The following is a 141,301-nucleotide window of genomic DNA, read 5'->3' on the forward strand; positions in this document are numbered from 1 at the left end:
TTGTAATAATCTCTAAGCTGGGCTGCCTAAATCCTCTGTTGCCTCTGTTACATTCTCTGTCCAGCCGTAAGAAATCTTTTAAAAATGCAACTTGGATCATTTGAGAGCTTAAATCCTTCTCCTCATTCTTAGGATAAAGACCTAAATTCTTAATATAGCCTCTCAAGCCTGGCATGATCTGCTTGCCTCACCACCAATTTTAAAGCCACTTCCCCCCTGCTCCCAGTACCACAGCAACACTGGCGTCTCGGTTCCTCAGAGGAACCATGCTCCTTCCTCCCTCAGTATCTTTGCACACAGTCCCTCTGCCTGGGATTCCTTTTCCTTCATCCTCAATTTCTACTCATCCTTTAGATATCAGCTCAATGTTCCTCAGAGAAGGCCTTTCTGCCTTCCATTCTATCTTATACATATTTTTTATTTTTAGAGAGAGCGAGCGCACATGAGTGTGGGAACAGGCAGAGGGGAAGAGAATCTTAAGCAGACTCCATGCTCAGCTGGGAGCTGACACGAGAGGGTCATGACCCTGGGATCATGATCTGTGCCAAAATCAGGAGTTGGCCACTCAACTGACTAAGCCACCCAGGCGCCCCTGCCTTCTCTTCTAAATTGAAGCACATGTAGTTTTCCTTCACATCACTTACCACCGTTTAGATAAACAATTGTTTAATTAGGTGTTTACCATTTGTCCTGTTGGGTATGGACTAAGCTCTATGAGGGCAGGGACACCTTGTCTTGTTCACTACTGTATCCCTAGCACAGACAATAGTATCTGATATATTGCAAACAGGGGCTCGATTTTTTTTATCTGATTTAATTACAAGGCAACATTCTCTATTCCTTCTACAAACTTCACATCCTTTTATTATCTAGACATTTAATGTTCATAATGTCGTTTCTCTGTGACAATGTTACCTGCCTTAGGTAATGATGTCCAAGAAGTAGAGACCACAGGTTTTATGTTATGTGGTATAGAACTCAGCAGATTTCTACTAGGGTAGCGATACAGCATTGGGAAAGGAAAAGTGAAGAATAGGTTTACTGATAAATGGCCTTTAGTAGCTATTTTATTGCTGTTAAAATCCCCGTGGCCTTTTGGGGGGCAGTGTGAAGGTAAAAGAACATGGGCCTTGCAGTTAGACCCAGGTTTGGATCCCAGCAGTATGATTTAGTAGCTGTGTGACTATGGGCAAATTACTTATACTTTCTGTTCTTCAAATTTCTCAGCTACGAAATGAGGATATTATAATGGCACTTTTTTTATAAGGCTGTTAGAGGAATTCAATGACTTGTAAAGCACTAAGAAGAGGCCCTGGCCTTAGCAAATGCTCAATACATACCAGCACTTTTTTTTTTCTTGTGGTAAAACAAGGTTGCCCATTTCTCATTTGGTACTGGAAGAAGTTTGGGAATATTTGTGGTGCTGTTACGTTCTCTGTGGGAGGTTAGGATTGGAACACTTAAAAATATAATGCCTCCTCCTCAATTCTTTTCTCTACCTTCAAATCTTAATATTGAAGCTACTAAGAGAAAGAAGAGAGAAATGGCTGCCAGCTATGTTCTGTCTCGTTCTTCAAATGACAGCAGTGCCAGTTTGTCCTAGAAATTTGGATTTCTATTGCTGACACATGCATCTTCATACACCCTTTGCCAGAGAGATGAGTTCCTAAGGGAGGGCAACTAGTTCAGATTCTTGACACCTGGCAGTTTGTGAATGCTGGTTGTTTGGAATCTGGAGCACTATCCAACTCCCTTTCTTTCTCTTCCTATTGGGACTCTTCTGGTCAATCAGAGCCTATTAAGTATTGGCTATTCAAGAGGCATAACAACATAATGAAGTTGGAACTGCACAAGAAATTCACTCAAGCAAAGGCCCACTGCTGCTGGGACTCAGAGAAAATATTTCTCATAAGAAAAATATAAGAAAGATTTAAAAAAAGTCAAATGGTTCACATTCCCTCTAGACACAGTGTTCTCTCAAGGCCTCTTCCTTCTTTCTGAAGGCACACTCAGTTCTGGAGCAGAGGCTAGGAAACCAGCTGAGATAAATTGTTTTCCCCTCCCCTTTTAATCTTGTGAAAGAGCTGCCAATTCTAGAAATTCCTCCTTTGATGAGAAGATAAAGCAGAACAATGCTGTGGAACTAACTAGATTCCTAAGGGACATTCTTCTAGGGTGTGTAAAAGTCTGCCTGGAAGTTGGGGTGGGGAGGGGAGGAAGGGATGGAAAGCTAAGTTAGTAGCCACAGCCACAAGGAATACAGTTGTTTCTAGACATCTCCATAAAATAGCAACTCTATCCAGTCTCAGAATTTCTTGGGACATGTAGGCATGTTTATTATAGTGATTGGGGGGCTTCATCCACTCCACTTTTCTTTCCCATTTGTTAGAGGTAAATTTCTACTTACAGCCTTCTCACATTAAAAAAACCTTTTTTTTAAAGCTGAAATTTGCAGCCCAAATCAGCCTACCACATTAGATCGTAAGCCTTTGGAAGGAGCACACCCGCTTCCTTACCGTTTAAGGGACAATCTGTTGTAAAATCTTGCAGATTGGAGTCAGAACTGAGTTTGAATCCCGCTCCCAGCGTCACCATATGTATATGGAGACAATTTTCTTATCTGTTTGACGTGGTTATGTAATTTTTAAATCGGACATTTGAGGACTCAACTTTACAAGCTAATCTCATTCCATTCTCACGAGGCAGATATTATGGAGATTGCATGTAAAGATATTTTGTAATGTAGTGAAGAGCCGTCTGGCTGTGAGTTATCATTGGGCTATCTTCCTTACCTGGCTGCTGAGACACTGATGTGAAAGAACTTTACACAATCCACGTGATGGACTACTAATTACACGGCCCACAGCACCTGATCTACCTTGAGGAGTCGGTAAATATACTGCTTGGAGTGCATGATTTTGTATTTTGCCTGTTTCTTTCAGTCTTCCAGTCACAAACTAATCTCGCGGCGGCCTGGGGCCAAAACCACGAATCTGGGAGCCACAACCGGGTTGGAGGAGACTGCTGTGTCCCTGGAGAGGGCACAGGAACAACAGAGGACTTTGGTGGTTGGCAGACGCCCGGCCGTAGAGGCGGTCGGCTGGGGTTCCCGGAGGCACCCGGGTCCCCGATCTGGTGTTGCAAGGAGAGATATCCGGAGCCCGCTTGGCATTTCCCCGGGAAAGCCGCAGCCTGGCCCCGACTCCCCGAGCTCTAGCCTCGCGGGACGCGCCCAAGCCCCGCCCACAACCTCAGGTAGGCCGTCTGCACCAGCCAATCCACCAGAAGCCTGGGCGCGGAAGGCGGTGCTTCCCTGGTCGGAAGTGACGTGCTGTGCTTGGCTGGCCGCGAAGTCCGCCGAGGCTCTTGGTGGCGGCTGAGGCAGCTGAGAGGGAAATGGCTCAGACCGTGGCTGCTCCGGCGGCTCGGGTTGTGGTGGAGGCAGAGGCTTGGGCAGCGTGAGGTGAGGACCGGTAGGTGTGGCGGGGGCCGGTACCTGGGACCCTGCTACCAAGGGCAGCAAAGGGCCCCGGGGAGGCCAGTAAGGGAGGGTCTCTTGCCGCGGCCCCCCAGTCCCCGAGTGCCCGCCTTTGACCCTCCATCTGGTACTCTTGGCGTTGTCCTAGACAGACTTACCTCCCCTGGGCCTTGCTTCCACCCACGCGGTTGCTGACTCCCTCCGAAGGTGCGAGGGGCCCGCGCCCCCATTAGGCCCCTCTTGGCGGGGCTGGGAGGTAGTGCGCCTGGAAGTTAGTTTTCTCCCAAGGGGGAGGGGAGACCACCCTCTTGTCCTTCGGGGCCAGGCGGGAGCCTAAGTGGCCGGTCCTATTCTCTTGTTGAATTGTTAGGTTCCGGCGAAGTGTGTTGCACTTCTCAGTTCTGTGTCGCTCTCCTCCACCATCCTCCTCCCACCCCCGCGCCTTCACCTCCTAGTCCCATCTCCAGCTTATGGGATAATGATTTTATTTTCTCTCTCCGGTTCCCTTTTACCCGCGAATTCACTTGCTTTGGGAAAACAGTATTATTTCATTATGTATTAACACATCATCTTTCCGGGAGTGCGGTCAGATTCAAAATATTTGCTTTAACTCTTCCTGAGTGACGGAAGAACAATACAAAGTTAAAAAAAAAAAAGCACATACTTATTTTCCTCACTAAATGGTTTGGCTTTAAAAAAGAGATTCTCCAGCTGTGGAAATATTTTCGGGGGGAGCAGGGATCGAGAACGGAAATGAGGAAGAAAATTAAGTGAGGAGGAAAGGCTGGGAATAAGGTGAAAGAGCGAGGTTGTGGTAGTTTCTTCTGTTTATCAGCCTGATAGAAGTTGAGGTTATAATTATATTTTTATTTTGAACTGTGGATGTTGAATTGACAGGAAGGAGGTCTTCGTCTTTGAACTATTAAAGGGGTACTCTAAAATCCTTTCAGGTGGGTGTTAGAAGCTCTGTTGGGAAAAATGTTTACTGTATTGGAGTATCAAAACCACGGATGAGAAGAGGTGTAGAAAAAAGAAAGCTATTACAAGAGTGGTGAATACCTAGTATAAGGGGAAAGCCAGTTTGGAGGTCTAGGAACACTGATTCCAGGAGAGACTTTGTACCTTTGCCTCCTTGGCTTGTGATTAAGCCTCCACTGTAGCCTCCTTTTAGCATATTCTGCCATACTTGGTGTTAGTGTTCTTATTAGACTGAAGTGCTCTAGTTGAGGTCTATACAGTTGAAGATAATTGCTTGTTTAATATTAAGACCGGTTTTGAGTACTGAAAAGCATTATGACTGAGAATAGAGAGATTTTGTTATTTAACTCAAACTTAATTCAAAAGCGACTTTATATAGATACCAAGCATATTATGAAAATTTGTTTTGTATGCATGTTACTTGCAGTTTTCCTTGGCAAGAGCTGTATTTTACTGTTTTCAACCATAGGTTTCACAACTTTTTCTGTTAAATGGAACATAAAAGTTGGCATGCTTGCATTTAGGAATTAGAAACTATAACTTTAGGCAATTAGCTGTATATTAAGCATCTGATTCTTTATTTTTTCCAATGTTTATTTTTGAGAGAGCTGGATGTGCAAGCGTTTGAGGGGCAGAGAGGGAGACAGGATCTGAAGCTGGCTCTGAGTTGACAGCAGAGAGCCTAATAAACATCTGATTCTTTGCTTTTCCCTTCTGCCATGAATGGTTCTAAAATTTTTTTAAATGTTTGTTTATTTTTGAGAGAGAGACACACACACACACAGTGAGAGTGGGGGAGGGGCAGAGAGAGAGGGAAACACAGAATCCGAGGCTCTGAGCTGTGAGCGCAGAGCCTGACGTGGAGCTCGAACCCACCAAATGTGAGCTGAAGTTGGACTTAACCACTTGAGCCACAGGGGCACCCCTAAAATTTTTGATTGAAGGTTGTACATGAGTTCTATGTCCAGGAATCTTTCTTTTATCTGGCACATTTTGCACTTGTAAGCACATTGAGTGACTGAACTTCTACCTACCAAGAGTGTTGAATTTCCCAAGAGCTCAGAGATCTTATCAGAGCATCAGACCAAACTTTTCAGAGTAGCAGGGCAAAATGCTTTTTTAAGTGCTTTGTAGCTTGTTACTCACATTGATAACATAAATTATTTTATTATATTTTCCATATTCCAAGAAGAAATTAAGACAGGTAAATGACAAAGGTGAATGTTTTAATACTGTGCATTTACATAGTATGTGATTTGATTTGTTGTACCTGAGTAGGACTAAAAATGAATTCTCTGAAAGACTTTGTTTCCATAGGGCCTACAAGGATGCCTGGCACTATTGCGGTTCGAGGGATAGAAAAAAATAAGACACAAGAGATAATAACAGTGTGGTTATAAGGGCAGTAGTAGATCCAAAGTACTAAAAAGGATATGGTCACATGGACTGGAGAGGGGGAAGGAGTGCATCTGAGGAAGATGATACTCAAATTGTGTCTTAAAGGATGAATTTCTCCTAATTAATGAGGGTAGGATAAAGGTGATCAGGTTCTAGACCTTACTATGATACTACCAAGCAGTGAGATATTAAGATATTAAAAAATTTTAAAAAATTATTTTGGTTTCCATTTTTTAATTTGAGAGTTTATATCTAAATTAATGCTTTCCAGTAGAAATACTAAAATTAGAGCCACTTATGTAAGATATTTAACTAATTTTTTTTTTTTTTGGTAAGTCTTTGAAATCTTGTATGCATCTTACACTTAAAACACATCTCATTTTGGGACACCTGGTTGGCTTGTTGGTTTAGTATCCAACTCTTGATTTCGGTTCGGGTCATGGTCCCAGGATTATGGGATTGAGTCCCATGTCAGGCATAAGATTCTTTCTCCCTCTACCCCTCTCTCCAGCTTTTGCTCTTTCTCTCTAAAAAATAAAACAAAACAAAAAACAACTTAAAAATGGATTTAAGAAAAATCCTCCTTAAAAATAAAACACATCTTACTTTGAATTAGCCACATTTTAAGCACTCAGTAGCTGCTTGTGGTTAGTAGCTACCAGACTGAACAATGCAGATACACAGTTTGGAAAATTCTGTTCTTTCTTAGAATCCTGCTTGAAAAGGAAATCCAACTCCTATGAGAAATGAATTATCAGTAATTTATAATTTCTCATCATTTTGATGGTATTCATACATGAATCTTTTGATGGGAATTATGATCACACTTTGGAATAATATTGCTGTAGGATATCTTTCAGGTTGTTCATAGGGTTAAGGTTGGGACAAGAATAAACTTTATTTTCCCTGTTCTCTGGGGGACTCATTTTTTGATATCTTTATTTTGTGCACTTGTGTATATTTTGTATCCGTCCTTTTCTCTACAGTTTATTGTTTATAACTGATGGATTCAGAACACAAAGGGAGAGTGCACATTGACATTTTAGGCAGTTAAAAAGGAAATTTATATAATTTTAAACTACTTTGTGGGTGTCTCAAAAATTTAGTTGTTTAGGTACAAAAGCAAGTGGAATTTCTTTTTTTAATGTTTGTTTATTTTTGAGAGAGAGAGCGAGCAAGTGAGCTGGCAGGGGCAGAGAGAGGGGGATAAAGGAATCTTAAGTGGGTTCTGTGCTGACAGCAGCAAGCCCCATGTGGGGCTCCAACTCACAAACCATGAGATTATGAGCCAAAGTCGGACACTTAACCAAGTGTGCCACCCAGGCACTTCTGAGGTGGATTTTTTTTTTTTAAAGATAAGTTTATTGTCCTCACTTTATAGATGAAGAATTTTGGACCCAGGAAGACTAAACAGCTGGATTATAATTACAGTTTGTGAATGGTAGAGCTGGGTTTTGAACCCTGATATGTTGGGATCAAGCCTCTTGTTTTGCTTCCCTATCCCACACTGGCTGGCTGTGTATGGGATTTGTAATATTGGATTTGTAACATATTGGAAGGCAACTATTATTGGCTTAGCAGCAAGTATTTATTTTTTTCCCTAAATTATCTCTACACCCAGTGTGGGGAGATCAAGAGTTACATGCCGTACGGACTGAGCCAAGCTCGTGCCTCTTGAGTAAAGAATTTAGATGTTACTTAAACTGTTACTGTAGGAGGAAGGTGATGAAATGTCAGGGACAGAGTTATTCCATGCACAGCGAAGAACTTGAGGAAAAACCTAGGAGAAGATAAAATGTAATTTTAAGGAAGTATTTGCAGGTTCTATTTGAAAAGATAAGGACAGGACGGGGTGAAACAGATGAAAATAAGTAAACATCTGCAATAAAGAACTTGGAGGCCAATGGTCAGAACTTTTATATTATTTGGGTGATTCAGAGAATCTTAGCACAAGCAGTGAACTTGTGGTTTGAGTAGTGTGGAAGACATGGTTAAGAGGACTGAAAGAGAAGTTGGTGACTCTAAGTGAGTGGCAGAGTAATGCTAGTTCCTGTTGTGAAATGAGTAGGGATTTGATAAGGAATTTGTGAGAAAGGAATAGAATAGGCAGTGTTAAGAAAATTGGTTAAAAAGTTTGCAATAATTTAGGATGCCTGAGTGGCTCAGTAGGTTTAGTGCCAACTTTGGCTTAGGTAACAAGTTTGTACTTCATGAGTTCAAGCCTACATCAGGCTCTGTGCTGATGTCAGAGCCTGGAGCTTGCCACCCTCTCTCTCTGCCCCTCTCCTGCTCGCGATTTGTCTCTCTCTCTGTCTCAAAAATAAAGTACACAAAAAAAATTAAAAAGAAATTTGCAATAATGGGAAATCCTGATTGAAATCAGCTATTTTTAAAAAAGTAGTTTCCTACCTATAAAAACAAATTGGCAGTTTATCTTCAGAAAATTTCAGTGGAGGCAGGAAGACACTAAGTATTAAAGTTCTGCTGTGGGGGTGATAGAGCACAGGACTCCTAATCTTGGGGTTGTAAGTTTGAGACCCACATTGGGTGTGGAGCCTACTTAAAAATAAAGTTCTGTGGTGGAATGAGAGGGAAAAGCAAAGACAAAAGCCTCTTTCAAGATAAAGGGTAGGGAAAATGAGAGGAGGCAATGAACGGAAATCCATGCAGGTACTTTGCCATTTGGTGAAAAGATGTGGATGTTAATGGGAGAGATACACACACTTGGAAAAAAATACCTAATTAGGGAACAGGAAAACATTTTCTCAGATGTTTTAGTTGCAGTTTAGGGAATTTTGTGAAGCTTGTATCTTGCAAGCTCTGAAGGAGGCCTAATTATTTATACCTATAAAAAAAACCCATAGTGCTGTATCAATAATCAAGCTGATTTTATTAAGTCACTTTATATGTGCTCATGACATAATTTATAACTGTTCTGACCTTTTCTTTTAGTTTAGTGTGTATGTATTTCTTAGACTACAGTGCCGAGTTGAGAAAAGGTGGTCTTTGGCTCCAGGGAATGTAGCCTGGTTTTATTTGACTAGATCTCATAATGACATTTATTGGACTGGAATTCTGCCTATATTGAAACATATGACATGGGGGGCAGCCGGGTGGCCCAAACGGTTAAGCATCTGACTTCCTCTGGGTCATGATCTCCAGTTTGTGAGTTTGAGCTCCTCTTCAGAGCCTGGAGCCTGCTCAGATTCTGTGTCTCTCTGCCCCTCCCCTGCTCACGCTCAGTCTTTTTCTCTCTCAAAAATAAACAAACAAAGAAAAATGAAATGTATGACATGACACTGTAACTATTTAGGGGTTTTTAAAAGTCAGATTTATTGAGATATAATTTACTCCATCTGTTTTAGGTATCAGCTAACTTATGAGATAGTGTGTAACTGCCACCACCACACTCCACTCCAAAAAGTATTTATATTACTCTTGGTAATTAATCAGAACCTTTCACTTACCCTCCAGACAAATGATTTTATTTTTAGTATTCCTATAGTTTTGCTTTCCCAGAATGTTCTGTAAATACAGTATATTCAGCCTTATTTATTTATTTCTTTTCTTCACACATGCAAAAGCAAAGGGCTTTATTATGGGCTTAAGCTCGGCCTCACAGACTCCACCAACTCACTGGCCACGTGGAGAGAGACCCTATTTATTTTTAACAAACGGTCCTCTGCAACTCAGAGGAAGTCATTCCTCCCTCAACCCCAAAGTTGTTGGTTTTTTTTTTTTAAGTTTATTTATTTTTAGTAATACCTATACCCAACATGGGGCTCAAACTCATGACCCCTAGATCAAGAGTTGTATGTTCTTCTGAGTCGGTCAGGCATCCCAGGGGGTGTGTGTGTGTGTATATATATATATATATATATATATATATATATATATATATATATATATACATACATATATCCTTTTGAGTCTGGCTTCTTTCACTTGGCATAATACTTTAGAGATTCAGTAAACACATTTTGTATATCCATATTTTGATGGACAGTTAGGTTGTTGCTCCCTTTTAGCTAGTGGGAATATTGTTGTGAGGGTCAGTGTACAGTTATCCTGTTTTTAATTCTTTTGGGTGTATTTATCTAGGAGTGGAATTGCTGGGTCATATGGAATTTTTATGTTTAATTTATTGAGAAAACACCAAAGTGTTTTCCAAAGTTGGCTGCACCATTTTACCTTTCCATCAACAAAGGATGAGGGTTCCAATTTCTCCACATCCTTATCAACACATGTTATTTTCCACTTTAAAAATTTTAGCCATTCTAGTAGGTATGCAGTGGTGTCTGATTATGGTTTTGATTTGCATTTCTTTAATGAGTAATGCTATTGAGCATCTTTTCGTGTGATAAGCTGCTTTGTTTTAGTGGTACAAATATAGTGATGGTTTTTCCAATAATTGGACTTGTGTAATACATATATGTATTTTTAAGTACCTGTTATAAACTTGGCATTGTGTATATTATTTTATTTAACCCCGACAACACTGAGATATGATCTTTTACAGATGAGAAACTAAGACAAAGAGAGGTTAAGTAGTTTAAGATTACACAGTTAATAAGAGATCTGATAATTAAGTCTTGCTACTACATTTTCCTCTCTTTGTTATCACTTTTCTATGAAACTACCAATTTAATGCAGTTGGTATTATGTGAAGACAAGATTTTGTTAGCCATAGTAATTATGGAGTTTTGGGGGGAAATTCCAGGAAATATTCATGTCAGTTTTTCATTTTAATTCCCTGTTTGGGGGTTTTTGGTTATAACTCAGTTTTATGTTTTCCTATCTTAAGCTGTGTTGGAAATGGAGTCATATACCATAACATTTAGCACAAAAGCTTACTGTTATTTGTCCTGTTGGAATTGGGGTAATGTCAGAGTATATTTAATGATTCATGTTAAATGAATGGACAGTAAAGTAGTCCAAAGTTCAGTAATTATCTTCACAAAGCAGTACTACTGTTGGGATTTTGAGTTCGATTGAAAACTGCTTTGTTAGTAAAATGTCTTTCAACAGGAAACTCTTGCTTGTAACTGTATTCCCCCCTTCCATGTCCCTCTCCCAAAGAGTGATAGATATATGTACTTAAAGCAAGTTGTTCTTGATGAATGCTCTGTTGTGAATCTTTTGTGTGTAGAATGTTGCTCCTAAGAGCTCAAGGTGGTATAGTGAAAGCTAGTGCTTATTAGATTACTGTAGTGCTTTTTGTCAAAATGAGAGAATCCTACCCTTCATTAATTGCTTGTAGTACTTGGGCAAAGTGTAATTATAAAGTGTGGTTGGAGATTAAAGAGTGTGGGAGCTGGCTAGGCTCATCCATCTTTAAACTTATGAAGCTCAGAAAGGTTTCTGTCCTCACTTTCCCATGACTCACCCCTTGTGTACAGGTTACCACTCTAATTTCATCTTTTTTCTGACTATACTATTAAAAAATAATACTCCTTCCCACCAATTAAATCATTTTCTGTCATGTTACTGTGTTTTTTCCCCCATTTATTTCATTTACCATCTAAACTTAACATTTTTGTTTGCTTGTTTAAATGAAACCAGGCTTAATATTTTCATTGCCGCCAGCCTAGTTCAAGTCATTACTAGTTCTTTTCTAGATTGTTTCAGTTACATATTAATTGGTCTCCTGGTTTTCATTTTGGTTTTCCTTACTCTTTTTTTGGCAAAGCAAATAGAAATCTTTGAACATTGTAAGTCAGCTCACATGAATATCACATGAATACACACCTTTGGCATCCTATCACACCCATTAATTGAATATACTAGTGGTTTTCCTCCTTGGAAGTATGTTAAGTTTAATTATAGAAAGTTCATATTAAGAGATGTAAATTTTAGGATTTTTTTCGAGAGAATATTTTTTATTTTTGCTAATTGAGGTTGGTGATTTAGCTTATTATTAATTAGAAAAATTTTTATCAAAAATATTTCAATCAAAAAAAGGAAAGATGAGAGTGTCATTAAAAATCACAGAGTAAAATTAGGTTTAAAAAGGAAGTTTGTGCTCTAGCTGCCATCTTGCGTCCCCACGTGTGTGCGCCTAATCTCAGCTGGTCCACCCGAGACCCCCTGAGCGCCAACCCTAGTCCCCCGCGCGGTCCCATTTCCGCTCCAACAAGATGAAAGAAACTATCATGAACCAGGAGAAACTCGCCAAACTGCAAGCACAAGTGCGCATTGGTGGGAAAGGAACTGCTCGCGAAAGAAGAAGGTGGTTCATAGAACAGCTACAGCAGATGATAAAAAACTTCAGTTCTCCTTAAAGAAGTTAGGGGTAAACAATATATCTGGTATTGAAGAAGTGAATATGTTCACAAACCAAGGAACAGTGATCCACTTTAACAACCCTAAAGTTCAGGCATCCCTGGCGGCGAACACCTTCACCATCACAGGCCACGCGGAGACAAAGCAGCTGACAGAAATGCTACCCAGTATCTTAAACCAGCTGGGTGCGGACAGTCTGACTAGTTTAAGAAGGCTGGCGGAAGCTCTGCCCAAACAGTCTGTGGATGGAAAGGCACCACTTGCTACAGGAGAGGATGATGATGATGAAGGTCCAGATCTTGTGGAGAATTTCGATGAAGCTTCCAAGAATGAAGCAAACTGAATTGAGTCAACTTCTGAAGAAGATAAAACTTGAAGAAGTTACTGGGAGCTGCTATTTTATATTATGACTGCTTTTTAAAAATTTTGTTCATGGATCTGATAAAATCTAGATCTCTAATATTTTTAAGCCTGAGCCCCTTGGACACTGCAGCTCTTTTCAGTTTTTGCTTATACACAATTCATTCTTTGCAGCTAATTAAGCTGAAGAAGCCTGGGAATAAAGTTTGAAACAATATTAATAAAGTCCTTTGCCTAGTAAAAAAAAAAAAAAAAAAAAAAAGGAAGTTTGTGTCATACCCTAAACAAGAAACATAGGTATATACTCAAACATATATAAATTTGGAGAAAAGTTTTAAATTCTACAAGTCATTATAGAAATGTCCCTGGTCTCTTTAGAAATAGACTCTATATTTTAGATTGATTTGACTCTAACACTATGAATATTAGTAGGAACTGAAGCCACTTCTTTCCAGGTAGCTGTTTAACCTACATTTAGGTTATATATATATTTTTTAAAAAATTATTGGGGCACCTGGGTGGCTCAGTCGGTTAAGCCTACGACTTCGGCTCAGGTCAAATCTCACATTCATGGGTTCGAGCCCCGCGTCAGGCTCTGTGCTGCCAGCTAGCTCAGAGCCTGGAGCCTGCTTCCGGTTCTGTGTCTCCTTCTCTCTCTGCCCCTCCCCCTCTCATGCTCTGTCTCTCTCTGTATCAAAAATAAATGAAACATTAAAAAAATAAAAATAAAAAAATTGATTTATTTTGAATCAGAGAAAGATTTCACTAGTGGAATTTGAGAAACACAACAGGTGAACATAGGGGAGGGGAAGGAAAAATAAGATAAACTGTGAGGGAGGCAAACCATAAGTAAGAGACTCTTTTTTGAGGTGGGGAAGGGACACCTGAGTGGCTTAGTCTGTTAAACATTGAACTTTGGCTCAGGTCATGATCTCATGGTTTGGGAGTTTGAGCCCCGCTTTTCTCTGTCTGCCTCTCATGGGATTCTCTCTTCTCTCTCTCTCTCTCTCTCTTTCTCTGTCTGTCTCTCTTTCTCTCTGCCCCTCACCCTCTCTCCCTCAGGAAAAAAAAAAGACTCAAATACAGAGAACAAACTGAGGGTTGCTGGAGGGGAGGTGGGTGGGGGAGGGGTTAAATGGGTGATGGACATTAAAGAGGGCACTTCTTGGGATAAGCACTGGGTGTCATATGTAAGTGATAAATCACTGGGTTCTACCTCTGGAGCCAAGACTACACTGTATGTTAATTAACTTGAATTTAAATTAAAAAAGAAGTTTATTTATTTTGAGAGTGTGTACAGGCCCAGGGGAGGAGCATAGGGAGAGGGAGAGAGAGAATCCCAAGCAGGTTCTGCACTATTACTCATGAACTATGAGATCATGACCTGAGCCAAGATCAAGAGTCAGACGCTTAACCTACGAAGCCACCCAGGTGCCCCTCTGGTGTGTATATATATATATATATTTTAAATTTTTTTAATGCTTTATTTATTTTTGAGAGAGAGAGACAGCTTGAGCAGGGGAGGGTCAGAGAGAGGGGGAGACACAGAATCTGAAGACAGGCTCCAGGCTCTGAGCTAGCCGTCAGTACAAAGCCCTTCGTGGGCCTCAAACCCACGAACCACGAGATCATGACCTGAGCTGAAGCCTGAGGCTCATCTGACTGAGCCACCCACCCAGGCGGCACCCCCCCCCCCCCCCGTATATTTTTATCCCACTTGGGCTTCCATAAACTTCTTAGATTTGCTTGGTTGATGTCTTTCTTCACTTGCAGAAAGTTCTTGGCCATTTTCTCTTCAGTATTTCTTTTGTTTCATTCTCTTCTACTCTCTTTTGGGACTCCAAGTCTCATTAAGTGTTAGACCATTTGAAATTGTCCCACAGGCATGGTGTTTTACCTCTCTCCCCTATTTTTTTTCTGTTTGGATGTTTCCTACTGATTTGTTTTCAACTTTATCCATCTTTTCTAATGCTGTTCAGTCCTTCTAATTAATTCTTTATTTCTGATATATTTTTTTCTTGTATTTGTTTGATTCTTCTTTGTAATTTTGTATCATTCTGCTGACCCCCTTCCCCCCATATGCATCTCCTTTGCTTTTTTTCTGCTAGGTCATTTAGTGTTTGTAGTCCAATTATTTTAATTTTTTTAAGTTTATTTATTTTGAGAGAGAGAAAACAAGCTTGGGTAGGGGCAGAGAGAGAAGGGGGGAGAAGAAGAATCCCAAGCAGGCTCTGCACTGTCAGCACAGAGCCCATTGCAGGGCTCAAACTCACAAACTGTGAGATCATGACCTGAGGCAAGATCAAGAGTTGGACACTTAACTGACTGAGCCACTCAGGCACCCCCTCATCCTAATTTTTGTAAAGTTCCTTTTGACAATTCCAACATTTGGGCCATCTCTGTGTCTGCATATTTTGACTGTTTTCTTGAAAATGGATCACAGTTTCTTCTTTGTCTACTAATCTTTGGTTATATATTAGACAACTTAAATTCCCCTTATTCTGTTCAGGCCACTAAATTGAGAAAGTCTGATTTATAAGTAAGATGGGTCTGTGCTTTATTGCAACTTTAATTTGATTTAGCTCACTAGTGGGTTGAAGTACTTTGGGCAGGGGGCAATGATGACTTTCTCTTTAGAAGGATTTGGGTTCTGAACATTGACTTGATTCCAAAGATTTTTTTTCTGCTAGCTTTTTAGGTTGTCAGGAAGTCTCTTTGTTCGCTATTTCATTCTTGGTTTTTGGTGTCTCAGGAGATCTCTGCCTTGCTGCCCTTACTCCAGCCTCTCTGGAGGGCACCTGTCTTACATAAAGGCCTGGAATGCTTTGGAGGGCTTTTTCTCAGTTCTTCTGCCCCATCCCCAGCCACTGGTAGCTGAAAACTTGGAGTGCCTCTGGTGGATTTCTCCTTGTTCATGTGCCCTGCACTCCTTTGGAGGGTGGCTGCCTTATATTTCAGGGAGGCCCACATACTTCAAGGGGAATCTCTTTTAGCTCTTCTGCCCTGTCCCCAGCTTTCAGTGTGCTACCTGTGCATTTGGTGAAGACCTGAAGGAAAGAGTTGATGGCTGGGTATAGACTTGTTCCATGCCTGGGACTCCTTGTAATTCTTAATTCAGGGCTTTAGACCATTCAGCCTTACCTCTGCCAGGCCTCAGAATTCTAATCATGGTAGCCTGCCCTCGGCTATCAAAAGTGTTTGTCAAAAGTCTACAGTTCATTTTCCTGCTCTTCTGTACTAGGGATTCAAGTAACAGTGGACTGGCTTCTTCTATGAGTGGTCTATCACTTTCTGGAATTTAATTCATTAGAGTTTTTCTGTGTGTCTTCTGCTCTCTGGTGTCTCTTAAAAGTATTGTTGTATTTTCTTTTTTTAAGCTTATTTACCTTGCTTTTCATTGTTGAAGTGAGACAGTCTCTTGTCACTTTGTATATCCTAATAACAGGAAAATTATTTTGTTACATATTTATTACCTTTGTTTTAAAATAGTAAAGCTTACAAATGATGAAATATTTAAAACTATCAAGTTTAGATAGTAAAGATCTGCTTTCTTCCATTGGCTCCCCCCAGTCCTCCATTTTTAGTTATTGACCTAGTAGTTTTTTACCTTTATCACCTCTGTCTTCTAAGATGTCTCTTCCTTTTCAAGTCACACCCTTAATCTCTGCTTCTGATTCATACTCAGTATCTAAGCTAGTATGTATCTCCTGTCTTCTGTGCTTTTTATTCTTTGTCCCCTGAATTCTTGTCTTTAACCTACCATATGTTGAAGGCCTTAATCATTTTAAACAGCCATTCCTGAGACCTCCTTCTGTCTCTCCTCGTTCCCTTTACTGTCAAAGAATTGAAAGAATTTATACCTTTGTTACTTGCAATTCTTTACTTTTTCAGTTTTCCGCTTCTCTGAAGTGTTCTCTTTGAAAAATCTTTGGGGGTGATAAAAATGTTCTGCAATTTGGTAGTGGTGATAGTTGCATAATTCTAATTATATAAAAACAATTGAACTATATGCTTTAAATGGGTGAATTTTATAAGTTAATTACCTCAGTAAAACTATTATTAAAATAATCACAAATGAGCTTTTAGATTTAGAGTGTTTTTCTTTTTCAGCCCTTAACTTGTGTCACATCTCTGCAGTTTTTGAGGTTACTGACCACATCTTAGGACACGGAATGCCTTTATTTCTCTGCTAACCAGTCTTCACACCTGTTATTTTCCTCTGACCTTTTGTTTCCTGCTTAGGTTATTAGAAGCCCTTATGATTTCCTCCTTGTCTCTTTTTCTTTCTTCGCTTTACACATTCTCTCAGGGCATTCTCTACTTTCATGACTTCAGATCTTCAGTTTTATATAGATAATGCCTCAAGATTTATCTCCAGCAAAATTGTTCTGTTGAGCCCAAGGCCTGTATTTCTAATCGACAAGCAGACATGAACTGTATTTTCCACAAGTACTTCAAAATAGTAATGTGTTTTGGTCTCACTAAAAAGGACCATGTGGTTCTGAGGAACAATTCTGAGAGTAACACATAATTTTATTCCCTCAGAGAAAGAAATTAATAGTTTATAATTTGACACATGGAAGATGACTTCCAAATACTTTAAATGAAAATGAGTGAAACAAGAATGGATTAACAAATCTGGTATCTCTTAGGTTCAAATACTCATTTTGAGTAGAATATTTGTATGTACTTTTAAGTATCTTAACAGAGTACCAAAGTCACTCTACAGTAAAGAATTGCTTCCTAATCTGGTCCATATTAGATTTTATTTCATTTATTTGTTTAACAAACATTTGCATAAAATCTTGCTTATTCTAGGATTGTTCTGGGTGCTAGGGATATAGAAGTGAGCCTAAGAGGTAAATCCCAGCTTATAATCTAGAGGGGAAAGATAGCTCATGAAATACACAAGTAAATCTATAGTACATTGGATAATGCTTAAATGCTAAGGAGAAAGTAAGTAAAGTGCATGGGCATTGGAGTTAGAGAAAGTTGCAGTTTTCACTACATTATCAGGGAAGACTTTACTTAACTGTCGCCTTCTTCATGAAGACTTGAAGGTGAGAAAGCTTGCCATTCAGCTCTCCAGGGGAAGAGCAAAGACTGAATAAGAAGTATAATGTATTTGAGGAGCAATAAGGAGGCCACCTGGACAGTTGCAGACTAAAATGTTATAGAGGAAAAGTAATAGGGGACCAGATATATAGAGTGCCTGGTGGACTGTTGGAAAGATTTCACCACTTTTCTGAGTCAGATAAGAGTTTTTGAAAGTTCTGAGTGGAGAGGTAAAGATCTAAGTTTTTCAGTATATCTCTCGCTGCTGTGTTGAGAGTAGTCTGAATGAAGCTGGAGGGTGGGGGGTGGCGGAAACAGACTGGGGTGCTGTTTCAGTAATCCATAAGATTTTATGTACATATCCATAACTATCTTGATAGAGTTACCACCAAACACTGCTGCTTTCTTGACAAGCTACAGTTGAATTAGGATTTTCTAATTCAGTTCAAATAAATAAATTTGCTGGATATAACATACAATGGTGAGTGTGCACCAATCTCCTGCTGATAGGAATATCTTTCTCTTTTTAAAAGTTTTGTATTTTAAATGCAGGAATTTTTTTTTTTTACATAAATCATGTTCTGTGTGATTCCATTAAGTGAAAATTTGAGAAACCATAATTTGTTTTTTTCTTTTGCAGTCTTACCCTTTTCACATATCCATTAATGAGTAAGGGCAGTGCCCTTAATTTAGCCTATAGATTAGAAAATGAAAAGTATTGTACTTACTTGTTTTTTTATGACATTACTAAAAAATTGAGCTTTTGTGTTCATACAGTTTGCCACATGTGAGTTTAAAAAAAACCCACATGCTATTGCACGTGGTGTTGATTTTCATGTACCATGTATAATAAGACATGAAAATATTTAAAATATTTAAATTTAAAATATGTGGGGAATAGATTCTTTTTTATTGTGAAGTAACCCTCAGAAAAGTGCACAAAGCATTATATGATTATTTAACAAATAATCGTAAAACGAACACTTGTGTAACTTAGTTGATAAGCAGTGTTCTAGTTCATAACCTATGTTTCAGAAGTCCCCAGTGTACTTATCCTTAGTTGTCCCTTCGTCTTTGAGTAACCATATTCCTAACTTTTGAGAATCTTTTCCTTTTCTTCTCAGTTTTACCATTATGTAAGCATTCTTAAACAATATAGTTTCTCATGTTTTTGAACTTCTATAAATGGGATCACTGTATTTTTGTGTCTGTCTTTGCTTATCATGTTTCTAAGTTTTATTCATATTTTCATATAGCTCTAGTTCATTAGCATTAGTGTATAAAATTCCATTTCTTTCTGCCTGGTTCCTTTCGTGTAACTCTTGAAGACCTTGGAATCTTCCAAGTTTCTGTTGTATGCTAATGAGATGAATAGTGTCTGGGATGCCTAGTTTCAGGATGGGGCTGGTCACCAGAAAGGCTGAGGCATGTTTAGAGGATTGGAACTTTCAGCTTTACCCCTTCACCTCTGGAGATGAGAGAGGAACTGAAGGTTCCTTCCAGGTTAGTTCCTATTTGGGACTATTATGGGCAGTGTTATTTAAAGGCTCTTATGATTATCCTTCTTTTTAATTTGTAGAAGTTACTTATCTAGAATTTGAGTTCTTTGGTTATATGTTAAAAATATCTCCTTTTTTGTGGCTTGTTTTTGTCATTCTCTTTGGTGTCTTTTGGTAAATAAAAGTTCTGGATTTTACTATGGTCAAATTATTTTTTTTTCTCTTATGGTTAGTGCTTTCTGTCTTAAGAAATTTTTCCCTTCTCTGATTCTAAAGCTTTATAATTCCTCCTTTCACAGATGTTTGGTTTGTTTTGAGTTAATTTTTGCTTAAGGAATGAAGTAGGAGTCCATTTCATTTCCCCTCCATTTGTCCTATCTTCATTTATTTAAAAGACAGTTCTTTTCTTGTACTCTGATATATACGTGTCTTAAATCGGGTGTCTTTGTAATTGTGTTTCTGTTTTTGACCTCTTAGCCTGTTCTTTATTAGATTTATCTCTTCCTGCATAAATCCTATACTATCTTAAATAAGCTTTATAATAAGTCTTTATTGGGTAGGGCAAATCCTCCCACCTTGTTCTTTTCCAAGAGGTTTTTGGCGATTTTGGCCCTTTTGGTTACTGAATAAATTTTAGAATCACCTTGTCAAAAATTGTCTTTTTATTTTAGAACGCAAGCAGGAGAGAGGGTCAGAGGGACAGAGAGGGAGAGGCGAGAGAGAGAGAGAAAGAGAGAGAGACAGAGGAGAGAGGAGAGAGAGAGAATCCCAAGCAGGCTCTGTGCTGACAGCACAGATGCAGGGCTATCTCCTTTCATTACCTAAGCCTATATCAAGAGTTGGATACTTAACCAAGACTGAGCCACCCAGGCGCCCTTATTTTCTTTTTTTAACATGTTTATTTATTTATTTATTTTGAGAGAGAGTGAGCACACTTGCACATGAGAGAGGAGAGAGAGAATCCCAAGCAGGCTGTGGCTGTCAGTATAGAGCGAACCTTGGGTCTTGATCTCATGAACTGTGAGGTCATGACCTGAGCCAAAATCAAGAGCCAGAAGCTTAACCTACTGAACCACCCAGGTGCCCCAAGATGTTATTTTTTTATATGAATATGTATTTAAATATTCTCATGGTTTCAAATCCTATTAGGAAGGTCTTCTTTTTGCTGAGGTTAACTAGGAATTCCACGGGTTATTTTGGTTTTGATTCTTTTTTTAAACAGCTAAATAGCTAATCTTTTTGTAATTTTGTAGTCCTATTTGATTGTTTGTAAACATTTATCTATGAAATGTTAACAACTTGCTAACTATAGAACAATTAGAAATTATATACTTTAAAAATATAAAATTTAGGGGCGCCTGGGTGGCTCAGTCGGTTGAGAGGCCGGCTTCGGCTCAGGTCAGATCTCACGTTTGTGGGTTCGAGCCCCGCGTCAGGCTCTGTGCAGACAGCAAGCTCAGAGCCTGGAGCATGCTTCAGATTCTTTGTCTCCCTCCCTCTGCCCCTCCCCCTCTCATGCTCTATCTCTCTCTGTATCCAAAATAAATAAAACATTAAAAAAAATTAAAAAAATATATAAAATTTATCAAGAATGGTAAGATAGTCCTTAATGAAAAGTCTATATGTTATCTGTGGGGCTTAAAATATTTTCTTCCCCTGAAAATTAAGTAATAGGCATTGGAGCTATTGTATTGAGAGAAGGGATGACTTTTGGGAATATAAGATTTTTCTTATTATCCAAAAATTAATGATGCTTGTTGACCCTGCTTTTTGTTCCTTTCCTTATAAATTCTAGCCTTAAGTTGTCCAATAGCCACCTTTGGCTTTTGAGCACTTGAAATATGTCTAGTCTAAGTTGAAATGTGTAAGTGTAAAATAACATATATATCAAGTTTTGAAAACTTGGTATGAAAAAGAATGTACAATGTTCTGTTCATATATTTTAATTTTTTTAATGTTTTTAATTTATTTTTGAGAGACAGAGAGAGACAGCACAAGCAGGAGAGGGTCAGAGAGAGAGGGAGACACAGAATCCGAATACAGGCTCCAGGCTCGGAGCTAGCTGTCAGCACAGAGCCTGACATGGAGCTCGAACCCACGAGCTATGAGATCATGACCTGAGCCGAAGCCGGATGCTCAACCAACTGAACTACACAGGTGCCCCCCGTTCATATTTTTATATTGGTTACTTATTGAAATGACAGTATTTTGGATAATTGGATTAAATATATTATTAATAGCTTCATCTGTTTCTTTTAATGTAGCTGTAAAAATTTTTAAATTTGGTATGTAGCTTGCATTCCATTACTGTAGAGTAGTGGTGCTCAACCTTAATCTCACCCAACACCTGGACATTCCTCCATTTTCTTTTTGGCAAAGTTGTATAGTGCCTAATACTAAAGTGCTTGGTTGCTTTTGTCAGATTAATTTTTTCTTTCATGAATCACAGAGATAGGAGAATGTTATCTAAGTATCTACTGGAGTTTTTTCTTTTAGAAGAGATGAAGCTCCTCTCCTATTTTTATTTTTTTATTTTTTTAAGATTTTTACTGTTTTAAGTAATCTCTACACCTAATGTGGGGCTTGAACTAACAACACTGAGATCAAGAGGTAGTGGTATGCTCCACTGACTGAGCCAGCCAAGTACCCCTCCTCTCCTATTTTTAGTTTTCTATTGCTCCCTCCTACTCTTAGTTTCCAAGATAATTTTTTTTGCCACTGTGTGTTAATTCTGAATTCAACCACATGATTTTTCAGTTTTGGTTGAATTATTAATAAGCCCTTTTAGGGGCGCCTGGGTGGTTCAGTCAGTTAAGTGTCTGACTTCAGCTCAGGTCATGGTCTCATGGTTCACGAGATCGGGCCCCGCATCAGGCTCTGTGCTGATGGCTCAGAGCCTGCTTCTGATTCTGTGTCTCTGTCTCTACCCTGCTCTCACTTGCGCACGCCAGCTCTCTCTCTCTCTCTCAAAAATAAATATTAAAAAAAAAAGCCCTTTTAGTCTGGTTTTTTGTTTGTTGCAGAATTTGAGCTTCGCTTTGATAAGAGAAAGACATCTTACATTTTCCAGTGTTTGAAGCATTCGTTTGACAACTACAGTAGAAGTCTGAGTAGAGATAAATAATGGATTCATGCCCTCAATGAAAATGATAAGTTTACTAGTCATGTGGTGATAATAAATAGGCATGTGTTATTAAATAGTCAGTATTAATTGTTTCATGATAGAATTAAAACAATAAAATCTATAAATTAATGCAGAGAGAAATAACCATAGCCTTGAGGAAGAAGTTGGCATTTATAATAGATATGTCTAGGCACGCATTTCAGATCACTGTTAATGTAAAAATATATTGTAGTGAATTAGCACTGCCTGGATTTGAGTCCTGATCTCATCACCTGCCAGCTACTGTGAACTTAGGCAGATTATATAATGTTTATGAAGTTTTTTCATTTGTATACTAGGGATAATAGTAGCTACTTAATATAATTTGGGAAGCTTAAATTAGTTAAAATATTTTGGCAGCGTATACGTATATGTAGAGATATGTAGATACTACAGTTTTAACAAATATTTTCCATGGTTACTACAGTGTTGTTAATTTTATATTTAATGGTAGCACAGTATTCAGTTCCATGGAGGTACCATAATTTATTTTTCTTTGAGATTCATTTTCATTTTAGTGGAGAAATATTTGCATGGTTGAACTGAAATCATTGTTTCACTATTATGTGTCTTGAATTTTAAAATCAGAAAGCATTTAGATGGGTAGCAGGACTGGTTTTATTTTTTCCTGAGATTTAAATTTAAATTGTAAATGAATGTCTACCACAGAAGAAGCCAAGAGCTTTTAAATTAATTCTTTTGGGTCTGCAAATGGTATCCCAAAGTTTAACTGAATAGTTTAATTGCCCTCTTTTGAAGAATTTAAAGTAGCTACAGCCTTGTGATCATCACTGGGTTACTCTATGTTGGGAAATTTTTGGCAAATGGTATACAGTCATCATTCAAAAACTAGTTATATTGTCTTTTCCAGCTTGAATTAGGAGAACAGTAGCATTAAAGTTTGCATTTGGAATTAGCATGTGCAAAAATTGTTTCCTGATAAATGTTTGTCATCAAGTGAAGTTTAATTTTTAAAAATTAATGGAGCATGTCATTGTAGCAGCCACAGAAAAATAGCTGAAAGACTGGGTTACTTTTGGACAGTCTTTCAAATCCTTTATTACCATTTGAGTATACATGCATGATAATTTTTTGGAAAGCTAAAATACGGTAATTCAACTGCTAACCGTTCACTCTTAACTCTTAGAGTTTAATTTAGTTTAGCCTGTGCTTCTTTGGGTTAATACTAGGGATAGAGCAAGCAAATGAACTGATATGAAAAATACGACATTTACTGTTAAAGTATTTTACAAACTACTTATCTTATACCTTTGTTAGTAAATAAGAGGTAACATTAATTTGAAATATTTGGAGTGTGTTCTCTATTGAATAAACTGTATCTCAAACTCACTCAAAAATCCAGATTTCCTCTTTCAGAACAATGTCCTATCATTACCAAATACAGAAGACAGGAAAATACTTAAATAGGCATTATTCTAGTGGAAAATGAATTGCAAGTCAATATGTTTTTCTCTTTGCAAAATGCTCTAATCCATTCGATATTGTGAAAAGTGGACTGTATTGTGGGGTTCAATAACAGTTAAACTTGATTAATTTTTCCCACCATATATCCAGTTATGTGCCATCTGAAATCTCTTCTTCAAAACTCATAACTCTTACTCCATTCTTTAAAACACGTGGTCATTAAATTAAGCTTGTATTTAAAAAAAATTTTTTTTAATGTTTATTTTAGACAGAGCATGAGCAGGGGAGGGTCATAGAGAGATCCACAGAATTCAAAGCAGACTCCAGGCTCCTAGCTGTCAGCACAGAGCCTGACGCCGGGTTGGAATTCACAAACCTCGAGATCATGACCTGAGCTGAAGTTGGCCGCTTAATCGCCTGAGCCACCCAGGCACCCCTAACTTAAGCTTTTAAATGTTTTTATTAAGCAGGGTGCTTTTAAGTGTTGTGGGACAGAAGAAAAAAAAAGTAGGTCTCTGCACTTAAGCTTATTCTAATCTGTTGGGTAGACATACAAATTATAGATTCTGTGTTAAGGAATTTTTAGTTGTTATGGAGGAAAGTAATGTTAAACCAGCTTAAGCAAAGAGGAATTTATTGGCTTACATAAATGAAAAGACTGGCCTTGGACAAGGGTTGGATCCAGACACTTAATGTAAGATTCAGAATCTCTTTCATTTTATTTATCGTACATAGCTCTGCTCTCTTCTGGCTTGGATCCATTCTCAGGCAGCATCTCCTTCGGTGGTGGCAAAGATGGCCACAGCAGTACCAGGCTTACATCCCATCAGTTCAGCAACTTCAGTGATAGGCTCCTTTCTATATAGTTTCAGAGGTCATGGGATTAAGTGTAACTGGCAAGACTTGGACCCTTTGGTGTGGTTGGGGATGGGAGAGAGGGGAGTAAGGATGCTCCAGCCCTGTTTGAACTAGATGGAACAAAAGGGAAATGACCAGGTTCTAAAAAAGAAGATAGAGTTTACCTACAAGAAGAAAGGATACCGAGGAGGCAAAAGCAGCATAACATCTATAAAAACGAAGATAAAAATTTTAATTGAGCTAAAAAGATAGTTTTTTTTAAATGTTTATTTTTGAGAGCGTGCAAGCAGAGAAGGGGCAGAGAGAGGGGGACAGAGGAGTCAGAGTAGATTCTCCACTGACAGGCTGACAGCAGTGAACCTGAAGTGGGTAACCTTATAAACCATGAGATCATGACCTGAGCCTAAGTCGTAAGCTCGACTGACTGAGCCATCCAGGTTCCCCTAAATAGATGGTTTCTAAAAGGAGCTACTTTAGGAAAGTTTCAGACAGGTGGCTGTATTTGAAGGCCCTGAAGGGCAAGTATAATTTTTCCAAGGCAGAAGGAGTATAAGAAAGGACTTTCTAGGTCACTCATCTGAGAAGTTTGGCAGTGAAAGAAAATTAAAATGGAAGCGATTGGAGCCTAAAGAGGAATGTTAAGACTACTTTCCCACCTTAAGCATTTTTATGGCAAAGGAGCAGAAAAATTAATAATGCAAAGAAGGCAATCACTGATAAATAGAATTCAGTGAGAATAAGGAAATAAGTGAAGGGCAGCAGATTTAGGTAGGAAAAGGGAACCATTCATTCTCTGAGGACAGGTGAAATAAGGTGGGAGTGGTGGCTGTGGAAGTTAAGACAAATTTGCTGTTAAATGTGCTTTAAATTGCTTTCTAAAAGTAAGGAGAAAAGGTGATTAGTTATCTATTGCTATGTAACCATTCCAAAGTGATTTTGTGGGTTAGCAATTTAGCTTGAACTCAGGCTGGGTGGTCTCTTCTGCTTGGTCTTGCCTTCAGTCACTGTTGTAGCTGTGGTCATTTGGACTGTGGATGGATGGTCTGTAGTGCTGGCTTTAGGTTGGTGGTTGGTGATGACTGTTGGCTGGGCCTTTTTCTCCTCGTGCTCTCATCCTCTGAGCCTTCATAGGGCAGTTGCTGCACTCAAAACAGGAAGAGTTGAAACAGTCAGGCTCTTACGAACTTAGAACTCCCACAGTGTCGCTTCTTTCACATTGTCTTGATCAAAGCAAGTCACAGATCCAGCTCAGATCAAGTGGAGAAATAGGCCCCACCTCTTTATGGGAGAACAAGCCAAGTAACTTTATAAAGGGTATGTACTGGAATCAGAGGAATTTGTACCTCTTCCTCTAACAACATTTTGTGAAAAATTTTCAGTCTTGCAGCCAAGTTGAAAGGATTTCACAGTGAATACTCATATGCCTACCAATTAGATTGCACTATTAATATTTTCCTGTACTTTATCAAATATTTATCCATCTATCAGATATTCAATTTATATTATTTTTATATGTATTTCAGAGTAAATTATAGACATCAGTACTTTCCTTAAGTATTTCATGTATATTAAGAGTCAATATTTGTTTACGTTTTTTTCTTAACATGAAATGTTTACAGACAATGAAGTATACAAATTTTAAGTGTATATTGTGCCTAGTTTTGCATTCTGCCACAGAAGGGAAAAACTTGGACAAACTTTTCAGTGAAATGCTTCAGAAGTTCAATTATAGTTTTATAAGAGAATTGCAAATAATGACTTACTTGAATATCTTTATGTCCTCATCACTAATAATTTTTCGTTTAGTATTACCTCAACATTTAGGATTTTCATTTGTGTTACATTAAAAATTTTTTGAACGTTTGTTTATTTTTGAGAGAGAGGGACAGAGTGTGAGTGGAGGAGGGGCAGAAAGCGAGGGAAACACAGAATCCGAAGCAGGCTTCAGGCTCTGAGCTGTCAGCACAGAGCCCGACGCAGGGCTCGAACCCAGGAACTGTGAGATCATGACCTGAGTCGAAGTCAGACTCTTAACCGACTGAGCCACCCAGGTGCCCCTCATTTGTGTTACATTAATTTGAATTCACTTTGGGTGTTTCCCTAAGTCTGTCATTAAACTTATTTCACATATACTATGGACAAGCACTGTGCTAGAAAAAAGGATGTAAGTAGGAGCTCTCTTCACTTCTGGGTATTCAAACTAGACAAATGTCAAATCAGATTAGATTAATAATAGATGTGTTTAATGCCTACATTCAAGGCCAATGGTAAGCACTTTTTAGTTGCATTGTTTCATTTAATTTAAGAGATAGATATTTTTTCATTTTAAAAGTTAGGAAACTAAGGCATGTGAAAAAGTTTTCACTTGCCTGAGCACTTACAGCTTCATAAATCAAGCTGATGTGACTCTAGAACCCAGAATTAACTTCTGGATCACAATGATTAGAAGCCAGAAATGTGCCTTATTTTACACTGTAGCTAACTAAGCCTTTAATTGGTCATCTTGCCTCATAGGGTAATTTTGATCTTGATTGTGTTTATCTTAAGTAGAAGACTACATTTTTTAAGCTGATCGATGAGAAAGTTTAATAAAGTATTTCTATATCTTCTAGTTAATGAATAAATATTTTAACAATTTGAAAAGGAGAATTTTAGTATTATAACTACATTTTTAGTTAAACTCTGTCTATGCCCAATATAGGGCTTGTGAACTCACAACCCTGAGATCAAGAGTTGCATGCTCTACTAACTGAGCCAGCCAGGCACTCTAGTATTATAACTAATGATTTAACTGCAAATAATCAGATAAATGTGTGGTCAAAACTAAGTGACGAATTCAGCCATAAATTTAACCTTTGGGTGAAGTATTGTAGTTTCTTATAGCTTTAACACTTTGATTATTTTAATATGTAATATGTCAGTTCTAGATTATAAACCCTTAATCAGTTTTTCATAGATGCTTTTTTTTAAATGTTTGTTTATTTTGAGAGAATGAGAGTGCATGCACGGGTCAGGGCATAGAGCGAGGGAGAGAGAGAATCCTAAGCAGGCTCTGTGTTGTTAATGCGTAGCCAGTGTGGGGCTTGATCTCACTAAGGGTGAGCTACCCAGGTGCTCCTCATATGAGGTTTTGTTAGTAGTTCCTTGATTTTATTGACAAGGTATTGAGCACTTTTATTGCTAATTGGCTTATGAGCAGTTTAACAAATAGCCAAAGATTGAAACCATTTTGACTTACTTGCTATTTGCGTAACGGTAAACCATGTTCAAACTCGTGAAAGTATATGGCTAGCAAACCATTTTGTGCCAAGAATCCTGCCAAAAGTGCCATTAGTTAACAGCAGCCATTGTGATACCTAAAGTGAAAGGTTCTTGGAATTCATTCACCTCACTAGTTTTCCTGTTAGGTCGGGGAATGAGGTAAAATCATGTATATCTAAGCATATCCGTTAGCTCAGTGGTGTATAAGATATTTTTTTAAAGAGTAAAGAACATTTTTTTTTTTTAATTTATTTTGAGAGAGAGCAAGTGTGAGTGGGGAAAGAGAGAGAGAGATGGAAACCAAGAATCCCAAGCGGGCTCCGCACTCCCAGCACAGAGCCTGATGTGGAGCTCTACCTCACAACTGTGCAATCATAATCTGAGCCGAAATCAAGAGTTGGACACTTAACTGACTGAGCCACTTAGGCACCCCTGAGATATTTTAAAAATGTTCCTTTGCCCAGATTTCCCACAACTGTTCATTTTATTTTATTTTTATTTTACTGTGTAGTTTATTGTAAATGACTTTAAATTCTAAGTCATAGTGAGGTAGGTTACAAACAAAATAAATTTGTGTTTAAAAATTCTAATGGAGTGTTCTGTTTCTTTTTGTGTATAGGTCTTACTATTTTGGAAGCTACAAGAAAAAAATAGATTAGGGGAGGTTTGGTCTTTTAAGTGGACATGGCTCAGATATCCAAAAATAATGGATTTAAGCAATGTTCATCGCATCTGGAACCAACAAGAACAAAAGAAGTGAACAAAGAAGAAGCATTACAGATGGAAGCAGAGGCTTTAGCAAAACTGCAAAAGGATAGACAAGTGACTGATAATCAGAGAGCCTTTGAGTTGTCACGTAACACCAGAGAAAAGGCACATGTTTATAACAAACAGGATTATGATCTCATGGTGTTTCCTGAATCTGATACCCAAAAAAGAGCAGTAGATATTGATGTGGAAAAGCTCACGCAAGCTGAACTTGAGAAACTATTGCTTGATGACAGTTTTGAGACTAGGAAAACACCTGTCTTACCAGTTACTCCTGTTCTGAGCCCTTCGTTTTCAGCACAGGTCTATCTTAGACCTACTATTCAGAGAGGACAGTGGCCACCTAGGTTATCTGGGCCTTCCGCTTATACTTTACCATCTGTTTATCAGTCAACTTACAGCAGTAAACAGACTATATTCCAAAATGGCTTCAATCCAAGAATGCCTACTTTTCCATCCACAGAACCTATATATTTAAGTTTTCCAGGACAGTCTCCATATTTTTCATATCCTTTGACACCTGCCACACCCTTTCATCCACAAGGAAGCTTACCTATCTATCGTCCGGTCGTCAGTCCTGACATGGCAAAGCTGTTTGACAAAATAGCAAGTACATCAGAATTTTTAAAAAATGGAAAAGCAAGGACTGATTTGGAGATCACACATTCAAAACCTACGGTCAACAACCTACAGGTATCTCCAAAGTCTGAAGATATAAGTAAATTTGACTGGTTAGACTTGGATCCTCTAAGTAAGCCTAAGGTAGACAATGTGGAGGTGATAGACCACAAGGAAGAGAAAAATGTTCCAGGTTTACTAGCCGAGGATCCTTGGGATGCTGTTCTTCTCGAAGAGAGATCATCAGCAAGTTGTCACCTTGAAAGAAAGGTGAATGGAAAATCTCTTTCTGGGGCAACGGTAACAAGAAGCCAGTCTTTAAATATTCGAACAACTCAGTTTACAAAAGTCCAGGGCCAAATATCTCAGGTATAGTCTTTCCTTACTGACTTCTCAAATTTAGTAATATAACACAGAATTCATGTTTGTATACATAATTTATTAGGTAAAAGAAATCTTTCCCATTTTGAATTTTGTTTTCTTTATCCCTAAATGTGCTGTGAATTTTAGATTGTGTAGTAAAGGATGAAATGTGTTTAGGTCAGGTGAACAATCACTTGCTATTAGTATACTTTTTTCTAGGATTATAAATTAAAAAAACCTCTAATCAAGGATCTGGCTATCACTAATAGGCATTTAGGATAATTTTTATCTCTTCATGTCTTCTTATTATATATGGTCCTACTTCCTCTTCATTATCTTTTATTTTTCATGGTAATCAAGTAATTTTGGTTTTTAACCCCATTATGGAAAATTTTCCATATATTTTGTTGTTCTTAACCATAAGTGAATGGAAGGAAGGGAAGAAGATTCCATAAAAGTCATTAAAGGACTCTCTAAACAGCTATATTGATAAAAGTCCAGAATGTGGTATAGTTGCTGAGTTCATATTGTCTTACTATCTGTAAAACTTAGTTAAGGGTAGCTGGGACAGGATATCTTCCCTCAGAAGAGAGGCATCAGGATTTAGATTTTTTTTCTTTACAAATACAGTATACCATTGCAGGTTTCTATTTTGCTCTTGTAATATCTGTGGGTCTTGAGAATGTTTAAGTCTCATTCTTCCCTTAATGTGAATTACATCATTCAGCTAATTAGATAAGCACTTAGCTACTCTTTAAGCACTGGCAATCAACTAGCCTTTAGGGGAAGCAAATTTTCATGATTTTGAAGGGGTATATGTTGAATTGTGACTAAAAATCCATTTTGAAGAAGGAAGCAGGTAGTAAGAAGTCTTGGAAACACAAATTTTTGGATGGCATTCTCAGAAAAGAGAAAAATCTTAACGAATGCAATGTTTTAAACTGGATTTTGACTACAGCTCACTAACGATATGTTAAGTTCTTTTAAGCTTTTCAGTATTTACAAATTTAGTTACATAATCTCTTAATACTTTCAATTAAAAAATCACAAGTTAATTGTACATTTTATTTATTTTTTTCTTATTTATTTATTTTTTTTCATAGTATTTTATTGTCAAATTGTTTTCCATATAACACCCAGTGCTCTTCCCCTTAAGTGCCCTCCACCATCACCACCACCTCTTTTCCCCCCGAATTATACATTTTAAATTGGGATCCTGAATATAATGTCAAAGTATTTTCTTTTAATATCTCTGTCATACTGTTTTGGTTTTTCTTTTTTGTTTTTACAAAATAACAATCATTGGGCTCCTGAATGGCTCAGTCAGTTGAGCGTTTAACTTCAGCCCAGGTCGTGATCTCATGGTTCATGAGTTCGAGCCCCGCATTGGGCTCTCTGTGGTCAGAGCAGAGCCTCCTTAGGATCCTTTGTCCCCTACTCTCTGTCTGTTCCCTGCTTGTGCTCTCTGAAAAATAAACATTAAAAAAACCAACAATCATTTCCTAAAGTATTTTAAAAGAGAAGGGGAAACTAAGCCGTGAGTCATCCACACAGGCATGTGCACACACACACATGCACACACACAAATGGCAGGGTGGGGGAAATATACCTAAAAGAAGAATTGCTGATAATTCTATATTTAGCTTTCTGAGGCACTACCCAACTTTTCCATAGTGGCTGCACCATTTTACATCCCACCAGCAAAGTATGAGAGGTCTAGTTTCTCTATATCCTTGCCAACACTTGTTATTTTCCATTTTTCGGATTATAGCCATCCTAATGGAGGTGAAGCCGTATCACGGTGGTTTTGATTTACATTTCCTGATGATTAATGTGATGAGTGTCTTTTCATGTGCTTAAATGGCCATTTGTGTATCTTTTTTGGAGATAATGTCTATTAAGTCATTTGCTCATTCTAAAAATTGGATTGTTCATAGCAACTTTACTCATAATAGCCCCAAAGTGGAAACAACCCAAATGTCCCATCAGCTAACGAATGGGTAAACCACAGTGGTATCCTCATACAGTAGAATATTTCTCACAAAACGTGAAATCCTGTTGTATGTTATAAAATAGGTGAACTTTAAAAACATAAATGAAAGAAGCCAGGTACAAAAGACCATGTATTGTATGATTCATTTCATATATGTCCAGAAATGGCAAATCAATAGAGAAAGAAAGCAGATAGTAATGATTGTGTAATGGGTACAGGGATTTTTGGGAGGATAATGAAAATGCTTGAGAATTAGACCATTTCAGTCTTCCTACCATAGTGGTGATGACCACACAACACTGTCAATGTATTGAAAGCTAGTGAATTTTATGTTCTGTAAATTTTACCTCAATTAAAAAGTATATTCAAGGCACTGGTTCTTCTGATCCTCCCATCCTGCTCAGGCCAGGCCACTGCTGGATTCATATTTGGATCAGTGTTCCAATAGAGAAATCCCTCCCCTACTGTGGGTCTCCTTTTTATAGGCGAAACATGACAGCGTAAGGGCATGATGTCTGACACCATGCAGCCTGGATTAGGGATATCAGCTGTTTCAGGAGTTGTTTGGGAAGGGCAACTGCCTAGAACTTGGAAATCTCAGGAGCTGTGGAAATTTGCAGTTTCTGCTATCAGAGAAAAGGCAGTGCTTGGTCCTATAGGGAGCTAAGTGTAGACTCAGTCCTCCTATTGGTAGAAGTTAGAGTCTCTGAGTGTCCATATAACCCAGAATGAGCTTCCAGATCATTTTCTGATACTCCTCCTTGCATTACACCTTTGTATATATATATGTATTCATAGCTCTGCAATATATGCATTGTGACCACAGTATATAGACTATCTTGATTGAATTTGATAAAATATTTATAAATGACTGGTTTAGTTTATCTGTGTGTTTCAAATTCTAATTTTCTCAGCATCAAAAAACCATTTATCCACTAAGGGAAACATTATTCCAGGTGAGCTGAGATTACCATTTTAGGTGAATTGTGTTTATCATCTTAGATAAGTTGAGGTTTCTGGATCATCTGGAATTATTTACTGTCCAGTGATCCAGGATCAGAACTCAGAACCTAAGAACTGCATTCTTTTTATCTGTGTATAGATGTTCAGACTGAACTTTTTTTTTTAATAGTCACTGAGATAGTTGAGAATTCCTAAGAATCCTATGTGGACAGAGCAACCCGTACCTATTTTACAATTGAGGAAATGTAAAGAAAATAAGGAATTCTTAATTTCTTCATGTAATAATGGTATTGTAAATTAAACAGGCTCTTATATTTTAGAGATGTATACTGAAGAATTTGTGAATGAAATGTAGTAAGTTACAGTTTTAATAGAAGGAGGATCTGGGGATAGGGTGCTTCTATATGTGACAGGATTGGCTATATGTTGATAATTATTGAAGCTGGTGATGGATACATGGATGTTCATTATATTATTTTCTCTACTTTTGTATGTCTGAAAATTTCCATAGTACATTAGAGGTTAAGAAGAAGGTCACAGAACAATTCGTAAGAAGAAAAGCTGATATTCAGAACCATGATGTGACTCTAAAATCACTTCCTCTACCCCATCCAAACTAGTGATAGAACTTTTTATTTTGGAAGTAATAAGTTCCCTGTCAAACATGGGCTAAATAATCAGCCTCCTGAAATTTGTTGTATGTCACCGTGCCCTGAAGAGTTTAGGTTTCTTCAATCTGATTTGGGGAGTGAGATTTTGGAATTTGAGGGAAAAGAGGACTTAAAAAAAAATTCCCTCTTTAAGTGATTCTCGTGTACCTAACCTGTTCCCTTCGACTGGCATTTGGAACTTCTTGACTAGATGATTTTAAATTTAGTTTCTCCATATCTCAGAAGCCTATGAAATTGGGAAAGTGACAAGACAAGTAGCAAAACAAAAATTAAGTACCCTGGAAACAGTTACTTTGCAACGTAGGTCGCTGATGCTTTTGCTACAAAATCCTGCTTCCTTTTCTTTCCCTTTTCCCCTCTTTAGACTGGTCACTTATAGTTCAATTGATGTTTTCTCCACCCTTTCCTTTCGTGGGGACAGGACTGTGATACCCACATGCCTTTCTTTCATTGTCTTCTTGCATACATCTTTTCCTCCTGAGTTTTAATATTTGTCACAGTACCATCTGCTGTTAAGACATGTAAGGCCATTCTGTTTTGTAGCACTGATTTACACATATGGGTCATTTCAGTATTTAATAATATAATGCTATTTTGAGAGTCATTTAAGGCCTTGTGTATTTATCAAGGGCCTCTTTGTGCTGTGTGACAATTTGAGCTGAAGTGTTGATCAGTAATGGCCCAGTAGTTTTCATTAAACTAATAGTTGCAAAGCCAACCTTTCTTTGTCTTCTTTCTATAAAACAACTGTACAGAAACCAACTATTGGTGTTATCAATGGCTAGATCTGGATGGTGGGATAGACTAGTTCTATTACCTCTTTCCAGTCATGTTCAAACATAATAGCATGGTCTGGTCTAGGTATGAGGGATGCCAGGTTTAGGGTTTGACAGGTTTTGAGAACAATATCAGGGGATTATAAATGTATAGCTTGATATTTAGTTGTCCCCCTGTTATCCATTGATGGCCTTTAGTTTCTGAAACTCCTTGAACCTGTTGAGGGGTTGTCATAGTCAATGGCTTTCCCATTGGAAGTTTAGATGCTTCTACTAGTAGTGCAGTAGCTGCTACTGCTCCTAAAGGCAAGTTGGCCATCCTTTGGCTGCATTGTCAAATTTTGGAAAAATATCCTGCAAGTTTCAGTTCTTTTTTTATTTATGTCAGATCTAACATAGAAAATGGAACATGTACCATAATTGTGCTCATTTTGCTACATCTTGAAGTGGATACAATCCTGCCTTAGTCAGAGTGTTTGATAGGTCATCCAGTACATCCCACTGGGCTAGGAGCAGAAGGCTCCGAAGGTTTATTTGGAGGGGAAGTTACTAAGGGTCTGGGCTCACACGTGGGCTTATTGCAACTTTTTCTTCTGCTGATTGTTTGTCTGACTCAGTTGGTTTCTTTGAATCGTCTCTTTTATTTATTTATTCATTTATTTAAATTTAACTGTGTTCTATATTTTTTTATTGAGGTTGGCACATTGCATTCTGCATTTTTAAAAAAGTCTGTTTATTTTTGAGAGAGTATGAATGGGGGAGAGGTGGAGGAAGGGAGAGGGAGAGAATGAGAGAGAATCCCAAGCAGGCTTCATACTGTTATTATGGAGCCCTCTGTTAGGCCCAAACCCATGATCTGTGAGTGAGATCATGACCTGAACCCAAATCAAGAGTCAGATGCTTAACTGTGACTGAGCCTCCCAGATGCCCCTTGGATGGTACATCCTACAAATCTCCCTTAGATTAGGATCCTGACTCAGTGGCATAAAGGTCTGGATGTAGGACCCTTCAGTCCATTTCCCATGATGCCTGCAAAAAAGGTCTAATTGTTAAAGGGTCCTTAAGCTTCAGTACTATTTAATGGGTCATTTTTCATCATCCTCCAGAGAATATTGAGGCCAGGCATTATTACAGAAGAAGATGAGGTGCTTCTTCTTTAAATCATTTTGTCTAGGGGCACCTGGGTGGCTCAGTTGGTTAGCCATACAACTTTGGCTTAGGTCATGATGTCAAGGCTTGTGAGTTCAAGCCCCGTGTCTGGCTGTGTGCTGACAGCTTAGAGCCTGGAGGCTGCTTCAGATTGTGTTTTTGTCTTCCTCTGCCCCTCCTCCACTCTTGCATTTCTGTCTGCCTGTCTGTCTGTCTGTCTCTCTCTCTCTCTCATATAAAGAAACATTAAAAAAATTTTTTTAAATCCTTTTGTTTAAATGGACTCTAATGTGCGAGGAGACGGCCCAAGGGGTCTCCTTTGGGATTGACGAAGTTGATTCCATACTTAATTCCTATAAAATGGAGAGAGTACATTAACTAGTAGTCCATTACCAAAATCCCCATTGGATTCCATAAGGCATCTCATCAGGAATATTGCCAAAGGTTCATGGGCTTCAGAGTGGTGGGATGTGTCCCTCATTGTTAGCCACTCTGACACCTTGGTGCCACTTGAAAAGCTGTTGGACCTTTCTTCGCTTCCCTGCTGCATCTTAGGCTACAGTAGGTGACAGTGAATGGGCAGAACTGCAGCAGAGGTTGGGGCTTCCTCTCTCCATTTTGAGAGAGTTCATATATTTGGCAACCAATAATACCTTTGTTAGTGCTAGATCTTGTATCAAAGGATGGAGTAGAGGTCTTGGCCTTTGTTAATAAGGGGCAGCTATTTTGTATCATGTTACGTGTCCTATATCTAAGTTAGAAGTACTTCCAATCTGAGAGCAGTACTGAAAACAACACACAGTCCATGGGGAAGGACAAATAAAATACGTGATAAAACGAAAATATGGAACTCCTGCCTAATCTGGGAAACTTTCTCATGAACTTTAGCCATAATCCAGTCCCAAGGGAGTAGTGCTCCGTTGGGTCAGTGCCCGACTGATCCTTTTCTGGAAGCACTCAGTCAGACATATCTTGGATTTTATGCTCGTCAAGGGATTACATCAGGTTATTTAGTAGGAAACTTTACATGGGAGTCTTGAGATTGGTGGCTGTACTAATGACGTATATGGCTGTCCCATGTCTGAGAAGAATACAAGCATTAAAAGAACAGGTAAAACAGGGAGAGCCTGATTTCTGAGCCGAAGTCATTACGGCCAAAGTACTGGTGCCCAACTGGGTGGCAGGAGTTTGTCCCTCCCCATAATATAGCCACAAGCCAGAGGTTCTCTCCTGAGCACTCTGGCAAGACATGTTCTGAAGGGTCATACTTTTTAGGATATCTATGAAAAAGAAAAAGAACAGATAAGAAACAAAGACTGGGAGTAAAGACGACTTGGAAGTCCTACTACCAGTGCTCTTGGATTCACTCTGTTGTCCCTGTATGGGCCATCAAAAATGTTAGGACATCTTTGTACACAACAAAGAATTCTTGAGATGTTTTATGGTACAATTTAGTAGGTTTATTTAAATAACATGGGGACAGGACCCGTAGTCCGAAAAAGCTGTACCTTTTTTTTTTTTTTAATCGGGGAGAGCACAAGTTGGGGAAGGACAGAGAGAGGAGTACAGAGGATCTAAAGCAGACTCTGCGCTGACAGGCTGACAGCAGTGAGCCTGATGTGGGGCTCACACTTCCAAACTGTGAAATTATGATCTGAGCTGAAGTTGGGTGTTCAACCGACTAAGCCGTGCAGGTGCCCCAAGAGCTGTACATTTTGTTGATAATGCTGGTGGTGATATGCTGTGTGCTCAAGGGTGAGGGGACATGCAAGGAGTATTAGATCATAGATATCTTCAAATTTCTACTAGTGAAACTATTTTTGCGACATTTCTCTGGTGCTTATCATTCAATATTAACTTTTGGTGAATAGAAAGGTTATAGAAAGGTTAAAATTAAGCAAATCCTGTTTATGTTTTCAATGTGAATTGAGAAATTCAATTTAGTAACTTAATTTTAACGTCCATTGTGTAGGTGTGCCTGGGTGGCTCAGTGGGTTAAATGTCCAACTCTTGATTTGGGCTCAGGTCATGATTTCAAAGTTTGTGGATTCAAGCACCATATGGGGCTGTGCACTGTTAGTGCAGAGCCTGCTTGAATTTGCTCTCTCTTACTCCCCTGCTTGTTCTCTCTTCTCTCCCAAAATAAGTAAATAAACTAAAAAAAAAAAAAAATCCCATTCCAGAAAGTAGAACCAAGGACCAATGAGGAAGAAAATTCAAAGAGGTTGGGATTATAGTTAAATATCGACTGTGGAACTTACAAATAGCCATTTAATAAAGGTGGTTCTTCTCAGGTTCTCAATTCAGTGCACTATTATCTGAAGTATTCAATCAGAGGTTTGGTGTGCTCTTGTTACAAAGGCTATAAAAGAATTTTTCTTTTCAAAGAAAAGTTCTAAGCCTTTGTATTAACACTAAGATTTCATCATTTTGTTTGTGTCTATGAAGATAAAGTTTTGTTTGATTTAAGACAAAAGGAGCAGGTAAACAGCAGTAATAAAGACTGACTTTGGAAGTCTGTGGCACAAACAGGCATGGAGCTTTTAATCTTTCACACACCATTTTATTTAAAAACTTTTCCCTAAGATTCATATCTTTTGTTGGGAAGTAAGATTGCAGTGCCTGTTCTTTATAATTACATTCTCCAGTATTCATTTCCTGTAAGAATTTTATGCTTTGTGGTAAAAACCAGAAGGGTGTTTTTCTTCTTACTCAGCAAGCTTACTTCCTATTTCCTTCTAGTGTCTTTTGTTACTAATAATCTAAATACTTTAGTTCACATTTTTTGTGACCAGTACCAGGAAAAGGCAGCATGGTATTTAAAACTGTTTTACAACAACTTAAGTTTAAATCAGACTTATAACTATAAATTTAGCTACTTTGATCAGATTGCAAAGATTTTAATAATGAATCAGATTATTTCCATTTAACTTGTTTTGCAAAGTTCTGTGGATATTGGCTTTCTAAAAGTTAATTTTAGTAACATTATAAACATGCATATCCCCATTGGCAGAATGTCATTAATTTTAGAGAAGAGGGAAACTTGATGGGGCACCTGGGTGACTCAGTTGGTTAAGTGTCTGACTTTGGCTCAGTTTGTGACCTTGTGGGTCACGAGAGACCCACAGTGAAATTTCTTTTCTTTTAGCAGAGAGAAATTTCCCTGTAGAAAATTGCAAAAATTGGATGATCCTCATCAAATATATGTCTAGGTCTAGAATAGGTTATATCTAGGGGCGCCTTGGTGGCTCAGTTAGTTAAGGCTCCAAGTCTTGATTTTGGCGCAAGTCATGATCTCGTGGTTCATGAGTTTGAGCCTTGTCACCAGCTCTGCACTGATAGTACAGAGCCTGCTTGGGATTCTCTCTCTCTCCTCTGTTTTTGCCCCTCCCCTGCACACACATGTGCACTTGTGCTCTCTCTCTCTCTCTCTCAAGATAAATAACTTAGAGAAAAAAAAAGAATATTTCTAGATGGTGAACTGAACAACTACCTGGATTTACAAACCCAAAATATTTACTAGAGAACTCATCTTCTGAACAGACCTCTTTTGTCATTCTGTATGTTAGAGAATGGCATTAGCAGTCTTCTTATTTTTCTCTTCATTCATTGAAAACTATTTGAGGATATAATGTATGTGTTACAAATTAATCATTCACAGACCTAATCCTTAAAGAACTTGGGTTAGAAGGAAGAGACAAGATGTGTGTGCATATAACTGTAGTACAAAATAGAAAGCCATGAATGCTACATAAAAATTTGCACAAAATCAATGGAGAAAAGAGATGCTTTGATGCCTAGGTTGTTCGGAATTTGAGGGAGGGATTTGGGGGTAAGAGTTGAGAGAATTGGTGTAACATTAAAACATTTTTTTTTTCATAAAATGGAGAAAAAACATCTAATGTTAATGTATGAGATGACACATTGGCAGCTCAACTGTTTTTTACTTTGTAAAAGCAAAGTAAAAACAACATTTTGAGTTGACTTCAGGTGTTATTATCTTGATGTAGGACTGAAGACTTAGTTATAGTCTGTTTCTATACTGTCAGTTGAGACTTCCAGTAACCTTCTTGAAAGGAAAGGCCTAATTCATGGTTAAAAAAAATCTATAAAGGCTACTAAGGAGATTCAAAATTTGTTAATAAGTAAAACATAAACAAGAAAGAAAGGATTTTTGGGTCAAGCAAAAATACAGGCTTTCTATAGTATTGCTCCTGCAAAGGTCATAATGTTGTTTTTCTTGTTTCCCTCCCTTCTCCTCTCCCTCTCTCTTTTTCAAATTTTTATTTAAATTCTAGTTAGGGGCACCTGGGTGGCTCAGTCAGTTAAGCATCTGACTTTGGCTCGGATCATGATCTCACAATTCCTGAGTTCAAGCCCTGCATTGGGCTCTGTGCTGACAGCTTGGAGCCTGGAGCCTGCTTCAGATTTTGTGTCTCCCTCTCTCTCTGCCCCTCCCCTGCTCATGCTCTCTCACAGAAATAAATATTAAAAAAAAAAATTGTTTGTCAACATACAGTGCAATATTGGTTTCAGGAGTAGAATTAATTGATTCATCACTTACATACAGTACCCAGTGCTCATCATAACAAATGCACTCCTTAATACCCATCACCCCTCTAGCCTATCACCCACCCACCTCCCTCCATTCACCTTGTTTGTTCTCTGTTGTTAAAAGTCTCTCGTTGTTTGTTTTCCCCTTTTTTCTCCTCCCACCCTTGTATTCATCTGTTTTGTTAATTTCCACATGAGGAAAATTATGTGTTATTTGCTTTTCTCTGACTAATTTGGCTTTAGCATGCATAATACATTCTAGCTCCTTCACATCTTTGCAAATGGCAAGATTTCATTCTTTTTGATGGCTGAGTAATAGTCCATCGTGTGTGATTTTATGTGTGTATGTGTGAGGATCTTTATCCATTCACCAGTCATTGGACCTTTGGGCTCTCTCCATAACTTGGCTGTACCCCTCTGAATCTGTATTTTTGTGTCCTTTGGATAAATACCAAGTGGCTCAATGGCTGGATCGTAGTGTGGTTCTATTCTTAACCTTTAAACGTTTATTTATTTATTTATTTTTGAGAGAGAGAGAGAGAGAGAGAGAGAGTGTATACGTGTGAGCTCGAGTGAGGAGCACAGAGAGGCGGAGAGAGAGAGAATCCCATGAGGAGCAGAGAGAGGGAGGTAGAGTGCAGAACGCAGAGTGGGGCTTGAGCTTGTGAACTGTAAGATCATGACCTGAACTGAAGTCAGATGCTTAACCAACTGAGCCACTCAGGCACCCCTATTTTTCACTTTATGAGGAACCACCTTACTGTTCTCCAGAGTAGCTGCACCAGTTTGCATTGCTACCAGCAGTGTAAGAGGGTTTTCCTTTTTTCAACATCATTGTCAACATCTATTCTTTTGTTGTTTATTTTAGCCATTCTGACAGGTGTGAGGTGGTATTTAATTGTGGTTTTCATTTGTATTTCCCTGATGATGAGCTATGTTGAGCATCTTTTCATGTGTATTAGCCATTTGGATGTCTTTGGAAAAGTGTGTATTCATGTCTTCTGCCCATTTCTTAACTGGACTATTTGTTTTTTGGGTGTTTAGTTTGCTTAGTTCTTTATAGATTTTGGATAGTAACCTTTTATCCAATATGTCATTTGCAAGTATCTTCTCCCATTCCATAGGCTGCTTTTTAGTTTTGTTGATTGCTTCCTTTTCTGTGCAGAAGCCTTTTATCTTGATGAAGCCCCCAAAGTTTATTTTTACTTTTGTTTCTCTTGCTTCTGGCAACATGTCTAGTAAGAAGTTGCTATGGCCCAGGTCAAAGAGGTTGCTGCCCATTTTCTCCTCTAGGATTTTGATAGTTTCCTGTCTCACATTTAGGTCTTTCATTCATTTTGAATTTATTTTTGTATATGGTGTAAGCAAGAGGTCCATTTTCATTCTTATGCATGTTGCTGTCCAATTTTCCCGATACCATTTGTTGAAGAGACTGTCCTGTTTCCCATTGGATATTCTTTCCTGCTTTGTCAAAGATCAGTTGACCGTATAGTTCTGGGTCCATTTCTGTATTTTCTGTTCTGTTTCATTGATCTATGTGTCTGTTTTTGTGCCAGTACTATGCTGTTTTAATGATTACAGCTTTATAATATAGCTTGAAATCCAGAATTGTAATGTCTCCAGTTTTGTTTTTGTTCTTCAGAATTGCTTTGGCTATTTGAGTCTTTTGTGGTTCCATACAAATTTTAGGATTGCTCTAGCTTTGTGAAAAATGTTGGTGGTATTTTAATGGGGATTGCATTAAATGTGTAGATTGCTTTGGGTAGTATATACATTTAAACAATGTTTGTTCTTCTAGTTCATGAGCATGGAATGCCTTCCCATTTCTTTGTGTCCTCTTCAGTTTCTTTCACAAGTTTTTGATCGTTTTAGAGTATAGATCTTTTATTTCTTCTTTTGCTGTTTCATTATTGCTGTATAGAATTGCAACCATTTCTTTATGTTGATTTTATATTCCGCAACTTCTCTGAATTCATGAATTCTAGCAATTTTTTGGTGGACTGTTTCAAGTTTTCTATATAGAATATCAGGTCATCTGCAAATAATGAAAATTTGACTTCTTCCTTGCTGATTTGGGTGCCTTTTATTTTCTTTTGTTGTCTGATTGCTGTGGCTAAGACTTCCAGCACTATGTTAAATAGTAATGGTGAGAGTGGACATCCTTGTCATGTTCCTGACCAGAGGAGAAAGGCTCTCAGTTTTTCCCCATTGAGGAAAATAATTGCTCTGGGTCTTTCATATATGGCCTTTATGATGTTGAAGTATGTTCCATCTATCCCTATTTTGTTGAGGTGGGTTTTTTTTTTCCCCCAAGAATGGACACTGTATTTTGTCACATGCTTTTTCTGCATCTCTTGAGAGGATCATACGGTTTTTATCCTTTCTTTTATTAATGCATTGTATCACATTGATTGATTTGCTGATATTGAACTAGTCTTGCAGCTCAGGGATAAATTCTGAAATAAATTAACCACTTGATCGTGGTGAATAATTCTTCTAATTTACTGTTGAATTTGGTTGGTTTCAGGGTAATGCTGGCCTCATAGAATGAGTTTAGAAATTTTCCTTTGGTTTTATTTTTTGGAACAGTTTGAGAAGAATAGGTATTAACTCTCTTTTTTAAAAAAGTTTTTAAATTTTTTTTTTTTAATTTATTTTTGAGAGACAGAGAGACAGCACGAACAGGGGAGGGTCAGAGAAAGAGGGAGATACAGAATCCAAAGCAGGCTCCACACTCTGAGCTAGCTGTCAGCACAGAGCCCGATGACGGGGCTCGAATCCACAAACCGTGAGATCATGACCTGAGCTGAAGCCGGATGCTTAACCCACTGAGCCACCCAGGCGCCCCTTAACTCTGTTCTTTAAGTGTCTGGTAGAAGACTCCTGGGAAGCTGCCTGGCCCAGGACTTTTATTTGTTGGGAGATTTTGGTTACTGTTTCAATTTCTTTGTAGTTTTTTTTTTATTAAAAAATTTTTTTAACTTTTATTTATTTTTGAGAGAGAGAGAGTGAGTGAGTGAGAGAGGAGCAGAGAGAGGGAGACACAGAATCTGAACCAGGCTCCAGGCTCTGTGCTGACAGCTCAGAGGAACTGTATAGTCATGACCTGAAGTCAGACACTTAACTGACTGAGCCACCCAGGTACCCCCAGTTTCTTTGCTTGTTATGGGTATGTTCACATTTTCTATTTATTCCTGTTTTCACTTTTGGTAGTTTGTATGTTTCTAGGAATTTATGCATTTCTTCCTGCTTGCATAGTTTGTTTATATATAACTTTGCATATTCTCTCTCATAATTGTATTTCTGTGGTGTTTGTTGTGATCTCTCCCTTTTCATTCCTGATGTTATTTTTTGGGGAACTTTCTCTCTTTGATAAGTCTGGCTGGGAGTTTATCGATTTAATTAATTTTTTTGAAGAACCATCTCTTTGATCTGTTCTGTGGTTTTTCTTGTTTGTTTCTGTATCATTTACTTCTGCCTCTAGTCTTTATTTTTCTTCTTCTGCTGGCTTTAGGCTTCATTGTTCCTTATGTAGCTCCTTTAAATGTAAGGTTAGGTAATGTGTTTGAGACCTTTCTTGCTTCTTAAGAGACCTGTATTGTGATATAGTTCCCTGTTAGGACTGCCTTTGCTGCATCCCAAAAGTTTTGGATTGTTGTGTTGTCATTTTCTCTTTTTTTTAATTAAAAAAATTTTTTTAGTGTTTATTTATTTAGACAGAGAGTGTGAGCAGGGGAGGGGTAGAGAGAGAGAGAGAGAGAGAGAGAGAGAGAGAGAGAGAGAGAGAGAATTCTAAACAGGCTCCACACTGTCAGCACAGAGGCTGATGTGGGGCTCAAACTCAAAACCATGAGATCATGACCTAAGCTAAAATCAAGAGTCAGAAGCTCAACTGACTGAGCCACCCAGGCATCCCCCTCGTTTTTTCCTTTTCATTTGCTTCCATGTACTTTTTAATTTCCTGGCTAATCCATTCATTCTTGAGTAGGATGTTTTGTAACCTCCAAATATTTGTGGTCTTTCCAAATATTTTCTTGTGGTTCATTTCAAGTTTCATGGTGTTGTGGTCCTAAAATATGCATGGTATGATCTCAGCCATTTTTTACTTGTTGAAGGCTGATTTGTGACCCAGTATGTGATCTATTTTGGAGAATGTTATATGTCCACTTGAAAAGAATAGTTATTCTGCTGCTTTAGGATGGAAATGTTCTGAATACCTGTTAAGTCCATCTGGTCCAGTGTGTCCTTCAAAGCCACTGTTTCCTTGTTGTTTTTATGCTAAGGTGAAATGTCCATTGCTGTGAGTGGAGTATAGTCACCTATTGTATTATTTCAATGAGTTTCTTTATGTTATTAATTGATTTCTATATTTGGGTGTTTCAAGTTGGGGCCATAAATATTTACAGTTGTTAGATCTTTTTGATGGATAGACCCCTTAATTATGATTTAATTCTTCATCATCTTTTGTTAACAGTCTTTCGTTTAAAATCTGTTTGGTCTAGGACTGCCTGGGTGGCTCAGTTGGCTGAGCATCCAACTTTGGCTTGGCCTGATCTTGTGGCTCATGGGTTTTAGCCCCACATCTGGCTCTGTGCTGACAGCTCAGAGCCTGGAACCTGCTTCAGATTCTGTGTGTGTGTCTCTCTCTCTGTTCCTCCCCTGCTTGCTCGCTCGCTCTCTCTCTCTTTCTCTCTCTCTCTCTCTCAAAAATAAATAAAAACAAAAAAAATTTAAATCTGGTTTGTCTGATATAAGTATGGTTCCTCTGGCTTTCTTTTGGCATTCATTAGCATGATAGATGTTTCTCCATCCTCTCATTTTCAATCTGCCAATGGCTTTAGGTCTAAAATGAGTCTCTTGTAGGCAGGATATACATGGGTCTTATCTTTTTATTCATTCTGATACCCTGTGTCCATTTACATTTGGGGTGCTTATTGAAAGATATAAGTTTAGTGCCACTGTGTTACCTGTGAAGTTGGTTTTTCTGGTGATATTCTCTGTTCCTTTCTAGTCTTTGTTGCTTTTGGTCTTCCCCACCCCCACTCAAAGAATCCCCTTTAATACTGCTTGCAGGGCTGGGTTAGTGGTCAAAACTCCTTTAGTTTTTGTATGGGAAACTCTTTATTTCTCTTTCTATTCTTTGTTTTCTTATGTTTATTCATTTTTTGAGAGAGCAAGAGAGAGCACAAGTGGGGGAGGGGCAGCGAGAGAGGGAGACAGAATCTGAAGCAGGCTCCAGGCTCTGAGCTGTCCGCACAAAGCCCGATGTGGGGCTTGAACTCATAGACGGTGAGATCATGACCTGAGCCAAAGTTGGATGCTTAAACGACGGAGCACCCAGGCACCCCTTCCCCCCCCCCCTTTTTCTATTCTTAATAGCAGCCTTGCTGCGTAGAGTATTCTTGACTGTCTATTTTTCCCATTCAGCTCATTGAACATGGATATCCTGCCACTCCTGTCTGGCCTGCCAAGTTTCTGTGAATAGATGTTTGTGAACCTGATCTGTCTTCCCTTATAGGTTAAGGACTTCTCTTTCCTTGCTACTTTCAGGATTCTTTCCCTGTCTTTGGATTTTGTGAATTCAACTATGATATACCTTGGTGTTGGCTGGCTTTTGTTGAATTTAAGGGGCATCCTCTGTGCTTTTTTGATGTCTTTCCCCAGATTAGAGAAGTTTTTAGCTATTATCTGCTCACATTAACCTTTTGCTCCTTTTTCTCTCTCTGTAATCTTCTGGGACTCCAGTGAAAGGAATTTATTTAATTTTAATAAGTTGCCAAGTTTCCTAAAAATATAATTAACATAAAAAATAAAATATAAAATGTGCTGCTTCTATGTTTAAGAAAAACAAAAAGAATAGATGCAAAAAAAAAAAGAAATAAAAACCCTAATGAAGTTATATCCAGTTTCCCCTAGAGCTGAAACTTAGTAACACTCTGTGATCAGTAGATTTAGGTGTGAAGGAGGTTTGTGCTAGTCTTCTGGAGGAGGGCTCATTGTTCTAATTTTCAGGTCAACTTGCCCTGGTGAAGAAGCCACAGGTGGCGTGGCTTGGTGCAACAGCTCCACTCTCCACGTGGTGGCACTGTTTAGCTCACTGGCATCTATCAGTATTTGTTAATGGTGAAGATGGCCTCTCCCCGCTCTCTAGTCTGACCAGTGGGAATGTTGTGCCATCACAGACATGCAGTCAGTCACCCTTCTTGTGGCCCTGGCTTCTGTCAGCTCTGCATCTCCCCCTTGTTTGTATCCAAGCTGTCCACCTGCCAGGCAGTGCCATCGTCCAGAGTTTTATGTCAGGCATGTCTGTGTTATACCCCCACACTTCAGAGACCCCTGTGGTTCTGTCCTGTGCTGATGCTCTGGGGGAGGATTTCGCCTTGCTGTGGCCGGTACAGTCTTGTCCCAGAAAATGTTCATGCAATCACGCAGCAGCTCAGAGTTTATGGTGCATCTTGCAACACACAGCTGGAGCCAGGTTTTGCTGCTAACTGACCTTGTCCCAGTACAGGTGAATGGGGCAGCTCTGTGGTGACCGTGAGGTCTGTGCCCCACAAAGAGGCTATATTGCCTCTACCACATGTCCTCCAAGCAGGGGAACTGCTTCTCCTTGTGCCACCCAGGGGGTCCTCAAGACTGCTTCTGGCTCCTGGCTTCCTCCCTCATCTGTTCACCACCAGGTGCTGACCTCCCAACTTCAGACTCTGTGCTCTGTTGTTTTTAAAAGCTGGTGGTATTGAAACCCTCTCCCTTTCCCCTATCAATGGTTTTGGGGAATGGTTTTTCTTATGCAGTCCTTTGTACGTTTTTCATGCTTTCTGTCTTTCTCTCTAGCTCCTTTAAGGAGAGTGCATTTCTTTTTAAATTCTTTTTAATGTTTATTTTCGAAGGAGAGAGAGAGGGAGGCATAGAATCTGAAGCAGGCTCTAGGCTCTGAGCTGTCAACACAGAGCCTAACGGGGCTTGAATCCTCAAACCGAGACATCATGACTTGAGCCAAAGTTGGACACTTAACTGAGCCAACCAGGCGCCCGTGGGGGAGTGCATTTCTTGTGTGAACCTGGCACGTGGCTCAGTCTCCCCTTCGCCTCCCACCTCCTCTCTGCAAAAAGGGCTCCCTCCCTTCTGTGGCACCGGGGCTCGTCTCTCCCCCAGTTCACTTCTCCATACCACATTCCTTCAGGTGCTCTCCCTCAAATGATGCACATTGTTCTATTAATCCGTGAATCGATTTCCTAGGTGTTCAGAATGGTTTAATGTTGATCTAGCTGTGTTTACATGACAAGACATGTGCATAGTCCCCTTACGATGCCATTTTACTCCTCTCTGTTTTTTTTTTAAGTTTATTTATTTATTTTGAAGGAGAAAGAGAACACCAACAAGGGGGTGGGGGGAGAGAATCCCAAGCAGGCTCTACACCGTCAGTCTGGAGTGTGATGCAGGGTTTGAACTTACAAACTGTGAAATCATGACCTGAGCTGAAATCCAGAATTGGGTGCTTAACTGACTGAGCCCCCCTGGCACCTCTCTCATTTTGTTTTTAAGTTTTTTAGGGAGACTTTTTTGAGAGGTAGAATGGCAGAGTGACTAAGCATATGATTCTGAAGCTAGGCTGCCTGGTTTGAAATACTCTGATTATATTAGATATCAGACTTGTGTTAATTAATTTCTGTGTCTCATGTTTTAATCTGTAAAATAGGAATAATAATATTACTCACCTACTACAGATTTGTAGAAATAAATAATACATAGAGCCTTGTCAGGCTCTGTGCTGACAGTGTGGAGCCTGTTTGGGATTCTCTCTCTCCCTGCCCCTCCCTCTTTCTCTCTCTCTTTCTCAAAATAAATGATAAATAAACTTAAAAAAATACATACATACTTGTAAATTTCTTATAGTAGAACTTGACATGTAATAAATACTCAGTAATTGGTAGATTTTTTTGTTAGTAAAATACATTTAACTAAAATACCATCTTAAATATTTTTAGGTGTATAGTTCAGTAGTATTAAATACATTCAGTTTGTTGTACAACCATCACCACAGAACTCTTCTTATAAAACAGAAGCTATATTTAAAAAATAAAAATAAAAAGCAAAAAACTTCCTTTCCCAAGTTGAATCAATGGTTGAGGGCCTTCTGAACTGGATAAAGTTCTATAAAAATATAACATGCAATAAAATTAGATTTTGTCTTCAAAGGGCTTTCTTTTCACATTAGGACAAATATAAAACAGGATGCGATGCTATGGTGTTTGGTGCTTGGTTTCAGACCAAGTACTTAGAATTGATAGGAGGAGGGAATTGTTTCATGTCGAGTAATCTTAAAGGGCACTATAGATGAAGTCGCATTTTGTTGGGCCTTAAGAAAATAATAGATTTTGACTTGGGTTTTGAGGGCAGTTTAGGAGGAAGGCATAGATACTAAAACAGATTCAGAAGCAGGATAGTTCAGGTTGTGTTTATTTTTTAATGTTTGTTTATTTTTGAGAGACAATGCAAGCAGGGGAAGGGCAGAGAGACAGACAGACAGACAGACAGACACATAATGTGAAGCAGGCTCCAGGCTCTGAGCTGTCAGCACAGAGTCTGATGCAGGGCTCCACCTCACAAAGCATGGGATCATGACCTGGCTGAAGTCAGACGCTTAACCAACTGAGCCACCCAGGCACCCCCAGCTTGTGTTTTATAGGAACAAGATATGATTCAGTCTAATTGGTTTATTTGTTACAGGGCTTCTTTCTATAACACAAATTAACTTATGTAATTTGCAAATATGAGTTTGATGGTAAAATGGAGAGGTGGCTCAAACATAATATTTTCCAACAGATTAACATTTTATAACAAGAACAAACTTTCTCACCATTAAAGAAAAAGCCTTAGTAATATGAGAAAATATTAAGGAAAAAACCTGAAAATCCTGTAGAAGTGTTATCTTTTGTGAAAATGGTGGTTGAAGGAATGGTTTCAAGAACAGTTCCATATTCCACAAGTGTTAAACTCTGGTGAAGCTATAACTGCAGACAAAGAAGCTGTGAACTTCTGTCTCTTTGCATTATGAACCTACATGAAGACGTCTACATCCTAGATTATATTTTTAACTCCACTGAAATTGGTCTTGAAAGAAGCAAATAGCCTTGAATATTCTATTCAAGAATCTGTATCACATGGGCACCTGGGTAGCTCAGTTGGTTTAAGCATTCAAATCTTGATTTCTACTCAGGTCATGATCTTAGTTCCTGAGTTTGAGCCCTGCATTGGGCTGGGCTTTGTGCTGACAGCGGGGAGCCTGCTTGGTATTCTGTCTCCTCCTTTCTCTACCCCTCCCCCTTTTGCTCTCTCTCTCTCTCTCTCTCTCTCTCTCTCTCTCTCAAATAAAATAAACTTTAAAAAAAAAAAATCACAGATGAGGAAGCAGGAGTTCCGGGGTTTCAGGCTTCAAAGGATCAAAGACCATAATGCTAGGTGCAAATTCAAGTGGAGATCTAACAGTGCAGATACTTTGATAAGGATTTTGTTTTGTTAGTTAAGGCTTTGATTACAAAGTTACACTGATTTTGAATAGAGTGCCTTAACTCTGTTTTTCCTATGAGCTGTGTTATTTTTAGTTGTGATTTTCTAGAACTCAAGGTTTGTTTTGTTTTTTGTTTTGTTTTCTCTTAAATGTGCAATGCACATTCTAGCAGAAAGGGCCCTGACACATTGTAAAAGAAGGAAATTCATAAAGGAATTGTTACCCTAAATTAACTTCAGTTTAATTTTAAAGGTAATGCTGTTTGGCTGTGCTTGGGTGGTGAATTTACCTCGTTAAGATATCGCACACGAAGTTTGCAGACATAAACCTAACTTTTGAAGGGTTGTCATGATTGCATAAATTTAGTAATATGGAAAATGCCTGGGGGCCCTGGGTGGCTCTGTCAGTTAAGCCTCCGGCTTTGACTCAGTCGGGCTCTGTGTTGACAGCTAGCTCAGAGCCTTTAGCCTGCTTCAGATTCTGTATTTCCCTCTCTCTCTGACCCTTCCCTGCTCACGCTGTCTCTCTCTGTCTCTCAAAAATAAATAAAAAAACATAAAAAGAATTAAAGAAAAGAAAATGCCTGCTAAATCCTAAAACTCATTCTCTTACATAACAAAGCAGCTGCTTTCTTGGAATTTGGGGCCACAGTTGAATATATATAGAATTCCTGGTTGCTAGAGGAGTCCCAAATGGGCTTGATCTCTTCACTTTTTTAAAACAGAGGGTAGTTCTTTAAATAATTTAGCTCTTAACTTGCTGAAGAATTTATTTCAGGAAGATTTTGATTGGAAATATTGTTAGCATTCTATTCTTATTGACCAGTACAAAGTACAGCCTGTTTCTACTTTTGAGCAAGTAAAACCAACGAACTTCAAGGTTTAGCTGGTATTACTTTTACAAAGATAGAAATCCATAATTGAAAACTTTGTTATTACTGATATGATTTATTTTTCCCTCCATGTCTTTGTATACACTTTTGTAAAAATGTGTTTATGCTGTTGTGCTATTTAACATTTGGGGATCTTTTACTTTTGAAATAAAAATATTTCTTTGATTGCAGAAAGACACAAGTGGGACCACTAGTTTGTCAACCGAAAGTTCTCTTCTACAAGAAATTGAAGTACAGAATGAAGAAGTAGCTGCTTTTTGTGAATCCATTACAAAGTAAGGAATTTTTCCTTATAAATTAAAGATTTTTAAAAACTAAATACTTGCTTTTAAAAAGTTAACTTGAAAATACCTTACTACTAATCATTCTAACCTTTAAAAAATTTTAATTATTTTCTCCCTGTGGCTGAAATTTCAAGACCACTAATTGGCACATTAACACCATTACACTTGAACCTATATCCTTACCTGTTAGGTTTGTAAGTATTTAGAAGAAGAAACTGAAGTCAGAGGGAGGACTTCTGATATTCTGTTAACCATTGAAAATATGGCTTAAACATATGTAAGCCTCAGTACACTCAGAAAAATGCCTGTTTTTGTTTTAGGGAGACTTAATATGCTGAAAACTTTCTAGCATTCAAAATAGTGCCCTTCCTGTTTAACAGATGCTGTTATAACAATCAAGAATAGGGGAGCAAGTATTTTCCTGAAGGTTAGAAAAATGCATTTTTAAAATGCTTATTTAGAGAGACAGTGTGTGTGATGTATGCACACTTGTGTGTGCATGAGCAAGGGAGGGGCAGAGAGAGAGGGAAAACAGAATCCAAAGCAGGCTCTAGGCTCTGAGCTGCCAGCACAGATGGCTCGAACTCACCCAACCAGGAGATCATGATCTGAGCTGAAGTCAGACACTTAACCGACTGAGCCACCCAGGTGCCCCGAAAAATGCATTTCTAAAATATTCTTTTAATCTTAAATATGTCCAATACTTGTTATAGATGAGGAAACAGACTCAGAGAAGTTACCTACCAAAATTGACTAAGGCAGTAGCAAAGTCAGGTCTCCTTTGCCTCTGATTTAGTTTATTATTTTCCCATTATATCAGGACTTCTGTTGTGAGTACTAGAAACCCATCTTAAACTAGCTTAAATCAAGTAAAAGTTGTGTATTGGGGACCTCTGGGTGTCTTAGTTTGTTGAGCATCCAACTCGGTTTCAGTGCAGGTCATGATCTCATGGTTTATGTATGGGTTTGAGCCCTGCATCAGGCTCTACACTGGCAGTGTGGGAGTCTACTTGGGATTCTCTCTCTTCCTCTCTCTCTCTGCCCCTCCCCTGCTTGCTCGCTCTCTCTCTCTCTCTCAAAATAAATAAACTTAAAAAAAAAAAGAAAGAAACGTTATGTATTGATTCACAAACCTGTATAGCAGAAAGTGGAAGGGTGTGGCAGAATTCAGTGACAGCAGATCTAGGAATACACACACTTTAATTGATAACCCCTAACCTTTGGCCTCTCCTTTCCCATTTTCACCCTTTACTTCTTCCTACCCTTCCTCCATGTATGTTAGCTTCATTTTCTTCTATTGCAGATAGAGTTTTGAAGTCAGGGAATATAGCCACTGATAGCTTTGCCTTCATATTCTAATCGCCTTGATATCAGAGAGGAAAGGGAGTCCTGTCAGCCAGCACCAGACAGAAGACTCCCACGGAAGGACAGAGTGGAACAACAAACATTGTGGCCAAGGGGTTGAGATCTGTTATCAAAAGAAAGGAAAGTAGACCACCACTGAGAGATTTACTCTGAATTCAATATTTTCCCCAGTGTGGTCTGCTTTAAGCAAAGTAAAGTTTGGGGTTCCCAGGTCATTTTTGAGTATATACATCATTTTAATGTTTAAGGGACTTATTAACTAGATTTTCTAGACTATTAGTAATATTTCATTAGAATTCTATCTTTGTTACCTTTTAACCAGCATTTTTTTTCTTTAGAATACCTTGGGGAAAAAATTAAGAAAACAGCACAGCCACATTTTCTTCCCTGCAAAGGTTACTCTTAACTGGATTTTTAAAATCCTTTTTTTCAGCAGGTATTTAAAAAAGACTTAGTATGCAAATTACATGTATTAGAAATTACCTGTGCTTTCATGTCATTATACCATATGTGTGTGGTTAATAATTTGGGAATAATTTTTTATGTTCATCATTTGGAAGTATCTGTTATCTGTTTATCTAGTTCCTTTAGTTTTTTCTCAAATAAGCCCTGTATGCTTTATGTTGGATTGTTTCGAGTGACTGTTACATTTAAGCTTTGCAGGTTGAGAAATTAAGCTGTCTGAGACCTAACATTTTTCCCCATTTAAATCTTAGAGTTATTTACACGGATTCTGCTACTAAACTAAAATGATTTTTGTTTATACACACGCATATGCATACATGTGCATGCATCCCCCCACCAAATGGCTTATGTACTATGAAACCCCAGATGAACTAAAAAGAGAATGACTTCTTTTTGTAATTTTATTTCCATTAGTATGTTTGTGATTACAGCAAGTATTTCAGAGAAGCAGAGGTGTTTTTGTTTTCTGTTTATTATAGAGAGAGGGAGATAATCTTAAGCGGCTCCCCACCTCAGTGCAGATCCTGACACAGGGCTCAATCCTATGACTCTGGGTCAAGAGTCAGACACTCAACTGACTGAGCCACCCAGGTGCTCCAGAAGCAGAGGAAGCAGAGGTGCTTCTTTTTTTTTCTCCCCCCCTGCCAAAGTTTATTTTGAGAGAGCAAGCAGTGGAGGGACAGAGAGAGGAAGAGAGAGAACCACACAGGCTCTGTACTGCCAGTGCAGAACCCGATGTGGGGCTCAAACTCATGAACAGTGTGATCATGACCTGAGCTGAGATCGAGTCAGATGCTCAACTGACTCAGACACCCAGAAGCAGAGGAGTTTTTGAAGCTATGTTCTCGGCTCCTCTTTTCTTCCCTTGTGACTTTGGAGATTGGGGTCAGGAGATGTCCCTTGAAGAATTTAATGACTTTTTTTTTTTTTTTTAGTATGTTCATTTCTGCACTGGAATTTTTAAACGAGTATTTATGCTCTTAGATAGCTAACTCCTTACTTTTTGAAATACTAAAATGATTCATTTAATCCTTTTAACTCAGCGTGAAAGATTTGTCAGGATATTTGTTTACAATTAAGATTATTTGTATAACAGACTCTGAAACATTGCCAGTTCTGAGCCTTTTTTTCCCTGTGAAATTAGAGAATTGGACTAGTGATGTTAAGAATCTTTCTTAGGGGCTCCTGGGTGGCTGTCGGTTGAGTGTCTGACTTTGGCTCAGGTCATGATCTCAAGGTTCATGAGTTTGAACCCCAATGTGTCAGACTTTGTGCTGACAGTTTAGAGCTTGGAGCCTGCTTCAGAATCTGTCTCCCTCTCTCTCAAAAAAAAAACACCCTCTTTCTCTCTCTCTCTCTCTCCCAAAAAAAAAAAAAATGTCTTTTAGGAGTGACTGGGTGGCTCTGTCAGCAGTGAAGGGTCCAATTCTTGATTTCAGCTCAGGTAATGATTTCAGGGGTTCATGGGATCAAGCCCCACATGGGGCTCTGCGCTGGCAGTTTGGAGTTGGAGTCCATTTGGGATTGTCTCCTCCCTCTCTCTCTCTGCCCCTCCCCTGCTCATGTGCTCTCACTCTCAAAATAAATAAATAAATATTTTTAAAAATCTCTTTTAAAGTATTATAATCCTCTGATTCAGTACATTTCATTATTACTGCATTTTTCTGGTTTTCATTTCCTGTTTCCTTTTTCTATTTATCGTAATTGACAAAGCTTGCCGTATCTGCTAGTTATATAGTTCTAGAGAAAGTTCTTAGAGGAATTCTAGATACCAAAGTTTTTGCCACTTCATTTGTGGTTTCCTAGCATGATAGGATAAGAAACTACACTTTACACTTGTAATTCTAAGTAGCCTGCTGGTTCCTTTTTTTCCTATACATTTCAGAGCTAGTATTTATATCCTACAAGAGTGTCTTGATACCAAAGACTCCCTGTATATTTTCAGGGACTTCACCTCTACATTTACTTAATTTTATTCTAAACAATGTTGATTTTTTTTCCTATAAAGTAGCATCTATTCCTTTCTTTCTTTCTTTTTTAAGTTTATTTATTTTGAGAGAAAGAGAGGGCAAGCAGGGAAGGGTTATAGAGAGAGGGAGAAAGAGAATCCCAAGCAGGCTCAGTGCTGTCGGAGCAGAGCCCATTGTGGGCCTTCAGACTCCTGAACTCTGAGATCAGGAGCTGAGCTGAAATCAAGAGTCTCATGCTTAACTGACTGAGCCACCCAGGTACCCTTAAAGTAGCATCTATTCCATTAAAAACCCTATTTTTTATTTTTGCCCTTTAAAACTGTCATTTCTGTCTCTTCCTGTCCTGATTTTATACAATCTGGCTCTGTCTGTACCTAACATCAGCTTGATTGGGATACAGTAAGAAAATAAACCCTAAAGGATTTAAATTCTCTGAACCATAGAGCCACATTAAACAAGCAAAGACATTTCTTTGGTAGTGACAGGGAAATAGAAATATTAGAGAAAATGAAAATTAGAGCTTAAAAACATAATTGTTGGAGCGCCTGGGTGGCTCAGTCGGTGAAGTGTCTGGCTTCCGGCTTTGGCTCAGGTCATGATCTCACGGTTCATGGGTTCAAGCCCCCAACTTTAACTTTACCACCTTAGTTTTTCCCCAGTTTGGATAAAGCAAACAAAATCGTAAGAATATAAGAATGTCAGTTTTGTAGAAAAACAAATTACTGAGGTGCTTGGGTGACTCAGTCGGTTAAGCATCTGACTTTGGTCAGGTCATGATTGTGAGTTCAAGCCCTGCATGGGGCTTGCTGCTGTCCACAGAGAGCCCTGTTTGGACCCTCTCTCTTTCCCTTTATCTGCCCCTCTCCTGTTCCTTCTAGCTTTCTTGCTCTAAAACATAAATTAAAAAGAAAAATTACTGTATTTTTCTGGACTGTCTTCCATACTGTCAACTAGAGGTAGAACTTATTAAAAATTTCTTTTATTGTGATAAAACATATGTAACATGAAATTTAGTATTTTAACCAGTTTTACATGTACAAATCTGTGATATTCTGTACTTCCTGTGTTAAAAAAAAAAAAAGGACTCCTTTTTAAAAAAGTTTTTGTTTAAATTCCAGTTAACATACAGTGTGATATTAGTTTCAGGTTTACAATATATTGATTCAGCACTTCCATACATCAGCTGGTGCTCATCACAACAAGTGTACTGTTTATTGCCATCTTAATCAGAATCACCTATTTAACACATTGCTCCACCCACCGCCCTCTGGTGACCATTAATTTGTTCTCTATTGTTATGAGTTTTTTTCATGGTTCCCCCCGCCCCGTCCCTCTCCTTTTCCCTCCCCCCGCCCTTTTGCTCTTTTGTTTTGTTTCTTAAATTTCACATTAGTGGACTCATGGTATTTGTGTTTCTCTGACTGACTTACTTTGCTCAGCATAATACTCTCGAGCTCCATCCATGTCATTGCAAATGGCAAGATTCCATTCTTTTTTATGGCTGAGTAATGTTCCATTGTATTTGTTTACCACCTCTTCTTTATCCATTCATCAATCCATGGACAGTTGGGCTGCTTCCATAATTTTGCTACTGTAGATAACACTGCTGTAAACATTGGGTTGCATGTATCCAAAAGACTCATTTTAAGGAAAGGAATGAAGGGCTCCCTCTACCAAGTAAGTTCGTTGAATGGAACTTTTCTCACTAGAAATTTTGGCTAATAAACTCTTGTTTTCTGAGCTGTTTTATCAGGAATTTCTGATTGTCCTTTCATCATGCTTAAGGATTTCTGAAAACTGAAGTCTTGCTTGGATATAGACAAAATTTTCTAATATTTCATGTATTAGTTAATTACATGATTTGCTGAGAGCATCCATTTTATACTGTAGAAAAAAAGAATACCTAGTAAATGAGAAATAAGAATCTTAGACAAGATCCTATGGAGGTCTTCACATTGTATTGTGGATGGGTGAGCTTGGCAACAAGCACATATCTAAAGATACCGTGTTGACATCTAAAGGTACATTTCCAATATCAATTTAAGTTTATTGTTTATATTGCTTTTTAAAAATTACATTTCTTTTTAATTTTGAATTTTTTGTGGTCCTTAGGACTACAGTGCAGAACACAGATTTTTTTTTAATTCACTTATTTATTTGACAAGATGCTTACAGCACTTCTGTTACTAGTGCTTTATAAACTTAATTCACATAATTCTCACAGTAATCCTACAAAGTTAGTAGTGGTAGTATCCTCATCTTGTAGAAGTGGAAGCTGGAAGCAACAAGGAGATTCAATAACTTGCCAGTGGTCACACAGCTAGTTAGTAATTAAAATCAGGATTTAAACTCAGGTGCACAGTTATACTTGCTGCCTCTCCTGAACCCACAAACTATGAGATCACGACCTGAGCCAAAGTTGGATGCTCAACCAACTGAGCCACCCAAGCGCCCCGGAAGGCTAGAGATTTTAAAAAGGCATCAAATTCTCCTTTGTCTTCTGATAACAGAGGTGCTCTGTGGAGAAAAACCATATACACTGTAATCATGCTAATTTATTTCAATTTAAGCTATGTTGTTCCTATGAATACCTTTACAGGCAATTCTTGCCATTCCCTAAGTTCTAGAGATCATTTTGATAGAATAAGAGCCTCATAGCACTGTAACAACCAATTGTTTTTTTTTATTATCTAACAACCAGAAAATATATATATATATAGGAAAAAGGCCTTAAAATGATTTTTAAATTATCTTAAATTTATTTGTTTAATTTCAGATGGACAGCATGAGCAGGAGAGAGGCAGAGAAAGAGGGAGAGAGAGAATCTCAAGTAGATGCCATGCTGTCAGTGTGGAGCCTCACAGGGGATGGTCTCATGAACTGTGAGATCATGACCTGAGCTGAAATCAAGGGTTGGACCCTTAGGGGCGCCTGGGTGGCTCAGTTGGTTGAGTATCCAACTTTGGCGCAGGTCATGATCTCAGAGCTTGTGAGTTCAGTCCCTGCATCGGGCTCTGTGCCGACAGCTGAGTCTGGAGCCTGCTTTGGATTCTCTGTCTCTGTCTTTCTCTGCTCTTCACTGCTTGTGCTCTATCTCTGTCTCTCAAAAATAAACAAACATTTAAAAAAAAAAAAGAAGAATTGGATACTGACTGAGCCACCCAGGTGATCCAAAAAAAGATTTTTTGTTTCTTCTTTCTTGTGAACAGATTGAAGGCCAACTTTCCATATACCAATCACTGCACAAATCCAGGCTATTTATTAAGTCCAGTTACAATACAAAGAAACATATGTGGAGAAAATGCTAGCGTGAAGGTCTCCATTGAAATTGAAGGATTTCAACTACCAGTTACTTTTACATGTGATGGTAAGTTTGTGGTTCCCCAACCATGTTGTTTTGCTCTGATGAGGGAGAAAATGTTTTAAATGTTAGTTTGAATCATTCTTGACCCTGTTATCATTAGATACACTTTTTTAAAAATTTTGTGTGTGTGTGTGTGTGTGTGGTAAAATACTTAACATTCATTACTCTTTTCAAAACATTGGCATACATTTGCATAGTTTTCTGGTTAAGACTGGTGGGAAAACCAGTTTACCTTTATTACAGCTATTATGGCATATTTCTCTGAAAAATGCTGAGTAACTTTGGTTAATTGGTGGCTGGTGGCCAGGGTCCCAAAGCATGAGATTGAAAGGCTAATTATAGTCCAATTCCTCTTTTCCAATTTTATGGCAAGAATACTTGTTTAGAAAGAGCTGTCAGTAAAATTGAAATTCCAGTTATCTTGTTAAGCTCCTCTAAAAGAAAATAATTCTCCTTTGCTTTTACCTTTCTTTTCCAGATTTTATGTGGATATCCTTTCTAGAAATGTATCCTAAAGTCTGTAGGAACTTTTTCTGTCATAATTTGTTGCTTCTCATGATGTATATTGCTTTAATGGGATCCCAAAGGTAGAATAGGTCCTATTTTTCTATAGCACTTTGACTTAACAACGGTTGCCATTTTTTTCTGTAGTGGTTAAGATTAGAATATGTCCAATATTTGGATACTTTTTATGGTAGTTTTGTACTTTTCAAGCCCCTTTGAAAAAATAGAAATCTGAAACAAAAATGTTAGCCAACTATAACAATCATTCTTCTAGTTTCTATAGGAAGAGTTATTTTTTTAAAACACACTTTAAATTTTGGCTTGGGGAATTGTTTAATACCATATGCTGTAAGAATTAATATGAAAATTGAAGGAAAAAATGGTTAGTAAGTCCCTTGATTGAAAATAGTAAGCATTGATAGTAAATGTTTTAATTTGATTCACATTTTGACTTGTCTCAAGATTTGATTATGCTTTGAGAAAATGTCTCAAATCCCTCTAGTTTGGTTCTTTATAAATGTGCACATTTATAATATACATCTCTGTTAAGAAACTTAACCATATTATGGTAGAGGTATGTTCAAGTAATATTTATCATACATTTGACTGTTCAGAAATGCAGCCATTATTAGATATTTTATGATTTTATCTGCCAAGCTGTTGATTTTCATGAAGTTTGAACTTAATGACTATCTTAAATTGAACATAGGAGATCTAAGTATAGAAATAGGTTACTTAATTTTTTTTAATGTTTTTTTTAATGTTTGTTTATTTATTTAGAGAGAGAGTGGGGGGAGTGAGAGAATCCCAAGCTGAAAGCACAGAGCCCCATATGGGGCTTGATCTCATAAATTGTGAGATCATGACCTGAGCCGAAATCAAGAGTCAGACACTTAACCAACTGAGCCACTCAGATGCCCTAGAAATAGGTTACTTTAAAAGGTTACTTTAGGGGCGCCTGGGTGACTCAGTTGGTTGAGCGTCCGACTTTAGCTCAGGTCATGATCTCACGGTTTGTGGGTTCGAGCCCTGTGTCAGGCTCTGTACTGATAGCTCAGAGCCTGGAGCCTGTCTTTGGATTCTGTGTCTCCCTCTCTCTCTGCCCCTCCCCTACTCATGCTCTGTTTCTTTCTGTATCAATAATAAATAAACATTTAAAAAGAATAAAAGGTTACTTTAGGAGCACCTAGGTGGCTCAGTTGGTTGAGCGTCCGGCTTTAGCTCAGCTCATGGTTTATGGGTTCGAGTCCCACATTAGGTTCTGTGCTGACACTAGGAGCCTGAAACCTGCTTCGGATTTTGTGTCTCCCTCTCTCTCTGACCCTTCCCTGCTCATGCTCTCTCCCTCTCAAAAATAATAAAATATTAAAAATAAATAAGACGTTATTTTAATTTTTTAATTTGTTATAATCTTAGTATCCAGCTCTTGTCAAGAATGATAATTAGAGAATACTTACTACTTGCTGTATTTTTATTCTTAATTAGAAAATTTACCAGGCAAATATCATTTAAAATGGTGATTTTTTTTCCCCTTATGATTTGGTTTAAATCAATGTTTTCTAGGTACTGCTAAATGTCATCCTTTTTGGAAGAGTCTGTAATAGGGAAGTGGCTTTCTTAGTCTTAGATCTGCCCTTATACAGTAACCCCTAGCTCCATGTGGCTTTTGAGCACTTGAAATGTGGCTAATATAGAGCAAGATATGCTAGAAGTGTAAAATACACAGTGGATTTCAAAGAACCAATTTGAAAAGAAATAAGATGTCTCATTAGTAATTTTAAAATACTGGCTTTATGTTGAAATGATATTTTGAATTAATTAGATTAAATAAAACATGTTGAAATTATCTTCGCCGGTTTCTTTTTACTTTTTTTAGGTGTGGCTGGTAGAAAAATTTTAATTGTATATATGACCTATATTGTATTTCTGTTGTGTAGTGCTCTCTTAGATGATAAGAAATACATTCTGAATAAGTGTATAGAGTTAAATGAGCAAAATGAAAATGATGCCTCTTTTACAGTGAGTTCTACTGTAGAAATCATTATAATGCAAGCCCTTTGCTGGGTACATGATGACTTGAATCAAGTAGATATTGGCAGCTATCTTCTGAAAGTTTGTGGTCAAGAGGAAGTGCTGCAAAAGTAAGTTTATTCACTTAACTACTGAATAGCATCTTTGGAAATTTCATTTATAAGGGGTTAAAATTAGAAATTTTCAAGTTAAATTTGCAGTCCCAAAATATGTTGAATCCTACTGAATTGATTGGATCCATGAACTTATACTAAGATATACTTTGTCTTAAGATGTGTCTAAGACTGTGAAGGGATTTCAGAGATAATTAAGACATGGTATTGCCCTTAAACTTGCAGTCTTAAATGGGAAAAAAAAGGGAGGTAATTCATTGATAAGTGAATGTAATGGTTTTTTCCTTTCTGCTAAGAGTTGATAGTCATGTAATTATAGATTCCATTTTCCTTCTGTAGCATTTTCACACAGTGGTCAGCTGTGACTTCCTTTTAGTTGGCTTGAAATAAATAATCATTGTATGAATCTTTTTCTGAACCAGGTAATTTAGCATATACAGTTTAGTTATTTTACAGATTTAATTATTTTAGGCTATTAAAAATGCCCTGCCCCTATTTTTCTTATTTATCTTCATCTTTCTTCTTTACTGTGACTCTTCACATGTAGAATTGTTCTTTTATTTAAATGCTTACACTTGGTTAAAAAACTCTATCTACGGGGCGCCTGGGTGGCTCAGTTGGTTAAGTGTCTGGCTTCAGCTCAGGTCATGATCTCATGGTTTGTGAGTTCGAGTCCCGCGTCGGGCTCTGTGCCGACAGCTCAGAGCCTGGAGCCTGCTTCGGATTCTGTGTCTCCCTCTCTCTCTGACCCTCCCCTGCTCACACTGTCTCTTGGTATCTCTCAAAATAAAGAAAAAACATTAAAAAAAAAAAAAAACTCTATCTACATTTTACCATCCTCTTCAATTTCTGAGGCAGATAGAAGTTATATTTTACTCTCGCCTCTAATTTCTAGTTTGAGAATAACATTGATGAATAATTAATATATTTTAATAGTAATCATTGCCTTGGAAGTCATGAATATATTCAGAACTGCCGAAAATGGGACACAGAGATTAAACTACAACTTTTGACCTTCAGTGCAATGTGCCAAAATCTGGCCCGAACAGTAAGTATGTACCTTATAACTGAATTGCAATTGGTTGACTCTGAGTAATTCTGCTAATTGATTTCTGGGTTGGACTGGTGAATGGATTGGAATGATGAACTAATTTTATCCACAAGGGTTTTCAACAAATGGGGGTAGCTTTTCAGTCAAGGAGTCTTAGGTAGCCTGCAACTTCAAGCTGGAGGCATATTTGAAAATCAAAGTGGAAGAAAATAAAAGTTAATTTGTACTGGTTTTACACAAGAATGAAAACATTTGGGTCAAAGGGAAATGAGAAAAGAGGAAAGATTTTGAATACTAAATATGGTTTGAAGGAAGAAAAGATCTACATTGACTACATCAAACTGAGAAAAAGACATTTTTCACCAAGTGAAAACTACTTCTCTTTTGCAGGAAATTGGTCTGTTTTATTACTAAATGAATGTTTGATGAATTTAATCTTTAAAGAGAATTACTCTTCATTTGGTAGAACTTTGGATAGAAAAATATCAATCCTTTTTGCTTCTTATTTATTTTCTTAGGTTTTGCTCCTGTGCTTGATTTTTCAACCAAGTGAAGTGAAATCTGCTTCATAAGATTCAGTACATTTTAGCAATCATTAGTAACTTCTTTTTTCAGTTTCTTAAGGAATAATGTTCTTGAGAATATTTGCATAGTAAAGACTTATGGTAGAAGAGACCGGTTCCTTAATTAGTGGCAGTAAGGTGGGGGGAAATTTGATTATCGTTAGAAAAAATAGTGCAGAAATTCAGATGATCTATTCCCCATCTGATCCTACTCCACCTTTATTTGGCTGTCAGACATCTTTAAAAGTTTTGGTTTTTTTTTTTTTGTTTTTTGTTTTTTTTTGCTTTGTTTTAAAGCTCTCTATTCTTTCTGTATAGAACAGAAGTAGTTTTTACTTTGGGAGCTGCTTATGTACCAAAAACTAGACTTAAAAGTACTTATGATTTTTTATTCATAAAACAAAATTTTTAGAATATTGTTGTACTGGTTTCTCTCATTTGGTTATAAATAGTATTTAATTCTGATAATATTTTAACCTGTTCTGAAAAATCACTACAGTTTCAAGAATTTATCATACACTTAACCATATTTAATTTAGTAATAAAAAGACTAAAGAGGAACACCTGGGTGGCTCAGTAGGTTAAGGGTCTGCCTTAAGCGCAGGTCAGGATCTCACGGTTCAGTTTGTGAATTTATCTCGACATCAGGCTTTCTGCTGTCACAGCCCATTTCAGATCATCTGTTTCCCCTTGTCTCTGCCTCTCTTCCACTTGCACACTCTCTTTTTCTCTTTCAAAAATAAATAAATAAAAACTTAAAAAAAATAACAAAGAATGGATTTTATTTTTTTGGTCAACATGTATGTATGTGTTTTTTTTTTTTAGGCAGAAGATGATAAAACATCGGTGGATTTAAACAAACATCTGCATCAAATAGAAAAACCTTATAAAGAAATCATGACAAGGTGTGGCATCTAAAGCATTAATTCCAGGTTTTCAAACTTTGCTTTTGGATATGAATACCATTAATTTGGTGAACGAAACAATCATTTTTGTATCTAGTATCCTTCAGACACAATACTGTTCTTTATTTCAGATACCCTGTTGATGAACTTTTAAATTCTTATCACAACCAAGTGGAACTGGCTCTGCAAATTGAAGTAAGTCTTAACTCACCTTTTGGCATGATGACTTAAGTATTCTTGTCTTTTTCCTATCTTAAATGTTAGTGTGGTATTGTATGAAATATTTTAGAAGGATGATTTAAACAATATTCTTGATGTTGATGTTCGTTGACTTGTTTTCTGACTCAGCCTGTTAACAAAAATTTTTAGTATTGCTTGAGTCAGCACTTTACCTTCACTTTAGCTTTATAAGAGTAACCTTCAGTTCAATTTAAAAATAACTGAATGTGTAGTATATTCTAGATGTTGGAATTAGGAAAATGAATGACTTAGTTCCTGCCTACCAGGAACTTAAAATTAGTGATGGATTTGAACAAAATGTCCATGTAGTATAGAGATATGCATTGGTTTCTTTGGAAATCAGAGAAGGGCACTTCCTCCAACTTGAGACTTCAAGGAACCCCTCTAAGAAAAGGGAGGTTGCCTGAGGCAAGTCAACAGTATGGGTTAGCTAGAAGAAGATTGTTGGGAAGGACATGTGAACAAAAGCACATGGGTGTGATACATATGTGGAAGTATAAGCACTTGCATAATAGGGTATATGGAGTGTGAAGTGGAACTTGGGAGATGATGTTGGAGATACCCGAACATACGAACATACTACCTTATCCATCTTAAGGAGTTTTACTCTATCCTCTAGCTTAGAGGTCGGTATCCAGTCCACTTTCTATTTTTGTAAGTAAAAAATTTTTGGAATGCAGCCACACCCATTCATTTACATATTTTCTGAGTGCAATTTGTGCTCTAATACTAGAAATGAGTAGTGGAAAGATACTATATATCCTGCAGAGTCTGAACTGTTTATTATTTGCTATTTTACAGAAAAGGTTTGCTGATCCCTGCTCTAGCCCTTTTTAGCTGAGTGTTAGGGGTACGATAGGGTGAGTGACTAGTTTATTAGTCCTGAGCTCTTAAATTACTCTGGCCATACTGTGGAAATTAAATTTAGTTTTGGCAGGATTAGTTTTACAGAGACTACTTAGGAAGGTTTTTTATACGAGTCCAAGTGAAAGATAATTAGTGTGATAAAGGCAAAAAGGAGAGAACTGATTAACAATACTTAGATAACATTGGTTAAGATTTGGGTAGGTAATGATATAAGAGAAGAAATAGTATAGGATGACTCTCAGATTTCTAGCAACTGTTAATATTCTTGTCAGTATATAAACATATTTATTCAGTAAATATTTGCAGAATATCTCATCATGAGGCACTGTTGTAGGTGCTGAGGCTCTGGTAGTGAACAAAAGAAACTAATCCCAAGTCTTAGTTTACACTCTAGTTGGATGAGATGACAATTAAACTAGCAAAATATATGCTATATCAGTTGGTAAGCACTATAGAGAAAAATAAATGAGGATAATGTTGCAATTTCAACATTTGTATTCAGGGGAGACCTCATTAAGAGGGTGAATTTGAGTAAAGAACTGGCAGAGAGGAAGAAGCTATCTGGCTGTCTAGGGGAGCAGTGTGCCTGATAGGTGTGTCTTTCTAGCTGGAATAGAGTGAGGGAGGGGGGCGAGAATGGAAACAAATCAATTAAGAAGATGTTTTGCTAGCCATAGAGGGTGGAAAGGGGGAGGAAGAGGCGGGAGAGGGAGAAACTGTGAGTGGAGCAGATTTGGCTGGAAGATGTGGAACTTAATTTTGGACTTTGTTTGTGAGACTGTTAGTCACCTTAATAGCAATGTTGAGTAGGCAGTTGGATATAAATCTGGAATTTAATGGAGGATGCCCAGCCTGGAGGTAGTAAACTTGGCAATCAGAATATAATTGGTATTTTGCAACCATAAGACTAGAAGAGATCACTGACAGGCCTGGGTATATCTTCCATCTTAAAACAAAAAGTCCACATTCCCCCGTAGCAACCACTCCTCTTCTCTATTCTTCTTGCAGCAAAACTCCTAAAAGTCTGTTTTTGCTGCTTCTGCTTCCTCTCTTTTGATTCTTTTATGAACCCACTCCAGTCAGGCTTTCATTCTCAGCATTTCCCCTGAAATTGCACCTAAGATCATCAAGGACTTCATGATCATGGTTTCAGTAATAAGTTCATCTTTTTTTTTTTTTCTCTCAGTGTTTCCATGGTGTTTAATAGAGTTGACTGTTTCTTCCTCTTCCACACTCGCATGACCTCATGTTTGTGGTTCTTGACTTCAGTCTCTGCTCTATTCTCCCTTCTCACTTGTGGCTTTCTGCTTACGGTCTATTTTTCTGACCTCTAAACATCAATGCCAAAGGGCTTAGTTCTAGGATTTCTTCTTTTCCCTCGTATTCACTTTCTAGGTGGTCTCGCTTAATCTCATGTCTTTAGGTACCCTACATATACTGATGGCTGAAAATTATATTTTCAGACTAATCTCTTCCCTGAACTAATTCATTAACATCTCAAATTTAAGATATATGAAACTATTTTTTATACTACCCTTCATACCTCTTTATGAGTCTTCCTCTTTTTGGTAAATAACAACTCTATCCTTCTCTTTGCTAAGGGCTAAACCTTGAAGTCGTATTTGATTTCTCAAGAAAAAGATCTTTTATATCCCACAATTTAGCTAATTCTTGTCAGCTCTATCTTAAAAATACATTCAGAATGTGACCACTCTTTATCACTACCAAAGCTACAGGTCTAGTCAATTACAATAGTTACAACACAGTTGACCCTTGAACAGCGTCCTGTGCAGTCAAAAATCTATGTATAACATTTATCTATCTATTTTTAACTAAGCTCTAGGCCCAGCATTGGGCTTGAACTCACAATCTTGAGATCAAGATCTTCTGCCAACTGAGGCAGCCAGGCACCTGCTGTGTATAACTTTTGATTCTCCCCAAATTCAACTGCTAATAGCCTACCATGGCTGGAAACCTTGCTGATAACATACATAATCAAGTAACACATTTTGTATGTTATTTTTATTGTATGTATACTTTATTCTTACACTAAAGTGAGCTAGTGAAAAAGAAATGTTAAGAAAATCATAAGGAGAAGAAAATACATAGTACTAGTGCTGTGAAAAATCCATGTTTAAGTGGACCTGAGCAGTTCAAACCTGTGTTGTTCTCAGGTCAACTGTAGTTCCTTACATGTCTCTCAGCTTCTACCCTTATCCTCCTAAGTCTATCTTCCATAGGCAATCAAAATGATATTTTAAAAATAAGTCACTAAGTGCAAATGGTATCCTGGATTGTATTCTGGAAGAGAAAAAGAATATGAATGGAAAAACTGGTTCAGTCTGACTAACGTACAGTTCGGTTAGTAGTAACATATCAGTGTTAATGTCTTAGTTTTGTCAAATATGACATGGTTATCTTACTTAACCCAGTTTCCTTTAGTGTTCTAGAGAAACTATCTATACTATTTTTGCAACTTTTCTATAACTGTAAAATTATTCCAAGACAGAATATTTCTTTAAAAAACTTAAAATAAGCACAGAAAGCAGATGTAAAAGAGAAAAAGCCAAAAGATAGCTCTTTGAAAGGATTAATAAAATTTATAAACTCTTAAAAGATACTAAATTATGCTACCCCTGGTGCACAAGGGTGGCTCAGTCAGTGAACATTCGAATTCAACTCAGGTCATGATCTCACGGTTTGTGAGTTTGAGCCCCGCGTTGGGCTTTGTGCTGACAGAGCAGAGCCTGGAGCCTGCTTCGGATTCTGTTTCTCTCCTGCTCTCTGCCCCTTCTCTGTTTCTCACCAATAAATAAAAATGTTTAAAAAATTAAAAAAAAATAACTTTTAAATTATGCTACCCTCTTTTTCAAAATCCTCTTCACCGTCTTAGTAAAATTCAGATCCCCCAATTGAGGCTTCAGGGCCCTACATATTCTGATCCTACTAGCTCTCTGATCTGGCTTCCTAACACTTTCCTTCGTTGTTCTGGTGATCTGTAGGTATTCTCCCCTGCCAGGATCTTTGTGCTTTTTGTTCCGTTTACTTTTAATGCTCTTTCCTTAGGTATTTGTATGGCTTAACCTTCAAGTCATTAAAGTCTATATTTAAATAAATGTCTTATTGCAGATATCTTTAGGATCATCTTATCCAAAATAATGACTAAAAAAAATATAGTGACTGTCATTTATTCCCTCAAATTTTTTACAGCTTTATTGTGGTATAATTTGTATACCCTAAAATGTACCCATTGAATATATATAATTCAAGGATTCCTTTTAGTAAATGCATAGAGTCGTATAATTTTTTCTACAATCCCGTTCTTTAGACCATTTTCATCACTCCCAAAGGTTTCCATGTGCTACTTTGCAGTCATTCCTCATTCCCAGCCCAATCTCCAAATAACACCTGGCACAGTAGGTCTGCCCTTAATGAAGATTTCATGTAAATGGAATCATACCTTATGTAATCTTTTATATCTGATTTTTTTTTTATATCCCATACCATTTTTAAGGTCTGTCCATGTTTGTAATATATAAGTTGTAATACGTATCCATAGTTCCTTTTTTTATTGCTTAATACTTCCACTGTATGGGCATACCATATTTTGTTTATCTGGTCACCAAATAATGGACATTTTGAACAGTTCATGGTTTTAAGTTATTACGAATAATGCTGTTATACACACCCACATATAACTCTTTGTGTGGATATATGTTTTCATTTAGGTTTTAGGGCAGTTCAGGAAGTTGCAGAAGTTTTAAGTACTCCTGGCTTTAATTTTCTAGAGATAAGATGTTAATTTGTTTTATTAAAATGAAGTTACTGGAGCAGAAAAGGTTTTGAGCCAAGGAATAATGATTTGGCTTCATATTCTAAGAAAAATGAGAAAGAGAACTGACCAAGAACAAGTAAAAGAAATGTTAAGTGGCATACAGTTTCCTGCTGAATTGGGGATGTGGAATCTGTATAGTTGTGAGATTTTCTTTGAAAATGCTCAGCTGCCTGGTAGAAGAAGCAGAGGAGAAGGCTCTGAGCTCAAAGAATGAGTTTAGTTGAAATGAATGTTTGAGGAGGCAAAGGAGATTGATCAGACTATGATATTGTAGTTAGGATTTTCCTAGGGTACAGTTTTGGTGTTGAAGATGCTGTGAATTTTCCACATGGACATTTATGTAACCGAAGCTGCTTATAGGACATAGAGTAGAAAGTCAGGTGAATATCTAGAGCAACAATATGGCATGCAGTGGAGGAAATGACGACATGTGCAATTGCAAGGCAGATTAGGCCATCAAGGGCCAAGCCAGGAGAGAGAAAATATTGTAGTGATTTGAAAAGCGAAATTTAAAGAATCGTTAATTAGTAAAATGTGGTTAATTACTACAAAGGGTAAAAGAGGATTCTAAGGCAGGATTTGGCTTACATTCTAAATCTGGCCTATTGCCAATTTTTGTAAATAAAGTTTTATTGGAACCCAGCCAAACTCATTCATTTCTGTATTTACCTGTATTTCTTTTCATGCCATAATAGCAGAGTTGAATTGTGATCGAGACTGTGGCCCACAAAGCCTAAAACATTTACTCTCTGGCCTTTAAAAAGCTTGCCAACCATGCTATAAGGGGTCCAGAAGTAGCAGGTATAAAAAAGCAGCTATCACCTTTTGGTTGAGGAACAATGGACAGTAAATGAATTGTAAGGACTTACAGTAGACCCCGCCCCCCGCCCCAGCCAACCTCAGGCTGAGATCCAGCCTTTTCTAAAAGTGTTTGGCTGTCACAGATGCACATAGGATGCACATAGCAAAGAGACTTAACTACAGTTGTCAGATTGGGAGACCATGGCCTGAGGGTGCAGCTGGAACTGGTCTTTGAGGACCACTGGGATTCTGTTCTGAAGTTAAAAAAAAAAAAAAAAAAAAGGTCTCGAACCCTGATGAGAAGTGTCTTCATGCTACTGTTGCCCGAGTGTCCCTTCGGTGCCCTCTATTGACCAAACCTAACATTTTATCATCTGGCAAAGGAGAAATGTTTGTAGGTGTAGCTCCAGTGTCACAAAGTAGAGCAAAGAAAGGGATTGATTTGGAACTAATTGACAATAAATTAGTAACTGACACATAAAAAGTGATGGAGAATAGTACAGGAGAATTCCTGAGCCTCAACACTGGAAAGGTTTTTGCATGAAGGTATAGGACTAAAGGTAAGCAGAAATATAAGTAAGCAAAAATAGGGAGCTAGAAAATAGATTGTTGGGCCCTGAAGACTACAGGGTAATTGAATCTTTGAGCAAATGAGGTGGTTTCATTAAAGTATGAATGTACAGGGAACATTCAGTTTATGGTTGCCAAGCCTCAAGGGCAGAAAGATGTAAATTGTTAAGGGATGGTACAGTTCTGAATTTCAGCCCATTCTAACAGTACTTGACACATAAGTTTGGCATAAATGTTTGAAGTATGCATACATTTTGATGTTTGATGCATAAATGTTTATGTAAGAATATTTCTTAATAAGGTAAACATTACTTTAAAATGATGGAGGAATGGAGAAGGATTTTTAAATCATTCTCATCAGGTAAATGATTTTATAATATATTTGTACATGTATACTTTTGAATCGTGGTGAAATCAAGTATGATTAAATAACTACAGAGAGATTGTCTTCAAAGTTTTTTCATCTAGCAAAACTTAAAAAGTGATGATTGTATAGATGTAAATGATGCTTGGAAGTTGATTTGTGTCTAGTAACTGCTGCCCAATGTTATTAATATGCAGCCAACTTCTGAAGAACTGTTTTTTGATACCAGATTTTTTGGCAGGAGGGAGAGAAAGATTGGTGTTTTTAATGTGGAATTTATTCGCAAATAATAAGTCCAGTTTTTAAAAATTAATTAGTAATTTGTTAATGGTTTATTAGTTATTCTAGATATGAAATTAATGGTATTTGCATATGAATAATTGTGTCAGGCACAATGAAAATCAGACCTAAGTTTTCTTATTCAAAATAAAACAGATCATTGAAAGGGTATCTTGTTTGTTTTTCATCATAAAAGAGTAAAGTATATCTGTTTATTAAGCACATCTAAAATGTCTAGTTTCTGACTTCATCTCTGAAACTGATCCTTTAAATTCCACATACTTATGTTTATTTTACTTTTTATTTTTAAAGAACCAGCACCGAGCAGTAGATCAAGTAATTAAAGCTGTAAGAAAAATCTGTAGTGCTTTAGATGGTGTAGAGACTCCTGCCATTACAGAATCCGTAAAGAAGCTAAAGAGAGCGGTTAATCTTCCGAGGAGTAAAAGTGCTGATGTGAGTATATTTTTAGTAATTAGCATTTTGTTCCATGTAAATATATACTTAAGTGACTATCACTTAAACTGGGAGATTTTTTGCTTCTGTTAGACAGAATGTTAATCATTTTAACTTTGGCTTTTACTTTAGAGTAGATTTGGTCACTTAGTAAAGTTGGGAATTCCTGAGAGGAGATGGGCTGCCTTGGAAGAGCTTTGTGAGAGTTGATACTGAATACGTGGATGCCAAACTGTGAACCTTTTATGTGTAGACGAGGAACTGTGGCATAAATGAGTTGGTTGAAAGTTTCAAGATAGATACTGAGCTTCAGAACCTGGGTGGTAATGGTTACTACTTGTCCTTCTGGATGGAGATGTCCATGATTGTCCATGGGAGAAATTCGACATTGGGCCATACTTCTTCCCTGTTGAAAATTCCCAGAAGCCTCACTAAGAGTGACTTATTGCTTCAGAAGCAACCAGGTTAGGAGCCCTTTCTTGATATACTGTTGCTTTTTAGTGAAAGCTCTCCCTATGGTATTTCCATGGGGAAACTCTGTTCATAGGGTTGTTCATAGCTCTGATGGAAGGATTAGAGGTGAATCATAAGACACCATAAATTTTAAGGTAGGAAAAGTTATGTTGATGATCTGCCCCTCAACCGATATCTAAGAGTTATTCTATCCATTCATTCTCACAGAGAGCCTATATGTATGATATATAGAAATTTGGGTCTCTTTTATCTTTCTTTCTTATTATGTGCTTGTTTTTAGAAAAAAAAAATGAAATAACTTGGAAATGATCAACTGCTGTGGTCCTAATATCATCTGAGGTTTCTATTCATTGTAGTCATTTGCTGGATAAGGGAACAGGGAGTAGGAGGAGTGCTCAGTTTAAATAATTGTAAGAGCTTTTTTGAGACCATAAATGGTAATAAATAGAGTTGTAGTTTCTTTAAGGATATTCTTATCATACTAATAGTAGAATAACTAATAGAATATAAAGTGTCATATTATGTATTTATCGCTTCTGGGTTTCAAATCTTAATTACTAAACTGGTTTAATGAGGCAGATTTTGTTGAGTTTCTGTATTTTGCACTAATTTTCAGTTATTCTGATTTTCTCGATACTAAAAATCATCTTGTTTATTTGGTTTGGGGTTTCACTTTCTTTTTACATTTTTGTTTTGTTTTATTCTGCACAACCTTTTGGGAGGTTTCCTGATATAGCATTTGATTAAATGTATTTAAATTAAAGGTAAACATTCTATATTATATCATGGACAATTTTCTAACCAATTTGTGTATATGTTTGTGTGTAGGTGACTTCACTGTCTGGAGAAGGAGACATTAGTAAGAGTTCGTCTAGAGGTATGTCTCTAAGTTCTTTAAATTTTAGCAATAATTGTTGTTTCCTTGGGGAATTATACTAATAATTTCTTTGAATCTAGGATCACTGAAACCTGAAAATCCTGTTCAAGTAAGCATAGACCAGTTAACTGCAGCAGTTTATGATCTTCTCAGACTCCATGCAAATTCTGGTAGGAGTCCTGCAGACTATGCCCAAAGTAATAGGAACGTTAAGGAAGCGTGGACGACGACAGAACAGCTCCAGTTTACAATTTTTGCTGCTCATGGAATTTCAAGTAATTGGGTATCAAAGTAAGTAACTGTTTAAAACAAAATATATGCAGCTTAACCCAGGAGCTGCTTCAGTCTCGTAAAATGTCAGGATTCACTGCTCTCTTGATACTTAAATTGATGATACAAGAATTACCAGATACCTTTGTGGTTTTCATAAAAATAACAGAGAAGGGGCACCTGGGTTACTCAGCTTGTTAAGCATCGAACTCTTGAGTTTGGCTCAGGTCATGATCTCAAGGTTCATGGGACCATGGCATTGAGCCCTGCATAGGACTCTGCACTGACAGGGTGAAGCCTACTTGGGGTTTTCTTTCTCTCCCTCTCTCTTTGCCCCTTCCCACTCACTCTCTCGAATATTCTTTCTCTGTCTCTCAAAATAAACAAATATTAAAAAGAAAATTTACAGAGCCGTTTGAAGTTGTTTAGTAAAAAAAAAAAAAAAAATCCCTCCCACTACATGCAAAGAAGGCAGGAAAATAGATGTTTAAACTTACAAAGGCAAATGCTAATTAATAATTTAGTCAGTTTATGACTGCTGTTTTTCAGCCTTTCCTTTAGAATCAGGGTAATTTGAAATACTTTGATGATACTAGGCTTTAGTGTACTTTTTTCTCTTTAGTAGTTTACTGTTTACCAGTTGCTAGGCTTTGAAGTCTACAAGAGCATATTTCTTCTATTGAAATTTTTTAGAACGTTTGTTGCTTTATTTTGAGAGAGAGAGAGAGAGAGCGTGCAAGTGCGCGCGTGAGAGCAGGAGTGAGAGAAAATCCCAGGCAGGCTCTGTGTTGTCTTCTTTCTGCCTTCTAGGAACTTTTAGGAACGGGTACTACTGTTATGTGAAGGTATTTTATTCTTTATTATTTTTTAAAATGTTTTTTAAGTTTCTATTTTTGACAGAGTGAGAGAGAGAGCACGTGTGTGAGTGTGAGCTGGGAGGGGCAGAGAGCGGGAGACACAGAATTCGAAGGAGGTTTCAGGCTCGAAGCTGTCTGCACAGAGCCTGATGCAGGGCTCAAACTCCCAAACTGTGAGATCATGACCTGGGCCGAAGTCAGACACTCAACTGACTGAGCCACCCAGGCGCCCCTGTTTTATTTTTTTTTTAAAAGTTACAGAGAAGGGCGCCTGGGTGGCTCAGTCAGTTAAGCCTCCGGCTTCGGCTCAGGTCAGATCTCACGTTGGTGGGTTCGAGCCCCGCGTCGGGCTCTGTGCTGACAGCTAGCTCAGAGCCCGGAGCCTGCTTCGGATTCTTGTGTCTCCCTGTCTCTCTGACCCTCCCCCTCTCATGCTCTGCCTCTGTATCAAAAATAAATAAAACATTAAAAAAATAATTCTATTAGCTTTAAAAAAAAGTTACAGAGATAATAACTTTCACATCCTCAATACAGACTCATGTACACACACACACAAATAAAGTTTGGGATGCTAATGAGAAGAACAAATACTCAGAAGACAATAAAAAAACTGCAGTGATGATTATGATGGAAAGAGTGTTAAATGCTGAGGAAAGAGAGACAGCTAGGCGTCTCTCATGAACTAAAGAGATTAGGTTTGAAATATATTTTAAATGATTAATAGATTGTATATGTGAACAAAGTGGTTAATGTGTAAGCCTAGCAGTTAGAATCTAGCAGAAAATTTTATTGAACCTAAGGCTTGTATTCTGCAAGATTGCCGGACTGTATCCAGCTCTGTATTTGAGGCAATCAGAGGTTAAATCCTTGCTGTCTAATGAGAATTCAGTGGCGTGTATTCCGTGGATGGAAGGCTCTGTGTAAGTCAGGCCCAAGCACCATTAATACGCTTAACTAACTAAATGTCAGTGGCTTAGCAAAGGAAAATAGCACCTAGGGAAGATAATGTTTATATTTTTTCTTCTAAGAATACACCTAGAAGTGAATAATTATTCAGTGTCATTCAACTAAAATCTAAAGCTAGTAACTGAGCACAAAATGGGTAAGTTCTGTAACATGGCCCCCCCTTAGACTGGCACCTGGAGATATATGTTTCCTTCTGTACTTCCTTTGCTATACTATTTTTCTATTTTTGTAGAATTTGCAATAGTTAAATTTCAGATGTTTTCCAAAAATTCAAATGAATGGTGAACGAATAATTTCAGCTAATAGTCACTCTTGGAGAAGAATGGCTAATGATATGGATTTATATTATAAAAACAATCAAATTAAAATCTTTCTTTTTTCAGTTATGAAAAATACTACTTGATATGTTCCCTGTCTCACAATGGAAAGGATCTTTTTAAACCTATTCAATCAAAGAAGGTTGGCACTTATAAGAATTTCTTCTATCTTATTAAATGGGATGAACTGTAAGTGAAATTTTTGGCTTTTTATTCTTTCTGTATGCTATCTTTACTTTTTTTTAATGTATATGTCCTAGCTTTCATTTTTATTATTATTTCCGTTAAAATCTTACATCTTCAGGTCTTTTTTAGATATTATTCTATAAAAAAGATAACTTCTTATTTAAAAATCTGAAATATTATTTTAAAAATCTATATATTATAAATTATAGAAACACCATTAATTCTTCTTAGACTTTTGCCAAGTTAAAACTATAAATTTACATTGAATTTTAGAAAGTTTTCATAACATTGCTTAATTTAGTATTTACTCTGTAATACTATATATATGAAGCCTTATTGTTGGTTAACAGATTAAAAAATTAAATCCATGTACAAGATATTTTGCACTGTTAATATTTTTAAAACATTGTTTTTAAACTGAGGGAATCATTATTTAGATAATAGCAAAGCTTTTTTACTTTTCATTCTGCATTTATTAAGTAGTTTCCTATTTTTCTTTTCTTTTTTTCTTTTTTAAATTACAAAAATTATGCATCTTTGAAAACAACCAAATACAAAAATACATATGGGTAAAACACTTAACCATCTTATGGCTACTTGGTGGCCACTGAAAGTGAGACTTGCAGACTTAACAACAAAAAAAGGGTAAACATGTCAGCTTATGTGTATATAGGCACACATATATCTGAATCAGAAATATTTGTAAACATTTATCTAGTTTCTTCTAAAGGAAATAAAAATGACTACTATTATTTTTTCTAAAAATTGACACTAGCCAAGTCTTGAGTAAAGGCACTAAGAAATTTTCAAGATATGTTACATACTTGAAATTTTAATGAAATTTAATAAGATTTTTTTATAGTGCATATTGGCCAAGCTTGCTACTTAAGTAAAGGTAATTCAGTAGTAAAGATTATTTGTTAAGTCAAATAAAATATCTAAAATTGTCAGTCTCGTTAAAGGGTTAATTTCACATTTGATCTAATTTGTTTTTTCTATTAATACATTTTCCCCCCATAGAATCATTTTTCCTATCCAGATATCACAATTGCCACTAGAATCACTTCTTCACCTTACTCTTTTTGGAATTTTAAATCAGAGCAGTGGAAGTTCCCCTGATTCTAATAAGCAGAGAAAGGGGCCAGAAGCTTTGGGCAAAGTCTCTTTACCTCTTTTTGACTTTAAACGGTAAGTGTTACTAAGTTGTGATGGTGAGTTACTGTGGACACATCTGCAGCATCAGAATAGGCGAGAGAACAGGGCGGGGAACAATGACATTCATGAAATAATGAGCTGCCTCAGTTTTTCCAGGTTATAAAAGGAAGTCATTTCAAAGATCCAGATCAGAAGAAACCAGTTACTCTGCTATAGTTTGAACATTATCTGTCTGGGAATTTAGAGGATTATTTGCTACTCACTGTTTAGAGAAAAGCAGCAGCCAGTTTACTCTCAGTCATTTATGCAAAGCCCTGTGTTATTGGCAATAATAGTCATTTTCCCTTTTCTCCATCTTTCTTCTTGTCATACTTTTCCCATCCTTTTCTAGTTTCAGAGTCTACAGCTGTATTTCTTTATCTGACTGATTTACTTCACAAATTTTGTTCTTGAAGTTCTTTTCCCATGTGCCTTTATTCCTTTCTGTTTCTTTTTTTCTTTTTTTCCAATTTATTTATTTTGAGAGTCAGAGGGAGAAAATATGAGCCAGGGTAGTGGCAGAGCGAGGAGCTTGGGGAGAGAGAATCCCAAGAAGGCTTCGCACTGTCAACATGGAGCTGATGCAGGGCTCGAACTCATGAACCATGAGATCATGACCTGAGCTGAAGTCCGGAGTTGGACACTTAACTGACTGAGCCACCCAGACACCCCTATTTTTCTTTTAATCACTTCCCTCATATTTGAGGAGGCAGTATAAGATTTTTTTTATTCTCTGCCTTTAGGTAGGCTTAAATTTTATTTAATATCTGAATCACCAAAGGCTAGAGAAAAGCAGTTGAAGATACTACTAATAAGGATGTATATTTAGAACTTTTTGCTAAGTATAATCCATATTTACTCTAAAACAGAATATTGGCCATACGAAGGAGGGGAATTGTGCTCTCACTTGTGATAAGTTAGTGTTAGAGAACAGCTGTATAAGAAAATTAAATGTAATTGAATCATTATCATTCATTTTTATAAATAAATCAGTTCTGAAAACCTTGCTCTTGAAAGTACCAGGCAGGGATCTTTGTTTCCTTAGAGAAATATCATCACTTTTGGCCACTTTTGTTGTCTGGTAATAAATGGGGTTTGTTTTTCTTAGGTGAATGACATAATGTTCTTTAAAAATTCAAGAGAGTAAAGTGAAGCGCAGTTGACTTCTGTTAGACAATTAAATAATTTGCACCCAACACTCTGCTGTTAAAACAATGAGCAGATGACATTAAGCTTGAAACGTTGCCAAGTAGTACAGTTGCTCTAGTACAGAACAGTACAGTACAGTGAGATCTAGTTTTAGCATTCAAGAAAAACTCAAAGGGAGGATGATTAAACATTAATACATGTAGAAACAAAGTGTTAATTACTTTACTTCACTTAGTGATCAGAAATCCTGTTCTTGAAATTCTTTTTTTTTTTTTTTGACATTTATTTATTTTTGAGAGAGAGAGACACAGATGATGAGCAGGGGAGGAACAGAGAGAGAGGGACACACAGAATCGGAAGCAGGCTCCAGACTTTCAGCCTTCAGCACAGAGCCCTACACAGGGCCTGAACCCACAAACTGTGAGATCATGACCTGAGCCGAAGTTGAACATTCAACCGACTGAGCCATCCAGGCACTCCAAAGTTTTCTTGGAATTCTTAAGAAAAAAAATAAAACCAAAACTTTTTTTTTTTTTTTTACTGTTTATTTTTGAGAGAGAGATGCAGAGTGTGAGCAGGGGAGGGGCAGAGAAAGACAGAAGGAGACAGAATGTGAAGCAGGCTCCAGGCTCTGAGCTGTCAGCATAGAGCCCAACGCGGGGATCAGACTCATGAACTGTGAGATCATGACCTGAGCCAAAGTCAGATGCTTAACCGACTTAGCCACTCAGGTGCCTCTGAAATTCTTTTAAAAATAATTCACGTTTGGGGGGGCTCAGTTGATTAAGCATCTGATTCTTGGTTTCGACTCCGATCATGATCTCCTGGTTCGTGAATCTGAGCTGGGTCTACAGCTGGCAGTGTGGCATCTGCTTGGGATTCATTCTCTCTCTCCCTCTCCCTCTCCCTCTCTCCCCCTCTCTCTCTCCCTCTCCCCCTCCCTCTCCCTCTCTCCCCCTCTCTCTCTCCCTCTCCCCCTCCCCCCTCTCTCCCCCCTCTCTCTTTTCCCCTCCCCCCTCTCTCCCCCCTCTCTCTTTCCCCCTCCCCCCTCTCTCCCCCCCTCCTCCCCTCTCTCCCCCTCTCTCCCCCCTCTCTCCCCCCCGCCTTGTGCTGTCTCTGTCACTTTCAAAATAAATAAGCTTTTTTTTAAAAAAAATAAAAATTTATGTTTCAGGTGTACCTGTGTACAGTCTGATGAAGTCACTCTCAGTGAAGCCAAAAAACTTAGAGGCATTTCAATCAGCCTCAATAACAAATGAGTTCTTAACTGATTTTTAAATAAACAGACTCAAGCCTTTAACAACTACCTTTCCTTTACAGTTGTATTTCAGGGTTACCAAATAATTGATATGAGAAAGTTAATAGACAAATTCCAGCCAATGGACGTGTAAGAAATGATAGAATATCACAATTTTGTAACCCCTACTGAAATCACTGATTTTAAGCCTGAGTTTTTCAGTCTTGGTGCTATTGATATTTTGGACCAGATCATTCTTTGGAGACTGTCCTGTGCAGTGTGTAGAATGTTTAGCAGCATCTCTGTCTTCTGCCTACTATTTTCCAATAGTATCCCATAGTTACCAACCAAAAGTGTTTCATGTCCATTGGGAGCAAAGTCACTCTTGGTTAAAACCATTGATTTGCACAGTGATTATCAGTGCTTGCTTAAAACCATTAGGTGACTCACTATTCTGGAACTTTTTTTTTTTAAATGTTCTTTTTAAATTTATTTTTGAGACCGAGAGAGACAGAGCATGAGAGAGGGAGGGGCAGAGAGACAGGGAGACACAGAAATGGAAGCAGGCTCCAGGCTCTCAGCTGTCAGCACAGAGCCTGACGCGGGGCTTGAACCCACGAACGTGAGATCTGACCTGAGCCGAAGTCGGAGGCTTAACCGACTGAGCCACCCAGGCGCCCCTGTTCTGGAACTTTAAAATGTGTAGTTTAGACTGTGCCTGAACTGATTACCTTTACTTCACATAAAGAGATAAAGCAAACAGTGTGCCTCTTTACAGATATAATACAAAGTAGTATATAATACTACCTATAAAGTATTAAGTATTCTTGCCAGATGACTAAACCTGAATCAGATCAAGCGTCTAGATCTAACTACTACTTTATCAAAGCATAGGAGATAAAGGGACATCCTAAATGACACCAAAAGAATACAATCAGTAAAATCCAGGATATAGAAAATTCTTAGGACAAAAGACTTGGTTTCTTCAACAAATGGCAGAGGATAAAAATAAAGAATGTATAGTTTAAAAGAAGACTTAGCAAACTTTTCCTGTAAAGAGGACCAGATAGAAGTAGTTTAGGCTTTGCAGATCATAATACAGTTGACGCTTGAACAGTGTGGGGGTTAGCAGTGCCTCCCCCCCAGTCAAAAACCTGCATGTAACTTTGATTCCCCAGAAACTCAACTTATAGCCTGCTGTTGACCAGAAGTCTTACTGGTAACAAATAGTCCATTAACATGCAATTTGTACATTAGTATGTGTTACATAGATAAAAGAGGAAAAAATAAGGAAAGTACATTTATAGTACTGTATTAAAAAAATTTTTTTAAGCGCAGGGAGGGACAGAGGGTGAGAGAGAATCCCAAGCAGGCTCAGTACTGACAGTGCGAGTCCCATGCTGGACTCAGTCTCACAAACTGAACCTTGAGATCATGACCTGGGCCAAAATCAAGAGTTGGAGGCTCAACCAACTGAGCCACCCACATGTCCCAGTACTGTATTTATTGAAAACAAAAATCCATGTATAAGTGGATCTGTACAGTACAAGGGTATTATTCAGGGGTTAACTGTAATCTGTCACAAATGCAAAAGCAGCAATAGACAATATGTTAATGAATGAGTGTGGCTTCGTTCTGATGAAAGTTTATTTAGAAAACCAGGTGATAGGCCTGAGTTAGTCAGTCAGTGCTGACAGAAGGGAGTCTGCTTGGGAGTCCCTCTCCCCCTCTCTGTTCCTTCCCTGTTCACACTGTCTCTGTCTCTGTCAGAAATAAACAAACAAACAAAAAAATTTTTTAAGACATCAGTGAAATGCACATGCTGTACCTTGTTTGGATCCTTATTCAGACAACCAACTGTAAAAAAAAAAAAAAATAGCTAGTGAGACAATCAGGGGAAATTTCAATACTGACCAGATAGCTGATGATTTTAAGTAATTATTGTTAATTATTTTAGAAATGATAATGGTGTTTACTTATTTTAAAATTAAAGTGTTTATTTAGAGATATATAAAAGTTATTATAGATGAAATAATAGGATCAGAATTTGCCTTAATCTAGTTGGGGTGAGGGGTAGATCTGAAAATGTAATGTGTCAGAGATTTAAGGCTGTTAACCTGCAAGAGAAAACATTAAGACTGGAGTCTAGTTTTGGAAAGGAGATTTGCTGTTTGCATAAAATGAATAAAGTTTGATGAAGTTTAGAGTTTCCTGCTTTTCTATATCTCGTTATTTTTCAGAAATTTCTTCTGTGTAAATATATATTATTGTCTTATTGATAATTGCTTTTAACTTAAGTAGGCTATAAGTTGGTGGAGTACATGGGCAGCCCAGTCAGTTGAGTGTCTGACTCTTGATTTTGGCTCAGGTCATGATCCTAGGGTCGTGAGATTGAGCCCTGTGTGTCAGGTTCCACACAGAGCATGGAACCTGCTTGGGATTCTCTCTTTCTCTCTCTCTGCCCCTCCCATGCACACACATGAGCTTTTTCTCTATCTCTCAAAGAGTAGGCCATAAATTGCTAGTCTAGGGCAAGAGTCAGCATATTGCAGCAAGCTGCCTGTTTTTTGTAAATACAGTTTTGTTAGAACACAGCACACATTTATTTATGTATCATTCATGGCTACTTTTGTACTGTAACAGCAGACTTGAATCTCTGCAACAGATTGTATGACCCAAAAGGCCCCAAATATTTGCCATCTGGCCCCTGGTCTAGGGCACAGATACAACTTCTCATCTTCTCATCTGAAACGATTAGTGGCTTTGCTACGAAGTAGGTATTGGTTTCTTGGCTGTGGTTTTGTTTGTTTTTTTGTTTTGTTTTGTTTTAGAGAGCTCAAAGTGGGGAAGAGAGGCAGAGAGAAGCGGGGGGTGGGGGGGAGAGAGAAAGAATGAATGAGAATCCTAAGCAAACTCTGTGCTGAGCATGGAGCCTGATGCAGGGAGTGTGACCTGAGCCGAAATCAAGATTCAGATGCTCAGCAAACTGAGCCATCCAGGTGCCCTCCCTCCACCTTTTCTTAAAAGTTTATTTATTTTGAAAGAAAAGAGAGACCTCGTGAGTGTGGGAGGGAGGGGCAGAGAGAGAGAACGATACAGAGAATCCCAGGCGGGCTCTGCGCTGTTAGCATGGAGCCCCATGTGGGCTCCATGGTTGAAACCATGAGATCATGACCTGAGCTGAACATTTCACGTCGCTGCCGACCATCCCCCCCACCCCCCACCGCTTTTTATTGGCATGTGGTTTTATTCCTATGGTGAAAGTCAGGGAGTACTTCCATAATGCAGACTAATATCTTGAGATGTACTCTATTATGGATGATCTTCAAAGACTGTCCTTCACCTTTCTATTTATAAAAGCTGTTTTGGGGACAAATGACTCTTAAATCTATACTTTTGTGTTCTATCCACAACCCCATTCCTCCCAAGATATATTCCTTCATTCTTCTCTCTTTGTTCCAACCTCCACACAGTACATTTACCTACCTATAGTATTCATACACTATGGAGAGTGATCCTGATATGTTCTTGAAGATGATATTCTTTTTATCTAATGAATGCTTGGTGTTTAGATACTAATATTTCAGATTGATTACCATATGATGTGAGTTTTGAAGCATATTTTAAAAATGAAAACTACAGTATTCTTCTGTTTACATTCATGAAGGTTTTTAACATGTGGAACTAAGCTTCTGTATCTGTGGACCTCATCACATATAAATCCTATTCCTGGAACAGTACCCAAAAAAGGGTATGTGATGGAAAGAATAGTGTTACAGGTAATGGTACTTCTTGATACATGGAGAGGTTTAAATTTAAGTTTCTTAGTAAGATGTATATGTGTACCATTATTTGGGTTGTTACTAAAGAAGCCTAATTGATCTAAGGGCCTATCTCCTATTTAATGTTAATAAACCATTTCCTATTTCTGAGAAACCGTAAAAAGTGCAGGTATACCCATCCCAAGCAGTGTATGTGCTTTTGAGAATTACCAACAGTGGTAATCACTTTCAACAAAAGGACAGAAGCATTAATTTAGTATTCAATATAATAATCACCCTGATGGCTAAGAAAAATCAGCTTTTTCAGAGACAAAGAAATTAATATGGGAGATAACATGAACTATATAGCTTCAGTCTCATCAACTTCTATTAAATTTTTAAGGTTGATTTTCCTTCTCCTACATTTGATGTCATTTATACTACTCCTCAAGTTGACACGAGCATTATACAGCAACACAACTTAGAAACATTGGAGAATGATGCAAAAGGGAAACTTCTTGATATTCTTCATAGAGACTCATCTCTTGGGTATGCTTGTTTGATTTTTGTTTTGCTTGGGTATTTCTTATAATGTAAATCTCAAATTAATAGTTTATTAAATGCCCTGATTTATTTCATGACTTAGTTATGTTTTTGGTATGGGAAGTTTTCTGTTTTTTTTATTTTAATTATAAAAAGACCATATGACTACATAAAACTTTGAAAATGTGTACAAGCTTGTACATGATCAAAAGGCAACATTGGAAACTAAATTTACAATACATATCAGATTAGTTTTTTAAATATATAAAGAACCTAAAAAAATATGTATGTGAAGAACCTTTTTATATCAATAGAAAATCAACAACTTAGTAGACAAAGAATATGACTAGATCATTTTTTGGAAAAGAAATACAATGCCTTTTAAATAGCTTAAAAGGTGTTTTATCTCTTAGTAATGAAGGAAATGAAAATACAAAATAACATTTTAAACACATCACTTGGTTGGAAAAATGTCTTATTATATAAGGTGTTGGTGAGGATATAAAAGACTGGAAATTAACACTGTTGGCTAAAGAGATTTTCGAGAACAATTTGGCAAAATCTGTAAAAGGTCATGATGTACATAGTTTGTAACCTATTAGCTCTACTTCCAGTTAATTATATGTCTTAGAGAAAACCTTTTATATTTGCTTATGGACTCAAGAATATTTGTTACAGTATTTATTGGGATCATTGTAAAAGTGACAGGGAATGTCCATCAATAGAGGTTAAATTATGGTAATAATATGTAAGATATATATAAGGAGCAGAGTAGTGTATATGGTGTGTTACCATTTACATAAAGAAGAAAAGAGGAGCGCCTGGGTGGCTCAGTCAGTTAAGCCTCCGGCTTCGGCCTAGGTCAGATCTCACATTCGTGGGTTCGAGCCCTGCGTCGGGCTCTGTGCTGACAGCTAGCTCAGAGCCTGGAGCCTGCTTCAGATTCTGTGTCTCCTTCTCTCTCTGCCCCTCCCCCTCTCATGCTCTGTCTCTCTCTGTATCAAAAATAAATAAAACATAAAGAAAAGAAAAGAATATTTACCTGTGCATATGTTTCTATACAAATAGGCTATCTCTGGAAGGATATGCAAGCTGATTAGTTGCCACAGGGAGGGGAGCTGGAAGGAGAGACTTCACTGTGTACCTTTTTGCAATATTTGAATTTTTTTCAGTACTCTACATGAAATGAATTTGTTGTATACACAAAAGTAGATGGATCGGTAGTACAGTAGTGAAATGTTTCATTCACGTAAACATTTGTTATTAAGACTAAATTAGAGTCTCCAAAACAAATACTTCTTACTTTGAATGTTCCTCATTTGAGCTGAATAATCATCTTCTAAAATCATCTTCTAAAATGTAAAGCATTTTTTTTGCATGACATATGATTTTAGTTGTATAGAATGGATGAAATCCTTGCTATCTCTTAGCATGGGTTCTGCTTATTCAACTCTGATTTCTAGTTGTTGGCATCTGGTTAGAGTTCAATAATATTTTTATTGTACTGAATTATCCTTCATTTTCATAACTGAGACTCTTCTAGCTAGGCACAATGATTTCTTTCTATCCCCCAAATTAGGGTAAATTAGTGGTGTTTGCTGTACATTAAATTTTTCTATTCTAAATTAGTATTAATGATTCTATCAAGAAGTGGCTGACCTAAAATGAATAAATTTCTCCTTTGTATTTTTAATCATTGAGATTATAACTGTCATCATGATATCATTGATAAGTAATTTAATTCTATTATATATACAGACTTTCTAAAGAAGATAAAGCCTTTTTGTGGGAGAAACGTTATTATTGCCTCAAACACCCAGATTGTCTTCCTAAAGTACTAGCAAGTGCCCCAGACTGGAAATGGGTTAATCTTGCCAAAACTTACTCTCTGCTTCAGCAGTGGCCTCCATTGAACCCACTGACTGCATTGGAACTACTTGATTCAAAGTAAGTTAACTGTGACTTGCTCTATTTTATTGTTGTCAGTTTTCCAATAAGGTATCTTATGTTGTAGGCCATGAAAGGAATTCAATTTAAGTGTATAAATGTATATTTTTTTACAAACATATTTTCTGTGTTGAGGTTATTAAAAAGAGGTGTCATGGGTGCCTGACTGGCTCAGTTGGTAGAACATGGGACTCTTGATCTCAGACGATGTGAGTTTGAGCCCCATGTTTGGTGTAGAGTTTACTTTAAAAACTAAAAAGATGTCATCAGTTAAGACTAATCTAAAAAGAGAGTTGTAAAATTTTAATATTTGTTATTTATGATGTGGGTCAAAATTTTCATAAGCTTAAGGTTTCTCAATAGTTCTGAAGTTGAATTTGTATAGTACAGTAAGATTTTCCTCCTAAAATAAAAAAGAAGAAACACATTGTTTTTTGGTTTTTTGGGTGCAAAAAAGGTGGTTTGATTAAACCACCTATGAACAGAAAGAGCTGCTGAAACACATTGCTTTTGAATAAAAAGCTATTTGAATATTCTTTGTCAGGTATAAATTAAGATTGTGTTTCATGAAATACAAATTTTTGTCAAATCTTGATTTTGTGGTATTTGTCTAGATTTGCTGATCAGGAAGTGAGGTCCATAGCTGTGACCTGGATTGAGGCCCTAAGTGATGATGAACTTACTGATCTTCTCCCGCAGTTTGTGCAGGTGAGTTTTTTTTACTAGGTTGCCTGCCCACCTTACTCCACCCATTTTTTTATGAGTAGGGAACTTACTAAAGGATCCCCCTTCTGTTTTGATTAAGAGTACTTTTGTGGGAAGGTTGAAGTACATTACATTTTCATATAGTAGGAATTTTTTTTCCCACTATTGTTAGCTGTCCCACTTGAATATTATATGTACCTGGAATTTTAATTCTCAGATTTTTAGATTCTCAGAATAAACCAGGCTTGAGATTTTTTAGAATTTTTCCTTCCTCGCCATTTAAACATATCTAATGAATTATTGTTCCCAAATCTATACTCTTCTGCTTGATTTCATTAATTTAGCCTAAGTTAATTCACTTGTTTCATTTTTATCACTGTTATCTTACATCAACAAGACTGATACTTGCTTTATATAGTTTCTCCTTTGATAATTTTATCTTAACTATGGAGTATGTGTTTTACAGCTAGTAATTCTTATTTTCTTTTATGTGTAGGCTTTGAAATACGAAATTTACTTGAACAGTTCATTAGTGCACTTCCTTCTGTCCAGGGCACTGGGAAATATACAGATAGCACACAATTTATATTGGTAAGATTTAAATTATTTTAAGTAATTTATTTCCATTCCTAGTATTTATAAAGATGATATACTCTGAAAGTCTAAGTGATATGCTCAGACTACTCACTTAGTGTCCATCCCAGATGTTTTATTGAAGGCATTTTAGGGTAAATTTTATGTCCTCAGAAGTTAAACCAAAAATAACAAAACTCTATTGCAAAGATATTTGGCATGTTAGAGCTCCATATTAATGGGTAAGTTTTTACTTGTTTATATAGTTTAAAATAAATTCTGGATACCAAAAATATGAACCTACATTGATTTTTCAGAAGTACTTATCCAGTTCTCAAAAGTGACTGACATAAATATTTTGCTGTATTAGGCTCCTCAAGGATGCCCTGCATGATGCACAGTTTGGTGCTCGATATGAACATGTTTTGGGTGCTCTCCTCTCAATAGGAGGAAAAGGACTCAGAGAAGAACTTTTGAAGCAGACAAAACTTGTACAGCTTTTAGGCGGAGTAGCAGAAAAAGTAAGGCAGGCTAGTGGATCAGCCAGACAGGTATGTACCCGTAAGTGGGAACATAAATATGTTGACATTAAAGGATCTTTACACTGCAGATGAGTTGTTACTCTTTATCAGTAGACATCTAATAGAATCTAACTACACCTATGCTGTTTTGACCAGATGAATTCAAAGGTTGTTTAAAAAAGATTTTTGCAACCTAACTCAATCAATGACTTAAAAATGTTTTTTTTTTAATTAAAAATTGAGTTGATAACATACAGTGCAATATTTGTTTGAGGAGTAGAATTCAGTAATTCATCAGTTAGATATAATACCCAGTGCTCCTCACAACAAGTGCCCTCCTTAGTACCCATCACCCACCCATCTAGCCCATCTCCCACCTCCATCTACCCTCAGTCTGCTCTCTATCATTAAGAGTCTTGTGGTTTGTTTCCCTCTCTTTCCTTCATTCCTCCTTGCCCATATGATCATCTGTTTTATTTCTTAAATTCCACAAGAGTGAAATCATATGGTATTTTTCTTTCTCTGATTGACTTATCTTGCTTAGCATAATACATTCTAGATCTATCCACGTTATTGCTGGTGGGAATGCCACTGGTGCAACCACTCTGGAGATGAGTATGGAAGTACCTCAGAAAACTAAAAATGGAACCACTCTATAATTCAGCAATTGCACTATTAGGTATTTACCCAAAGGAGCCAAAAATATAGATTCAAAGGGGCACATGGACCCCAATGTTTATAACAGCATTATCAACAAAAGCCAAACTATGGAGAGAGCCTAAATGTCCATTGACTAATGAATGGATAAAGAAGATGTGCTGTATATATTTACCATGGGATATTACTCAGTCCCCCCCAAAAGAAGAAAAATCAGGAGTGTTTGGGTGGCTCAGTAAGTTAAAAGTCTGACTCTTGATTTTTGCTCAGGTCATGATCTTGCAGTTTGTGAGACTGAGACCCTCGTTAGGCTCTGTGCTGTCAGCATGTAGCCTGCTTGGGATTCTCTCTCTCTCTGCCTTTTTCCCAGCTTCTTTGTCTCTCTCTCTCTAAAAATAAACATTAAAAGTAATGCAAGTATGAGTTGATGCTAATGTTTTAAAAAATCCAAATAATGAAGCTTATAGAATAAGTTTTTTAATTAAAACTTTAATTTAAAAATTAAAAATTTTCCAGTTTGATTTTTCTCATAGGTATTTATTATTCCTAGTTTGCTTCATGTCCTTTCTGGTCTTTGTATTACTTTACAAATATATACACAGAAGTACATGCACAAATGTTGGGAGTTATTTTGTTTTTTAAAAGTTTTATAGAAACACACATGTACAAAAAAAAAAACACATGTACATACTGTTATTGAGGTAAAATTCACATAAAATTCACCATTTTAATTCATTTGTTTTTAGTACATTCACAGTGTTATACAACCACCACCACTAATTCCAGAACATTTTCATCATACCAGAAAGAAAGCCTATCCCCACTAACTTCTCAGTCCTCATTCCCTCCTCCTCCCAAGCCCTGGTAAGCGTTAATCTGCTTTCTATCTATATGGATTTACTTATTCTGTACATTTCATTTAAATGGAATTACACAATATGTGGCCCTTGTGTCTGGTTTCTTTCAATTTGCTTAATATTTTCTTTTTTTTCTTCCAAAAATATTAATGTCTTTATTTTTGAGCGAGACAGAGTATGAGTAGAGGAGTGGCAGAGAGAGAGAGAGCAGACTCCAGGTTCTGTGCTCTCAGCATGGAGCTCAACATGGGGTTTGAATGCATGAAACTGTGAGATGATTACCTGAACTGAAACCAAGAGTCAGAAGCTTACAAACTGAGCCACCCAGGCACCCCTACCTAATATTTTAAAGGTTCATCTATATTCTAGCATGTATGAGTACTCCACTCACTTTTATACGTAAATAATGTTACATTGTGTGGATAATACCATATTTTGTTTATCCATTCATCAGTTGATAGACATTTGGATTGTTTCCACTATTTGGCTTGTTATGAATAATGCTGCTGTGAACACTTGTGTATAAGTTTTTGAACTTTTTGAACACCTTTTTTTCACTGTACCTAGGAGTGGAATTACTGGGTCATAAATCAGTTCTCTGTTTAACTCTGTGAGGAACCAACAAACTTTGTCTAAAGCAGCTTCATCATTTTATATTCCTACTAACATTGTGTGAGGATTCCAAGTTCTCCATATCTTCACCAACATTTGTTATTTTCTGCCTTTTTAAAAAAAAATATCTAGTCATCTTAGTGGATGTGAAGTAGTATCACATTGTGGTTTGATTTACATTTCCCTAATTGATGATTTTGAGCACATTTTTATGTGTTTGCCATTTGTATATCTTCGTGGGAGAAAATTTCTGCCCGAAGATATGTATGTATTTAGAGAGAGACTGTGTGCATGGGAGTGGGGAAGGGGCAGAGAGAGAGAGGGAAAGAGAGAATCTCAAGCAGGCTTTCTGTGGTCAGTGCAGAGCGTGACAGGGGTCTTGATCTCATGAACCTGGAGCCGTGAAATCAGCTCAAACTTGCGCTGAAGTCAAGAACCGGTTGCTTAATTGACTGAGCCACCCAGTTGCCCCTTCCCCTTTTTAATTAATTGGTTTGTCTTTTTGTTGTTGAATTGATCTTTATATATTTGAGATAGATTCTTATTGGAGATACTGTTGGTAATTAATTCTTTAAATTAATCTTTTATTTCCTTGATGATGTCCTTTAATGCACAAAAGTTAATAATTTTATGAAGTTTATTTTTGTTGCTTGTACATTTGGTATCTAAGAATTTGTTACCAAATCCAAGGTCACAAAGATACACATCTATGTTTTCTTCTAGGAGTTTTATAGTTTCGCTCAGATGTAAATCTTTGATCCATTTTCAGTATTTTTTTAAATATGTTTTGAGATAAGGATTCAATGTCATTCTTTTACATGTGGTTATCCAGTTTTTCTAGCACCACTTGTTTGGGCTTCCCCCCCCCCCCCCCGCCCAGTCTTTCGTATAGTTTTATTTTCTCCCTTCAACCATAAGAATATTTTGTCTTAACTAGAGAGTTTGTAAACACAGGCTTATCCAGACCACTTACAGGGAAGGCAAATGGTGCTTCTTACAGTGTTCCCACCATGGAACCTCGGTCATCTGAGCCAAGTCCCCTCCTTGCCTGGCTTTATCTTCACTATACTCTCTGGCCACTTCATTGAATCTCATTCCAGACTTTTAAGTTTTCCATAATTTCCATGATTTTCCCATGTTTTTCACATAGAATGTGTTGACCTTTACTGAGTTGCCATGATCTTTGGGACCTTGAGACTTCTTGTTAGAACTGTCACTCCCAGAGGCTGCTCCCCATTTCCCCCCTTTTCTAGAACCACTTTTTCTCTTGGGTGTTTGAAACTTCCCAGCATTATTTGTTGAAGAGACCATTCTTCCCCATGAATGATCTCAGCACTCTTGTTGGAAATCAGTTGACCACAGACATCCAGGTTTATTTTTGGACTCTGAATTATATTCCATTGATCTATGAGATTATCCTTATGCCATACTGTTTTATTTTTTTTTAATGTTTTATTTATTTTTGATAGAGCATGAGAGAGGGAGGGGCAGAGAGAGAAGGAGACACAGAACCCGAAGCAGGCTCCAGGCTCTGAGCTAGCTGTCAGCACAGAGCCTGATGCGGGGCTCGAACCCACGAATGTGAGATCTGACCTGAGCCAAAGTCAGAGGCCTAACCGACTGAGCCACCCAGGCGCCCCTATGCCATACTGTTTTAAATACTGTAGCTTTGTAGTAAGTTTTGAAATCAAGAAATATGAGTCCTACAACTTTGTTCTTTTTCAAGGTTGGTTTTATTTTTTGGTCTTTTGGGTTTTTTTTTTTTTTTTGGCTATTCAGAACTTTCTTGCAATTCCATGTGAATTTTAGGACTACCTTGTACATTTCTGCAAAAAGGAAGTTGGACTTTTGATAAGGATCATGTTGAGTCTGTAGATAAATTTGGAAAACACTAAAAATGGGGTAATTTTCCTTTTTTTTCCTTCATATGGGAGAATTTGTGTCAAGACCTATAGTTACACTTCATGTTTTTTTAATGGGTACATAATAAATTAACTCTTTAGGAACAACTTCTTTTTGACCATGTGACAGTTGGACATTTAGAAAACTGAGTGGTTCCAAGGCACATCATAATCTTTTTGTCTTAAAAATAGCTCTTCAGGGGTGCCTGGGTGGCTCAGTTGGTTAAGCGTCCGACTTCAGCTCAGGTCATGATCTCACGGTTTGTGGGTTCGAGCCCTGCATCGGCTCTGTGCTGACAGCTAGCTCAGAGCCTGTAGTCTGTCTTCCAATTTTGTGTATCCCTCTCTCTCTCTGACCCTCCCCTGCTCACACTGTTTCTCTGTCTCTCAAAAATAAAAAAAAACATAAAATAAAAACATTAAAAAAAATAGTCCTTCATTTTCATTATGTATTAACAGTATCATTCTCTTTTCCTAGGTTGTCCTCCAAAGGAGTATGGAACGAGTACAATCCTTTTTTCTAAGAAATAAATGCCGTCTTCCTCTCAAACCAAGTCTTGTTGCAAAAGAATTAAATATTAAGGTGACACAAAATACTTATAAGTTCATATTACATTTTAGAATAATTTGTAGGGAGAAAGCAGGCAGATATGCTTAAAGCAAATGAGGATAAAACCTGCATAGGTTGGTTATATAGGTGTTTATGGATGTCTGTTTATGTAAGATCCATCTTTATCTCAGTATATGTTTACTTAATCACCATTCCTGAAAGCAAAAAACAATAAGAAATTATTTACTATCTCAAATTAACTTTTACTCTGGTATCTTAGAGGCATATGTTGTATTCCAATCACAGATAGGCATTTTCTTTTCCTTCCATGTGAATGGTAAGGTAGACTCTTTCCAGGTGTATAACACTTTTTAGAGCCATCAAAAAGTAGTTGAGTAATCATCAGAATTGAACAAAAGCAACGAATTCAGCAAAGGCAACCAATTAAAGTCTGTCGTTTTAAAAGGCTAAAGTATCCATAAAGGAGTCTTGGATTTATTTCTAAGTTGATATATGTGTACTCTTTTTTTTTTTTTTAATTTCTTTGTTTTTTATTTATTTTTGAGAGACAGACAGAGACAGCGTGATCAGGGGAAGGTCAGAGAGAGAGGAAGATACAGAATTGGAAGCAGGCTCCAAGCTCTGAGCTAGCTGTCAGCACAGAGCCTGACGCGGGGCTTGAACCCACAACTGTGAGATCATGACCTGAGCCGAAGCTGGACACTTAACCAATTGAGCCACCCAGGCGCCCTGATATATGGCTACTCTTTACTGAAATTTAACTGGGTGCCTGAGTTGTATGTCATCGGTGAAGGCCTTGTTAGTTAAGGATGGGTCGCATTTTCTCCTTGGGTTCCTTGGGTTTTGTTTGTTGTTTCCCTTAATTGGTTAAAAAAAAATTTTTTTTTAATGTTTGTTTATTTTTGAGAGAGACAGAGACCAAGCCAGAGCACGAGCTGGAGGGGGGGGAGAGAGAGGAAGCCAGAAAATTAGAAGCAGGCTCCAGGCTCAGCTGTCAGCACAGAGCCTCATGTGGGGCTCCAACTCACGAACCGTGTGATCATGATTTGAGCTGAAGTTGGATGCTTAACCAACTGAGCCACCCGGGCACCCCTAATTGGTCTGTCTTATTTTTCTTAAGCAGTAAATAAGACTTGCTGTTTGCTAATGAAATTTTAAAATTTAGTGTCACTATTTGATTGCATGGCTATATGAGTACCATAAATAGGAGAAGTAGAGGTCTCATCCTAGCTCATACTGATTTAGAGGAAAGGTAAGAGCATACAAAATTTTATGCTGTGTTGAAGAATTATGACACTTCTAAAGGTCAAAATTTTAATAATTTTTATCTCAAGTTTTTAAGGTTTTGCTTCTCTCTAGAAAGCAATAGATAATATTTTACTTATATGCTATGTTGAAGTAAGTTTCAAAAAGTTTTTTTTTTAATTTTTTAAATTTTTTAAATTCAGAGAACAAGTGAAAGGAGAAATGTGTAAGACAAAACACATTAAACCCATTTTTATTCCAGTATTATCTTTCTGATGCTTAAACATGTTGTATTTGTAGTCCTGTTCCTTCTTCAGTTCTAATGCTGTGCCCCTAAAAGTGACAATGGTGAATGCTGATCCGATGGGGGAAGAAATTAATGTTATGTTTAAGGTGAGCAAAATGAGGTTACTTTGTTTTTAAGTGGTAATTTAAAAATTCTTTTCTCAAATTCCTTTTCCAAATTGCTAAGTAATTTTATTTAATATTTAATTAAATTGAATAATTTAATACATTTATTAATTTACATTAAATAAATGTGAAAAATTATTGCTGACATAAATTGTTCCCAGACAGATTTGGGAACAAATGCAGCTCTGGGCTAGCGCTGCTACCCAGGCCCTGCTGATTGAACACAACGTAACTGTGGGCAGTGCCTTTTACACAGCCTGTCGTGTGAGTGCAGCCCCGAGACGTCTGTGAGCAGTGGCACTGGGATTTGGAAACCTGTAACTTACCTGTGGGAAGCAGAGGAGGGAAGCACACAGAGTGCTCTGTGACCAAACTTCTGTGTCTTGTGATCATAATTTGTATATTTTGAAGAAAGATTGGAGAGTTTTCATTAATTCATTGAGTAGTGGAGGTTCATAAAGATAGCTTCTCTTGTGAACTTGCTCTCTCTATATTACATATATCTATTTCCTAAAACAGTACCATCTGTTTGAATACAGAAATTTTATATATTAAGTTTTAATATTAAGGCAAATCTGATTTTTTTCATAATTTTCTTGACTAGTTTTAAAAATATATTCATCATTATATGTATTAAAGTTATTTTATCCAATTTAAAAAAGAAATGAAAACTTGATGTGATTCCAGTTAGAATGAATTCATTCTGGCAGGGTTAACTTTTTACTGGTTTTTTTTTTTTTTTAATTTTTTATTTATTCTTGAGAGACAGAGAGAGAGCATGAATGGGGGAGGAGCAGAGAGAAAGGGAGACACAGATTCTGAAGCAGGCTCCAGGCTCTGAGCTGGCAGCACAGAGTCTGACGTGGGACTCGAACCCACAGACTGTGAGATCATGACCTGAGCTGAAGTCAGACACTTAACCAACTGAGCCACCCAGGTGCCCCATGGTTTTTTTTTTTTTTTTTTTTTTTAAGTGAACTTTTAGTTTGAGATCATTGTAGATTCATAGTCTGTTGTAAGAAATTATACAGAGATCCTGGGTACCCTTTACCCAGTTTCCTTCAATATAACATCTTACAAAACTATCCTATAATATTGCAATCATGACATTGGCATTGATACAGTCAAAATATGGAATATTTTGGTTATGACAGAAATCCTCCATGTTGCCATTTAAAAAAAATGGAATATGATTCACATACCATAAAATCTAATCTTATGAAGTATATAGTTCAGGAAACTGAGACATGAAGAAGTTAAGTGATTTCTTCTGGAATGCTGCAGAAAAATAAGAAAGCAGTTCTGTTCATCTCATTCTTCACTCTTTCCACTGTTCTCCCTCTGCCTGCCTTAAATAGTAAGTCTTTTGGAAAGGTACAGGTTTCATTTTGTTTCTTTGGTTCCAAGGTTGGTGAAGATCTTCGGCAAGATATGTTAGCTTTACAAATGATAAAGATTATGGACAAGATCTGGCTTAAAGAAGGACTAGATCTGAGGATGGTAATTTTCAAATGCCTTTCCACTGGTAGAGATCGAGGTATGTCTGTGAGTTCTGTCTTGGTGTCTTATTATTTCTTTTCTGTGAACTTAGCTCATAGAATACCTGCCCTGAGGGAGTCTGGATGCTGGACGCTATGATCTCAGTTGCTTCTTACTTTAATTTAGTGTTACTTTATTGATCTTTTTTTGTTTACAATTAAATAATTCATTGAGTAGGCCCAGTGAATGCTTTGCAGTAACCAGAGGTGTCTGTTGATTGATTGAATTAAAACTTTATGGTCTTAAGCTTTTGATTTAAAATTAAGGCCATGTCTAAGTTAAATCAACTTTGGTTTCACTAAGTTCTTTTCTTTACCACATGTTTGGTGTCAATAGTAAAAGTACTACACCCAGAAATAATTGTAATAATTAAAGGAAAGGATAATGAATATAAAACACCCCAGTATGTGAAATATATTAGGTACTCAATAAATTGTAACTATTATCATTCTTCTTATTCAACAAATGTTTGTTGCTAATCTACTATCTACAAAATGCTAATAACATGTAGTGCCTATATTAGGAAGGAAGCAATTAAAGACATATTAAGTAATTTGAAAAAGGGGCCCCTGGGTGGCTTAGTCGGTTAGGCATCCGACTTTGGCTCAGGTCATGATCTTGCGATTCATGAGTTCGAGCCCCATGTCGGGTTCTGTGCTGACAGCTCAGAGCCTGGAGCCTGCTTCAGATTCTGTGTCTCCCTCTTTCTCTGCCCCTACTTGTGCGCGTGCGCGCGCGCTCGCTCGCTCGCTCGCTCGCTCTCTCTCTCTCTCTCTCTCTCTCTCAAATAGATAAACATTAAAAAAATTTTTTTTAATAAAATAATAAGGTTTAATAAACTAAAAGCTCCAAGAGAATTACAAATGAAATACCATGGGGTTTTAAAGTAAGGAAAGATCATTTATACTTGTTGGAAATGAGAAATGCTTCTCAGATTCTAATCATAGACACTAGAAAGTCACCTGAAATATTATTTAATCATCCTTCTAATACTTACCATTCATATTTTGCTTAAATGCCTATACTGAAGGAAATTTACTGCATTTCAATGTAGTGTGTCCTATCCTGGGTAGCTCTGATGTATAGAGGTTTTCTTGTATTCTGGTGAGTGGGAACTGACTGCTAGTGTCTTCTACCCATCAGTTCCAGTTCTGTTTATAGACTATCATATAATTAAGTCCTTTTTTATGATGAGAGTATTGTATCCTCAGATCCTGAGTTTTAAACTTTTAAGCCATTTGTCATGTTTGACTTTAGATTACCTTATTATTTGATTGTTCTCATTGTAAAGGGCTTAAGTAATCCAGTTTCTGAGAATGGCACCTACATTTTGTAGAATGCAAAGCAGATAAAGTCTTGCACATGTAGAACTTAACAAATAAAACCATCATACTAGCTTTGCTAAGATCATGGCTTGGCCATTTTGTAGTTGTACATTTTATATCTTAGACCCAAGTGTAGGACCTTACCTATTAACTTTGTTGTTATATTTGATCCATTACTTTTCAGCCTCTTGGATTCTTTTTAAAACTGAGTTTTGTTATCTGTCATTAAACATCTTAGTTTGTGTCATGAGCTGATTTGAAGAACATAACATTCTGTAGCTTCTGCCACGTCATTGAAAAAAATGTTTTTTGAAGAGGACCAAGAACCAACCCTTGCAGCACGTCACTAGAAATTTCCTTTCAAGTGATTGCTAAATCATTTTACTTAGTTACTACGTATTTTATTCAGTTACTCATCAACTTCATTGTGTTAACAGCCACTCCACATTTCTCCATTTTATCCATCAGGACAGTATGAGAGCCTTATCATTTTCATTTTTAGTTTAGGATGTACAAACTTTATCTTGTCAAAAAGGAAACCAGGTCAATTAAAGAATTCTTACTGGTTGTTTTTTATTTTTTCTTTTTTTTTTTTATTAATTTTTTAATAGTTTATTGTCAAATTGGTTTCCATATAACACCCAGTGCTCTTCCCCACAAGTGCCCTCCTCCATTACCACCACTTCTTTTCCCCCTCCCTTTCCCCTTCAACCCTCAGTTCATTTTCAGTATTCAATAGTCTCTCAAGTTTTGCATCCCTCTCTCTCCCCAACTCTCTTTCTCTCTTCCCCTCCCCCTGGTCCTCCATTAGGTTTCTCCTGTTTTCCTGTTAGACCTATGAGTGCAAACATATGATATCTGTCCTTCTCTGCCTGACTTACTTCGCTTAGCATGACACCCTCGAGGTCCATCCACTTTCCTACAAATGGCCAGATTTCATTCTTTCTCATTTCCATAGAGTATTCCATTGTATATATAAGCACATCTGCTTAATCCACTCATGAGGTGATGGACATTTAGGCTCTTTCCATGATTTGGCTATTGTTGACATTGCTGCTATGAACATTGGGGTACATGTGCCCCTAAGCATCAGCACTTCTGTATCCCTTGGGTAAATCCCTAGCAGTGCTTTACTGGTTGTTTTTTCATATAAGTCTTGTAAAAAGAAGTTGTTTTATTAAGATTCCTCAAGGAGAGACTACCATTTTATTAGATGAATTTTTTTGCCACCTCACTTATTTCATATAGTTGAACTTCCTCTTTTTTCTCATGGAATTCCATGTAACTTTGGAGGCAGATTCCTTTTGTTTTTTATGTTGTTTCTAACTAATGGTTGAGTGTTCACTTTGTGTCTTCCCCTGGCCTAAGCTTTTCACTTGTGTTCTCTCACAAGTATCCTTATTTTTCAAATGAAGCAATCACATCTACATCCTCTGTGCAGTTTTTAACTAGTATCTCAGTGTTTATGGTAATCGTCACTTCTTCAAACTTAATAGTTGTCTTAAAATACTCTCCATACATTTACTGTATGTGTTGTATCTTCCCCACTGGATTGATACTAAGCTCATTCAGGGCAGGGACCATATCTTACATAGCTAGTAGTACGTTGTATATTATGTGAACTTTGGTCCACTGTTTTTATACATAGTAATTTGTATATATGCATATTTGATTCTAAAATTAGATATTTATTCATATATTAAAATTTTGATTAAATGTTGTCATAGAATCAAGGTGCAGGTGGAGGTCACTGTGGACTATAAACTAGATGATACAACCCAAACAACATAAAAGATCCAAAAGAATTCATTGTGCTTTGTTTGACCAGACTACTAGGATTAAAACCTGGCCCTGCATACTTTCTTTTGGGGTGGTCTGAAGGCCTTGGCCCACTTGGTTTCTTCCAGCCCTTTGTCTGAACCAAGTCTCTGTGTACGTATCATTTATTTTGACACTAGTACATCTCCTTGGTTTTTAAAATACATAAAACAAATTATTTAATTATAGAAACAATACATGCACATAGTAAAATATCCATGCAGCATATAGTAGAAGAAATTGAAAAGTAGATCTTAGTTTTTCCCACACCTCCATTTTTAATCCCAGGTATCCTATTTCCAAAATAAAACTACTCACATAGTTTTCTGGGACTATTTTGTATATATTCTAACATATATAATAGTCTTTTAAACACAAAAGGACAGTTCTGCATTTGGATTTTGTATCTAATAGCGTATTTTTAAGCATAAGCAAATAGAGATCTACCTCATTGTATTCCCTTATGTAAATATAAGTGTCCTGTAATTTATTTGTTTGATACTTGTTTTCAAAGTAGAGAAAATATGGGGTGCCTAGGTGGCTCCTCAGGCTATGATCTCACGATTTGTGGGATTGCTATGTGCAGCTCCACACTGGCAGTGAAGAGCCTGCTTAGGCTTCTTTCTCTCTCCCTCTCTCTGCCCTTCCCGTGCTTACATACTCATGCTCACTCATGCTCTCTCAGAATAAATATTTTTTTTACAAAAAAAGTAGGGAAAATAAAAAATGATTTGCCTACCCAGGCATTTACATTTTCAGTTAGGGAGACAAAACACATACTGGAGATTTACACATAATCATAAGAACAATCTTAATCTGGTCTTCCCTCTTTTTTTGTTTTGTTTAATTTTTTTAATGTTTTATTTATTTTTGAGAGAGAAAGAGAGAGACAGTGTGAGAGAGTAGGGTCAGAGAGAGAGGGAGACACAGATTCCGAAGACGGGCTCCAGGCTCTGAACTAGCTGTCAGCACACACCCTGACACAGGGCTGGAACCCACGAACTGCGAGATCATGACCTGAGCCAAACTCAGATGCTTAACCGACTGAGTCAACCAGGTGTCCCTGTTCTTCCCTTTGAAAGGGCTTGATGTACTCTGAAATATTCCATCATTGCCCAAATGCATAATCAGAGTAAGCTTTTTTGTGTTGAAATGGGATAGCATGTATCTTACAAGTAACTTTTATTAATTAGGTCAGAATCCACTAGTTTCAAATTGTTATTCTTTGGGGGTGTGTAGCACATGGTTGTATAGACTGAAATTTCAAATAGTCAAATTCAACTGTTAGATTTGGGTACTTCTAAAAAAAAATTTTGATAGCTCAATTTTTCTAGCATGGGCTGCCAGACTTTATTTGTTTTTATATTTGTTTATTTTATTTAAAATTTACATTTTTACCAAATTTTTACTGTTAATTTTTAAAGTTTATTTTGAGAGAGATAATGCAAATGGAGGAGGGGAAGAGAGTGAGAATCCCAAGCAAGCTCTGCCAGACTTAATTTTTAATTTATGAGATTTAATATAATGCTTATCATAATAAAGTTACCTATGGATAGACTTTGGTATGTACCAAACATCATGCTAAGTACATCACATGGACTGTCTTTAATATTCCTTAAGTCTTTGAAGTAGATACTATTTTTAAAATTATTTTTAAATTTATATTATAGTGCAACAATGATTTTACCCATTTAGCCCATCCCTGCTCCCACAACCCCTCCAAGTAACCCTGTTTGTTCTGTATATTTAAGAGACTTGATTTTTTTTAAATGATAATTCCTAACTGATGTCTCATGTCAAAGATTGAAAGTTATAAAGCTTTTTTATTTTTTTTTCTTTTCTCCCCCCCCCCCCCAAAGCTTTTTTAAAATGTTTGTTTATTGGGGCACCTGGGTGGCTTAGTAAGTTAAGTATCTGACTCAGGTCATGATCTCATGGTTCTTGAGTTCAAGCCCCACATTGGGCCGTCTGCTGTTAGCACGGAGCCTCCTTTGGATCCTCTGCTCCCTTCCCTGCTCCTCCCCAACTCATGCTGTCAAAAAATAAACTTAAAAAATACAGTAAATGTCCCAAGACTTGGGCCTTGATCTCAACAACCACATGATCATAACCTGATGAGTCAAAATCAGGAGTTGGTTGTTCAACTGACTGAGCCACCCAGGTTCCCCAAAGCTATAAATTTTTTAAAGGCTTACTTTTGGGAGACATTTTCACATAGCTTAATGTTCTGTTATTAAAGGTATGGTGGAGCTAGTTCCTGCTTCAGATACCCTCAGGAAAATCCAAGTGGAGTATGGTGTGACCGGATCCTTTAAAGATAAACCACTTGCAGAGTGGCTGAGGAAATACAATCCTTCTGAAGAGGAATATGAAAAGGTGATTAATGTGTCTCCTTATTCCAGATAACTTTGTCAAAAATGTGTTACATAGGTCATAAATGCTTTAATTTTCCAGCGTGACTAGACATTTAAATTGTAAAAACAGCCGTCTTTCTCTAAGTAAAAAAAATATATTTATAAAAACTGTGTTTAATGGCAGGAATCTGAGTGAAATCAACGCTATGCTAAATTACCCCCCAAACATTCAAAACATCATTTAGAGGCCAGCAAAACAGGTATTTTTATAATGCAGAATGTTCTATTTCACAAAGATCTTGGAAAAGTTAGGGAAATGAGGAAGAGTGGCTATATCATGTAGTAGTTGAGAGCAAGACTCTCTGAGCTTGACTTAGGTCCCAAGTCCCTCACCAGCTCTTGAGCCTTGAGCAGATTATTAACCTCTTTTGTGCCTCAGTGACCTCTGGTATAAAATAGGATATATTATATTATTATGGTACTAAAAATAATAGTACTATAAGGTAATTATGAGAAGTGAGTTTATATAGGAAGCCCTACATTGAGTCAATTCTGTAGTTGATAGTTATTAGCATACTTTTGAATGCTATAATAGGGAAGGAAAATCTCTTAGGACTTAAGGCCTTTTAATGATCCTAAATTGGCCTAAGAAAGACTCAAGAACACTTTCCTTTTTTTTTTCTTCCTTAAAAACACTTTCAATGGCAATAGAAGGAGATCTGCTTTAATATCATTTGCTAACATACTTTATGTCATTAATGTATCATATTTACCAATATGTACAAATGCTGTCTATTGAGGAATTTTAATTTTGTAAAGGAATTTTTTCCTTTGTTGGTCTTTTCAACCATTTAAGATCAATCTCTTTTCTTTGTGGTATTGGGGAAGCAGTGCACCAGAAGCCAATACTTGTTTATAGTAATGTTGGCTCTTTTGTGGTTCCAGGGAAAGTGGTTTGACAGAAAATAATTGTAAAGTAAGATACATTGCGTGCCTTTTATGCATTTGACTTTTAACATCCTTTACTAAGAGAGAATATAATATAGTGGAGGCACCTTGCTGGGGTTTCAGTCTTGGATCTGCCACAGTTTTGTGGTTCTGGGCAAACAATTACTCTCTTTAAGTTTCCCGTATATGTAAAATGGCAATCATAATTGTACCTATGTCATATACTGTGTGTGTATGCAGAAAGTAGTATAGTGCCTGGTTTGTGATAAGTGCTATTTAAACATTTGCTCTTATCATCAGTAATGATTTCTGGGGAATAATCACATGGTCATATAGAGCCATGTGAATGCTCCATTCAGAAATATACTATCTTGAGGGACATTGGACTTTGGATCTCAGCTCAAGTCTTGATTTCAGGGTTGTGAGTTCAAGCTCCACGCTAGGCATGGAGCCTACTTAAAAAACAAAGAAATGTGGTATCTTGAGAATATACTAAGTTTATATGCTGTAGATAAAAAATATACTTATTATATACATCTTGCTGTATCCTTCTATGTGATGTTGTGTTAATAACTTAATCCCTAGGACAGGCAAGACTAAAGCGGAAGATTTGCAGATGTCACATAAGGGGCCAAAAAAGCACATTAATTTTATTATTGTATGTTTAAAGATATAAGCTTTCTTTATACATGCCTTCCCTATAAGCCAAAGAAGGGAAAATATTCTTTTATTCAGATTAACCTTTATCACCGTATTACCACTTGTGCTAAGCAGCAGAGCCTGTGAGGAACAGAGTTCCACAAAGATGATTCTTAAAAGATGTTCAAAGGCAGCACATACCCGCAGTAGGGACTGGCAGGATCTCTGCCTGTTAAAAGACAAAAGCTAGAGAGATGGGGGCAATACCCATCTTTAGAAGGTGCTTTTGTTTTTGAAATATGAAAAGGCTGGCTTTTGCTACCATAACCTAGGTTATAAGCTGTTAAGAAAATGGATTATGATCGTGATTTCAAAGGGTGATGGATTAAACTTTATAACCTGTCCCTTTAAAAATAAATTTTTTCCTAAAATAATTTTATATCTTTATTACAGGCTTCTGAAAATTTTATCTATTCTTGTGCTGGATGTTGTGTAGCCACCTATGTTTTAGGCATCTGTGATCGACACAATGACAATATAATGCTTCGAAGCACAGGACATATGTTTCATATTGACTTTGGAAAATTTTTGGGCCATGCACAGATGTTTGGTAGCTTCAAAAGGTACTAATATTGTTGTTGCTAAAGAGTAGAGGCACTTGGGGTCTCCTGGGTGGCTCAGTCAGTTGAGCATCCGGCTTCGGCTCAGGTCATGATCTCGCGGTTGTGGGTTCAAGCCCCACGTCAAGCTCTGTGCTGATATCTAGCTCAGAGCCTGGAGCCTGTCTTTGGATACTGTGTCTCCCCCTGTCTCTCTCTGACCCTCCCCTGCTCACGCTGTGTGTGTGTGTTTGTCTCTCTCTCTCAAAAATAAATAAAACATTAAAAAAAATGTTTTTTAAAATAGAGGCACTTCACACACACCCACACACCCACCCAGGGAGCGCCTGGCTGGCTCAGTTAGTAGTCCATGTTACTCTTGATCAGGGTCACGAGTTCAAGCCCCATGTAGAGCCTACTTAAAAAAAAAAGTGGGGGGCGCCTGGGTGACTCAGTAGGTTGAGTGTACAACTTTGGCTCAGGTCATGATCTCATGGTTCGTGGGTTCAAGCCCCACATTGGGTTCTGTGCTGACAGCTCAGAGACTGGAGCCTGCTTTGAATTCTGTGTCTCCCTCTCTCTCTGCCTGCACTACCCCCCCCCCCGTGTTCTGTGTGTCTCTCTCTCTCAAAAATAACAACAACAACAACAAAAAACCCCCGCGGTACTTCAGGTAATTCTGAAGATTTCCACATTGTGAATCACTTTTCAAAAGGTATTAATAAAATTATGCGTATCCGTCATTTGTATATAAACCTGGAAGAGTTTCCATAATAATTTTACTTGAAGGAAAAGGAAATTGACCTTTCTTATTACCATATCATGGTTAAGTTTTTGATGATTTTTAACATTAACTGCTTTATAATCTAAGCATTCCTTCTCCACTTTTTTCTTCCCAAGAAAGCTGAAGCTGTTGGTTTGCTTTCTTCCGATTTATTCAAGAGATCATTGATTTTAAGTGAAGTCATTTCAAGTAATGCTAAAGATATTTTTGTTTTGATAGGATTAGAGTTTTATTTAAGATTGAGATATTTGTGTATTTTGAGGAGCCTTTTTTTTTGACATCTTTAGCCATAACATTGATTTTAATTAGTGGACACAGCTTATTTTAAAAGAGAGGCACTTTTTTTTTTCACAAATTAATATCCCAAATATTAATTACCTCTTTTCTTACTGTTTGCCTTATAGCTTCCACTGAGCATGACTGGTGATGAAAAAGTCTCTTAACAGATGACTTTACCATTGTAGTACACAACGATCCGTGTGTGTGTGTGTGTAGTAACCTTTGCTGAAATGAATTAAGGCGTACTTTATCTAGTTGGTGGTACCTGTAAGCAATGTTCCCATTCGTATGAGTGTGGATTTATACATATCATCTTGGAAAACTTCAAATATATATTCTATCTAAATAATGATATTGATTATATGATGGCTTTCCTGCAAATATAAATTTGTAAATTTTAATGCAGATTCAAAACTGCCTGATACTAAGTTTCCCAGTTGGAAATTCCTATGGCTCACATAGCTCAGTTGAATAACCATGCAATAACAATAGCACTATTTGAATATATTCTATAAATAATACTTTGTACTTCCTTTTTAAATAGGGATCGGGCTCCTTTTGTGCTGACTTCTGATATGGCATATGTCATTAATGGGGGTGAAAAGCCCACCATTCGTTTCCAGTTGTTTGTGGACCTCTGCTGTCAAGCCTACAACTTAATAAGAAAGCAAACAAACCTCTTTCTTAACCTCCTTTCTCTGGTAACTCTGTTCTTCTATAAGCCTTTAATTTTAATGCTCTGTGTTTGACTATCTAAAGGATATTTTAGAATAAAATTTACTATAGTTTCAAATGTCAGATATATTATTACCAGAATATTCAAAAATTGTTGCTCTATAAAATATGCCAGACAACATTTATATAAAATACAAAAAAATAAGTCACGAGAGCGGGCTACCCTGGGAGTGAGGAGTAAAAAGTACCTGAAAGGGAACCTAGGAGGGTCCTCTGGGATGCTGGAACATCTCTGGGTGTGTTTAGGTTTTTATACTTTTCTAGATGTGTATTAAGTTAAAAGTGAAGCTCCACTATGATTACTGTGACTGAACTTGATATAAAAACAGAGGACTAGACAAAAGTTCTGGATTTTGTAGCTTTTATTCCATAAACTGGCTTTGGGACTTCCAACAGTTGACTTCCTTGGCCTCGGTGTTTTTCACCTAATTACTGAATCACTTTGGTCCCTAAAACACTAGTACAAACTTCTTAAAACTGTGATTGTTTTGTTTGTTTTAGTACTGATTACTTGGCTAGCTTTTAAGGGATGGTGGGGAACAGTTTTAAAAAATTGAACTCACAAAACTCTTTTTTCCTTTCTATAGATGATTCCTTCAGGGTTACCCGAACTTACAAGTATTCAAGACTTGAAATATGTTAGAGATGCACTTCAGCCCCAAACTACAGATGCAGAAGCTACAATTTTCTTCACTAGGTAAGGCATATTTAAATACATTGGAGAAGAAACATAGCTTTGATTTGTTTTCCTTCGTTTAAACAAATGCAATATATCAAAATTCTGATTTTTCAGTAATGAATTGTGATTCACAGTATTAGCAAATTGTAGCTTTGTCAACAGTATATTTTGTGCCAGAAGTTTATTTACAGAATAAATGTAAAGGACTTGTAATAATCCTTTAAAAAATCAATTTATTTATTTCAAAATAGCTTGTTTTACTTAGTATATGATTTCAATTATAAACATCCTATTTATGAACTGTTTCTGCAAAACATATTTTCTATAATGCCAAATACAAGAATTTGGTTTTTGTTTTTTTCTAAAATAATATCTGTGCTAATTTGTTTTTCAGGATTCTGCCATAACAATTTTTGTGGATATTATAAATGCTTAAAACCGCAAACTCTGGGACACTACTGTAGTAAATTGTTACTGTATGACATAGTACTTAAAACACATATACTAATTATTGGCATTTGAACTTCTCATTTTTGCTTTAAAAGTAGATCTTCCTGGCAAATATGTTCTAAAAGTCTGGTGATCAGATTGCTCATCTAGTTATTGTGGTATAGTGATACCACCTCATTATTATGCCACAGCAGGGAGGGACTGTTGAGCTCATGTTCTTTTCTCTCCTTTTTCTCGCCTTCTTCCTCTCAGTGGAGAAGAGATAGAAAACTGGACTGGACTTTCCTAGTCTCAAGAGTCTGGCCTGAATTGCATTGAAGGAAGCTGACTTTTGTATAGCCTTCCAAACTAATCCTGATAATTTAGGTATTGATGGGTTTTGCTTTGTTTTTTGAAAGAGATTCATTGTCTCTTCTAGGCAAAACTATAAAGCAGGCGTGTATTTGTCTGCTTGAGCTGCCATAACAAAATATCATAGAGGACATGGCTTAAAAAACAGACAGTTATTTTCTCTTAGTTCTGGCAGCTGGGAAGTTCAAGGTCAAGGAGCCAGCTGATTCACTTCCTGGTGAGGGCTCTAGCTTACAGACGATTGCCTTCTTGAAGTTTCCTCACATGAAAGAAGGAGATTCAGAACAAAAAAGCATAAGCTTTCTTGTCTCTTCTTATAAGGACACTAATCCTTTTAGATCACAGCTTTATTCATATCCTTATGACCTCCTCTAATCTTACTAACTCTATCATAAAGGCCCTATGGGGTTGGGGCTCAACATGAATTTTGGAGGATACAAATATTCAGTCCATTGCAAGGCAAGAACCTTTGTGTGAGGTTCTTGACTTTTCTTTTTGAATCTCTTCCTTCTTTCGGGATTTCTTTATCCGTTTCTGAGACTTCTTGTTTCTTTTGCATGCCTAAAATATTTTGCTTAAGCCTGTCTTCCAGATTTATTCCCACCAAACTCCCTATCCTATCAAAACTTTTTTTCCAACTAAGAGAAATTATGATTATCTGAAGAAGGAATCTGATTCCAGATTCCACTACTATTTGAATTATTTTCCAATGCTTCCTTCTATGCCTGTTGAGTTGCTACCTTCCCTGTTTATTAAACTGTAATTAAAGGGGCTCCTGGGTGGCTCAGTTTTAAAGTGTCCAACTGTGACTCTTGGTTTCAGCTCAGGTCGTGATCTCATAGTTCATGAGTCCAAGCATCAGGCTCTCTGCTGTCAGCACAGAGCCCACTTCGGATTCTCTGTCTCCCCCTCTCTGTCCCTCCCCAATTCACATGTGCGCATTTGCTCTCTCAAAATAAATAAAGGGGGGGATTAAATAATTATCATTTTTGGCATTATACCAATCATCTTCTATGATTGGGGGGTATTGGACCCCACAAAGCTGAAGAAATGCAAGCATTGCTTCTTGGAGACAGTGGGATGGGATGGAATGGACATTTTCTTGTGCTAAAATGTTTTGTTGGGATGGAATATCTTTTAATGGGTGTTTGGTCTGAAGAACAAAGGAAACCCTTGACAAAGTGAGGATCTGCTTAATATTTTAAAAGGAATGAAAATAGGGTGCCTGACTCAGTCAGTAGAGCATGTGACTCTTGATCTTCAGGGTCATTAGCTCAGGCTCCATGGTGGGCCTAGAGCTTACTTAAAAAAAAAAAAAAAGTATACATTCACGTGTGCGCGCACACACACACACACACACACACAGGTAAAAATTTAAAGGATGTCTGGCTGACTTATTTGATAGAGTGTGCGACTCGATCTCAGGATTGTGTGTTCAAGCCTCACATTGAGTGTAGAGATTAAAAGTGAAATCTAAAAAAATTTTTTTAAAAAGGAATGAAAATGTTTTTTATCTTTTATTATGATAAGGAACTGAACATGTTTTCTTATGAACATTTACTATTAACATATTTCTGATTGTTTTGTAGGCTTATTGAATCAAGTTTGGGAAGCATTGCCACAAAGTTTAACTTCTTCATTCACAATCTTGCTCAGTTGCGTTTTTCTGGTCTTCCTTCCAATGATGAACCCATCCTTTCATTTTCACCCAAAACATACTCGTTTAGACAAGATGGTAGAATCAAGGAAGTCTCTGTTTTTACGTATCATAAGAAATACAACCCGGATAAACATTATGTAAGTTTGATTTTGGTATTTATAGAGACTCATGCATGCATTACTGTTGTTCTTTCTTGGTTCCTTCATTGACTCTGCTACAGTTCCTAATACTTGTTCTTTTCATTCTTTTCTCCATGGATGATCCAAATATAAATATTTTTGGTATTTATTTTTGGTAATTTGCTCCCAAACCATAGGGGACAAATATTAGTCTTCCCTTCAGAGACCAGACTATAAGAACAAATTGAAGGCAGGAGAAAAAGCACCACCTTTATAGTCTGGTCTCTGAAGGGAAGACTAACATTTGTCTCCTGCCTTCAATTTGTTCTTGATTTTAAGGTAAAGCTTGCTCATAATATAAATTCAACCTACTTAGAAGCATATAAAGTCTTTAGTTCTCATTCCACTTTCTCAGGATGAAGGGTTATAAAACACACATACAAAGTTCATCTTTGAACAAAAACATGATCTTTAGTATGCTTCCTCTTGTCCCCCAATAGGATAGCATGATCATCTGTTTTATTTTTCACTCTCATGCTAATAGTTTTGCTGGGAAATACTTTGCGGCACAGTCTTTAAATTTTTGATAAAGTGATATTTTATAAAGCAATTTTATTTTAATTTTCACCTATTAGTAAATATTTGTAAATTTATTTAGTGTTTTATCCTAACACCACTTTACTAAGTATTCTATTCTTTCCCTCAATGATTTATGACATTAGTATATTATAATATAGAATATTATAGTGGTAGTTTAAGTGTACTAAATATATATGTATATATTCCTGAATTTATTTCTGTTTTTCTGTAGATATCCATGACATTTCTATACCAGTATTGTATTCTGTAAAGTACTGTGACTTTACCATAGTTCATCCAGTGAGACAAGTTTTTGCTGATCTTCCTGCCACCACAAGTTTTGCTTTTCTCATTTACTCTTCTAAATGAACTCATTAAATGCTCATTGGAAATGTACTAAATTTATAAATTTCAGGAAGTACATTTACTATATTTGATCCTGGAAATACGTGACTTTCACTTTCCACTTCTTGTTTCTATATCTTAACAGTGGTTACTATAACTCTTAGATATAGTTGATGTACTGTATAAATAAAATCACTTTTATGTTTGCTGTTTCTATCAGTGACATATAGATTAGTAATTTAAAAGCACTTGGACTACATAGAATGGTTAAACTATAAATTTTCTGTCAGGAAAGTATTTTTTTTTAATTTAATGCATTTGGGGTGTGATTTCTTTTCAGATTTATGTAATCCGAATTTTGAGGGAAGGACAGCTTGAGCCATCATTTGTGTTCCGGACATTTGATGAATTTCAGGAGCTTCACAATAAGCTCAGTATTATTTTTCCACTTTGGAAGTTACCAGGGTATGTTCCCTTTGTTGTATATTAATACTTTTTTCATAGAAACAATTTCTTGCCAAGTTTAGGTCAAAAGTTGTGTGTAAACACGTGGTGAGATACCGTGGACCACACGTGGCGTATCTTCCTTTGTAGGCCCAGGGCCCAGTACCAGTACCGTCCGTAGACAGGGAACGGTACATTTTTGGTGAATGAATAGTGAATAAATGATCAAGATCCTAAGCTTAAAATACAGGATTTTCTAGCTTTCTAATTTCCATTGAAGCTTTTTTTTAACAGATCATATAGGGTTAGGTAAATCATTGCTTCCACTACCTTTACAATGAGGTCAAGGAACTTAGTTGAACCTTTCAGTTTGTTGTCTCTGCCACAATGAGCAACACAAGGTAATATTTGGAGTCTTGGTTTTAGGAAAGTCAGATTTTAAATCACTGCAGAAATAATTATGGCCGTACTCAGCTCCTTGGAAAAAAAAAATCAGCTGAGGCATTGAGACTGTTAGTTAAAATTTTAGTACTTAGTTTTGTATCTGTTACTCTTTCAAAATCCTCAGTTTTGATGTGGCTGATGACCAATAGATTTCCTGTGTCAAGTTGCTCTCATTCTTCTAAGACTAGATTTCAGAAGTTAAAGAGCCAACAAAGTGAGTATCAGAGTTTATTTCTATGTGCAGTCTCATTTTCCACTGCCAGCATATTAGGCAGAGTTAAGATTATCTTTATTTACACCCTATGTCACTTGTGGACACAGTATTGACCTAGTATGGGACTAATATTCAACAATCACTTTGGCTGATTGAGTAATGATTATTTTAGAAGATACGCATAAAATAATTGTGAATAGACTGATCTTGAGAAGAAATAGTAGAAAATAAGTAATAAATAGCAAAATAGCAAAACAATGTGTCTTTTGTACCAAGGTTTATAAAAAGATAACAGGTACTTAAACTATTTCATCTCTAGTACTTTGAAAAGAAATTACAAAAACTTACTTTCTAGAAGATTAAGGCTGCACTTTGTATTTAAGTATATATTTTTAAAAATATTTCTATTTAAATATTATAATTAATTCTATAAATACTTCCAGGTGAACATTTAAATGCCACTTGTTTTTGTTTTCTTTTGTAGTTTTCCTAATAGGATGGTTCTGGGAAGAACACACATAAAAGATGTAGCAGCCAAAAGGAAAATTGAGTTAAATAGTTATTTACAGAGTTTGATGGGCGCTTCAACGGATGTAGCCGAGGTGACTGTCCTGATTGAAAAATAACAACATACTTTTTTGTGTGCTATATAATATTTAAATTAATGGTTTTTTTCTTTTCTGTCTTAGTGTGACCTTGTTTGTACTTTTTTCCACCCTTTACTTCGTGATGAAAAAGCTGAAGGAATAGCTAGGTCTGCAGGTGAGATTATTTTTTTCTCTTCCTTGATAACTCAGTTTCCCTATGACATGCAAGTCTGTAATTGCCAGTGGATGTGGCAGAGGGACAGCGGGGTTGTTGGCAGTGGGGTTGACCGTGGTCCGATGAGAGTGAAAGAGAGGTATTCTTTCCAAGGCAATCAATTTCTGGATAAACATCATTTTCCTGATAGTGTGGTTACTAAAGAACTATAAATCAGTGGCCTATTAGGTTATTTACCTTTTTCTTTCCTGACGTGCGATGGTTGTGGGATTACAGCAAATTTCTTTTGTTGTTGTTTGAACCAATGCAAGCAAGATAAAATAAAGATGAATGTATTTATATTTTCAGATGCAGGTCCTTTCAGTCCTACTCCAGGCCAAATTGGAGGAGCAGTAAAATTATCTGTCTCTTACCGAAATGGTACTCTTTTCATCATGGTGATGCACATCAAAGATCTTGTGAGTGTTTACAAATAATGATGACTGTAGAGAAAACCTATTCCTCAGTAGGAAGTATTACTGTTAAGGGAATGCTTTCCTTTATAGGTTACCGAAGATGGAGCTGACCCAAATCCTTACGTCAAAACATACCTACTTCCGGATACCCACAAAACATCCAAACGTAAAACCAAAATCTCACGAAAAACTAGGAATCCAACATTCAATGAGATGGTAAGTTAAAATAAATTTCTAAAAATGTCCTAGATTTGTTCTTTTGAGATTTTAAGGTTTAAACACTTTAAATTTTTTAGGTATCAGTTGGAGAACTACTTATTGTACTAGTAAAGCTACTAAATAGCAGTCTAGTGGTTTTAACAAAAGTGTTGCAGAATTGAACCTGCCATCACTGACCCTTAGGTTTTAAAAGATCTTAGGGGTTATTATTCAACCACCCTTCCAGGGTTTGAACCCCCTCTACATTTTCAAGAAGTGGATATCCAGTCTGTGCTCAAATACTTCCAGGCCATCCACTTTGTTTTGGGCAGTTTCAACTCTTAGATTATTTTTTATACTGGGCTGAAATCTTCACTCCCTGTCGTTTGCACTTGGTGGGTTTCAGTTGTGCCTCTTGCAACCACACAAAACTAGTACTCTTTTTCTCCTTCTACTGGCAGCTCTTCTTATAACCGAAGTTCAAATGCCCTTCCTGTTTATCCTTTTAAAACACTGTCAGTACTTTTACCTTTATTTGATAGGATGTAATTTAAAAATCCTCCTCTTCCTAACTGGTTTTAGTCTGCCAGCAACCCTCTTCATATAGAGTGCTCTAAACTAAAAGCAATAAGCAAAGTATCAACTGAACAGTGTGGAACAGAACTGTGACTTTGCTTAGTGACTCAGAACTTAGAAACTTACTTATCTAATTAAAGCCTGCCAACCCGTAGTCAACTACCTTTTCAGGATAAACACCACATTATTTGTGTACATTAACAAAAATGTCTGGATAGAGATTTGGAAGAAAATAAATATGGATTTTCATCAAGGTTATAAGTTTGTTAAAAGCATATACAGTATTTGATGAAGACCAAGTGGTGGTGTTCTCAGAAAGTAGTATTGGCTTTTTTCTAGTTGGTAGTATTGTACTTTCAAGAAATGAAATGTCAGTTTTTAGTTTTTATTAATCAAACAGTGACAAGGACTAGATTAAAGTGAGATTTCTTAGAAGTTATGATGAGGCTTTGTTGGGGAAAAAAATCTAGTCTTAATGTCTTTCAAAGAGCTTTTCAACATTCCAGATTTGCTGTAAACTTCATGTGTACTTGGTGAATTTGCAGTGAAGTGTGGATAATCAGGAATTGTCATTTCATTGCCTATAAAATCCAACAGAAGAGACAACAAAAGGAAATTCTAATCCCTAATTTTTTGTAAAATTATTATGTTATCCCATCTTGCTTCCTTCCATTTTCTTGCCCAGGTATCCAGCATCTGCCTTGTAATTGATTTTTCCCTTTGCCATACCTCCATCTCAGAAAATCCATAGTTAGTTTTTAGTCAGTAATTTTCTACTTTGTGCATTTCTGTGTCCGACAGAATGATAATGATAATCCAAGATTCCTGAATACAAAATGTGCATCTAAAGTATGAGACACATTCTACCAGATGTGTCACAGTCGATGTCATCAATTGTAGTCTCTCTACTAATCTCACTTCTGCTTTTATTTAAAATAATATGTAACTTACTGTTTCTTTTTGCTTTTGCTACAGCTTGTGTACAGTGGATATAGCAAGGAAACCCTAAGACAGAGAGAACTTCAACTCAGTGTTCTCAGTGCAGAATCTCTGCGGGAGAATTTTTTCTTAGGTGGAATAACCCTGCCTTTAAAGGATTTCAACTTGAGCAAAGAGACAGTTAAGTGGTATCAGCTGACTGCAGCAACCTATTTGTAAGATAGTGAATTTCTGAGCTTTGGAAGCAAGAATAGTTAGAAACATGTAAACACATACACACTTGCGAAGTTTGTATAGTATTTTTATACTTGGACAGAAATTATAAAGTAAATGTACTTATTACATTTCAATACATCTGTTGGACCAACAGTCACATAATTAACTTTAAGAACTTGATGAAGCCATTGCTGTTTTAAAATCATTATATAGAATGCTATAAACTCTAAACTTAATATATAAGCAGTCCTGAAAAAGACTTTGGGTTGGTGAGGGATTTAATCCTTTCTTGAGTAATTCAGAGTAATAGCTTTAGTTTGGTCCGATAGTACTGTGTCAGTTCAGCCATCGGTTTTGCATTGTTTCTTACACAGACACAGCTTGTTTGTTTTCCTGTTCTGCATCTTTTATAGCCTTTACCATTGTGTGTGTTGGCAAACACCAAAGGAAAGGAAAGGTGCAGGATGTTACCAGAAAATGCAGCTGCTATTCACAGGGCTGAAAAGCAAAGCACAAATAGTTATGTTCAGAACTACTCTGTAGTTTATAGAAGTAGGAGAAAACAGTACTGCTTTTTATCACCCATGTCTTTAAAGCCTCTTTCAGAATAAGTGCCAATCACTGAAGTTGTAAGTAATGGTGCCTTAACTTCATATGCTTCCCTGGCACTTCATTCTGATACTTACCTGAGTTGATAAAGAATTAGTAAGTAGTTTCCACTCACTTTCAACTTATCATAGGTAAGAATTAAGTACACTTACTAATGTTTTTCCGACAGGAAGATAAGTTTTTCTACTTCTCATGTGACTTAAACATTTGATTTATGTTTTTGTTGCTCCATAACTGAATGAGATTCACCAGTGTCACTGTATAATCAATTCCATCATTCCATTATAATCCTACATTTATTCCCAGTAGTGTGAATTGAACTTTGGTAACCCATCTCCATGTATCTATGTTCCTCTTCCTCATTAAGCAAGTGAAAATTGTTCACTCATGTTCCCATTCCTATTTGGTAGAAGAACTCCCTGAACAGAGAAGACTCTTCACTAGAGGCCCAGGACAAGAATTCTAGGGTCCAGACTGAATTTTAATGTAGATTTTTTTATAGCAAAGTTTGTCTTGTAAGCTGTCTTATATTTGTAAACATTATACATTCACATGGATTACTTTCTTTAATATAATGGGATTCAGAATCATAAGGGACATAATTGAAATTATTCTGCAGTAACCAGTAAGGATAAGATTTATTTTTATTATTCACCTGCACACATAATTTTGTGTTTAGTTTGAATAAATATGTTTATATATTCTCATGGCTAGAATGGAATTTCTGACACTTTTTGAATGGTAATCGAGATTGTAGTAATCTAGTTGCTGTGAGGTAACTGACAAAACATGCAATGAAGAAGACCAGCAGAGAAAGGACAGCCCCCACATCAGTTGCCCATTACATAATATTTGGGAACTGTGTAAATGTTTAATGTAAATGGTGAAACCTACAGAGCAGAAATAGAATGGTTGAGGATGTACCAATGGGACAGGTTAAAAAAAAAAAAAGAAAAAGGAAAAAAAAAAACCACTTGAAATTTTTGGTGCCTAACACTAATGGTCCATTTGTAGGAAACCCTGTTAGTATGATATATGAATGTCTTTTTTTAATGTTAAAATGTGTTGTCTATTTAATAATTTAATTAAAATGCAGATCAAAGCACACCATTTTTTTTTCTTTTTCCACATCCAGTTAACATTTCCTTAAAATGTACAAGTACTTTTGCGGATATAAAGAAGAGCTATATATTTTACCTTTAGCTTTAAGACCTAATTCCATTCCATGAGTTTTATCACTTAGCCACTGTAAAAAGAAAGGAAAACATAAAAAAAAGTACTGTCTTGGTAAAAGGCCATTGTTAATTGGACTCCATGTATACTGCCTATTTGCAGTTTGTTACAGCAGTGTCTTTTAGCACAAGTAATAGAGCTAGAAAATGTGATGTCACTTTTCTATCACAACAAATGTGGATTTCTTACCTTAAAATGTATATTATGGTTGATACTGTACAGTTAACCAGAATTCAGAACAAGTGACAATGTTTTTTTCTTAATTTAACTCATTTTGTGCCTTCTTTGGTCATTTAAAAAAATGCACACATGTTTTACATATATTTTAATATAAGTTATTTCTTTGTATAATGCTAATCTTCAGCCCTTACAAAAGAAAAAAAAGGACAGAGACGCCTCTTTGCACTATTATCGGTAGATTTTAAATCAGTTGTTTTTTAAAAAAACATTTTGTAAAGCTTGCATTAAAGTAAGTCTGAAGCAAAAATTTAAGCAGACTCACCAAGACACTAATTTTTATGTATAACCACAATGTTTTATATCTATCTTTACCGAGTAAAAATAACTATGCTACATGTAAGTCCTGCACCAGAAAAATTTTTTCCTCTTGCAGTGTTTTGGGATTTGAAAATAATGGTTTATTCCAAGAACCTATTATTTTCTCTACTGAGGAACCCAATGTAGAACTTGCACTGACATTTTTATTAATTGCCTTTATAAAAACCTATAGGTAGCTAACTGTTAAGGCATGTACGATATTTGATAAAGTATTCTTTTATCTTTTCAAATTGAAGTTGTATAAAAGTTTCAATATCTTGCCTTAAATTGGTTGACTGTTCTTTCTAGGATTCAAGTATTGAGGTATTTAAAAAAGAAGATACTCAATTTTGATACTTAGACTTCAGATCAAAAAAGGCTAACGCCCCACTTACCATAATCCATGGATTTACTTACATGCTGTTCGATTAGCAGCACAAATATGAATGAATATGACAAGTAATCTCATCTATAAGAACCAAATACTTTAATTATATTAAGACAGTAAAGATGTATAATATTTTTATTAATACCTTGAATATATTCAGTGGATTGAATGTGTCTTCATAACTGTACTACAATTGTATTAAAATATTTCTGGAATAAAGGAACTCTGCTATCATTTCTTTACTTGTCAACATACTAACATTTTTGGTTCCAAATTTTGTATGAACTCGGGGAGCCTGCCTGGCTCAGTTGGTAGAGTGTGGCAACTCTTGATCTTGGGATCGTGAGTTCGAGCCCCACATTGAGGACAGAGTTTACTTAATTTGATGTGAGCTCACTGTTGTGTACTTTGTTTCTCACCCAGGAGCTAATATTAAGTTCAAAAATCCTGAATTTCAAAACTGATCTGTCAGTTGCCCCTGAAAATCTGACTTCTAAGTGTGGTTCTTTGAAGGTCTGAATTGCCACTTTGCCCCATCACCGTTTCATATAGCTGGAATGACAAAATAGGCAATATTTATAGACTTCTCTGAGTATGGTCCATGGTCTTTGGTGGTTTATTTAAATATTACATAGTATAGTAACAGCATGTTATATACCTATCTACAAAACAGAAATGTAGATTCCTCTAATATTTTACCTCCATCTTAGAATAATACCAGTGTGAATCTATGGTTCTTTGACCTGCAGAGAATATGTAAAGGGGCCCAGAGACCATGAAAGACTAATAACTTACACAAAGCCATTTTCCTGGAGTGATAAACCCAGTTTCAGTTGCGGGGGGGCCTTAATTTCACCCTTTTTTGAAATACTTTATCATGTAAAACTTAGACATATACAAAATTAGATAACAGTGTAATGAACTCTGTGAATGAATCCATCACACACCTTCAGTTATTACCGTAGGGCTAGTCTCGTTTTATCTGTGTTAACTAGGATGTCTTTTTTCTTTCCTTTTTTTGTTGTTGTGTTTTTAGGATTCTTAAATCTTCAACTCTGAATAATTTATTGTGACTTCCTTTCCAATTTACTACTTTTCTCTTTAACGGTTTAAGTCCTCCATTGAGTTTTGGAGTTTTTTAATTCTTTTAATTTAATGTTTATTTTTAAGAGAGGGAGGGAGACAACAGAATCTGAAGCAGGCTCCAGGCTCTGAGCTGTCAGCACAGAGCCCAACAGGGGCTTAAACTCATGAACCATGAGATGGTGACCTGAGCTGAAGTCTGATGCTCAACCCACTAAGCCACCCACGCACCTACTCCATTGAGTTTTTAGTTTTGGTGGTTAATATTTTTCGTTTCTAGAATAACTGGTTATTTTTTTTTTTTGAATCGTAATCCAGGAAAGACACAAGACTGCCACCATCAAAATGGGAGTTTTTTTTTTTTTTAGCAAATGGTACTGGGACAATTAGCCACATGCCAAAGAATGAAGTGTAGGAGTGGTATAGCATATGCAAAAATTCAAAATAGATCAAAGATATAAACATAGCTGAAAATTAATCTCTTAGAGGAAAACATAGGTGTACATTTTTGTAACCTTGGATTAGACCAGAGGGGTTTTTTTTTGTTTTTTTTTTTTAATTTATTTTTGAGAGACAGAGAGAGACAGCATAAGCTGGGGAGGGTCAGAGAGGGGGAGACACAGAATCTGAAGCAGGCTCCAGGCTCTGAGCTAGCTGCCAGCACAGAGCCCGATGCGGGGCTCAAACCCACGAACGGTGAGATCCTGACCCGAGCTGAAGCTGGAAGCTTAACCGACTGAGCCACCCTGGCGCCCCGGTTTTTTTTGTTTTTTTGTTTTGTTTTTTTTTTAATGTTTGAGAGTATGAGCCAGGGAGAGGCAAAGAGAAAGGGATAGAGAATCCCAAGCGGGCTCTACATATCTCAAAACTACTATGAGATACCAATTCATACCCACTAGGATAGCTAGAATTTAAAAGTGGTAGGGCACTCCTGGCTGGCTCAGTTGGTAAAGCATCCAACTCTTGATCTCAAGGTCGTGAGTTCAAGTCCTATATTTAGGCATGGAGCCTGCTTAATAAAATTTTTGTTGTTTTTTAAAGTCTAGAGAACTTTGAGACCTCATACATTGCTAGTGGGAAATGTAAAGTGGTGCCACCGATGTAGAAGACATTTGGCAGCTGCCAAAAAAGTTAAAGTTACCCTATAACCTAGCAATTCATAATGTATATAATTTCCAAGATAATTGGATAGTATTCAAACTTGTACATAAGTTTTCATAGCATTACTCATAATGGCCAAATAGAAATAAGCCACGTGTCCACCAACTGAAGGATAGTAAAACGTGGTATAATCATACAGAATGTTATTTGACCATAAAAAGTAATGAAGATGCTACACCATGGACAAACCTTGAAAACATTGTGGTAATGAAGCCAGTCTCAAAAGGCCACATATTGTATGATTCCATTTATATTTAATGTCCAGAATATGCAAATCAATAGAGACAAAGCAGAGTAGTGGTTGCCAGGTCTGGTGGGGCAGGGAAGCCTAGCAAGTAATTCTTTAAAGAGTACAAGGCTTCTTTTTGGGGTGATGAAAATTCCTGGAATTAGTGGTGATGGTTGGTTGCATAATACTGTGAAAATATTAAAAGGCACCTAATTGTACACTTCAAATGGTTAAGAAGGCTAATTTTATGGTATGTGAATTTTACCTCACATGTTAAAATGTTTAAAAGATGAATGGATCAAGAAGATGTATACACACACACAATGGAATACTACCTGGCAATGAGAAAGAATGAAATCTGGCCATTTGTAGAAAAATGGATGGACCTAAAGGGAGTCCTGCTAAGCGAAATAAGTCAGGCAGAGAAAGATACCATATGTTTTCACTCATAGGTCTAACAGGAGAAACCTAATGGGACCATGGGAAGAGGAAAGGTGGGGAGGGAAAGAGGGAGGGGGAGTGAGGCAAATCATGAGGGACTGGAATACTGAGAATAAACTGAGGGCTGAACAGGGAGGGGGTGATGGTCATGGAGAGGGGCACTTGGCGGGGAAGAGCACTGGGTGTTCTATGGAAACCTCGGTAATAAACTATTTTTAAAAAAAGTTCAATCCTTAAAGACCATTGATCACTGAACCTCTTTTTAATAAATGTGTTAACTAACTTTTTAGATCTAATTCTCCTTTTCACCTTAAAAAAGATAATCAGGTTCCTGGGCATTTGGGTCAGTTGGTTGTGTCCGACTTGATTTAGGCTCAGGTCATGATGTCACAGTCGTGAGATCGAGCCCCAAGTTGGGATCCAGGCTGAGCATGACACCTGCCTGGGATTCTCCCTCTCTCTGCCTTTCCCACACGCTCTATCTCTCAAAATAAATAAACTTTAAAAAAAAATGATAGCGGTGACTGCGTGGTAACTACCATGACTTCCAGTGTAGCACTTACTACCGTGGTATTATCATACCTGTGATTCATTAAGGGCAGGCAAAGACTGACTTAGCTGGTGCCAAGACAAGACCTGGAGCTGATGAATGGATAACTGTAAAGTTGAACCTCAGGTGCCCAAATTCGGTGACCTTTCTAGGGCACGGACCAAATCCACCAATCCCTGAAACTGTAGCTGCTCCATGCCCACTCCCAGTCTGGATTTCGAACCTGCACCTTTTTGGCGCTGGCAGCTCTTCCAGAAAGTCGGCTAGCAGCGGACTTAGTTTCCCGCGCTGGTCACGAGCCTCCTTAAAGACCGATGCACGCCGGGATATGTAATCCTGCGGCTCCAGGAATCGTGCAGTACAATAACGAAATGCATTTCGGGATATGCAGCCCGGGGTCGCCGGGAGCCCCGCCGCGTAGCTCCGCCTCCTGCACGGGAGAAGCGTGGACGTACGTGAGGTCACTTCCTGTGTGCTGGGTAGCTTCCTGCGGCGTTCCTACCCTCGCTCTCTTTTTCGCTGCCTGACCGCCGCCATCATGGGTCGCATGCACGCTCCCGGGTGAGCTCTGGTTTCCGTGGGGGTTGCAAGCCTTGGGCCGCGGGATGGGGGCGAAAGGAGGGCATGTGGGCAGCGAGTCGGGGGGGATGAAGTTCTAGGTTATTGTGGCACTGACCACCACCGCCTCATTGCGAGACTTTCTCTCCCCAGGAAGGGCTTGTCCCAGTCGGCTCTGCCTTACCGCCGCAGCGTCCCCACTGTAAGTAGCGTGCGGGGCCGCGGGAGAAGTCGGGGAGGGGGGCTACCACCGGTCTCTCGGGAGAAGCGGTACCGAGGTGTGGGGGCCATATGTGCATGGGGAGCTCCTCTTCCCCAGGGTGGGTGGTAGGGCCCAGTGTGCTTAGGTACCATTCCTGGTTTCTCGTCCTAAGGCAAATTTCTTTTCCCTTAACAGTGGTTGAAGTTGACGTCCGACGACGTGAAGGAGCAGATCTACAAACTGGCCAAGAAGGGCCTGACTCCCTCACAGATCGGTGGGTATTTCTATATAATCTAGCTGCTTCCGCCTACCCTCGTGTAACTAGCTGAAAAAGTCTTTGGGGGTAATAGTCTTTGCATATGTGTTTTGAAGTTTTTTGCTTGTTTGTCGTGGCTTTACCGCTGATGACCGCGGCCAAGTGTTCATTTGGTGAACTCTCAAGCTCTTAATTTGGAAGACTACAAAATTATTAAAATGCTCGCCAAAATTTAATGAGTACTTAGTACGGGCTAGGTAGTATTTACTTTTGACTGAATGGTTTTACATATTTTACATATAATGACTTCACTTAACTCTGATAGTTGTACTATCAAGTGATTGTGAAGTGTTCTCCATGTTACAGTCGAGGAAACCGAGGCAACGCGCAGCTGTACAGCTAGCCCCAGGTCACTCGGCCACGAAGTGGAGTTGGGATTGCCAGCTCAGAGTACTTGTCACACACTCACGTTTTGGTTTGAACTTAGGCTGTGTGTAACTTTGCGCAGATGGTTTCATTCAGTAACTGTTGACCTACCCTGTGGTTCTGGACCCTGAGACCACAGTAGTCCGAAAAAAGGGTAAACTGTGCCCTCTTGAGGCGTATATAGTCTAGCCAGAGCTATGACACCGAATAGGAAGTACATAATAAATTGTCAAGTGTTCAGATGGTGCTATTTTGAGATTTAAGAAATAATGTATGTAGAGATCTTAGAAGAGTGTCTGATTCAAGCTCAGTTATTAAGCAGATATACGTGAGAATCTCGTTGACTTCTTCAGTGGCCTACTTATTATCCAGCAAGTTCGCCATGTCAGTAGTCTTCAGCATTTGCAGTTACCTGCGGAAGGGTTTTTCTTAGTATGAGGCAAATCTGCCTCGGATGTCTGAGTGAGCTTACCTGCCTTCTCATGTTGTTTTTCTGTGATACAAAAGGAACCCTGTTTTACGGAGGAAAACTTGGGAAATGACTTGATCTCAGAGCCTTGAATGTCACATTCTTCAGTTGTGTATTTGGTGGAGGGATTTTTATTACTGTTTTTTTTTTTCAGGCGTGATTCTGAGAGACTCTCATGGTGTTGCACAAGTACGTTTTGTGACAGGCAATAAAATTTTGAGAATTCTTAAGTCCAAAGGACTTGCTCCAGATCTCCCTGAAGACCTCTACCATTTGATTAAGAAAGCTGTTGCTGTTCGAAAGCATCTTGAGAGGAACAGAAAAGTAAGAGAATGGAACTGTTTATATGAGTTTATTACTTCAGTAAAGTTGTAGTGCATCTGATTTGAATTTCTTAAGGAGGTTTGAAGCACAGACTAGTCACACCACAGTTGCTTTAAAATAAAAATTCTACCAGAAGAGATTGGCCGGCCGGGCGGAGAGGTGTGGCTCTGGCTTTCCTAGATGCAGTATATTCACTTGCTTGAAAATGTTAAGGTGTTTTTTTAAATTTTTTGTAGAGTTTTGTTTCTTGTTTTTTTTACTCACACAGTTTTGCAAATCGTTCATGTTAAGATTTTTGGAAGCCTTAAATTCTCTTAATGACTTAACCTAGCCACATGAACCTCAGCCTAGGATTCTATTACAGGGCATTGGGTGATTCATTAAAGTGCCTGGGTGGCTCAGTCAGTTGAGTGTCCGACTTTGGCTCAGGTCATGTTCTCACAGTTTGTGGGTTTGAGCCCCGTGCCGGGCTCTGTGCTGACAGCTCAGAGCCTGAGTCTGCTTCAGATTCTGTGTCTCCCTCTCTCTCTCTGTCTCTGATCCTCCCCTGCTCATGCTGTCTCTCAAAAATAAAAAACATATTAAAAAAACTTAAAGTGCTTGGTATCTATAAATTTTTTTGTTAAAATAATTTTTGATTATGTTGTTTTGAGGGGTTTTCTTAAATTCCTTTAATTTTCATTTTAGGATAAAAATAAATCTTTATCTTTCAGGATAAGGATGCTAAATTCCGACTGATTCTGATCGAGAGCCGTATTCACCGGTTGGCTCGATATTATAAGACCAAACGAGTCCTCCCCCCAAATTGGAAATAGTAAGTATTAACCTTTTTTGTTAATAAGAACAGACATTAGCCATATAATAAATACAGTAGCAACTGTACTAAAAGGTCTTTTAGTAAATGTTTTAGGCCACTGCTGTGTGGTTGACTACTCTTTCAGCTCTGCCATTTTAGGAGCAATACAGATAGACAATACCTAAACAAATGGGTATGGCTGTGTTCCGCTGAAACTTTGTTTACAAAGACCAGCAAACCGCCGTAGTTTGCAGACCCCTGATTTAAAACCTGACTAAGTCCTTTGAATTACTTTTAGATAGTGGGTAAAGTTTCAGCTTACGGCTCTGCTCCTGGTTTCTATGTTGTCTTCACTTTTGTGTAGATAGCTCATTATGATGCTTAATTTCCAAACATTGGACAGTTTCCACCAGAAAGGTTTTTTTCCCTTGTGTTGGCCAGTTCTCCCTTAGATGAGTGAGCGTCTTTGTTCCTTACACTTGAGCGCAATAAACTAATTCAGGAACCTTGGCATTCTGATACATTTTATATATTTGTGGTTTATTTTAGCTATTTGAAAATAGCTATAGGTGTTAAGAGTCTGTGAATGAATATGCGGGACCTATATTAATCCAACTCTTCTTCCCTCTCCTTTTTTTTTTTCCTTTTCAGCGAGTCATCCACAGCCTCTGCTCTGGTTGCATAAATTTGACAGTGTACTCAAGCAATAAAATCATTGTTTAACTAGAAGCATACTTTGTATTTCTTTCCCTAGAAATATTTATGTCATGATTCATATGTGTTGAATTTTTGGTGTGGAAGTGTGTTAGCAGAATGAGACGTGTGATTTTGCAGGGAGCAACAAGATAGCACCCGTGTGTTCATCCTTTACTGCCCAACTCGCCGAGCAGTTTATATTGTGATAAGTAGTTGTTACATCGGGGAGAGAGTGGCAGGACTGGAAGAAACTAGGAAAATAGTAACTTGTTTTGATGCCATGGCAAAATGTTGCTAAGTATTTTTGGTACATTTGATGTAAAGACTGAGGTAGACCTGTGATGAATCTTATAGTGGTGTAGGTAGTAGTCTAGTCAGAAATGAGCAAGAAAGCTTCTCTGCAGGAGAAACATCTTTAGTATGAAGGGGCCTAAGGAAGACCTGATAATTTGATCCCAGCCTTGTTGGTAAGGCTTAAAGATGAAGGGGTTCAGGTAACAACCAGCACAGTTCATCTGGATCAGAGGGAACCAGAAGAATTGTCTGTGAGAGGAACCCAGGTCACTAAGCCTTGCAACTTTTGGATGGGTTATAGACACTCAGGTGGGTGTTTTCAGAGTATTTAATTCTTAAAGCAATCTAATGAGGTATGTGGGTATCCCCATTTAAAAGAGGCAAGTCTTGAACCATGAGTGAGTGGTTGAAGATTGTTAAGACAAGTAAATGATAAGCTGTATGTCAGGCGGGCATATGGAGCAACGCTTTAGAATTAAGAAGTGAGTGATATTTATGTACTGCCTATTTTCCGGCTTCGGCTCAGGTCAGATCTCTGGTTCGTGGGTTCGAGTCCCGCGTCAGGCTCTGTGCTGACAGCTGGCTCAGAGCCTGGAGCCTGCTTCCAGTTCTGTCTCCTTCTCTCTCTGCCCCTCCCCCTCTCATGCTCTGGTTCTCTCTGTATCAAAAATAAATAAAACATTAAAAAAATTAAAAAGTATACTTCATAAACTGCATAAGGTTTACACAGTAATCAAAGTTGTGTTTGAAATTACACTATTAGGTGAAGTCCCTTTGTTTTTTTAAAGATTTTTTTAAATGTTTCTTTGTTTTTGAGAGAGCGTGAGCAGGGGAAGGGCAGAGAGAGAGAGAGAGGGAGACACAGACTCCAAAGCAGGCACCGGGCTCTCAGCTGTCAGCACAGAGCCTGATGCGGGGCTCAAACTCACGAACTGTGAGAACATGACCTAAGCTGAAGTAAACCTGATGCTTAACCAACTGAGCCACTCAGGTGCCCCAAGTCCCTTGTTTTCAAGAGACTGGCATCAGCTAGCAGTGATTGCCTTTAACTTACCGAGTTTTTCAGGGCACTTGATACATTCACTTACCCAGTATTGTGTGCTCTATCCTGGGTATCCGAGCTGATTCAGTCCCCTTTCTAAGGGGCTCACAAATAATGGGAAACGTGATTGACTATTTTGCTCAATTCTTACCTGGTGTTAGAGTGTAAGTTTTTCATCCTTTGTGTTCATGTTCATGTCTTTAAAGTGCTAACCATCATGAACCAAGAATCAAACTGACTAGTAAGGCAAACATCTCCAAGAGTGATGAACAAGTAAAACAAAGTAACCCCAGCACCATCCCTTGGAATCTAGATAGCTATGCAGATGTGGGGTATTGATGGTTCTGGACTAAAAACTAATTAATAGTAGGTGGGGCATTTGATGTTTCAAAGCATGTATAGGTTTTCTTTTTAATTGTAAGAAGTATTTACATATTTGTGATTCTTACCATCAAGCCAACAAGTACTATAGCTATTTTTAAGGTGTTTTTTGTTTTTGTTTTTTTCTTTTGAGAGGAAGTACAAGCAGGAATGGGGCAGAGAAAGAATCCCAAATAGGCTCCAGGCTGTCAGTGCGAGCTCAACACTGGGCTCAATCCCACAGACTGAGATCATGACCTGATCCAAAATCAAGAGTTGGACACTTTACCGGTTGAGCCACCAAGGTGCCCCCCACCCCGAATTACTGGAAATACTAAATATGACTGCAAATAAGTTTTTTTAATGCCTTAAAAAGTTGTTTGATCTAGTAAACAAGAAAAAATTTGCAATTCTTCTAAGTTATGGACAGAGGGGTCAAAATTGGTTTTCAGCAACAGCTCTGCATCTTAAAGGCTGTGGAGGTAAAATCTAAAGAAACTATTGGGGTACCTGGGTGGCATAGTTGGTTGTTCAACTTTGGCTCAGGTCATGATCTCATGGTTTGAGGGTTCAAGCCCCACATCAGGGTCTGTGCTTACCATGTGGAGCCTGCCTGGGATTTTCTCCCTCTCTCTTCCCCTCCCCAGCCTGTGTGAGTGTGCTCTCTAAAAAAATAAATCTCCCCCTCTTTTAAAAGCACTCGTTGGGCCTTGACTAATGACCCACTGAGCCCTCAAGAAAAGGCAGAGTAAAAACACTGCTTTTGGGTGAAGCAGCAACATGGCGTGTTGTTTTGCTTCAATCAGTGGTGTGACAAGGAAAAAAAATAAATCTCTAAATTACTGTGAGGATTATATGAAGTTAATATGTAGTTGCTAAATCATTCAGAGAGAATGAACCTTAGCAATTGATTTGGTGAACATCCCTCCAGGTAACTACCTGTTAAGATTACGTGGACATCCTACTACATAGATCATTATCATTTTTGTTGGTTATGTCCTGATTTTGGTATTCATGGGTGCTGTGTACTGTAATTGGCCTTGTTATCGCGACATAAATCCCAGGAATGGGAACTTCAACATGTATGTTTTGTATTTTGTACATTTTGTAAAACTACATTTCAAAAAGTGTGTGATTGTCAATCACGTCCCTTTTAATTTTTTTTTTTTTTAATTTCAGAGGGGGGCGGTGAGTAGGGGAGAGGAGCAGAGGGAAAGAATCCCAAGCAGGTTCCAATCTCATAACAAATCATGACTTGAGCTGAAATCAAGATTTGGACACTCAACCAACTAAGCCAAAATTGGTTTTTTGTTTAAGAAAATGATACTTTTTTGTTTCATTCTATTTTACTTCTTTGATTAGTAATGAATATCTTATGTTTCCTTTTTGTGAAGTGCTTATTCGTGCCCTATAAAGTTTGTCTCTTTTGGAATATTGTTTTTTTCTTTTTAATATTTAACATTTATTTTTGCAAGAGAGGGAGACCTGAGCTGAAGTTGGACGCTCAACCAACTGAGCCACCCGGGCACCCCTGGAACATGGTTATTCTTAATCCTTTATCATGTGTTACAGATATTTTCCCCAATATTTTCTTTCCATCTTGTTTATGGTTTTTTTTGCTGTTGAAGTTTAAGGATATTATTGATAATCCCTAATGATTTTTCTTAATGTTTTTTTAAAATGGAGTAGTTTAATAATTTTTTTTCTGCTTCCCTTTCTAATATGGTCTTCATCTTTCAGACGTAGACATTTCTTTTTCTTTTTAAACAAATATTTCCATATGCTTTTCCTTTTTTGACACAGTTGGAATCAACGTGTGCATATTATTTGTCCAAATATACCTATATATGAGCAGCTAGGGTTTGAAAGTTTCCTTCAACAACTCTTCTCTTCATTTAAACATCATCTTTTCTGGGATGCCAGGGTGGTTCAGTTTGTTGAGTGTCCAACTTTGGCTCAGGTCATGGTCTCGTGGTTCTTGAATTTGAGCCCCACATGAGCCTTGTGCTTTCAGCACAGAGCCTGCTTTGGATTCTTTATCTCTCTCTGCCCCTCACCACTTGTTCTCTCAAAAATAAACATTTTTTTAAGGAATCATCTTCTGGAGGGGACTCTTGGCTGCCTCACTTGGTAGAGCATGTAACTCTTAATTTTGGGGTCCTCGTGAGTTCGGGTGCCCTGTTGGGCATAGAGTTTACTTACTTTAAAAAAAAGAAAAAAAGTAAGATCAATATGTGTCACTTAAAGGAAGATGATTTTTAAGTTTCTTTTCTTTTTTTTTCCCCCTCAGTAAATTCTGCCCAGCATGGGGCTTGAACTCATGAGGACCATGAGATCAAGAGTCATATGTTCTACTGATAGCCAGCCAGGTGCCCTTCATCTTATTACTACTTTTTAATCAAAATTATGCATATGTGTGGCTTTAAAAGTATTTTACAGGGGTGCCTGGGTGGCCAGTTGGTTGAATGTACAACGTTGGCTCAGGTCATGATCTCCCAGTGAGTTCAAGCCCTGCAACAGGCTCTGTGCTGGCAGCTTGGAGCCTGCAGCCTGCTTTGGAATCTGTGTCTACCTTTTTCTCTCTGACCCTTTCCCTCACTTGTGCTCTCTCTCAAAAATAAATAAACTTAAAAAAATTAAAACATGCTTTTAAAAAATAAGAAAGTATTTTACCAGACAACCAAAAACAATCTTTGCCTTTATAGTCTAAAGACTAGAGAAACTACTTTAAACTCAGCTGGTTTTTCTAACATAATATGCCTTCTTACTATTTTTCTTACATTTGTTTATTTTGAGAGCACAAGCTGGGGAGGGGCAGAGAAAGACAGGGAGAGAGAGAATCCCAAGTAAACTGGGATACTGGGCTCGATCTCATAAACCACAAGATCCACAGGATCTTGACCTGAGTTGAAATTCAGATGCTCAACTGACTGAGCCACCCAGGCACCCCTATGCCTTCTTATTTTATTTTTTTTATTAAAAAAATTTTTTTTAATGTTTTATTTATTTTTGAGAGAGAGCGAGACAGAGCATGAGAGGGGGAGGGACAGAGAGAGGAGACACAGAACCGGAAGCAGGCTCCAGGCTCTGAGCTAGCTGTCAGCACAGAGCCTGACGTGGGGCTCGAACCCACGAACGTGAGATCTGACCTGAGCTGAAGTCGGAGGCTTAACCAGCTGAGCCACCCAGGCGCCCCTATGCCTTCTTATTTTTAAATAACATTCCTTTTTTAAAAAATGGTGAGGGGTGCCTGGGTGGCTCAGTCAATTAGGTGTCTTGAATTCGGCTCAGGTTATGATCTTGGCAGTTCGTGGGTTCGAGGCCCTTATCGGGTTCTGTGCTTATTAGGGTGCAGAGCCTGCTTGGGATTCTCTTTCCCTCTCTGCCTCTCCCCTATTGCACGCGTGCGCGTGCTCTCTTTCTGTCTCTCTCAGAAAAGTAAATTGAAAAATAAAAATTGAGGTGAAATTCACATAACAAAATTCATTTTATTTTTATTTTTTTACCACTCAATTTGAGAGCAGAGTATGAGTGGGGGAGGGGCAGAGTGAGAGGAAGACAGAATCCAAAGCAGGTTCCAGGCTCTGAGCTGTCAGCCCAGAGCCCTACATGGGGCTTGAACCCACGAGCTGTGAGATCATGATCTAAGCTGAGGTCGGATGCTTAACTGACTGAGCCACCCAGGTGCCTCAAAATTCATCATTTTAAAGTGAAGAATTCAGTGGCAGGTAGTACATTTATAATGTGCAAACATCACCCCGTTGAGTTACAAAATATTTTATCACCCCAAAATGAAACCACATTCGTAAAGCAGTTACTCTGAGGCAAGCTTATGGCTTGCTCTTAATTTTGGCTCAGGTTATGGTCTTAATGGTGAGATTGAGCCCCATGTTGAGTTTTAACTGACATCGTAGGGGAACTTGCTTGGGATTCTCTCTCTGTCCCCCCCCAACTTGCACATGTGCACGCTCTCTCAAATCCTACACCTACGTACATACAGTTGCTTCTCATTCTCCCCACCTCACCCTGCCCCTGGCAGCCACCAGTCTGCTTTCTGTTCTGTTCCATTTCACATAAATGGAATCATGTAACATGTGACCTATTATGTGTGGCTTTTACTTAGCATGATGTTTTGGGGGTTCATTCATTGTAGCATGTTAGTACATTTATAGCTGAAGAGTATCCTGCATAGAAACATTATTTATTCATTCACATGAGAGAGATTTGGGTTTCCACCTTTTGACGATTTCAAATAGTGCTGGTAAAACGTGTACATGCACTTGTTTTGAGTCCTTGTTTTCAATTCTTTGGGATACACACAAGTATGGAGTTCTAAATAGCATTTTTATACTAGGATTTTTTTACATTTTATTTTATACCTCTTGGAATCCTCATAATTATAGGATAGTTTTGGTTAAATCAGTATTTTAAGTTTACATTTCTGTGGCTTTTATATAAATGTTTATACATAATATGTATAATTCTATGTTTAACATTTCATGTAAATATATATGTTTACCTAAATGTGTTAGTAGGTTAGGGTTCTTATATCTGCTTAGTGTTTTGTGTTACTATCTCGAATTCCGCCCCAAACTTTGAATCATGGTTTAAATCTCAGTATGTTCAAGCATGTTTACTTCCTTTATTTTTCTTGGTGATATCCCTCCCAGGACCTGTAACCTCTAGCTCCAATTCAGAGAGGCTACTCTGTAAATTTTTTTTGAACGTTTATTCATTTTTGAGAGATAGAGATCGCATGAGTTGGGGAGACACAGAATTTAAAGCAGGCTTCAGGCTCCAGACTCTAAGCTGTTAGCACAGAGCCTGACACAGGGCTTGAACCTACAGACCTCCAGATCACAGCCTGAGCTGAAGTCGGATGCCCAGCCAACTGAGCCACCCAAGGGCCCCAGACAGGTTAGTCTTAAGACCCGGAGGTCTGGGATCCCCTCTCTCCATCAGTGTGGGGATTCTTCCAGCCTCTAGTGTCAGATTCCTCTACTTACCTCTTTCTTGGTTTTCTCCTTCTTTTTGGTGAAACATCCTCTGGTAGCTCCCAAAGAAAAGGCTCACTCCTTGGACCTCATTTCTTTTGTGTCTATCAATTCCTAGGTAATTTCATCTGGTCTCTGACTTTAAATGCTACTTTAGAAGTTACACTAAAATTCATACCTCCAGGGCAGACCTTCCCTGAACTCCAACCTTAGATATGCATTGCCTATTCAACATCCCCACTGGGATCTCTATAAACACCTAGACTTTTTTTTTTTTAAGTCCCAAACAATTCTTGATTTTAGCAGCCCAAACCTGCTCTCTCCCCAGACATCTCCATCTCAGTAAATGGCAACTCATTCTTGAACCAAAAACCTAAGTCAACCTTGACTTTTTTTTTCCCCTTACACCTTACAGGTACTTGATCACCAAATCCTCTTGGCTCTACCTGGACAACATATGCCCATAGTGGAACCATTATGACCCTTCCTACAATCACCCTGGCCCAAAGTTGCTTTCTACCCTTACTCCTGTAAAAGCCCCCTAACTTCTCTTTCTACCTGTGAGCTCCACTGAGGTCTTTCCTACATCCAGCATGTAGAATACTCTTTTAAAATATAAGTCGCATGATGTCCCATAAGCTCAAAAACCTCCAGTGGCTTCCCATCTCATTCAGAATTAAAGCAAAATCCTTATCTTGCCCTATAAAGAAGTGCTAGGATCCTGGTAGAAAACGGATGTCACACTCACATAGAAGAATTTGGCAAGAATGTACTAAGGGCACATTTTTACAAATATGTGAGTAGAGTTTAGGGAAGCCCCAGGACATACTGTGTACTATTCCCTGGAGTTAGCAACTGCGGGGAGGTATTAGGCATTTCCACCCCTACTCTGAAGAGTTCAGGGGTAACTAAGGGTCACCTGGCAGAAGCTGTGACCCTTAGTAAAGACTCCTGCCTTCTGATTTATTGCTGGTACCTCCCATTGGCCAAATCCCATAGGAAGCCAGAGGTCAAGGGAGCCTGTTCATGTGGTCCATGAACATCAGGTTCCCAGGCAGCAGAGAAGGGTGGAGTGGGTCTGGAGGGACAAGAGGAAAATACCCAATACAAAGGGCCCCTGGGACTTGGCTGCCTCCAGCCACACCGAGTCAGTCTCCCACCACCCTTTCCAGTCTCTGTGGCCTGGTTTCACACTCTTTCCACTTAACTGCCCTTGTTAATTCCTCTGCGGGAAAAGCCCCTCACCCAGCTATCCACATGGCTTAATCCTTCCCTTAGGGCTCTGTTCAACTGTAACGTCACAGGCCCTATGTAAAAGCGGGCCCCCTCCCACCGGGCACTCCTTCCCCGCGATTCTGCTGTTTTTCAGAGTGCCGATTACTATCTGACACATTATGTTGACATTTTCAGATTGTAAGAGCCATTTGACAAGGATATTGTTCATTGCTCTATCTCTAGTTTTTGAAAACTTTTTTTTAATGTTTTTTATTATTTTTGAGAGACAGAGATAGCGTGAGCGGGGGAGGGTCAGAGAGAGAGAGAGGGAGACACAATTCGAAGCAGGCTCCAGGCTCTGAGCTGTCAGCACAGAGCCCAACGCAGGGCTCAAACCCACAAACCGTGAGATCATGACCTGAGCCGAAGCTGGATACTCAACCGGCTGAGCCGCCCAGGTTCCCCTCTATCCCTAGTTTTTGGAATATTATCTGGCATGTAGTAGATTCTCAGTATTAATGCACATGAATGTTAAATGAATGCACATAAGAGTTGAAAAAAGTTTTTGAGATGTCTTCTTCAACTCGTTGATTGGCAGAGAATTTGGGATAGAGCCTAGGTTGGAAATCATTGTTCCTAAACATTTTTAGCACTTACTGTTTCTAGCTTAAAAACTGCTGTTGAGAAGTCAGGTGTCATTCTGATTGATTGCCACTCCTTTGTCACCTGTTTCTTTCATTTCTTTGTTTTTGACTTGATGCTCTTTATGGCTTCGTGTTTTGAGATTTGCAATAATGGTTTTTTTTGTTCTGCAGGGTAACCTATTTCAGTCTCAAAATTGTCTTGCATACCAGGAGATTTTCTTGAATTATTCCTTTAATGTTTCTTTCACATTATTTTCTGTGTTCTCTTTCTGAAACTCATTATTTGCTCAGACTCTCTGGACTGATCCTCTAATTTTTTCATCTTTTACCAGCTGTTATCCATCTCTTTTCCTATTTTCTGGGACGTCTCTGCTTTATCCTCTAATTTTAGTTTCATTAATACCTTCATATTTTTAATTTCCCAGAGTCAGTCAGTGGTTGTGTTACTGCTGTTGGTGTTAAATGTATGTTGTTACTTAAGTGTATACACACGTGTGTAAATATGCATGTATGTTGTGGGTATACACATGTGTACATTGTTCACATGCATATATGTTGTGTGTTGGTATGTTGGCAGATGTTTAACTCTTGGAAGGGAGATGACAACACTGATTGTAGTGTTTACCTATTTCTGTGGCATAGAAACTCCCACTCGGGCCGATTTCAGGCTACCAGTGCGATGTCACATGTGGAGTTGGGAAAAGATGCTCGGTAGTTTCTAGCAGTAGTAGTAGTACCTAGATACTAGGTAGAATACTAGTAAAACTATAAAACAACCCAGAAGTGATGGGTTTTGAGTATTTATTACATTTATTTTGAATATATTTACCTTTGAGTTTATATAATTTATTTTTTAATAAAGCCAGTGTTTAACTGGCTTGCAGAATTTCTGAAAATATAACAGTTGGCCCTTGTTAGCCTTTATGAGCTAGAGCCAGCTCACCACTGCTCAGAGCTCATTTTTTTGTTCTTTAATTTTTTTATAGAAACTTATTGTTTCATAGATATATTTCTCATCTTTGAATACATTAATGATAATCTTTTTTTAATGTTTATTTTTTAGAGAGAGACAGAGCACAAGTGGGGGTGAGAGAGGGAAACCCAGAATCTGAGGTGACAGCACAGAGGCCAGTGTGGGACTCGAGCTCACAAACCTCAAGATCATGACCTGAGCCGAAGTCAGACGCTTAACAGACTGAGCCACCCAGTTGCTCCTCATTAATGATAATCTTAAACTTCTGCCTCTACATTGTCTGTGTTTGCTGAGCTCCTTTTCTGCTTATTTGTTATTTATGTTAGAGGCTTTCCTCGAATGTCCAGTAGTCCTTGCAAGAATCTGAACTGTTTGAATTGTATCCAGATGCGGTTACCTTTTTCACCACTAGGTGGCGGATATTGTGTTGTTGCTGATGCTAACACGACCATATATATGCAGCTTCTTACACAATTTAAATGTGCTCTCATATTTATTATTTCTTTAATTTTTCACAACTTTCCAAAAAGTTGACTGAAGATATTCTTGGAAGGAGGCTTGGCATAAATTCAAAAGAATATATATCCCACTTTGAAGATGGGGAAATTATGGTTCAGAAAAGGTAACTCCAACCAAGAGCATTAGGATGTCTGGTGTTCCTATCACTATACGTAGATGCCTCTAACAATCCTTTTTTTTTTTTTAAGGCTTTTTTTTTTTTTTAACAAGGAGTGCAAATAATAAAGACCCATGTTCTTTATACTGGCTGGCTTAGTCAGTATTGCATGGAACTCTTGATATAGGGATCTTGAGTCCAAACCCCACGCTGGGTGTAGAGATTGCTTTGAATAAGTAAATGAACAAATGCATACATACATACCGAGGTTTTTTTAGAAAAGACCCATGTTCTTCTAGAAAGATCCACTTAAAAATTATTAACCATTACATTTTAATTTCTAGTATGAAAATATATCCATTAGAGCAATCATATTTTTAAATCTCCAGAAATCTAAGTGAACTGAGGCATTGCTGTCTTTTATATTGTTTTCCTCTAATGTTGTTACCTGTAAGTAAAAATTCAGATTCTCCCAAGTAAGGATAAGAGCTGCCTTCTGGCTCCAAGTGAGTGCGGTTGCCACATCCCAGTCATGGTGCTGCTCACACTATTCTGTGTTGCTGTGGCTACAAACACAGTGAGCTAGGCAGTGGTAGTAGTTGGGGAAGGATAACCCCCCATATCAGGATTGTGGCGCCTCTCCAGCCAGAAGGAGGTGAGCAGGATGGGGCAGGGCTACACGGACAGTTTCGCCTGTGTCTGTAATGCTTTCTTTTCTAAGCTAGGTGGTAGGTACAAGGGCTTTTTGTTACAGTCTCTGCGTCTCTCTGTATGTCCAACATAACTCATTTTTTAAAAAGCCTCTGTGAGGTCTATAATTATAAATGCAGTTTGTTCACTCGGCAGATATTTATTGAGCATATTTGGGACAAATATTCTTCTATACAAGCTGTGAAGAGCAGTTTAGGGTCTGGAGTCATCACTAATTCATTCAACACACATTCACTGAGTTCCTGCTGTCGACACGGTGCTATGCCAGATGCTAGTAAGATGCTCACATCTGATCCTGCACTTTAAGACTTGCAGACTAGTATGCGGAGGGGCACATTACCCCTTAAGTATACAAACCTCACAAGAGAGAACTTACCTTCAGAAGAGAGGTGTAGAGAAAGTGTTGGGGCAAATCACAGAATTTGGGAGGACATCACAGAGGAGATGGCAGGTGAGCTGGATCAGGAAGACACGCTGGACAAGCAGGGAGGGGTGGACCGCAGGCAAAGAGCCTCCTGAGCAGAGGGAACAGCATGCGCAAAGTATGGAGGTGGAGAGTGTGCAGCATGGGGGCCAAGGGTATTTTAGTTTGATTGGTGAACTCGGTGGTAAAGTCTGGGAAAGGACTCAGGTCAGCTCCCGGGGGCCCAGGTCCAGGCCAAGCTGCTAGAATATGCTGTAGGAGACCTAGAAATATTTGCTGTTCGGGAGGGGAGTGGAGCCTGGGTGGGCACACACGGGACCTGCCGGGCCTGGAGCAGGTGGGAGATGGAGCACAGGGGTGAGTCCACAGGACCTGGCAGCTGTTTGAGTTTAGGTTGGGAGTGCCCTTCACAAGTGGTTTTTCAATGTCTGCTTGAACTCCTCCAGCGATGGGAAGGTCACCACTCAAAAGGATTTCAGTTTTTACTGCTGGATAGTTCCTCATTTGTGTACTAGGTCTCATGTGGAACTCTACTGCACAGGAGTGTGGTAATGGGGAAGGAAGTAGAAGAAGAACGTGAATGAATAGAAAGCATGCTGTCTCTGCAAGGGACCGTCCTCTCCGGTTCTGGCAGTCATTCGTGCCTAAGGGTGAGCTCAGCTGCAGTTTCTGAAATGGGGAGAAGCTGTTTTGGGGATGTGTCCTTCAGGCACTGACCGACAGGCTGGAGGGCGGGTTCCTGGATTGCCTCTGTGATGCCTATATGGGGATGGCATGGTGCTGGGACTGGAATGCCATACCTACGCGGGGAGCTTGGGACAGAGAGACTGTCTAGTGCTTCAGGAAAGGGGTGGTCTTGTGTCATCCTGGGGGTCCTGCTCTGCTAGCATTTCCTCTCCTGGTTTCAACAGATGTGAGCTCCTCAGCATGACCCATCACGTTGGCTCTCACACCCCACAATATGGCTTTACGTTAAAAGACTGGGTCAAGACCGGTCTTCCAAGGAAGACTGATTAGTTACCCTTTGGGAGTTATTAGAGCTTCTCTGCATTGCCCTCACACCCTTCCAGTTACTTTATGCCTGCTTGAAATCCCATCGCTGGAGAGGCACATACATTTATTTCCTAGAGGGCCTGACAGATTATTCTATCAGGCCTATTCTAATACAGTTATTCATTAACAAATTTACAAAGATTTCAAACGGTGTGGCTTTTGTAAATTGTAAAGCCCTACACTATGTGTCATTATTTATGCAAATCATCGCTGAGCACTTCTAATACAGGATCAGGGAGTTACGGATTACAAACCCTTTTGCCTCTATAATTTCTTTGGAGCTTTTTTACATCAAGAATTTTTCTGTATTTATTTTGAGAGAGTGAGTACATGTACTTGAGAGCAGTGGAAGGAAGAGCAGAGAGAAAGAATCCCAAGCAGTCTCTGCACTGACAGTGCAGACAGAGACTTGGGGTTTTGTCCCACAACTGTGAGATCATGGCCTGAGGTGAAATCCAGTCAGATACCTAACTGTCTAAGCCACCCAGGCCTCCCTTTCTTTGGTTACAACAGCCACTTACTGCAGAGCTTGTTAAACTTCTCTTTGCCTCAGTTTCCTCCTATAAACTGGATGTAAAGTAGCTTGCCCAAGGTCACATGACCAATATGAGGCCACAAAGACTGTACATTAGATTTAAAAAACGGGGGCGCCTGAGTGGCTCAGGCAGTTAAGCATCTGACTTCGGCTCAGGTCATGATCTCACGGTTTGTGGGTTCAAGCCCCTCATTGGGCTCTGTGCTGACCGCTAGCTGGTATTCCTTCTCTCTCTGGCCCTCCCCTGCTCACGCTGTCTCTCTCTCTCTCTCTCCCTCTCTCTCTCCGTCTCTCTCTCTCTCTCTCAAAAAAAAAATTAAAAATTAAAAACAGAGGGCTTACTTCATCTTTTCTCGAAGCAGCCTGAGGTGGGAGACTCTCAACCCTGCTGAAGGGCATTCTCTGACCTCTGAAAGCAAGGTGGAGAGGAGATGGGGGGAACAGGAAGGAAAGACATAGGCATTATAGATGGGTGTGTCAAGGCACCTGGAGTTCATGGCAGGAAGTCCCTGAGGAAGTTGAACTGGGAATTTGGGGGGTGGGAATTGGCCCTTCAGGTAATGAGAGGGGTCCCCCTACCCCAGGGGTAAGGGCCTGGGGTGGAGAGGCTGTAAATAGCACGGTCAGGATAGACCCCTGGTCTGTCAGTGTCTGAGCCTTGTTTTCTCCATCCCTGCACAGCCTCCCAGTGGTGGCCAACTCTCACTGCCTGGAAAAGAAGAACATGGGTCAAGTAGGCATGCTAAGTTCTGGAAGCAGGTAAAAGTATTCAAGTCTCCAGTACCTCTAGGAGAGAGGCCCTGGGGCAGGGAGATGAGTGTTTCCAGTCCTAACGGAATCACTTTTTCCTATATCCTGACAGATTCCTTTCTGACCTCGTGCCTGCCTGAAGGTTGGAAAATTAGGTGTCTAGTGAGTCATCTTCTGGGCTCTGCCTAACCTGCCCATTTCTTCATTCAGCACCATTCTCTAAATGCTGACAATGGCCGCGGTGCCTCTCCTCCCTTCTCTCCTCCATCCATCTATCCATCCATCCTTCCAATCAACAAGTATTTGTTAAACTATGTGTCAGGTGCTGTTTTAGACTTTGGGATGTAATAGTGAGCAAAATCAGACATGACCCCTACCCTGGGGGGGCCTGCAGGTTGTGGAGGAGAGAGATACTCACAGAATCACCACACTAATGTAGATACCAACTGTGCCATACACTGCAAAGGAGAGTGCCTGGCGCTGTAGCAACTGACCAAGGCTGGGCGGGTGGGACTCACCAGGCCGGGAAGGCTTCCTCGAGGAGGTGGGTTCTGGAGCTGTTACCTGCAGGAAGGGGGAGCGAAGTGGGAGGGGCAGGGACATTAAAGGCACAGACATATAAAGGCCATGTGGCAGAAGGGAGCACAGTGAGTGTGGGAGAGGGAGAGGGAGGTTAACGAGGAGGGAGGCAGGACTTTGTAGGCCTTTTAAAAGACCTGTCTTTTCTATTTATTTAAATTTTTTATTTTTGAGAGAGAAAAAGCGAGCGAGTGAGCGCAAGTGAGGGAGGGATAGAGAGAGGGAGACTGAGGATCTGAAGCAGCTTCTGTGCTGACAGCAGAGAGCCTGATTTGGGGCTCAAACTCACAAACTATAAGATCGTAGAATGAGCCACCCAGGTGCCCTACGATCTGCCTTTTCTTTAGAGCAACAGGGACAAAGGTTTTTAATCAGGCAGAGTGACGTGAGCAGCTCTGCGTTCTGGAACCATCCTGTCGGCTTGCTGTGTGAAGAACGCATGTGGATGGATAAAAGGGCAACTGCGGCTAGAGAATTTGCTAGCCCAACCAGTAAGGAGGCGAGAACCCAAAGGAGAGATGACTATAGATTGGACTGGGTGTTAGCATAGAGATGGAGAAGAGTGGAAAGTTTTAGAGAAACATCTAGAAAGTGAATTTGTCAAGATCTGGGGTCGGGTGGGATATGGGAAGTGAGAGAGTGAGCGAGGTATGAAAGATGACTGCCAGGCCTCTGACACGGGCAAGAGAAGGGTGGTGGCCCATTCCTGCAAGTAGGGGACACCGAGGAAGGGGTGGGCGTGGGCAGCACATTGGAAGGTCGGTTTTGGAGTCGTTGGGTTTGAATTAGCTTTAAGATACCCACATGGAGGGGCGCCTGGGTGGCGAAGTCAGTTAAGTGTCCGACCTTGACTCAGGTCATGATCTCACAGTTCATGGGTTCAAGCCCCACATCCGGTTCTCTCCTGTCCACGCAAAGCCCGCTTTGGATCCTCTGTCCCCCTCTCTCTGCCCCTCTCCACTCGTGGATACTCTCTCTCAAAAATTAAAAAAAAAAAAAGACTATCAACTATATTCCTTATAATTAAAAAAAAAAAGATACCCATGTAGAGATGTCACCTAATAGCTACCACTTACTGGGCATTTCCATGTGTGGGGCATGAGGTGGGGAGTATCAACATCTCCATTGTTCACAAGGACACATTGAGGCCCTGAATGGCAGAGTAGGCGGGCAAGTGGACAACTGATCTGAAACTCCGAAGAAAGCTGTGGGCCAGAGATGTGGAGTCAACGGGGAGGAGGAGAAATGTGAAGCCATGGTCAAATGGAATTGCCCACGGAACTGGGCAAAAAGGAGTCCGGCTCCTTTCCCATCGTCCCTCCACACCACCTCTCGCTGGGCCCGACTCAGGCCTGCCCTCCCATGCTGGGCAGTAAATGGGGTGCTGGATCCACCCTGGACGTGTGAAGTCGTGTCAAAGACGGCCACAGCAAAAACTCTGTCTAGTCATCCTCTTCATCAATTCAGCTAATAGAATTCTGAGAAGTGACACTTCAGGACTTCTGTAGTGAAGGCAGAGAAGGCCCTGTTACCAGGACACTCATGCTTGGGGTCCTGAGCTGCCATGTCGGGCAGCTGGGACCCTGAGGCCTCTATGGCAAGAGTCTAGGCCACACGCAGAGGCCACATGTAGGTGCTCTGGAAAACTGCCACGGTGATGGCCGAGGCAACAGCCAGTACTTGCCTTGGGCCATGTGGGTGAAGGTGCCTCCCTGCGACTCCTGCCCCTGGAGTCACCCCCAGCCACTGACCTCCCCAGCCGAGGCCCCAGACATTTTGGAGCAGAGACAAGCCATTCCCGCCATGCCTTCTGATTTCTTTCTTTCTTTTTAATTTTTTTATGTTTATTTTTGAGATAGAGACAGAGCATGAGCAGGGAGGGGCCGAAAGCAAGGGAGACACAGAATCTGAAGCAGGCTCCAGGCTCTAAGCTGTCAGCACCGAGCCCAACATGGGGCTCAAACCCACGAACCACGAGATCATGACCTGAGCCGAAGTCGGACGCTCAACCGACTGAGCCACCCAGGCGCCCCTCTGATTTCTTGACCTACAGAATCCTGGGCAAACTAAAATGGTTGTTTTGAGGCATCAAGTATTGGGATAATTTGTTTCATAGCAAAAATAACTGGAACTTCTTACTGAGGAGCGGAAGGCTGAGTTTCTGCAGGTTCACGGCTGCTGGAGGGACAGGGCAGTGCTGCCCTGCCTCTCACTGTTTGCCGTGACTTTCACAGGTCTCGCCTCACCTTGCCCTGATTGGGGTTACACGTGGCCGTGTTTGTCCGCCCTGTCAGACTGGCTGGGAGCCCCTGTGGGGAGACGGTGGCAGGCCTGTCCTGGTGGCCGTGTATGCCTGTACCCAGCGCAGAGCCTCACAAGAAGAGAGTCAGTAAATGCTTGCTGGGGACATGCATGCCTGCAGTTGGTCTGATGTTTATTTCACCAGGAGTGGAGACCTCAGACCTCTTCCAAGTTCACAGGGAGGTGGACGGAAGCTCTTGCTGGCTGCCTCACACAGATACAGGACTGGACTGAAAGCAGTTTTTCTGAAAGCATTCTCATGAATACAACATTTTGACTGAAACAATGATTTGGTTGAAAAATATTCCTCAGTTGCTATGTTTTTTCCCCCTGTAGTGTCAGCAATTTTCATGCTTCATAAGGCAATTTTCAACCCTCTACGAGTCTTGAAGCATTTTTGTCCATTTTCAGAACTTTTCAGAGTTTTTCCTCCTAATTATTTATAATTTGTTTTGCCTGCTTTTACTGCTTTTCAATATTTGTGGTGATTGAAATTTGGAATAACCCAAATTGATGAGGGGACTGCTTGGGACCACTGACTTCGAATCTCAGAGGAGGAAAGCCAGATGGGACACTTTCCTGGGGTGCTCATTTTTGTGTGTATGATACGTTGAGGCTCCAGAAGTGAGGGGCTTGCCCAGGGTCACACAGTGAGGGGACAGTGAGGACTAGAATCAAGTGTCCGGTTCCAGGACTAGTACCCTTTCCCCTCTGTTCCTGCTCTGGTTTTAGAGGAAATGACGTCTATTTAGGTGAGACTAAGTCTTTTTCATGTCTCTATTTCCTGATGTTTCTGAAGGAGTATAAATCGCCTTTGGCACAAGATAAAAAAGAGTAAAAGAAAGAATAAAAGAATTCTATTAAAGACGTTTCACCTCAGCCACAGCCCCCACCCCTCCACACACACGCAGACAGATGGGACAGTACTACTGCCCTCCCGAACAGCACTGCCTCTGCTAAGACAGTGGCCTTTAGGGACATTCTGGCTCAGACTTTTGATCACACAGATCCAAGTTCTGAGCCACAGGTCCAGGAAAAGCCAGTATATCCCGGGTGTGCATTCCCTGGGGCCTACCCACCCAAGATGGAGTAGATGCCAAGTGGGGAGAGGCAGGCCCTAAAGAAGAGGGACGTGAGCCCCAAGGAGCCCACCAGAGGGCAGCAGGGAGCTGGCTCACAGATGCCTATGAGTTTCCCACCCTGCTAAGAACATCACCTTGGGTCTGTCCCGAGGCTCCGTGGAGGAGCATTTAGGTCAGATTCTGAGGAAGGGGAAGGGGAAAGCTGGTTTAGGTGTGTGGGGATGGCCCGTGTAAGCCTGGAGAGACAGGAATTAAGTCAGAATTGGCAGAGGTGAGATGGGGACTAAAAGGTGTGTGCAGGCTGGGAGGGGCTGTGCTTGTTTCATGGAAGCAGCTCTACTGTTAGAACAGTGCTTAGAACACAATACGAGTTAAATTAAAATTTGTTAATCAAATGCACAAATGGAGATACTGTTCGGTGGGGGCAGGGAGGGAAGGAAAGGGACGTTTGTTTTTAAAGGATCTTATTCTTAATTTTTAAAAATGTTTTATTTATTTTTGAGAGAGAGAACACATGCAACCAGGGCAGAGGCAGAGAGGGGGCTCCACGCTGACACCAGCAAGCCCGACGTGGGGTTTGAACTGTGAGACCGGGACCTGAGCCCAAGTTTGACCCTCCACCTATTGAGCCACTCAGGTGCCCCAGGGATGGCAAATGTTTGAGTGGAAGACATAAAGGACAGGAATTGTTATTTGTTGAGTACCTACCTGTTGGGCAACATGCCTATAAAAACCTCGTTGGTTTATTTTTTTAATTCTTTTTTTTTTAACATTTATTCATTTTTGAGAGATAGAGCACAAGCAGGGAGGGGGAGAGAGAGGGAGACACAGAATCGGAAGCAGGCTCCAGGCTCTGAGCTGTCACCACAGAGCCTGACATGGGGCTCGAACCCATGAACCATGAGATCATGACCTGAGCCGAAGTCAGACATTCAGCCGACTGAGCAATCCAATAAAAAAGTGCCCCAATATAAAGATCTTTAAATTCATGATCTGTCTTTTCAAGTTAGTTTTTTAATTGAAAAATAATTTTTAAAAACCTTGCATAATTAATTCCTGAAACATGCTTATAATCCAAAGTACTTGTATATCGAAGCAAATTTCAAGAACCATTGGCTCAGTTGTGATCATGTGACATTCGGCATCAGGTACTACTCATATTGCAAGACATCACTCATTTTTCAAGTTAAAATTTATTAGAGGGGTGCCTGGGTGGCTCAGTTGGTTAAGCGTCCGACTTTAGCTCAGGCCATGATCTCATAGTTTGTGAGTTTGAGCCCTATGTCAGGCTCTGTGCTGACAGCTCAGAGCCTGGAGGCCTGCTTCAGATTCTGTGTCTCCCTCTCTCTCTTTCCCTCCCCTGCTTGTGCTGTCTCTCTATATCTGTCAAAAATAAATAAATGCTAAAAATATTTTTAAAAATTTTATTAGAAATGTTTGTTCATCTTGCAGAATACTCACAAAACAAGTTACTTGCAATTCAAGGTTTTACTGTACTTTCTTACTGTCCTTTCTTAAGGTTAAAAAATATGAAATAAAACAAAAATTAAAAAAAGAAGTCTGCTTCTCATACCAGACCCTCAAAACTCTCAGAGGCTAATACTGGTTTGTTTGTTTTGTTTTGCATATCTTTGTTATTCTTTTTTTTTTTTAACATATGCAATTATTTTCCATCATTTACAATACAGTACACTCCAAACAGAAAAGCAAAGTAAAAAATCAAAACCCCAACTTCTATTTCATGTAATTAGACTTATACAGAAATTAGAAGGTTAAGTAATAACTAGTTAATCACCTAATTTCACAGCCATCTGAGGTGGCGATTGTTATATAGCAGCTTATCTATGATACATTCAAGATACATGATACAATTTATTACTTGCCCATAAGCTAAAACACAGCCTGCTTAATATCTTTCCTTAAATTCCACCTCTATACTACAATATACTTGAGGTCCATGCAAAAAAGTAGCTACCTTTTATATAGGAAATGGATGATTAAGTCTTTGGTGTTGTAAAAGCAACTTCATTTAAACATAACCACCCCCACCACCAAAAAAAAAGAAGAGAAAAAAAAAAGTAAAGAAAATATAAGGAAAAAACCCAAGACACACTTCCTAGGGGAAAAAAAACCAGCATGTAATTTCTGTCCTTGACGGAATGTATTAAATAAGCAAACACCCCCAACAAGAAAACAAGTATTGCAATGTAAAAATATTAAAAAAAAAAACCCTCTCACATGCATAAATGAAAGATTGCACACAAAGAACTCACATCTTTTCTAGCTTCAATGGTAAATATTCTGCTACTATGTGTTAAATACTGCATGGTTTGCCCAAGCTAAGATGAAACCACTCATAAATCAATAAGCATTTTGCATTTTCTTTCATTATCTACTCAAAGTCATGCCTACTGCACCTCTAAACATTTCATTAAATCCAATTATA

The 141,301-nt window shown here is 38.2% G+C and overlaps 2 protein-coding genes, 1 non-coding gene and 1 pseudogene across 6 annotated transcripts; all 4 read left to right on the top strand.

Annotated features, from left to right (window-relative positions):
- Window positions 1-3,389: 3,389 nt before the first annotated feature.
- On the top strand, window positions 3,390-114,314 carry PIK3C2A (phosphatidylinositol-4-phosphate 3-kinase catalytic subunit type 2 alpha). 4 transcript variants are annotated; one of them, XM_029956653.1, is made up of 33 exons: window positions 3,390-3,463; window positions 28,377-29,512; window positions 50,187-50,290; window positions 57,309-57,466; window positions 59,988-60,108; window positions 61,048-61,159; window positions 62,551-62,630; window positions 62,762-62,825; window positions 69,899-70,042; window positions 71,345-71,393; window positions 71,474-71,684; window positions 73,870-73,992; window positions 75,010-75,177; window positions 81,237-81,348; window positions 81,734-81,879; window positions 83,632-83,820; window positions 84,435-84,528; window positions 85,022-85,116; window positions 85,469-85,649; window positions 90,125-90,229; window positions 91,763-91,855; window positions 93,281-93,410; window positions 98,795-98,931; window positions 100,950-101,119; window positions 102,703-102,859; window positions 103,481-103,590; window positions 105,963-106,170; window positions 107,417-107,541; window positions 108,663-108,780; window positions 108,868-108,940; window positions 109,289-109,398; window positions 109,486-109,611; window positions 111,145-114,314. In XM_029956653.1, exons 2-33 carry the CDS (start codon window positions 28,442-28,444, stop codon window positions 111,325-111,327), a joined length of 5,067 nt encoding a protein of 1,688 aa, XP_029812513.1. In that variant the 5' UTR covers window positions 3,390-3,463; window positions 28,377-28,441; the 3' UTR covers window positions 111,328-114,314. The 4 variants fall into 4 exon arrangements, 3 of the variants coding, with proteins under 3 accessions (XP_029812513.1, XP_029812515.1, XP_029812514.1); XM_029956654.1 differs by having other exon boundaries at window positions 3,401-3,473; XM_029956655.1 differs by lacking the exons at window positions 81,237-81,348; window positions 81,734-81,879.
- Window positions 11,889-12,724, top strand: LOC115306317 (annotated as a pseudogene).
- A 3,739-nt stretch (window positions 114,315-118,053) lies between the features above and the next one.
- On the top strand, window positions 118,054-121,315 carry RPS13 (ribosomal protein S13). The gene is made up of 6 exons (XM_029956761.1): window positions 118,054-118,116; window positions 118,267-118,315; window positions 118,511-118,589; window positions 119,621-119,790; window positions 120,504-120,604; window positions 121,238-121,315. The coding sequence occupies exons 1-6, from the start codon at window positions 118,094-118,096 to the stop codon at window positions 121,269-121,271; spliced, it is 456 nt and encodes a 151-aa protein (XP_029812621.1). The 5' UTR covers window positions 118,054-118,093; the 3' UTR covers window positions 121,272-121,315.
- Window positions 121,316-123,661: 2,346 nt separating this feature from the next.
- Window positions 123,662-123,797, top strand: LOC115272895. Its single transcript, XR_003900542.1, has one exon. It is a non-coding gene; the product is annotated as a small nucleolar RNA SNORA21 (small nucleolar RNA).
- Window positions 123,798-141,301: the final 17,504 nt, after the last annotated feature.

This window comes from Suricata suricatta, chromosome 11 (assembly GCF_006229205.1).
Source record: "Suricata suricatta isolate VVHF042 chromosome 11, meerkat_22Aug2017_6uvM2_HiC, whole genome shotgun sequence".
Lineage (NCBI taxonomy): Eukaryota > Metazoa > Chordata > Mammalia > Carnivora > Herpestidae > Suricata > Suricata suricatta.

Coding starts and splice junctions, on each gene's coding strand:
- PIK3C2A (XM_029956653.1), top strand. CDS start 28,442: ATGGCTCAGATATCCAAAAATAATGGATTTAAGCAATGTTCATCGCAT. Junction 75,178..81,236: donor CCTCTTTTTGACTTTAAACG/GTAAGTGTTACT, acceptor ACATTCATGAAG/GTTTTTAACATGTGGAACTA. Junction 81,880..83,631: donor CATAGAGACTCATCTCTTGG/GTATGCTTGTTT, acceptor TTATATATACAG/ACTTTCTAAAGAAGATAAAG.
- RPS13 (XM_029956761.1), top strand. CDS start 118,094: ATGGGTCGCATGCACGCTCCCGG. Junction 118,117..118,266: donor GGTCGCATGCACGCTCCCGG/GTGAGCTCTGGT, acceptor TTCTCTCCCCAG/GAAGGGCTTGTCCCAGTCGG. Junction 118,316..118,510: donor ACCGCCGCAGCGTCCCCACT/GTAAGTAGCGTG, acceptor TTCCCTTAACAG/TGGTTGAAGTTGACGTCCGA.